Genomic DNA, 117,363 nt, shown 5'->3' with positions numbered 1-117,363 from the left:
ACAAAAAGATTTTCTGTAACAAACTGAGTAATGGTTACATCCTACTTAAAGTGAGAATAAAAGGTTTAATTAATGAATATAGAGGTAGACTACAATAGAGGCGCATATTATTATATGGTGATAATACGCATATCACATTATCACCAGAAAAGTTAGATTTAATATAATATTAAAAATTAAAAAATGAAGTAAATTATAAAAGAGAAAAAAAGTAAAGTATAATAATAATAATAATAATAATAATAATAATAATAATGATAGGAAATTTAGCCAGGATCCCGGGGTAACACCCTTGTTCTTTTCTTTGTATTATTATTATTATTATTATTAGTAGTAGTAGTAGTAGTAGAATCATCAAAGTTCTTCATAATTTCCTCTTTATATTCCAGGAGTACCTTAAACTTTTCAAAGCTCACATTTCACTGTTTTTTGTCATAGAACCTTTGGCTGTCTTAATTTCTGTGGAAGCTAAACAAACTATTCTAGATTACAGACCAAAAAAACCGGATAGCAAGTAAAGTTCTGCACCAAAAAAATGATTGTTTGACTAGGGAAGGTGCTGACTAACATATTTGAAAGTAATCCCCCATTCTTATTCACCTATAAAAAACTATTGAGTAACTCACACAACAAACATAAATCATATAATCCCTAACAGATTGTCATCACATATCGCATACAGTACGTATTGCTCAAATCAAACATCACCTTTTGTTTCTGATGGAAAACAGTTTTGAAGGTAAATTATGAATCTGGAAATCAGGGAAATGTTTTGTTCTTGTGACATACAATGTTTTTTAAAGAGAGTATAAGCAAACCTTGTTCATATTTTACTTTTGAGCAAGAAAAATAAATCATGTTTTCTAAGTGTAATCTTAAAACAAACAATCATAGAATTTACTCCCTTTCAATATTGCTTTCTTTAATATTACCTTTCTTCAAGGTAATATCATTACCTTAGGAACCTTAGTGACAATAACAGTGAATATAATCCAGTGATATATTATGAACTATGAGAACCAAACACACCTCATTTGTGACCGCCAATTCACTATTGCCATCCCACAAACAAACACCAGGCTGACAGATTTTTGTTTTTTTTTTAGTATTGATGGCATTGTTTTATAGTGAACTGTATATAAATATATCACATATTTTATGTTTTAAAATGAATGGAATATTCATGGTTCATGGAATTCATGGAATATTCATGGTGAAAAACATGGTTTTGTAATGTTAAGGTACCACATTAGAAAATATCCAAAATACTTAAAAAATGATGTGAAACTTGAGAAATAATGTGAAATTTAGTCCCCAGTTCTTGGAGACTTAATTTGTAACATAAATATACCACAATACATTTGGTGCCAAGTATGCAGCAGTTTTACAGAGAGGTAAAAATTGACTACAAAAGTTCAAAAATGTTATCTAGAAAAAAGTGTACACATACACACTTTCATGACAACTGTGTTGAGTAAGCAAAGATTTTAGATAAAAGACATTGGTTTACATACAAATTATTTTTGTAGGACCCAACTTTCTAATTTAATATGAGACTGTCTTATTCCAAATTATGTTTTATAAAAGTTTGCTTTTTGTTTTTATACTACAACATAAAAGTAATCACTGAACCACATGTTATACAAAAACCACTAGCAATTCATTAAAGGTTAATCCAATTGTTAACCTTAGTAAGATTTGGTCAACTTTGATGATTTTGCGATACGCTCCTCGATTCAGAAAATTAGCAAAGCTGTATTATCAACAAAGATAATTTATAATCTACAAACTATTTAAAAAACAGTGCATGTGTGTTCTGTAACACCATGTTTCATCTTCTTGCACTCACAAAATATATATATAAATATGTATATAAATATAAATATGTATATATATCTATGCTGTTCCCTGATAATCACTCTTGTTCCTCTCTGCCTTACATTTAACTATACAGTATTCAACTGCTGTACACAGTAAAATACAGTATGTACTGTACATGGAACAGGTTTAAGCTAAATGTGTTCAAAGACTATTTGTATTAATAGAATATGAATACCAAGATATATAAAAACACGCTTTTATATACAGTACAGTGTATTGCTTTAGTATTCACTTTCTTCCCATGATATCTCATTTTGTTGAATTATAATTTGTACATTTTTTTATTTGTACTAAACAAATTAAATACATTCATACATTCATATTCATTCGTATAAGAACGTTCAGTATGCTAATTTTTGCTAATCCGAACATGATGAATTTGTACCTTGTAATTCGTTATAATAAGGAGATTTCACTTATCCGAACTTTGAATTTCGAAAGTGACTGACAGGCGCAATGCATTGTGGTTAAGGAAGCTATGAGGCAGCAGTCTTTCGTTTAGGATCACAGCGAAAGCTTGTGTTCTCATTTTCAAAGTGCTTTTTTGGGGGTTTGTTTGGTGGTTGCTGTTTATTATGGGATCTTAAGGAAGGGAAAAAGATTCTTTAGCGTAATAGTCAACAATAATATGCACTTCGTTCTAGCTGATTACTTTCAGCCGATGATACCATTGTTTTACAGCTATGGTTGGCTATTAGAGTAGAACTAAGTTGTTCACTATACTTGCTATAATGGTCTGTATGGTATTATATGTTCAGGGTGATATTTGAGTTAACTTGTCTTTGGTTCGGAACAGGGTGGAATTTTCCCCATAAGAAATAATGGAATTTTTATTTCCGATTTAAGATCTCTGGCCTTGCGAACAGATTTTCAGGAATGAATTAGGTTCAAATACCAGAGTATGAGTGTATTCTTGTATAAATTGAAATTTGAATGCTTAATAACAGAGATGGCAATGGTGATCTCTGTAAGGTCAATGGCAACATTGAATGATCTACAGCATTCAATGTATGTGATAGAAGAAAAGTAATTTTGTGAAACTACGAATTTAGATTTGCCATAGCAAATTGTTAAATATTTATGCAAAAGACATATTTTATATTTTATTGTCATTTGACTTCTTTCTTCCATACAAGTGTTCAGTTTGAGGATTCAAGATTTGATTTAAAACATACATTTTAAAAACGATTATTTGATTCTTCATGCATTCTGTTTGTTATGCACGTCACAGGAGATGGTGGCATCCTGTGACAAAAAGGTACATGACTAAAACAAAGCTGACATTTAATGGAGTTTAAAAACAAAACTTCAACAGAAGGCCAATCCCAAATCTCACCCATGTCTGCTATATATAAGTATAAGAGTTCTAATCAAGGTTTTCTATAGATCAAGGGTTTCTGTACAGTCTTTCTAATTTTTGCACATTGCACATTCATTTGCAATCCATTTACTCATCAATAATTACTACCCTTCTTTGTCCCATGTTACTCCTCATCTTTTATTGCATTCAGTTCGGCTACTTCCCCCCTACTCATCCGCCAATTTGTCTAACATTCAGTCTCATTTGTGTTTCTGAAACCAGCCATGAATGTACAACCAGATTCAAAAGACAGTTCAAAGTGTTAAATCTTTCTTCAATTCCCCAGCCAGTCAGCTCAGCCAAGACATCACCCCAGCATACTGTAGATCCACTGTCATGATTCCCCAGCCTTCTTCTAGCTCTTCTCAGACCAACCGCATGAGTGAATGAATATGGCTCATATTGTAAGTGTTCTCCCCTTATTTGTCATGTCACATTTTCTCCTCTCATAGCTGCTGACATTGCCACTATATAGCAGCCATCACTCTTGTTTGGCTACCTTCTACTTGATCCTGATGATCTGCTCACAGGTTCACTAGTTGCCTGCCCCATCTCTTGGCTAGCAGCACACCCTACAGCCAGACATACAATACCAGTTCACTCACAAATCCAACAAGCAGCCACCCAAGCATAGAGACCATGTCTCTGCTATTAGCCACCTGTGTCATAGATGTGCCAACTCTCAAGCTCAGCCACCAGGGTCACATTTCACAAAACATTCTTCTACTACATCCCACCAGATGCAATGTCTTTAGTGTTTTTGTCCCTTTCCCTACCATACATTATTAATTAAACTCTAAATACATAATTATTTCTACATCAGATTAAAATAATTTAAACAAAATTCTGCTTTGGCATTCTGTGGTCTTTTCTGCTTCTTGGTCCTGATACCATTGTCCTTATAATCAACCCAAGAAGGTAATCCAATAAACCAATCTATATGTTCTCAAACCTAAGTCTTATAACAGAAGTGGTTCAATAATTCATTGCTAACCTTTCAAGTCCTTTACGACATTTATTATATCTATTCTATCACATTTAACATAATTTAAATATAAAACACTACATTTTACAGGTGCGCTAATGAGAGTGTGCTCACGTGTGGGGTTACAGTGTGGTTTGGCAGCAGCTCGTTGTCTGACTGAAAGGCATTAGAGGGGTTAATCAGGTTGGCCCAGTCCATTATTGGAATACAGCTTCCCTCTATTGTGGACTTGTTATCTCAGGAAGGCTGGAGGTATTGCTAAGGATAACAATCATTCTGATTTTTCACTTTTCTCCCCCCTTCTCTATGGTAAGCATTATAGGAGCAAACATAAGGGCACAAACCTGCAGATTCAGAGACCACACTAATTATTCCCACAAGCTGTCATATTACTGAATTGTTGCTGCTGCTGTTCTTTGTCTATGTTTTAGTGTTTCATTAATGTCTTTGTATTGGAATATACATGCAAATAAGCACTGCATTGCACTTGTGCATATGACAAATAAACTGAACTGAACTGATAATTCACATTATTTAAAAAATGTCAGTAATAACCTATTTTGCATTGTATGTGAAACAAAAAACTAATCCATCCAACTGCAGATAACATACTTAAAAGGAAGTAATCCAGCCTGCACAGTTTTGCAGCTTGGATGTTTTTTCTTATGTAATTAAATTTAATCTTTTTGCTCACAGAATATTTCTAAACTAAATTAATAATTGTGTCATCTGTCTTTTTATGTTGTGTAGTGTGCTGTTTGAAATGTAGTTATGTATGTTTTTAATTTGGAATAAAATAACAACGTTTGTCCCCATTTCAGAGGCAGAAACATAGAAATGCTCATTTGATAGACCTAACAGTAGGGGGATTTGATATTTGACTTGGTTCCATCTCCACAGTGCCTGAATCAACAGTGTCTTGCTGATAGTCTGACAAACCTGCGCTCAGCAAGCTGGATAATTATGGATTACTGGACAACTAAATCCACCCCCCCACCCCCCATCAGTGCTCAGTAATGTCCTTTTAACATATTACTGCTGTCCGCTGATAAAGAAAGTTCAGTTAGCTCAGTGTAAAGCTGCCGTAAAATTGATTCTTGCCAAGAAGCTTAAGTGGTTTCAATTGCTCTACTTTTGAATAGTTTGTTTAATCAACAGACACTAGCCCAATGTCAGTCTTTGACATCCAACTCAAATGCATTTTAAGGTTTGATGAACTGAAAGAACTCCTTCTGTTCACTACCTCAAAAAATCAAATCAAATCTGTTTATTTATCAAATGCACAACAATGCAGCATGCAGCAGTAGTTGCTGGCAATGAAATGTCTTTTCTGTGAGCTCACAAAAATCACAAGAATCACAAAAATCACAAAAATCACAAAAATCACAAAATTGAGGTTATGAAAATAAGGTTACATAATAATAGATGTAATAGAAACGGAATAAAACTCAATATGAGTAGAGCTGCTATGTTTCCATGGTGTATGCAATATATACACGTAGTGCGGTTATGCTGAATACAGTGAAAACTGTGTGTCCATGTAGCCATTACAGGTGATTTGCTAAAGGAGCTGCAGTTTGGCTATTTAGCAATCTTATTGCCTGGAGGTAGAACCTGTTCCATAGTCTGTTGGACTTGGACCGAATCCTTTGATACTGTTTACGGGACGGTAGGAGGGAAAACAGTTTGTGACTGGGATGACTGGGGTCCTTGAGAATGGACCTGGCCTTCTTCAGACATCTACTGTAGCTGAGTAGATCTCCTGGATGTTTGGTAGCTCATAGCTGGTAATAAGCTGCGCTGACTTCACCACCCTCTGCAGTACTTTGCGATCCCGGGCGGAGCAGTTCCCATACCAGGCAGTGATGCAACCAGTCAGGATGCTCTCAATAGTGCACCTTTAGAAGTTGGCCTGGATATGTGATGGCATACCAAACCTCTTTAGCCTACAGAGAAAGAATAGGCGCTGCTGTGCTGTTTTGACCACGGTGTTGGTGTGGTGGGTCCAGGTTAAGTCCTCTGAGATGATAACTCCCAGGAACTTAAAACTGCTGTCCCTCTCCACTGCAGTCCCACTGATGTAGATAGGTGTGTGATCTCCTCCCTGGTGTTTTCTATAGTTTTCTATTTTACCTGCATTTCAATCAGTTCTTTATACATTAATTTGTTTATTCAGTTAGTTCTAGAAGCTGCATACAGTACATGCAAACGTGTTCTGTCCCATCAAAGAGCAAAATATTGAAAGTTTTTGGTCACTCATAGTACATTTCTTGTTAATATTTAATATTTAATGTTATTGACGCAATTAAAAAATCTAAATTTATGCATCAGATCCTAGAATGGCCATAACTGCCCTACAGTGTAAGTGTTATTTAAAGAATTGTTGGTTAGTTAATCTTTAGATCATTTTCACTGAGGCATGTTCTGGAGCTTTTTGGCTAAAACCCATTTTAACTGATCTTTGATCTTTTCCAAGTCCATAATTGTAACTCTATCAGTTTGCTTTGAAATGACATCTTGTTCCATTTATGTCCAGTGTCTAAAGCTCAAGCTAATTAGATATTAAATTCAAAAACTCTACAAATGTGACATACCTAAGTATTTTATGTAATCCAGAGTTAAGACTGAAGGTTAGAAATCAAATTACTATTGTTTGGGTCCTACTTTTAATGATGTTGTCAGGCTAAAAATACTTTAAAACAACTTAGTGACTTAACCTTAGTTCCAGTGATATATTTAACTAAGGTTTCAATAAGATTAATGTATTAGAATCTGTTAAGTCCTGTCTTAATAGTCTTCCTCTGAATCTACTTTATACTTCACCTATGGCTTTAAATAACTACTCACTAAGGTTACAAAAAGTAGACTAAACTATAAGAGAAGGTCTTAATGTAAACCATTCTGTTATATATTTTATTTCATTTTAAGATATATTTTGAGACTCAATTCTGAGTCTTATTCTGCCTTCATAGACAAAATCATATGACATAATTGTTGTTAATGTTGGCTAAACTGCAGCTTTGTATGTAGATATTTTTATTTAATATGATATTAATATGGGAATATTAATATATATAGTTAAAAGTAATGCGTACTGTGTATACATTAGCAGTACACTTTAGTATACTCAAGTCACAACTAGATAATTTAATATGTAATATAGACTAACAAAAATAAGAAGCCAAAAAAGTAAAATATTGTTTTTTTCTCTTTCTTCCTTGTTGAAGAAACAGAATGTACTGTACAGACCTACAGCCAATAAGGGTGTAAAACCAACAAGGGGATATCATATATTCAGAATTATCTGAACAAGAGAATGCGTTAAAGAAAAATGAAGTCTGTGATTGTTTAGTACGTTAATTCAGAAGCACCCAGAGTATACATAGTACCTACCTAAATACACTGTGTGAGTGTCCTGTGACACAGCACCTCTGATTGTGACAAATGTGCTTCTTCTCAACGATGACTCCCACGTTCTTATCAGTCTTTGATAATGAATGATAATGCATGACTAACTGTAGCTAAGAAAATCTTTTCTTCAGGATGGATGCACAGAAATAGTTCTAGAGTGTGATAATTTCATTAATTTGCAGAAATTGTTCTATAAACAAGTTACATTTTTTAGTGCAAAATGAATGTATGAAAATACATTTCTTGTATTTTGTGGGTTTTTTTTTTCAAAATTTCAAAAAGCCTCTGGAGGCCAGCTTAAGGATAATTTAAAAAGAAAATAAATGCAGGTTGGTGTCATGGAGACACTGGAATTCTGATGAGGGGCTGAAAGAAACAGACAGACCACATAAATTCTAAAAAACCTATGTCAGTATGCTTACAGTGTTGGATTTAGAATAGTGTGTGTCAGTGGATGTCACATAATTTCTGTTTACTTAACTAATTAGACATAAAAGCATTAGCAACAACGATGAGTCACTATACAAAGATGAGGTGGAGCAACTAGTGGACTGGTGTACAAATAACAACTTGTCTCTTAACGTAGATAAAACAAAAGAGATTAATGTTGACATCAGGAGGGCCCGGGCTGATCACTCCCCATTGTACTGTACATCAATGGCTCCCCTGTGGAGACAGTTAGAAGCACCAAGTTTTTTGGTGTACATATTACAAATGACTTCACTTGGTCCCTCAATACCACCTCCCTAGTCAAGAAAGCACAGCAGCATCTCCATTTTCTTCGGCAACTGAGGAGGGCAAACATTCTCTCCCCCATTCTTACCACTTTCTACAGAGGTATCATTGAGAGTATTTTGACCAGCTGTATCACTGTTTGGTTTGGGAATTGCAACACCTTAGACCGCAAGACCCTGCAATGAATTGTGAAAACAGCTGAAAACATTATTGGAGCATCCCCTCCTTCAATTCATGTCATCTATCACAAAGCTGTATGCACAAGGCCTCCGGCATAGTAGATGACCCATTCCATAAATTCTTTGCCCTCCTACCATCTGGAACTGGAAAAGATATCGCAGTGTACGGGCCAGCTCCACCACAATCTGTTACAGCTTTTTCCTACAGGCTGGCTTCTCAACACCCTGGCACCTATTTGCACGCACTCTAATTCCAGAAACAGGGTTTAAATTCCCCCAGTGTTAGTGTATATCGTATGATGTATTTTTTCTACTATTCTGTAAATTTGTATCCTACAATGTCTATGTCAGTGTCTTGACTGTAATTCCACCGTGGACCAGGAGGAACGATATTTCGTTCCAATGTATACTTATATATGGCTGGAATGACAAATAAACTTGAACTTGAACTTGAAAGAAATGCTGCATGAGAGAATTGGTGTCACAAAGAAATGCCAAAGGGTAAATAGAAGGGTACTGATTCATAGCACTCCCAACTGTCACCACGAGATTTAGGAATAAAGACAGAGCATATTTGTTGTGACTATGAAGATAATTTATTCTGCTTTTTAAAGAAACAAGATATTGTAAGTTGGGGGAAATTAAAAATCTGTTTCTCTTTAAAATACAAAGGATTTTGTAATCTTATCTGCATTTAGCACTCTATACTGTACATTGCTACAATTTACAAACAAGGTTTTCCAAGTATTGTACCAACAGGAAGGGTGGTATCATGATAACGAAAGGCCAAAATCAACAAGTGTTCAATAATTAATATGACAGTATTCACAGTAACTTGGAAGTCATCTGTAATCAGAAATGGGTCATGTGTTGTCCATACCATAAATACATTTCAGGGAAGAGTAGGGGCACAACAGTTGGTTGAGACCCACCATGGTGCAACCCAGGGGTGGTACATCAAGAGGGGCTGGCAGTACCTCAGGACAATTTGGCTACAGCTTGGTCCAGCTGGGTATGGTATGAGTAGTGAGTTGATCTCATTAATCACTGGAATAAATGTGCTATTAGGGTGGTAGCTGCACAAAGTTTGGAAATGACTGGCACTCTTGACCCAACTGTTCAAACCCCATAAATCTCACCTTTCTGCACCAGGAAGGAATGATTGTGAGTCCAAAGTGCACCACAGCCCCCTCATCAGGAGAGGATATAGAATTGCCAAAAGTACCCAGGCCAGGGAAGAGGAGAAAGAAGGGTCATAAAAACAATGCAGGGAAGTGACAGTCTCCACATGGCCCAAACGTGGTGCTGAAAGACCCCAGAAATAGGGAATGATAACATACAGTATGTCTTGTGAATCCTTGGTAGTGGTCTTCCCTTGTCACAGGGGCCGAAGGCAAAAGATGTAGTACTCTGGCCTGAACCTCCAGAGATGGAGGAAGACAGCCTACTGTTGCCACCCTGTCCAAAACCCCAGGAGTGGAGACAGATAAAAGGTTTCAGGATCAGACCTCACATCCCCAGACATAATAGGGAGGGTTTGCGAAATCTTTGGTGTCTGTTCTAACATCCTCAGCACAAACGGTTGGAGAGGAAGGCTATTAGTTGTGCAAATCAACAAGTGAGGTCAAGCAGATTTTATATACAAAGACAAATTCTAGGTCCCTTTGCAAATAAGGAAACATAATATTTTAGCCTGTATTTTATGAGGCTTTTTAAGATGTAATGTATAATAATACATTAGACAAATTTATTTGGAAATATATTTCTTATATGGAAAAGAAGCATAATGAAATGTTAGGTGCCTATAAACCTGAAAATAGTTTCCCCAACTGAAAAACTTAGGAGTATGGCTTAAAATGCTTTTACCTCAAGCCTTTCATCAAATAACTCACCTTTGCCTGAGGATGTTTTTTTAAGATAGTTTTTTTTGCAAGAATTCTGTTCACTAAGAAACTGCTGCCTCTCTTTTTATAAGCAGGTTCTGCTAGTTTTGCAAAGTAGTTTATTTAAGAGTCTAGAAACTATCACTGCACACAATGTGGATAATTTTGAAGGTACACATTTTTGGTAATCTTTCTTCTACACTTATTATTATTCCCTTATTATGTTTAATTTTTTTTTATTTACCATACTTACATAATTTTATTGGATATTTACTGTATTTTTAAATGTTTACCTTTTCCTGAAAGGAAAGGGCAGATTTAAATTGCTGTGATACAATGATAAAAAATGTCGTTGTAGTTAGTCTAAATAAAACATGACATTTTATTTTAAAGTGTAAATATTTTTTCTTATCTATACAACTGCAGAAAATGTTTTCATAAGAAATGCATTTAGCCACAAAACACTTTAAAATTCTTGAAGCTAAAAAATGTACTGATATGCAGTAAATAGTAAGACATAAAATGTTTTAAATAGTTTTAAAAGGTATTCATATGGTAGTAGAAGGGTGCATTGAGAGAAAGCCACCTGTTAATGGAGAAGAAAGGTAGAATGAGATACACTCAGAGTAATTAGCACTCAGAGGGTGTAATTCATGTGAGCTCTCAGGATAAGCTCTATGTAGCTACTCCACTGGGATAATTAAGGGGCTAATAAGAACAGCCACAGAGTTCTCTTTAGTAATGGCTTGGCTTAACTTCTAGACCTGTAGGACTCAGTGAAATGCTTAAGAAAATGCAGTCACAAGTGCTAGACAGATAAGATGCATTGTTACTAGAAAGGGGATTGTTGTTAACTACCTAAAACATGAATAAAGGTGAGGGAAGTAGGCTGTCCTGCCTATTGTCCAAGGGTTGGTGGTTCAGTTGCTATCCTGAAATTACAACCACATAATTCTGTTACTATTAGTTCTATGCCAGTTATATTTCTCAGGTACACTACTACATTTACACAAACCACAAAATCACACTTAATACAAATTAGTCAAATTACATTTTTTTTAGTTTCTGCATATGTAGTGTCATATAAAATGACAGAGTCCTGATGTTGGTGAAAGAATAGTCGTTAATTACGCTTGCAAGCAGGAGAGTAGCTTACCAAAGCCAGTCTCCCCGAACGGTTATAAAGTTAGTCTTTTTATACAGTGTAACAAACAAAGTATTAGCACATACATCACATGACTTGCTAACTGTCGACTCAGTCCTTTCCGTTCTTATGCTGGTCTAACAGAAAATACCTCCTTATATGGCAATTTGCCAGAACCCAGCATTCACAAAACAGGATGTTATAAGTTCCACATAGACGTTATGTGAAGTCAAGAACGGATTGCAGCTGGAAAGCGTTTCCTGCTGACAGGCAAAGAATATGTAGCTTGACCTTTTGGAGATAAATTGTAAAAAGGATTTATTCTAGATTCTTCACTCCCTCCTTAGAACATATTGTATCGACACCAATAATGTTCTAAACAATGAGATTCTTGTTCTCGTCATGATTATATTGATAATATAACAATAATAACAGATAATAATAATAACAGAGTTAGTTACTTTGGTAAACACAGCTTTAAGACAGTGAATACATGAAATAAAAATGATTAATAGTATTAGGGCATGAAGATATATTGTACCAGTGATCCTTCCCAGGCTCTGAATACAGACTGCTGTGGAAGCCCAACAGACACAGAAACTGTAACAACATAATTATTTCTGTTCACTCAGTCTCTGGTGTAGTGGCTCGGTGACAATGCGACGCGTAGATCCAGCTATCTTATCCTGTCACTCGGATGGCAGAGTTGATATGGTCCCTCCTCAGCGGGGTTGCAACATCTTCTGGGAAGGGTGGGCAGGGTATCTTCTTTACCCACACCCACTCGCCAGATACCAGGTCGGTCGTGTCTTCCCTCTGCTGGAGGTCCCCAAGTGTCTAGCACCTATTCACCAGCCCCAATTAACAACCTACAATACTACAATAGAGAATTAGATAGCAAATTCAACTGTCCATAAGCCAAATTTGGCCCTCCAGGAAGTTTCGTTGGTTGGCCCTTGATGATATTAAACAGGCTCAGTTACACAGTTCTGTTTGATCCAGGCTACAGAGGACCGCAGGCAGAGCATCAACCCACGGTTTTCCTACAGTCTGATGTTTGGTTGATCATTCAGAGTTCTGTTCCTTCGTTCCACTGTTCCTGTAGACTGAGGGTAATGGGGCAATGAAGGTCCCATCTCACCCCGAACAACACAGTCACAGCCCGACGCACCTTCCCTGTGAAATGTGTCCCTTTTTCATAATACAAGCGGTAGGGCAGTCCCCACTGTACCCCCCACACAAGTGTTTGGCAATCACATAGGTAGTGGCCTGAACCCACTGGAAAAAAAGATCCACCATCATTATAAGAGCCCAGGTTTCCCTTTACATAACAGCAAGCTACAATAGCCAATTTGCCAGTACACGCAAGGTCCCTCAGGAGCAGGCCTTTTGAGCTGTAGCACCTGTACCTTTGACAAGCATCACATCGAGATACCACATTGGTGGCTACTGTTCAAACCAGGTCCCCACCCCCACCGTTTTGGGAAAACCAGCACACCATTTGACACACCTGGGACTCCGACAGAATGCATTTGTCGGGCTACAAAGGGCATTAGGCTGTGAGGGCATGCAGGGCATCTGGTGTGCTGGCAGCACCACACCCCATCATCATGCAGCAGCTCCAGTTTCTTTTCTAACCAAGTCCATTTCTGTTTTAGAGGTCTCAGCCTGAATGCCCTGTAGCTGCCCCCTTTTCAACAGCAGAGGTTTCACAGGGGTCTCAGACTCCTGTTCTCCCAGGGCTGCTCTCCTGGCAGTTGCATTTGCAAAGTTGTTCCCCCGAGTTCCTGGAAACATTTCTTTATTATGTCACTTACACTTTACCACAGCTACTTCAGTCGGCAGCTGCAAAGCTTCTAACAATTCAGAGATACAATACAGATGATCCGTCTGTGGGAATCCAGCCCAGGGCCAGTGCCTGCAAGAAAAGCTTGGTTCAAATAATTAAAAATGGTTTCTGCTTTAGGGGTCAAGGCAATTTTGTCTTTAGACTGTACTACCCTTCTTAAGCCAGTTCATCACCAGGTGAACTTGTTCTGAGAAGGAATTCACCCTGGCTTTATTATATAGTTGGTTATATACCTTTTTTCCATCAGAAGATCTAATATTTGGAGTAGCCCAGCCTTATGGATTCACTCACCAGGTAAAACAATCACAATACCCCAGAGCTTTATTGAAGGAGTTCACATAAATGCTATCTCATACAGTAATTCCTTATAAATGCTGCAGGCCATCCCAGCCCAATAGGTCTGGTGTGTCCCCCACCCACATCTGTAATTTACACTGTACATCTTTTCCCAAGCTTATCGTGACAGCTTGTATCTCCATTAAACACAACCCTTGCCCCCCTACTCCTGTAGTCTCCAGCCACCTCTTAAAAAACTTTATATCATATTTTGCTGTTTTAGTCAATAAACATGACAACTGTGCTCCTGTGTTCCCCAATAGGGGAACCTGGACACCATTTACTGTACACTGTAAGATTATTTATTTTTTATTTAAATCCTGAGATACATTTAGGGAGCCAACAAAGGGGTTTCTTATCTTTTAAATCTATTATTTCACACAAGGCTCTTGTTTCAGCTTCTGACATGTTCTTTAACTGTGAAATCAATTCTATTTCTTACAGTTTTCCCCAAAATGCCCTATTTATTTTACAGTAACTGCACACCACCTTATTAGTAGTTTTATCTTGGGGTTTTGTCCCCTTTTTCCCAAAGAGCTAGTTAACACACCCCCCATCTGGATATACCCAATCAGGATATTGATCCCAGTCCTCATTATTTCTTTGAAGGGGTCTTATATCTGGGTATAATTTTGATGTCGCACTATAATTGCGACAAACTGTCGGCTCCTTTTTCTCCTCCTTGAGAGTCTTTTTACCTCCCATTTGCAGCACTCGCACTTTTGCATACATGCTTCACAAGTTATTAAATAAAATTATCTCCACTCTCCGTATTACCAGGAAAGCACAGTTGTACATTCTTGGCAACATCAGGTTTTAACCCACTCTGGTAAATTTGTTTTATTACTGTGGAAGTGTCTTCATTCACTTCCTTTTCATTGGCTAACCCCGAGTATACTATCCATAAAGTTATAACCCTTTCTGTAAAATCTGAAACATCCTCAGTTTCCTTCTGCTGACATGCTGTTACTTTTCTCCAATCTGTTTTTGGTAGGTAATGCTCTTTCACAAATCTTTGCTTTTTGCTTTTTCTGCATATATAACTTTGTTTCATTTCAGTTAATTATTTGTTAAACTTCTGCCTTTGCACCTGATTCTATTTGACTGTTTCATCCTGGTTCTGTCCATGTTCCATTAGACAGACCATATTTCATTTTCAACTTTTCTTCGACATCTTTTAACTTCCTCTTCTCTGATACCCAGTCTGAAACCTCCGTTAGCTTGTCTCTACACCAACTCATCTTAGACCTTTATTAAGATGACTATCGCATAACAAAGCCACTCTGGCTCTAAGTTTACCACACGAAACGGGCAGAACGCTATCCCAGACAATTCCTCAACCCCGAGTCGCAAACAACAACGCAAACCACTGAAGTCCTGGCTTTACTGTGCAGCCCCACACTGTACGGGCGGAACGCTATCCCAGCAATTCCTCTATCTCAACCCGATAGGCAAAACTCACTGGAACCACTGAAGTCCTGGATTTACCGCGTGTCCCTAGTGCACTCTACTAAACGACTCTTTTCTCACAACCCCAGACCTTTTGTTCTTTACTGTCCATCCCAAATGTCTTCCCTGCTGCTTTAGAGACCTCACACCATATACAAATATCTATTTCTGTAATACAACATGGTGTTTGTACTCCATGATTATGTGGTGAATTATAGCTGACATCATATACTTTGCATGCAAAAGCCAAATTGCACCGCATGTCTCAGTGCTTTAGCATGTCTGGGCAAGTGTAGTTATCCCTAAACTGATACTTGGCATTATCATGGACAGATGGCATACTTGAGGGGGTTCATGATAAATCAGAACAGTGTGATTTGTTTTGCATTTGAATAGTCTTGTTATCTTTTTTTTATTAAAACACCCTTTTTTACTAAGAGACCCTTGTTGGCATATATGTTTTTAGTGAACAAGCATTCACATGTGTAGACATTTAACAGTTTATTTTGGTCAAGGGTTAGTTTGAATCAAGATTAAAAAAAAAAACATAAAATGGGCTCATTGGTTTAAAAAGAATGGTATTATCTGAGAATTTAGCTTGTATAATGGAAAATCATTCTAGGCAAAAATAATATTTTTACATCTCTTGAAATGACTGTTTCTGGATTTTCTTATTGTTTCTTTGCATTTCTTGGATGTAAGCAGTGTTAAAACTTAATAAATAAATTATATTTATATATTTTGAAGTCTTTTGGACTAGCCTTCGAATGGAATGTTTAAGTGGGTAAGTAATTAGAGCAAGACTTGGCTTTAATCTGCTTGTCTGTAGAAACAGCCTTGCCATGATGGTGAAGCTTTTGCAAATCCCCATTAGGTGGGCACAGTGGAGAGAGGAGGAAAGGTTGTTGTAAGGTGTTCACTGCATATTTTTATACTTTGTCAGTCATAGTCAAGGTTTAGTTATTGCTCTTGAATTTTAATATATAAACTCCATTTAAAACAAATGTTTACAAAAAAGAATTTAGCAAAACTAGTAGGAAAAGGCACAAATTACCATTGTAAGATTTTTGTAAATATTTATTAGAATAGACAAATTTACAATTTAAGAAAAACAGATTATTGTGTGGTACATATAATGTGGCACTAAATTGTTGTACTGTCCAATTATACACCCGTGATTATTTCCCAATTATAATTGTGTATTTTACTGTGGGCTACAGTATTATTTCACACTGTTTTATTAGTATTTACTATTGTTTTATAATTGTATGCACAGCTGTACCTAGGATCTTTATAAGCTTTGCATTAGGATATTGATGCATCTCCTTTAAGGTTCTGACTTCGGCCAAGTGCAATCTTACTGGAAGCTGCACATTATTGCTTAGTATTTGTGCCAACTACTGTAGTTAATCTCATGTTATTTCTTATGTCTTATCTTGCCACTTTCTTCGGCTGGCACATAATGCTATTTTCATTTAATATTACAGTAAACAGTCTAAAGCAATCAGTTATCTTGTTTTCATCACTATTTTAATTAAAATTGTTAAACTATAACCAGGCGGATGCACTCTTCCAGTTACAGAAGTAACATAGTCACCCTCTGAAATCTAGGCAGTACAAAACTCTGCCACAGCACATCTTGTGTTGCAGTGGAATTCTCTGCTGAATGTGCGTGGCACCGTGTGGCTTTGGGATAGCTACAGTAGCTACCATGATTGAATACTGGCAGGGATAGAATAAAACTGCTGTATATAACTGCTGTCATGTAGAATTATTCTGTGGTGGAGAAACTGGTCTTTTGGCATGGCGGTTTTCTACTGTTTAGGAAGGGGTGCCGTGCATTTTAGAATTCAATCCTGGCAGGGGCAGGAAGAGCTGCACATATTACATGACTGTATTTTGATATTGACCTCCTTACCTTAACTGCCTACAGGTATTTAAGAAAGAAGTACAGAACTTGCTTTCCTTACACTTTCTCTTACTATTACTCTCATTTTACTATTACTCACCATCTTACTATTACTGTCTTAGCCATACAGTATGTCTAAGTGTCATGAGGCTATGTCTGTTTTTAATCCACACACATGGACCCCTTTCTGAAGATCTAGATACACTGTCAAAAGCTATACTTGTGACAAAACAAAATTCTTCAGAAATAAATCAATTTATATTTTCATGCTTCCCAGTCTCCTTATTTCTTTTTTATATATACTTATATGATCAAGTTTCCAAACTGAAAAACATTCTGCTAATGGCTTATAATGTTACATTATGATGCTACAATTCAAGGACCTACAATTAACTTAATTTTAAAGTATTTTCACAGGATACATGTGTCAGACTGGGAGATTCAGAATAGAGCAGAGAGGCTGCAACAGGAGAAAAAATACAGTGCTCACAAGATAGTAAAGAAATGAAAATATGTGATGTTGCTAGTAAGGTTACCAGCACAAATAGAAAAGGAAATTAATGTTTTATTTCAGGATGGGATATGTTGCAATCTCCTGGGAATTCTGGGACTATTCTATGATCCTGAGAACAGCTTTGGCAAAAACAAAGAGGTGCTGTTGGGTTTGAGCTGATATAAGGGTAAAAACATAAAGTATATCAGGTGCCAAACATGTACTGTACATGGTTAGACACCAGTACAATTAAATAGAAGTATACACATAGGATGTACAGTACAGTGGCCAGAACCTGTTTACCACAATCATAGGTTTTTCAAATGATTGGGATATGGAAAAGAAGGTCAAATTTAAGTGGCTTGTTCAGGAGAATTTATTATTCTCTGGCCTAACAACAAATAATTCTTTAGAAGTATTTTTTGTCAGGTCAATGCGTTGCTTTCTTCATAATTTGCTGCAAACGTTTTGCACCATGGGAAATCAGGATAACTACAAATCCCCCCCCCCCCCCCACACACTCTTCCTTTTTTACTAAATTGTATAGCAGCAAATGATACTTAAACTTTAAGATAAAACACACAAGGCAGATCCAATTAATATAATGAAGTAGGTAGCTGCATCTGCATGTGTAAGCTGCAAAGTAACAAGTAAAGGTTTATTCCATGCTGAAAAGAGAAGAAAAGAAAAAGAAAACTTTTTGGCTGTGGAGCCTTCTACGGGTGTGACTTCTTCGAACTTCATCCACAGCCAAACCATTGTATTCCTTTTCTTCTGTTATCAGCATAGAATAAACCTTTACTTGTTCCAATTAATATAATGTTTTCAATGAATTACAATTTCAGTTGTCATTTTTTCCTTAAATTTAAAAGGAAAGTATGCTCAACAGAAAATACATTGCACTTGAACTAGGGAATAACTATTAATGTGCTTAATATTCTTAAACATTTTTGTATTTTAATTAATATTAATATTTTCTATATTAATCAATATTATCAGATTAATATTTTTAAAGTGTCGATTCAGTGTGCAAACATTTAAGTTATAGGAACTTTAAATTACATCTGTGGGTATCACAGTCATGAGTAATGTTTTTATGTAAGGGTATAGAAGCTTGTTTACCATGAAATTAAAATTAAATAATTTTCCATTCAGAGGCAAGTACTGTATAAGAGAGTGAAGCTTATTAAATTTACAGCTGCTATGCAAAGTGTTTGTTTTCAGAAAAAAAAAATTGAGTTTGAGTCTCTCCTGAGGGTAGACAGCTGCAGACAGAGAGGTTTATACAGCAAGCAGTATTGAGAGGACTGCCAGAAGAGAGGACATATACAGTACCTGTGTCTATATTTAACAGATGTTTTATAGAATCAGAAACGTAATATTGTGCTTTAAACTCAAAGGATATGGATATGGGGCAGCATGTCACATTCCTGAGAATCTTTTGGAAAGTATATGGTCTTTCAAATGTGTTTTTACCAAATTTCACTACATAATGTTACACCAGGGCAGGCGGCGGCTTGCAGCCCTTGTTTGCACTGGGAGACAACATCATTCTCACAAGGGATCACCAGCTCTCCCGTGGAGCTGAGGACTTGAGCTGGGTGCCTCTCGGTCTGGCCCTCCCCCAACCAAGCAGGTACTGTACCCAATTGCCCAATCATCAATCTACTATTCATTCCCAAGAAGCCACTTTTGAAGTGCTCCGAAATTGAATCCTCTTAGAAGATCAGCTCCCTGCGCATCAGTCTGACCACAGACAGTGTTCCTGACACTTCACCTACGAGTGCCTGCTTCTCCTCCAGTACCTGATGAGGGCGCCTGTACCTTGAAGCACTACCAGATATTCCAAGTGGCTTTTTATAGCCTGCCTTTTAAGAAGCTGTCTTCCTTTTGCAGGACTCAGCCTTTGCTCCCCTTTGCCCTTTTGTATTTTAGTTGATTATGTGCACCTGCCCTCTGTTTGTCCCTCATTATTAAAGCCTGGCGCTCTCGATATTCCTGGCTCAGCATTGGAAGATGGATGCTTGGAAGCCAGCCTACGAGCAGGTCAAGGAGAGGCCCAATACCATAGGCTTTATCACGGCGTCCTGACTATCTGAGTCTGGGGCTCGGAGCATCTGGCCTTGTTATCCTGTTTTTATCTTCCTGGTTCCTTGTTCCCGTTCTGGATCCCGTTCTGGATTTTAACCTTGTCTGTCTTGGATGGATCACATGGTTCCTGGATTTTGGACTGCACCCCAGATTTCCCGTTTTGAACTTCCCTGGACTTGTTGCTTTCGCCACGCCCCCCGAGCACCGGATCACCTTAGTCACGCCTCCCTATCTGTCAACCCGTCGTATCCTGTTGATCCTTTCCCTGATGCTCTTCTCCACTTACTTCTGGATTATATCATATGCATAGGGTCCTGAACTACACTTTGCGGGAGCCTGGACTGGCTCCTGTTACAAGCCTTCCCTTTAATTCACCAAAAACACCTGAAGACCCATGAGGTTAAGCACTTTGGGTATAGCCACTAACCCCCCACATCTGCCTGCATCTGCCATGAGACTTGCCATGTTGTAACACAACAGGTGTATAAATAGCAAATGGGAAACGCAGGTATAATTGCTTTTCCAATCATGAGAACACTATTTTCCCACTAATAATATCATTATGCATGCGAGAAGTGTTTGAGTGTTTGATTATATTTTTCACCACTATATAAGAAAATATAAGAAGGCTAAGAACAAAAATATGAATCCTGATTATGGGGAGGAGAATATGGTTTAATCTTGTGAGTATTAATGGATGAAGACATTCATAGAGGTACAGACCAATGTTAGTGTTAGATCCCAGTGTGTGTTCTGTGTGTGTTTTTTTCTGTTATGTCCACACTGCTGACCCTTGATTGTTCTCCCTTCCCCATTGGCTCACCATTACACCACACTTTCAGTATGACGTCATCATCAATTAGCTCTCAGCCAATTATATCTTATTCAGCATATAACATGGAGGTTTTCATTAAGGAGAGGCCTTTCGTTTGACTTCGGTCCCATTTGGTTTTGATTATCGCATCGCATCGCATCGCATCGCATCGCATCGCATCGCATCGCATCGCATCGCATCGCATCGCATCGCATCGCATCGCATCGCATCGCATCGCATCGCATCGCTTCTGGTTATTGCTTCGTTGGTTTGTTTTGTTTTGCTTTGTGTGTGTGTATATTTTTGTATAGCTTCGGCTTTGTTGTTTTGTTGGTTTTCTGTTAGTTTCTTTGTACTTTCGTTTGTTTGTGTGTTTATCCTGGTTTTGCCATAACCATGCCCTAACATGTAATATGTTCAACCTTTGTGTTCTTTTTTACCCAGTTCCTGTTGATTACTCTTGTTCTCCCTTATTTGTATTCCTGGTTCACTTGTGTTTTTGTGTGAACTTCTGTGTATAAGGTTAGTTTAGGTTGTTGGGTACACTTTACACACTTAGTTGATTTTGTATTAGTACACTAGTTTAGTATGGGTGAGTGCCATTTGTCTAAGGTGTTGAAGATGCCAAAGACTGTGTGTTTCTGGTTTTCTTTTGTAGTCAGGTTAGCTTTACTTCACCTTCCTAGCCAGCTCCATTTTGTTTATTTTCTTTTCTTTGGCACCACTCTAGTTCCTTACCCTTATCACGCTTCCTAGTCCCTCACCAAAACCCACCTGCTTCCAAAAGAATTATCTTAAATGTTACACCCCTTTACCCCTAGACACTTGGGGTCGTAACAGTTAGTGATTATTTAGGATATATGAAATCTAGAACTGCACTGAAAGCCCTTAAGATTGAATACACATTTTTGTGTTAGGGTACTCACCCACTAGGTAATAATACAAACTGTACTATTATGAGAAGAAAGCTTCAGTTTATGTAGTTTCTGATACAGGAATGCTGAATGTTCAGTTAAAATGTGACGGATTCAAAATCTATACAAAGCTGGTGCAATGTTGAGGGTGATACTTTTCATACTATTTTTATAATACACTTATAATTATAGTTAATTATAGTAATTTTATGTTCAATTAGTCCTGTAAGCACAAGCGAGGCTTTACTTTGCTAATGCTGAATATTTATAACTGTTTCAAGGGACAAATATAGTATGATATGGAAAACTAAGTGATTACTCATGATCAGTTCATTATATAATAGTGCTGACTACTGACTTATTTTGTGTAGAATGCAGGTAGACTAGTGCCCCCACATGTACTGGATACTGGAAAGTTTGTTTCTAGATGACTGGGAATACCCTGATCTTTGGATTGAGATTGAATGTAAACACTGTAGATGAAAGTATGTGCAGCATCCATTTCTTTCAATACTGTATTCTGAGGCTTTGCTGTTGTGGGTTTGTGACTGTGTTCCTCAGTCTAGCTGCCCTTTTGTGCTGTGTGTTTGGTATCCCTGGAAGGAACCCTCTTCTGAAAGCATGTGGGGCTGTGTGGATGCATGTGGCATTTGTCTCTGAATGGTGCCAGTTCATGGTTTGAGAATGCTGAAGCCTTTGCCCCTTCAATAAAGGGAAATTGAATCTATTATGTTGGTCAGCTATTTGATCGATCCCACAATTCCTTGAAAGGATTAAAACTGAAACACAACACTAAAATTGATATATACTGTATATTCTAATATATAGTCTGAAATAGACAAATGCTGCATATCATCTGCTGAAACAGTAGCAGTGACAAGCCAGATCATTCAAAAAGACTTTTGTGGTTGTATTAAATGTACTGTAAAACCCACTTTTGTGCTCTTTCCCTTAATACTACAGCTTCTCACCAAAACTGTCATTCCAAACAGCCTAGATATACAGTAACAGCATTCCAAAAAGCTTGCATCTAAAATGTTTGCTGCCCCACATCACATACGTAAAAATTGCATTATATTTAAATCTATATTTATTCCGCAGCTGTTTTTCTGTAACTCAGTATTGCATTTAGGAAACTATAATTATGAACATTTGTTTCAGTTTATAGAAAAACAAATATAGTAAAAAAATATTTTAGCCAGGAATCATAATCTTTACCAGCATAATTACATTTTTAAGGGAGATGCAAACATCATGAACTTTTTTGATGTTCTGTCTACGCTAAACACTAAGTACTAAGTAGATCAATTTAGTCTGTAAGTTAATTAAATAAATTTGTTAAGAAAGGATGTGTTCATGGTAGGAGTCTCATTGACGTAAACTTTAAAATCTGCGCAAATCTATTACAAAATGCGATTGTCAACTGAAATTACAAACACGTAAAAAAACCTTGATGTGGCCAGATGTGATGCAATTTGAGTTTTTAACTGTCTGGAATTTAAAAAAATCACTAATTTCAGTAACAAGTATTTTGGTAATTAATTCGAATTTGGTAATTAATTTCTTCTGTAATTCATTCCCAATTCCCAAAATGTGATTACATAACTGCCTATAACATCTGTGGAAAAGTCTTTTTATTTATTTTATCTGGTTAGCACAACCATAACAAATACACCACAAGGAAGAAAAAATTCAAAAGAAAGGTACACAAAAAAACAAGGGAAATTGATTAGGTTCACAAGAAATCAAGTGTTGATCAAGCTTCAAATAGCAGTTAAAGTTATTGTCACATTTTCTTTGCCCTAAAAACACAAAAAAAGTGTTCAATTGCAAGATTAAATGGAGGTTAAAAAATTACCAGTTCAGTTACATATTCCGTTTTTACTCATGTGTAATTAACACATTATGAGCTCCAGGGTCATGTTTTATGTGTCACATGTGGCCTTTGGCATAACTGATGGCAGTGTCAGATAAACTGTTTCAGATGTTCTTCTTTCCCACAACAGTAGTCTTGAAACTCTTCAAAAGGATTTCTAAAATACCAATAGCTGCATATTAAGACACTCAGACACTCTTTTTAGATGCTATCATATACATTAATGAAGGTTCTATTATAATGTATATCCAGAAAAATGTACTTGAAAGTAATTTGTGCAATCTTTAAAAAATACTGAGCTTTTTATTTGCCCCCTTACTTGTCCAATTTTTTAATTGGTTGTGTGTCTGCATGCCTAAAATAATTGGAATAAATTGAAAAGTGCCTTAAAAAGGATATACTTAACAATAATTAGTACACTTAAGAACTACATAAACTGTATGTCTGGAAAGCATACTGAAATATTTAAATTAATATTTGTTTGGCTTAAATACACGTTTGTAAATTGGAAGGAAAATGTAACCGCGTATATTTACAAGCTAATTTAATTTATAAAGCTAACTGATTCTTAATTTAAGTATTATTTAATTAATTGATTGATGTAACTTAAAAAGTCATATTTTTTCAAGATCTAAACAATATAGATAGGTTTTCAAGGTGTTAACTGAAATTAATACAGTACAGTTGATAAACGAATGAAGTTCAGACAGACAAAATACACATTTGAACCAAAACCCTTAAGCAACTGGTTTCTTATAGCTCAATACTACCAGCATTGGAATAAAGACTGTTTTAAAAGGAAAAGACCTAGCAAACAATTACAACATGATAAAAGAGTCCAAAACTTGATATACAAAGAATGAAGGGGATGATTTTATTCTAATTTCTTGTCCTTTGTTCAGCAGTCCTATATGTTTGAAGGAAGGGAATATGCTGGGCACACTTCAGCTTGTGGAGGTATTCATTGCAGAATGGAATGTCATAGCAAGATAGGTCTTTTCTGCCTCCTCCACTGTTCTGGTATATTTGTTCACGCCAAGCTTTAATCCCTCTTTCCTTTTCTGTGCCTGAAACACATTTTAAATGAAAAACAGATGATGAGGCATTATGCATTTTACAGATGAAGCTTCAATACCATGTTTAAATACATAATGGTTTCATTAAATGTAATTATATCACCTAAGAGCTTTATTTTTGTTCACAAGTATTAATATCAAAGGTAGCTTCCAGTGCGGATTCAGTATTTCATGTGCTTCAAAATTCAATCCAAATAACATGTAGCATCTCTCTCCTTCAGGAAGTGGAATGAAGGTTCCAAAGGTCTTTTCCCCTATTCTGTGTAATACTTTTAACCAGGGCCTGAAAATCCATCTTTAAGTGCACAATCACAGGTTTAGAAATGCAGATGAACATCTGTCTGTGAGGGACAGTTCTTTTTTACTCATTGGATCCTGAAGTTGATGAAGCTCTTGAAGTTAAAAAACATTATTGGACAGTTTTATTATGTACAGATTTGTGTATCCTAGTAACAGTTACTTTGACATAATTCCAGAGAGACGGGAAAAGTGGAGCTGTAGAACTACAGTATATATATTTAAAAAAAATATTCGGTTTAAGGAAAAAATATCTTTATTTATACAGGTCAGTTTTATTAAGAATTGTTTTAAAGGTATGTTTGGAGTATGCTGTAGATTACCAATTGCATCTATTGATTGTATTTCAACTATGAATAAGAATTAATGTGTGAAAGGAGCAAAAGTTGATATGGGACATTTCAACTTTCCCAAAAAAGACACGAAAGACCTACAGTAATATCAGAAGCAGAAAGTAAAATGGCAAACATTGTTAATGATAGCTTTCTTGGCTAGATTATCAGAGCACCTAAAATAGGAAATTGTCTTGTCTTTTCAATCAAGAAAGAGTAAAACAAACAGTAATGAGAAGATAAACAGGGAGCTATGTTCATAATATGGTGTGCATTGAATTATGTTGTAAAACTTTACAGATTTAGTGCAAATCAAATGATTACAATTTTCAGAAAAAAGACTTTGAAGAAATGAGACATAGTTTAAAAGAACTAAAATGAGAAGCATAGACATGAAATCTGTAGAAAATGGATGGCAGCAATTTAACAAATTCTGTGTATAGAACAAAATGTAGAACAGAGAGTTAATTAATGCTAAAAACAGTCAAAAAGGAAAAACATAAGTTAAAATGAAAAAACTTTCTAAGATATTTAAAAAAACATCAGGTTTCAGTTTAAGAAAAAGAGTATAAGGAACTGCAAGCACAGGTAGAAAGAATAAAACTTGAACTTAGGAATATTACACTGGGAGCTAAAATAAATTACTTATTGCAGTCCAACAACAGTCATCCCATGAAGAATGAAGTACGTTATTCAAGACAAAAATGCGAAAGAAAAAAGAAATGCCTTATGTACAAAATTGATATTTCACTCAGGTGTTCTCTAAGGAAAGAGTCAATAATATGCAAACAGGCAAAAGAAGAAATTGTTGTACACTTGTTTTTTTCCCAAAGGGAGTTGAAGTGTCATCATTTGGTCATTGAGGCCCTTTGGAAGATTAGCGAGTTTTGGAACAATGTGGGAATGCAAAAGTATTAGTCTAGAAAAGGCAGAAGTTGTTAAGATACAAGAAGAACTAAAGATAAATAAATTCCTAGATTTGGTCATTACAAATTACACTCAAGGAAATAAAAGATTCTGAAGCCACTGACAAAACATTGTCATCAGTGTCTTAAATCATCAGTGATACTTAGGAACTGGAGACTTTTTAAAGTAATATATACATAAAAAGTGTGAGAAAACTTACTCAAGTACTAAAAGAACAATATGTCTGACTTCTATTGGTCATAAATTTATGGACAAAAAATTAACTAAACTTGAGGTTCTATATATGGAAATAATATCCTAGGAAATATTCAACATGGATTCAGGAAAAGTAGGCCTTACCTGACTTACTTGTTAGAGTTCTTTGAACAAGCAACAACAGTAATGGACACACAAGAAACATATGATGTAATATTTATAGATTTTTTGTACAAATTGTACATGGTAAGCATTCATGGAAATGTTTTTGAGAATTGTTTTTTTAAACAGAAAACAATGCATACAGGTAATTGAGGAGTACTTAAATTGGGGTACAGATTGGAGAACCACAAAAATCTGTACTATAGTAGGACTGCTAATGTATTTAATTTATATCAGTGATCTACTGTATATTCTGGTATAGGGTAGTTAAAATTAGTAAAGTTTTTGGATGATACCATATTAGAGAGATTATAAAACATTGCAGAAGTGTAGACAGAAAATGAACTTCAAAAGATTTTGAAACAATTCAAGATTGAACAAACACCTGGGAGGTGACATTTAACGCAGACAGGGTTTAATGAGGGCTTAGTTTTGCATGTTTTTGCATGGTTTTGCATGTAGGCAGCAAAAACAAACAATAAATACAAAATGGGGAACACTGAGATCTTAAAGAAAATATCTTGTATATATATTCTAAAGATTATAAAGGGACATTATAGAATATTCAAAATCCTCCAAGGCACTGAAATAGTCAACCCAGCAGACTTTTCATAGAATGAAACAGGGGACAACAAAACTGAAACTATCCAGAAGATTATTTAAATCCAATTAAAAGAAGGACTTCTTTAGCCAAATGTGTTTGGGAGTATGGAACAATCTACACAGCCATGTCAGTATCCTGGCCTCTGTAAAAAAAAAAACAGATGATGAACAGATGGACAATATTATCATATTATATTATATATTGTACTGCTACCAACCAAAGGGGCCAAGGAACCAACAGCTTTCTCTCATTTGTGGCCTTTCTTGTCTTCTTATACATATGTTATCTTCCATTTTCTGTTTTTTTACAAATGGTTCTGGTGACTTTGCTTAATCTTCTCCCTTTTCCTTCGTGATGGAATGCCAAAATAAATCTGATTATAAAGCATTTTTAAAACTGGCACACACAACAAGTCAAGTTCATGGGTGACAGTAGCGTTTCCCTTTATTTTACTTCCTTCCTTTATTCATAGAACTGAGACAAAAGGCAATTCCCAGCAGCTACGTTTCTTGGAACTCTTTTACCAATCACTAATCACTAATGTTTATAGGCTTGCAAAATGGAAAAGAGGCACTGTCTCTTAATAAAACAAATCATGACGAAACACCATTTTATTGCTAGTTCATGTGGTCAGTATGTTATTCAAGTCTAAATCCTTATTATAATATAATTAATATAAAGAGCATTTTTTAAAATATAATAATTAGGAATAATTGAATTTATAAAATCTTTTTATCACAAAAAGCTTTACATATACGAGAGGGCTCACTTCAACCACTGAAGTGCAGTGAATAAAAAGGGTGATGTGTAGCACCCATTATGTGCCAGCAGACACACTGCAGAGAATATCAGACAAGAAGGGAATTGCTTCACCAGTTGTTCTACTGGAGATACACAATAAGACCAAATTGTATTTATTGCTAAACTCCTATGTTATAGTATCACTGGTCATCATACTTGGGTGTTAATTTGGAAATTCTGGACCTGGGAACAGTGTCACCTACTGGTCCACCAATATCATTTACAGCAGCAAACGTGACAAGATCAAGCTAGAAGGTGGTGTCTGTAGTATGTGTTGAATATCACTTGCAGTCATTAAGAAAAAATATAAGACAGTGCAAAAAGACCTGGGGTCTTATTTTGTCATTTTTGTGTTTCCCTTACTGTATATAAAAGAGCAGCATTTATCTTAGACCATGCTTCAAAAGATCTTGACTATAACAGTAAGAAGACATTCTATCCTTAGCTTCCCTAAACACATTTTGCCAGAACTCACTGAAACTACTAGGTATATTACAATAAATTAAAAAACCCTTCAGTTCATAGCCTGAATTAAAAATAATTTAATTTATATTTTCATTTATTAAATTAGATATTTTAATATACTGTAGGCTGTGAAAGGGGTATAATTTTTAAATTGAATAGACTGTGGGTTTTGGTATTATTGCAAAAAAAAATGTTTTTCTTTTTGCTATATATATCTTTGCTAATATCTATTTTTTACATTACTTCTGCTGATCTCTGTGCATGTGCTCTTTGAGTTGTACCTTGCTTACTTCTCTCTGTTTGTCTTGGCAAAACCCAGAGACACATAAAATACAGGTGATTGTAGGGTTATTACACAACCATAAATTACTGTAATGAACCCAAGTGATGAAGTAGAAGGATTCTATGCAGACAAGAGAGAGAATAGAGGAAGAAACAACACAGGTGTCCAAACCGAATCAACAGGCGGGTTCGTGGTCAAGAGCAAAGGTAAGTTCCAAAAGCCGAATGTGGTCGTACAAAAGAGGTTCTCAAAAAGGAGCAAGGTAGCAGCTCTCTAGGAGAGAAATCAATACAGAGCAGCGAGTAGAGAGTTTCAAGGGTTTAAATAGAGCTGAGTGCAGAATGGTACAGCAGGTGGTGATAGTTTAACATGTACAGTGGCGCTTGTTGTCATTATTCCATTGCTGGAACTGGTTAGCTTGTTTGTGGGTCGATCTCTGATGACTGGCGGTCGTGACGTTTACTGTGATTCACACAACAAACAAACTTTTGTAAAACATTATTTTACATCTTACTTTACATTAAATTTGATTCATTATTTACATAAAACTAACTAATATATATGACAACTACAGTATATGGTATAATGAACACAATGTATACACATACATGTCATTTGTTGTTATTGGTTAAATATGAAAAATGTATTGTTAAATATTTTAATTACAAAGGTTTACCTCAGGCCACTTCTAAATTATTCAAGCCCAGACTTTTAAATGAAAAAATATTGAACTTTACCTGGTATGGTATTATCCAAAATAAATCCAAAGAATCCACCAATAAACATATGTGTTGTGAAGAGAACCATTATAACTTGGTCAAGTTCTTCAATTCCTGAAAAAGAAAGTAGAAACAACTTCATATTGTTCACAGTTTTATAAAGAGGAGTCCTGGGTTTCAGTCAAAACTATTTATGAGTGATCTTCAAATTCAAAGAAAAAAGTAAAAAGAAGTGAATAGATAATGTGAAAGAATGGAACAGTTGCAATTGCTTAATCATTTAAACCCTTTGCTGTAGCAAATGTTAACACAACATAGGTGCACAAAATTACCTTAATGGCCCACACCTTCAGATGAGTGTGCATGAATAGTAGTTTTTAGGGTTTATATGATAGAGATTCAACAATGAAGCCCTAGGAGCTTTCAAAACATCTCTTGCTGAAAAGCACAGATCAAGAAAAGAGAATAACACATTTCAAAGAATCAAAATAACTTTTTGAATGTGGTGAAGTTGATCATTAAGAAGTGAAAGACACCCACACAGTCACTAAATCCTCCAAAATGAGCAGCCAAGCAAGGAGGAAACTGGAAAAAGATGCCCCCGTGTGGCCAGTGGCAACTTTGAAACAGTTACAGAGTTCAGTGGCAGAGGCAGGAAAAAATGTCCATGGGTCAACAATATCTCAAAAAAGGGATGGAACAGAAAAATAAACATCTCAAATCCTGCATGGGGTTTGAACAAAAGGCTTTGTGGTCTGACAAAACAAAATAGTTTTTTTTGTCTAAATGCCATCTTAGTGTTACATCTGATGCAAACCCAACATAGTACATTATTCAGTCGACACCATTTCTACTCAGTAAAAATTCCTGAGGTGAAGCCTAATGAGAATACTTGAACATTACTGTCCATGAGCAAACACCAAGCAAACTAAGAGCCTGAAAAAATTGTGTCAATAAGAATGAGCATACAATGCACCAAGCCTGCCAGAGGTGTTTTAATCAAATATTGAGTTCTCAGGTGTCAATATTTATGCAATCAACATATTACATTTTTTCTCTTTAGTTTAAATATAACTTATTTTACCAATAAAAGACTTCAGTTTAGGTTTTTCATTAAATATTATTAAATTATTATTGTATATACTGTATACATGTATATACATGTTTGAAGACAATATTTTTTAAAAACTGCATAACCTACCATGATTAAAATACATTTAAACATTTACATTTATAGTATCTTCATTTGAAAGCATTCATAAATAGAAAAATATGCTTAATGAAATCAGTGAAACCAACTGTAATTAATTTAATTTAAAAAAATCAAATGTCAAGTTTTTTGTAAATTGTAAACAGAACCATTTGAAAATCAAGAAATGGGTTTAATTTCTGAAGGAGCTATGACATTCTGTTTATTTTACGTTATTTAAACAAGTGAATGATTAAATTTGAGACAAAGGGTAATATGTGTGAACTCAACAAACAAAAAAGCAAGAGATGCACAAGAAAACATTTTATATATGTTAACAGGAGATTACTACTACCACACGATTAGAAAGGAGATTATGGTTTAAGTAATCTCAACCTCAGGAAACCAGACAATTCCCATCAATGGCAGATAAGCTTTACAGGGCAGAAGCAAGATGACCTCAGACTTACTAAGGATAAGCTGTTTTCAATGCATAATCCCAATGCATTTCTTTTAATTAGTTTTTCCAAATTGGAAGATATGAACAACTGTTTACACTGTGTTTACATCACAGTAAAAAATATATATATATACTGTGTATTTTTTATACCGGTACATTCTGTATAGCAATGTGTGACCTTGCACAGATTTATGACTAACTATCCATTTGTAAATCTTGAAATATGATTTTATTGTGTACTGATGGCATTACATGTGGCTAATATTTTCCACCACTTTTGTTTAAGACATTAAAATAACATTCATTACAACCTAAAAATGATTATAAACAAGAAGCCGTTTGGCCTGTTTAGCTCATTTAATAGTCTGTAGCTTATTGATCCAAGGATCTTGTGAATCATTTTTTCTTTTATAAACCCAATATGCATCAACATCTGGCCATACTCCCATAACCCTTTGTGTTGAGAAAATTCCTGTTCTTATATTAAAGTACAATTTCTAGTAGTTTCCTATTGTGTCCATTGCTATATTTTCCATTCTTTATTCTGAAGAAATTCACTGTCCTAAAACATATATTATTATTATCATATAAATAATAATATGACAACATTTTCTTTGCAAAACTATTTTAAATCCTTGGAAACAAGCCGTAGAACAAACCATATTTGGTGATATTTATTAGGGAACTGGCTGCACAAAGCAACTAAGCAACTGCAAAAAATAAATAGAGCAAAAATGCATTGCTGAAGACATGGTGTGTCACAGAAGGCTTCAGCTTTCTCAGACACTTTTAGCACCCTTTTAACAGCAATGGCTTTCTGTACTGGAGCAATGGATTAAACCTGAATGAGAAGGGTAAAAATCAGCTTAGGGGTAGAATCAAGAGAATTTTGATGAAATTGGTAATCTGGACTGGAAAGGTATGAGAATCTGAAGAGAAAAACACAAGGAAGGTAAATATGGAGTAGGTGCCAAGTGTATGTGCAATACTTATATAATAATAAACTATAGTAGACTCGCATTTCACGCCAAATATTGTTATGCAAATGTGTGTATTTGGAGATAAAAAAAAAGAAAAATCAAACAAAGCAGAAATGGCCATTTCAATCTGGCACAGCACACACCTGAGCTACACTTTGGGAACTAGTCCTATAGCACACTGGTGCTTTCTTTATTAGTTCTTTCTTTTTGGGGTAGTTTCACCCTAGTAAAACAAAAACTAGTTTGGAGGGAAAAGAAACAAGTATGAAGTTGACAACTCTCAAACCATCTGGTTAGATAGAATAGAGATGAGCTTATCATCATTGTCTTTATTATACTAATCTGCACACTCCTTTCATATTCATCATCACTAGGAGATTATAATGAGTGTTCCCTACATTTTATTATTATTCGTTCTTAAGCTATTTTATATACTGTACAGAACTGTATTTCATAATACTTCTAACTACACACATAGATATATTACACTAACGATTGAGTTTACTTGTTTAAGGGAGGGGAATAGGAGGGTCTAAAGGGGCGTTCTTTCAATTGTATATGTGATTTTGAGAACATATGTCCTACAGTATGTCAGGAATCCAACCACTGAGTAAAACACAAGTCTACTATACATAATGTTTTAAAACACCTTTAAAAGCAACCATCCTAGAGAGTTTTAGAACATCTTATATGCATGTATGACTGTACAAAAATTAAAAATGACAAATGTGAAAACCCCAAAATCTAGAAGTTTAAACAATCACAAAAACAAAAGATTTAGTCTTTTCTAGCATAAACAGCATCAACTAAAGGCCCTGCCACTCAGTGTAGAGAGAAAGTAGGAAAACATAGTCAAACAAAATTAACTAAGTGAGGTTCACATGGAGGGGAATAAATACATAGCATAACAGCTTTATATTAAACATCAGTGCCATGTAAGATCATTAATAATAAGCAGAGATACAAATCCATATTTTGCACTTTGGGATGAAACTCAAAACACTGTGCTGCCATCTGACAAGATTACAGCATTAGTTTTTCATAACTTATGAGAGGAGTCAAATAACATGACTCCAGTCTTAAGACACAAAAATAAATAGTTTCAACTTAAAAGGGTAAAAAAATTGAATCAGTTGCAACTCAGAGCTTACATAATGAAAAAAGACAGAGGATCATCAGGGATTTTATGTTGAAATACATTACTCTGGTTAATCACAATAAAGAATGTACATACAACACACAGAAATAAAGCATAAGACGAGATAGTAGACCGAAAGAGAAACCAGAAAGGTGGGACACAGAAAACAGACAGGGAAAGAGGGAACAGAATTATTCTAGCTGAGAGGACCTTTATCTGATCAGTCTTGGAGACCAGTTTCTGATTAAGTTAATGTTTTTAGCACAAAGGGTTAGATACCCTTTTACTTTTATAGAACAATTGTAGGAAGAGAGATTTAGCACATATTCTGTTAAATTAGGATGCATGGTATTTCTCTTGCTGGTCTGTTTGGGCATTAAAAGGGATGTCAAGTTACAAGGTTAGCATTTTGAACTTTCTGGTCTTAAGAACATACAGATGCAACCAATCAAAATGCTCATCAAAACCTGTTGCTTTAGTAAGATAGGTGCACTATGGCGTGTTATGATTCAGAATGCCGAATCATATTGCCCAATGAATATTTGCTGCTCTAAGAAGATTGATAGGTGGCACCTGTGGTGTGTTAGATAGAAATGGTTTAAATATAAGATATTAATTGTAAGATTATGGTAGTTACTCAGAATATTATTGCTCTGAATACTGGCAAGCGAAAGGGGCATGTAAAAAAATTAAGCTGATTCACTGCAAACTACACACCTTTGCCAACATTTCATTTGTATTAACATTTTCTCACATTTTAGTTAAGAAGTTTATCATACTTGTGTAAAAAATCATTACTCTCTATTGAATCTGTAATATTTGAACACCATAACTAGAGTGAATGAAAAACAGAAGACATAATTAACCAGTAATATTATAAAACAAAAAATACTTAATCACAAAAAAAAATTAAATTAAATAAAACAAAGCAGACGAGAGTACATTTCTTGGCAACTTTGTAATAATATGGATATAGTAATAATATTACTTAATAATATTTGTTAAGTAATAATATGGATAAAAATCCTAAAAAAATCTTTCCTCTTATAACACAAACATTAACAAAATAGGTGTTCAAGTGAAGTAAAAATCTAAAATATGAGCAGTGAGATTTCTATACTTCTGTTGTTAGGATAATGGAACAGGTGAATGGAGTTTGTACACATTAGAGTTTTGTTAGTAGTACAGATTAAAATGAATGAAATTTTATTTGTGTAGCAAATATGTCTACTTTTATCACGGTTGGCTGCTAAGACTACTTCAGAATTATGGCCCTTTCCCCTTTTGTTTATTCTTTTTTTTTGTTATAAAAGAAAAGAGAAAAACATAATGCTAGTAAGTGTTCTGACTTGTTCTGGCCGCACCAGTACCATGAGAAACCACCTCAAGGAAAGTGGCGGTTTAAAATGTGTATTCTGTAAAACAATGAAGTTGAGGTTTGTACATGACTTGTTTACAACCTATAAAAGTTAATTTAATGTCATTGCTCCTTGTGTCTTTTGTATTTGATCAATATGATCCTGATCTTTTTATGCTCATTTTATTAATGATTCAGACATAAAAATAAAATTAAGCAACTTTTCACATGTAACAAAATACAAAAAGATTAAATATTGACATTGCAAACTCCTTATACAGTGCATATGTTATATACTGTATAAAGAACTCCTGTATTTGTATTTCTTTTCCATTTTAAACACCTTTTCTCAACAATGTCTAGTTAATATTCAAAGTCTAGGTACTGTAATTGTCTCTGTGAGGTACATTTCGGATTTTGAGACCTTTCATATTTGAACACTTGGGCTTAATGGCTTTTGCCTGTTTGCAGTTTGTTCCAGCACTGCAATTGTGACAGAAATAAATAAACACATTTGTTTTTGATGATAGTTCCAGTGTGTTTACCCCAAAACCAAAGTCTTCATAAAACAAATGGCTGTGGGAGCCTAGACCCAATATATGCAATCAAATTGTGAAAACTGAATCTAGTCTAGTCTGGCAACTTTTTTCCACTATTACATTTTTCCCTGTAAAGTTGTATTAAGTCCATTTAATTTGAATGTTTGTGAAGTGAGATTGTTTGTTATAGAACCACATCCATAAAACAAACAGATAATATATCTCTTTGATAAGTGCCAAACTCAACTCAAATGTCAACTTTGCCCCAATCACTCAAGATAACTCCCTTTTCTTTTCCTTTTTGTGATTTCACCAGATATTTTGTTTCTCTTACTCTATCTATTTCTTCAACTTCTTATATGTTTTCCCTTTATATCTGGTTTAGCCCCCTCCCATAATGTTAGAGGTATGTTGGAACAGCTGAATCTCAAGAGTGTCCTCTAGAGCCACTAGAGGGCATCTTAGGGATGCTCAAGAGCAGGGGTTTCAACATGCAGCCATCTGTTCAGCCCACAAGGCAATTGCAGTCAGAGCCGTGAGGAAGGATTCAATTTATGTTTTGTCTGAGCCTGCATAACTCGCACACGATGCGGGTGCCCTTGGCAATGTTACTGTAACAGTTTTGCATACACAGCACTCCCTGTGGTTCACAATGTCTATCGCAGTGCCCTTATAATGTCAAGCATGTATTTAAACAGTCTATGCATGATATGTCTCTGCATGATAACAGTGGAAAAAAATGACAAGTTGAGACCTGTGTACTTTCTCTGAAACTTTACTTTTTTTTTTTACTTTACTTTAGATTTTTAACCATAATAATAATGGCCTATAATTATGTGATTCAATCAAAGAAAAGTAATATGTGGTTAAGGAGAAGTTTCTTTGTAGAAATGAATTGAAAGTAATTGTGCTTGGCTTGTACAAGTAAGACTAACGAGCAATAGCAATAATTGTAGAATTGCAACAATTTTGCTATTGTTATATTGCTGATATCTAGGAAATGAAAAGTACCTCACGTTTTCAATGTTTCTTTATGTCATGTAATGTCCCTTGAACTTTGCCTTTTGCCAATCCTGTTTTGCACATAAAAACACAAGCTCTGCTATTTATGAAATAAGGCATGCTTCTTCACACTTACAGTATCAGCACATGCAATGTTGGCCTTATCAGTCTCTTAAACAGAGTTTACAGGTAATAACTAACAGTAATCACTCATATCAGAGCCTGTACAACTTGCTTTTCAGACCTTCAGCAACTGATATACAGTTTATCAGCACATTCCCCCAGTTGACAAAGGTAATGGGTTTCTAAATTAGCTGTCAAAGGTGTTAAAATGTAATATAACGGAAAATGAAATCCCATTACTTCATAAATATAAGCTCAAACCCCTTTTGCAAAGTATAGAAAATTGCTCAGTATTACTTATTGTCACCTTAACAGTAATGATCTTTCAAAATAAGAACACTATTGCATGTTTATGATAAAGAACCCATTATATTTCGTACAGTGGTCTACAAGACAAAATATATAAAATTTGTGTTTAGTATGTTTAGCACACCAAGGTTGAAGGTAAATTAAATGTCTTTCAACCACTCACTTTTTGAAGTTCTATATATTTCTATGTTTTTACTATCATGGGACATGCTTCCTTACTTTCTTTGCTTTTAACACACCTGGAAAGTACTGGAAGTACTTCCCAATAGGTGCTGAATACAGTAAGCACATTAATCTCATGCTCTTTCACACTTTTCATTTTTCACTGTTAAAACCCATAAGTATTTTAATTTTTTTATTTTCATAATTATTGATATTATAGTATTAAAGGCTATGTCAAAACCTAAAAGTCACCCCAACTGTGTTGCCTCCATTTACTTAGGAAAATCCAGGATTGTCCTCTGTCTCCCCTCCTTTTTGCATTTGCATTTGAGCATTTGGCACTATTGTTACACAATATGCAATTGATTAATGTTATGGATCATGGGGACATGGAGTAGAAGGTATCTTTATATACAGATGACCTCTTGTTGTAGGTATCAAGACCATCTGTTTTCATCCCTAATATTTTATTTTCAAATAGTTTGTTTCAGGGTATAAACTGAATCTGCACAAAACTGAGCTACAACCTATTAATAATAATAATAATAATAATAATAATAATAATAATAATAATAATAATAATAATAATAATAATAATAATTGCTTACACTTATATAGCACTCTTCTGGACACTCCACTCAAAGGGCTTTACAGGTAATAGGGACTCACCTCCCCCACCACCAATGTGCAGCCCCACCTAGATGATGCGATGGCAGCCATAGTTCACTAGAACGCTCACTACACACCAGGTATTAGTGGGGAGGAGAGCAGAGTAATGAAGCTAATTCATAGATTAATTAGATTAATTAATTAATGCAGCTGCTGATGAGTTACATCGCTCAATGTTCCCATTCAAGGCTGCAAGAGTGGGGAATACTTGCCTAGGTATAGGTAGGTGTGTATATATACAGTACAATTATTCAAGAATCTTTTCTTCATAAAACTTTTTTTACTAGATCAGATAAAAAAAGCCACCTAGTCAAATCTTCTCCTTTCAGGTTAATATAAAGATTAATATACAGTACCTCCCAGATTTTTTGTTTTTCTGGGAATCCCGTCTTCCTAAACGTGTTTTGACAACTGTTGATTCACATACTGTATATCCTCGTTCATATGGAATAACAAGACTGTAAATGCAAATCTTTTCTAGAGAGACTTAAACTGATAGGGGCGTGGTATTGTCCAATTTTCAGTTCTTTTATTGAGCTGCATAACCGCTGTATTAAGTACTGGTTAATACCATTTACAACATTCAAGGTAAACGTGGTACAATATTGAGGCAAGCGCATGTACAGTAATCATCCTTTACTGCTGACACTGATCTGCACACCCCTTCCTCTCGCAGTCACTCAGTACATCTTTAACCCTGTAGGTTGCTGCTACTACTACTAGAACTTGGACCCAGTTTAGAAGAATTTTGGTTTCTGATCATTTTCCATCACTTCCCCAATTTCAATGAATCACACTTTTCTACCATCCTTGTTAGATTTTGCCTTCCACACTTGGCATACTGTATCAGGGGTCTGAGATGCCTGAGGGACCTGTTTGTTGACACATGTTTTCGTTCATTGAATCAGCTCTCTTTCAAATTCAATTTCCTTTACGGGTACAGAGCCACCCGCATTGCTTACAGTCTTGTTTGGCATCTTCATGGCAAAACATCATTCTGAAATGCTGGCTAGCACTTCTCTGTTGGCTCAATGTCTCATTTTAAGGAGCTGGAAAAGGACTACTCCCCTCTTGCATGCACACTGGATCAGAGACATACTGTAATACACTTTATTAAGCTGGAAAAAAGTAGACTTGCATTGAAGGGTTCCACCAAGAGGTTTTACCCTGTTTGGAGATAGTTTCTTATTTACAGTACATTAATGAGCTAGCTCTTTCAGATTCTGAAGATGTATCCTAAGTATCACAACTGTAAGCAGCTGAGTGTTTTGTTTCTTTCATATTTGTGATTATGATTTTCTTATGCTTATTTAATTTTTAGTGTGTTTTTTCTTTGATTATTTATATTAATTACTGCTTCATATTTGTTTTTGGTTTTAATTTTTTAGGTTGATTGCCCACATATTTACAACTGTGCCTTTCTGCATATTTTCACAGGGTGTAGAGGGGAGGGAGTTCTAGAGTAAGTAATTTAGGGGAATGATAACTTAGACATTTTGTTAAGCTGATTGTATTATTACTCTTACAAAACTTAGTAAAAACACGTTTTATAGTAGTATAAAGACTAGGTATATAATTTATTATATATTTATTATTATATTACATTTATTTAGTTTATTTACTGTATTTTATTTTATAAAGTTGTGTACTGCAATCACAACTTTTACATTTTGATATAATCCAGGCTAATACTAAAAAAAAACATACTCAAAAAGTAATAATTACATTTTATTAAAATATCAAAAACACAAATCAGTACAGATAAATAATACTATATAATGACTGTGCCTATTTATTGTATTATTGTATTGCATTGTGTTATGGCCTCCTTGAAGTACATTAATATCAAATCTGGCATTTCATGGCAAATGTTTAAGATACCCCTGCTCTAGAGAGAGGATAACTGTAAACATTCCTACAAGGTTTTAAGAGAGTAAAGTGAAGAAGCTGGTTCACATTACATTTTTCAATATGCATTATACAGTAAGTACAGAAAGTTTAGTCTTTTGATGAGATCAGACCAGTCTTATCTCATGGTGAGACCAGTCTTGCAGACTTGCATTAATACACTTTCCCCAATTTTGAGTTGACATCTTATTTGCTATAATTACACTGTTTAAGGGTGGTTCCTTAGTTCCTATAAACCAGGGGTGGGGAACGTCCTGAAATCATTTGGTCTGGCCCTGCCAAGGCAACCGCAGGCTCAGAGCCTGGCGATAATTCGATAACGATAATTATCGCAATATAATTTTCCTCGATATAATTTTAACGTTTGATAAATGTTCATGCTTTACGCATGATAAGCGTAAATTGTGAATAAAACTTTCCATTGCTCTTTATCTGTTGTTGACTCTGAGGAATTCTTGTATGATTTTCATTTCCCACTATTAATGTATTTCTGTAGCTGTGGTCCGCTGCTTTGCTCTATCATAAATGTTTCAGCATACTAGCTGCACGCAGTGTAGATATACAGTACCTAGGCAATGAAATACAACTTCTAGCATTGCATTGTTTGACACAAAAGGTGATGTGAGTGCAGATGTGATGTAGATGTGATTGGAGTTCTTAAAATAAGGACTTAAAAGGTGATTACATTTATGAATTAAATTCTCAATCAACGTGTTAGTGTTGGTAAGATACTGAACTTACAGTGCATTCGACTCAACTAACGCTCAATTACTATTTGCAAGATCAAAATTCCTTTCTTTTAAAACAAATATAAACTCCATTTGAACTAGATTTGCTCATTTACCATCCAGGATAATTAACAGAAGTAATATAATGGCAGCAATATATTGGTGTCATTAGGGGTGGTCTGATGGCAAGTAATGAAAACTAACATTTAAAGTAAGGGAAAACTCCATAGGACTTTCTCTCCCTCTTGCCTATTCAAGATTATTTTCTGTTAAATTCTGCTTACTTTAAATTATAGTTTTGATTGCATTTTCCTTTCTAGCATATTTGCATTCTTAACTTAGGCCATGTGGAGAAGATGCAGTATCTTGAGTGGGTGGGAGTGGTCAAATTTTCTAACTGCTTTATCAAATATAGGGTCATGGAGGAACTGGAACCTATCCCAGCAAGCAAAAGGCACAAGACAGGATCTGCCTTGGACAGGATGCATGTCCACCACAGGGCCCATACACAGACACAAACATGCACACATTCAAGATGAGGCACAATTTTTTCAACCTATCCATATGGCTTTAGAGTGTGGGAGGAAACCGGTGCAACTAGAGGAAACCCATGTGAACATGGAGTAAACATCCAAAATTCCAGTAAGATAACATCCTAGGAATTGAACCCAGGGACCCAGCACTGCAAGCCTGCAGTATTAACCTATGTGCCTTTGTGCTGCCCTCATTATAATATCTTTTTTTAAATGTTTAGCCATTTGTTTATGCTGTAATATCTTCTTTCCAAATACACAAATAATTCATATTGAAAGAGAAGTACCTGTGTCAATGATTTCTGGATTTGAATTAAACCATGTCGGAAGAACTAGACCACTAAAGGTTGAAAATCCCAGGATCAGAAGATTTCTTGAAGAATTCAAGTCCACGTACTAAAAAGAACATAGAAAAAATAAAGTTAAATGTGTAATTAAACAGATAGCTTTCTATACACTACAGTACACTCCCTGCTCTCCTAGAGCTGAAAATATCAGTGCATATTATTTATGAATATCCCATTGCTGATATTTTAAACAAGAAGGAAATTATAAATAATTAAACAGTAACAAATTAGGAATATTAATAAAATTAATTCCAATTACTTACAATATTTTGTTTGGCGAATCATAGCTAAAAACACTTTGGCGGCAGCATACATTTAAACATTTTTGAAAATGTGTTATTGCAAATTTGTAGACTGCAGAGGCCATTGTCAAAACATTCTTTGTCATTTTATCACAGCTATTGTCGTTACCAGGCCCAGGGTTTCTCTGGGAAACTGGGAGCATTCTCACAGGGTCTCATGGTTTTCCATGCGCTCTACACCGTGGCCAGATCCCCTTTCAGGCCTGTCCTCTGTTAATCAGAGACCTAAATATTCCATTAAGACTTTCCCTATTTAATCCAGGAGTGCCTGTGAAGCAGAACTCCATGATTGTGTTATTTAGCAGCACTTTCAGAGCGGTCTCATCTCTCTTGGAACCCCAGCTCCTCTTCTGAACGGCCTCACTCAACCTTGAGCAGGTTCATTTGTCCAAAATCTCAACACTCACCTCAGACTGCCTCTGCGTAGCTGCTGAATCGGCCTGTTCTGAGAGCAGTCTGACCCTGCCTGGAACCCCAGCATTCTCTCCAAGCAGTCTCACTCTCACCACTGTTTGGCTTCTGTTCAGAGCAGCTTCACCTGCCTGAGCCCAGCCAACGCTATTTGGCTTTCACCCAGAGCATCATGTCTGTCTGGAATCCCAAGGCTCAACTTTGACTGTCTGAACTCAGCCGCTGTTATTTGGCTTCAATCCAGAGCAGGGTGTCCTTCTGGATTCCCAGCACTCACTTCGGAATACCTGAACAGCCACATCCGCCTGGAATTCCAACATTAATCTCTGACATCCTCAGCCCAACCAACTGTTGGCCTGCACTCCAAAAAGTCAAATCCTGATTGGAACACCAGCGCTCTCTCGGATCTGCCTCATACTTGCAGCTATTAGGACAACATTATTTGCCCAGAATCCGCATTATTATTCCAGGGCAGCATTGTTTGCCCAGAATCCCAGCGCTCACCTCAGACTGGCCACTATTCAACCTCTACTTTCATCCACTTTATTCCTCAGCCACCTCATAGCTTTATTGTTCCTGGGTTCCAGTTCTCTTGGGCTACACCTGGAAGCTCTGCCCGTGGCTATGCTGGCTAGGGCTTCTCCAAGCTGCTGAGTGTGAACCAGAGGTCAGGACCCCTTTTCGCTCCCAGACTCCAGTAGATGACTCCCTCAGTCTGACAGTGCACACTGACCTGGTCTCTGGAGTAGACCTACCAATGAGTGTGTGCCTCCATCAGCCCAGCAAAAGATGCACCTTGAGGATGATCACCCCAACTGGGAGTATGTCACCCAACTTCAGAACCAGACCCCTCAGCCATGTTTAGCTCATTGGAATGATGCGCATCTTCAGACCTGGATGGCTCACCCCTTTTACAGCTGCCTTTCCCTCGGAGCACTGCATCTGTGGACTCATCCCTCAGCCTGGTCTCAAGTGCGTGTGCAGTAAATCTGCTCAGTCCGGTTCAAGGCACACTTTTGAAATATCGTCCCAATGTTGAGCACCTGGTCCTTCAGTTCCAAAACAGGCTTCCAATCTTTGTACTGCCCCAATGTGGTTTCCAAAGTGCCGATGTACAGATACTCATTTCCTCAATTATTCACTTACTCAATCACTCACTAATCACTTTCCCTAAGATGTTCTGGAATACTCGATTCCCTCTCTGTCGGGCCTTTTAAGGAACTCTCTGATCCTTTACACTTTTCGGACTAAGCACTGCCCCGGCTGCACACTTGGCATAACACAATGTATAATATAAACATAATACTATTGCAGGCTTTACTTGTCAACCTTAGATGTTATAACATTATGAAATCTTTAATAGTTTGTATAAACCATCTAGCCTTCAAAAACCATGTATATTTGTCTTATGTTTTTGAAATGTAGCCACAATAACAATGAATGACTTGAAGTCTGAATCTCTGATATACAATAATCAAACTGCTCTCTTCCAATAAAAAATGTGTTTTTTTAACGTAATGCAACCATAACCATTCAATAAACTTTACAAGTGTTTCACTGTGTTAGCCAGCAGTGATACAGATAAATGTCATATATGTCATATTTGTAAGGGTTTTGTAATCCCATACTAAAATCAAAATAAATTGTAATCACTATTCTTTAGCTATTACACTACTTAACTGGCTTCATGCTTGTTATTGCTTAAGAATGTAAAACAGACATTATTTTTGTTTTGCTCATTGTATGTTCTACACTTCTATTTGTAAGGTCAATTAATAATTGCAAGGATGAGAGTAACACCATTTAACAGTCTGGTAACAGTTGTGTTTTAGCCTCTAAGCAGGGAAACATTAAAGTAAAAACAATTAAAGTAATGAAATGAAAAGGTCATATGGGGAATCTTCTCTGCCTTTTGGATAGAGGAACCTTTTCAGTGTCAAAAAACCTTTTCTGTGTGTTATACTGCTACTATTTGTTAGTCAGTCTTATGATCTAGTGCATATCACAAGAGAACGTAGGTAGCCTGCAGTGATGTTTCTAAAGAGAGTAGTATGACAATGTCTTTCCTGATGAATGAAACCAAATGCAACCAAATATGAAATACAATAAAATGTGACATCTGGTGACACTATCAAATGACTCATTGTGACTCATGTTGTCCAAACCACAACTATACAATTTAGCAGTGTCAGTTATAACATTCATCATCTCAACCACCCAGGCACAAAAAAACATAATTGTCTAGGCTGTATCCTAACAAAATACCATTTTAAGAATGACACAGTAGTCAGGAATTGGCATAAAACGTAGAGTCATTCAAACCAAATATGTGCTTTGGGCATTTGTGCCCAAATATGTGTTTTTTTCTTTCATTTCTGACCATAGCAGTCATTGCTTTTTAGGGGTACTTGCCAGAATTTGCCATGGGAAAGTATTTTGTCTGCTACTTTCTACATTATTGCAGTTACTTGTGTCCTTTGGATGGATGCAGCAGTCCCAGCTTTTCTTCTACTCTGTCTTTTGCATTATATAATAATAATAATAATAATAATAATAATTGCTTACACTTATATAGCGCTTTTTCTGGACACTCCACTCAAAGCGCTTTACAGGTAATGGGGACTCCCCTCCACCACCACCAATGTGCAGCATCCACCTAACCCTAATAATAATGTATAAAACAAATGTATATGGTAGAGTGTAGAAGAATGCATATCAGAGCTGATTCAGTTTTTACCCCTAGTTATGTTTAAGTACAAGAAGTGCAGGCTTAATGTAATAAAATTAAATAATACCTCCTTTTAATATTTGACTATTTGACTCTCAAAAGAAATTAGTAATTAGTAATTACAATTAGTAATTGTCAATCACCCCCCATCTTGCTGCTAAGCTCCTTGTATCAATCAGAACTCCAGGGATACAAATTTTGCAGACTTTCCCCCTAAAAAGAGATTTGGCAAGTCATTCACTGTTTCTCAAACTGTGGACCTCACACAGTCCATAGACAAGTTAATACTGAATAGAGGTCAGGCTCAGCTCTTAGGGCTATCAAACCACCAGCTCACAGGTAGAGAAGCATTCACTTACTAACTCCAATTACCCAATTCCGTCAGTGTCTTGTATTGATAAAGTCAAGGTACAGATCAGGTGGGTTGTCTGCATTCTTGTACTTAACCTGTGCTTCAAGAAAGCACCTTTATTGTTTGAGCTCACATCTATTCAAATGAAATGTAAAGCTATTTATTTAAGTTTCTTATCATTCATATTTATAAATACAGTATACTGTATATACGTACACAATTATATTAATATTATAATAATTATATGTATAAGTACACAAATGTAAGAACAAACATTGAACAGTTTATGAAAGAGCCTATTCCACAAAAAGTAGTACAGTATGTAATATTTCATAATTGTCATATTTCCCATGACTCCCTGTTTTCTTGTAATGTAAGAGCTGGTGGAATAGGTTACATGCATATTAAAACTATGCATTCTAGTTAGGATAACATAAAATTAGCAGTAATCATGGAATTTATTACAGTTTGAACATATTGTTTTCTGTTCTCAAAATACCGTCTCTCACGTATCTAATTTTTATTATTTTTTAATTGCTCATTATCAGTGTTCCTCATTTTTGGTGTTTATTGCAATGCCAAGCTCCATTAAAAAGCCAATTAGCTAAGATAATCTTCATATCTTCACTTCGTATCTTCACTAGATACTTATTTAACAAAACAGATTTATTACCCTCTGCAATGGGAAGCTTTTTCGGTTATTAACTAGAATTATTTTTTAACATTCATGTTGTCTTTATACTCCACATACATCTCTATTTTGCTGATTAAAATCTAGCCATCCATTTTCTAACTGCTTTATCCAATACAGAGTCATTGGGGAGCTGGAGCCTATCCAAGCAAGCAAGGTAGGATACGTCCAGGGTGGGACACTAGCATTGCAGGGCACATATAGCCGCAAACATGCACACACTCACACTAAGACAATTTTGTTTCTTGTAGACAATTTACCTACAGAACCAGTATGTTTTTGGACTGTGGGAGAAAACCCACTTGACCACAGGAAGAACATACTGTACCAGCCCCACACAGATAGCACCCCAGTAATCAATCCCAGGATCCCAGATACATCGTAATACATCTTTCACACACTGGAGGGAAAATAATGAATTGCTTCATTGCCCCTTACCTGAAGGTTAGAGATCCCCACCGCTGCAATCATTCCAAACATAACCAGAAACATTCCTCCTATGACTGGATTTGGAATGGTAATAAATATAGCACCAAACTTTCCAAAGAGTCCCAGCAGAATCATTAAAACACCTGCTGACTGAAGGACCATTCTACTGCCAACCTGACAGAAAAGTAGAGGAGGAAGAGATTTGATTTCTGAAAATTAATAATTTTCTTAATACCATGTCTTGCAAAAATTCTCATATCATCAATATTATCACATATAGTAAATCTTTATGTTTGTTAAATATAGTTTATAACACTCATTCACAAAACCAATATGACAACATTAAATAGCATTATATATAGATATATTTATATAGAGTAATTTTATTCATAGCCTTGTAACCTTGTTCAATTGGAATTTGGAATTTGGACAATTCCAAACATTAAGGTTATGGAGTGGCCTGGTGTATGAAAATGTTTTCCTTGTATTTTGTGAAGTTCCACGAACTGGGATCTGTTTTGTATGAGTCCGAGTCATTCATTTTATCAGCATAATTAAATATTCATTGATATCTTTATAATATATTATAAATTTCAGACAATTTTAAATGTACACTCTATGAAAATACACATATGCACAAGAGTCAAAAGTGCGTAAAGCTTAAGTAAGTAATGTACTCGACAAAAAAAATAAAGTTTATTTCCTTTGACACTCGTTTACAAATTGATGGCAAAACTATGATCTAGTAAGTTGAATAGTCAAACTAATGTTGTTGTACATACTGTATTCAAGATTTCTTGAATTGATAAGATATGGCTGCAGGTGCCGCAGAAATTAATGCAGTTAACTTGTTACCACATGTGTACTTGGCCTTTCACAAGGAAATTAGACATTAAATGATGCAAATGATTGAAAAAATTTGAAAGTGTCTTCTACGAACACGCAATTGAACCATTTCTCTCTCTGTCACTATAAAGCCATTGAATTAAAACACCTACACCTAGCTGCACAAATGTCCTACACAAAGGTCATTTTTAACTTCAGGAAACTCTCCAGGAAACTGTTTCTCTTGCATCTCTGTTATTCATAAAGTTCATGGGAGAACAGGAGTGGCATATCTGGGAGTTCGTAGTTAGGATAAATTCCAATTCAAAGTGTATAATTATGCATCTGACATGTCTAAACTCTCCTTCAAAGTGATAAATTTCCTACTGCAATGTGACTGCCACATTCCACCCAGAGGTGCTTGTATTTAGAAGCACAATTCCTGGCTCAGCAGGTACTGTACAGTACACTTCATTGTTAGGACAGGTGAAACATAAGTGATTATTGTGTTTTAGTTAGAACAAGAGCCAGTATTTTTCATCAGCATTTTTGTCATAAAGCAACTTATCTAGCTGTAGACAACATTTTATATAGTAACGAATATTAGTCTCTGTACAAATTATTCCATATGCATCAAATATTACTCTGTCTGCATTTAATCATCATCAAGATCTTCATCAGCAGCAACATCATCATTATTATATTAAACTCAATTTATTACACCATTTAAAGGGGAACTGCAGTTTCAATTTTTCAGACAGGTTATAAAATCTTGGTAATAAAATAAATGAATTGAAAGAATCACAAATGTTACACATACCAAACTAAGCACAATACCTTGAACTTTGTGAAAGTACTGTACGGACACCATGTTGTCGGAAACTGCTGGTCTTGCCATGGGCGAGAGCAAAAGTTGGTGAGAATTGTGATGTTCCCTGCTCAGTGTAGTGCCTAATGTAATGTGATATACTGTATGAATGAATTGTGTTTTGAAATGCACTCATCAATGCCGATTCTTTCTCCTCCTGTAATATAAAAATTGAGTTGCACTTCCCCTTTAAGGTACTTTACAATAAAGCTAATGTTACAGTTTAATGAGGGTCATCTAGCTACTGTCAACATTTGCAGTTCTGGGTTTTAAAGGAAGTAGAAACAATGAATGGAGGCGGAGGTGTTTGCTGAGCTGTAGGGGGTCTGAGATACATTTATTGAATGGATTCATCAAGTTAACCTTAGTTAATTAATTTTTTGGTAAATCACAGGAGAAACACACGATAAAAGACAGCTAGGCGGAAACTGTCAAAGGAACACACACACAGAGAAGATAGGAACAGGGAGAGGAACAGAAGTTTTGTATTTCGTTGGACAGGAAGTAGGCCTCTGAGATTATTGTACTGTAAGTAGCATTATGTTGTGTGCATGTAATATTGTGTGTCGTCTAGTTATTGTTATTGTTAATAAATATTCATTTATTCCAGTTTGCCTTATTTATTACTTTTTAGAGTAAGAATTGACAGAGAATTGTAAAGACATTTAATTAACCTATTACATTTATTATAATTATTTATTTTAATTATTGATAATTATTGATTATCCCAATCAATATTCTTTATTATCGTGTATTATGCTACACGAAGATAATACTATAGAGACAGTTGTACATAAATCGTTATAGTAGATTAAAAGATAGTATGTAAAAGAGAATAGTAATATAAGATTTTAAAAGTGCTGACTGAATGGCAAGATCTAATATGTGCTGGGAAAATTATACATCCTAGGAGGAACAGAACAGAAAACCCAGTGTCCCAAGATTCAGAGCCTCATTTGGAGAGTTAAAAGACTGTCAGCATTCAGAGTGCAAATGGCATAGAGATTTACAGAGTTAAGAGTTCCCTAAAATAGTCAGAACACAAACAATTCAAGCCCTTCAAGTCAGTAGAAGGATTTTGAATATTATTTGAAGATATATTCTCATAAATTTTAATTTTCGTTAAGATCTGAGCTGTTGAGTTTTGAACATGCTGCAACTTGTTAAAAATATGTCTCAATACACAAGAAAACACTACACTTCAACACTCAAATATGCTGACTGATTCTGAAAAAGAGAATCTGGAAAAGAGAAACACATGCATTAGTTTTATGCAATGCTGCAGATGAGAAAAGACACCCTCTAGCATGGCTAACGTGAGCTTTAAATGCAATGCTCTCATCACAAATTGTATCAAAATGCCTGAATTGAACTGATTTCAAGACCATCAATTATACAGCACAAATAATGCAGTATAGCCAAAAGTCTATATGCATGGTTGGTATCTTTGTAAATTTGGTAAATTTGTTACATCCGCTTTTTTAACTACTGTATCTAAGCAGTGTGACAAGGAAAATAGTCCTTGATCAATAATGGACATCATGCAAACATAAAATGTGTTACATTAGCATAGAAATCAAAGCGTATAACAAACTTATGAATCTTACTCAAGAACGTTTTTCCTCCCTGCCATAGTTAAGAATACATGTAAGAGGACAGTTTCTAAATCAAAGTTACTGACAGCTACATGAGAGAAAGTCTGTCAGCTGTAATATCAACATAATTGAACTCAGCTGTTTTTTGTCTGAATTGAATGGTTGAAAGATATTAATGCTTTCTCTTATATCCTTCATAAAACAGAGGCTATTATAATCATAAGTATTGAAATTCATGCTAAGAAAGACGCCTCTTACGTCCACCACTGATGCACCCTTGGCTACATTCTCATCTACTGCTGGAATGGATGACTGACTTGGGACACTAACCATCTGTTACAGGACCAAGTCCCTGTCCTTGCAACTTACAAGTTTTGAACTGCAGTGAGTTCCTGACCTGTGTACCTCTCAACTGCACCTAGAATGGCCTCTGATTTAAACATTACACACATGACACACTCTGCCTGTTTGCTCCTTTTCTTTGTCCTGAGCTGGGACTTTGGAGACTCAAAGAGCAACAAGTTATTTTATAACTCTTAAATCCTGGCATGTGCGCATTTGTGTGTGCCCTGCGATTGAGTGGTGCCCTGTCCAGTGTATTCTGCCTTGTGCCCATTGCTTGTCGACATAGATCCAACAAAAACTTGTAAGAATTTGTTTTGTCACTGCCATTGAAATGTTAGAATAAAAAGTTTAAGAAAAACGTTTCTTAAAGGCAGGTGCTTGATATAAGGCCGATGTTCCAGAGCCCCTTATACAGTATGTACTGTATACCCCCCAAGCCAGACAACTGACAGGAAGTGGGGATTGTCCTCTTCTTGAAAATTCATTATGAACTAAATTTCAGAGGCTACACACCGACCCAAGAAACTCAACTATAAAAATATACTTTATCGAGTTTTTTTTTTGTTTAAACCTAATTTGTTTGAGGAATGGCCCTTATCCATTGGCATATGAATGAAGAAGTCAGGAAAGAAAACACAGGCCAAGCATATACCCATGTAGAAGAAATATTATAGTTGCAATGCAAATGTCAATTGAAATGGGATAGAATGGTCAATAGTTCTGGTGGTTTGTATATGATATACAAACAAAATATAAATATGATAAGACATATGTGGCCAAGAGGACAAAAATCAAGAGTAGGCTAATGTATACCTTCAAAATTAAATCATTTTATAGCAGCTAGCTGTAAAATATATAACATTTGCCATAAGCCATATGGTTTGAGGCATGATGCCTGGTGGTATGTAAAAGGAAGTTGAAACCCCCCATATCTTTCCAAACTGATACTCCATATCAGCAAATGCATAAATAAAGATAACAATCACATTAAAAATTGAATTTGGCATTAGAACCTGAAAGTTAAAATAAATAGCCTTTAGCTGCTGAATAAGGCAAGTATTTACATTAACCCAAACACAGTGGGGGCAAAATAACAACACACTGTAATTAACTACTGTTCATAATCATAACTTTTTTTATAACCTGCTTATTTAATCATCCAATCCTGGCTATATTGATGACATTGTGCGAACCACAGTGAGTGAAATATGTGTGTCCTTGCACATGTAATAAACTACTAAGGTTAAAATAAGCAACTTTAAGATCTTTAAAACCTGTTTCCATGTGACAATGATGGCCCTCTGAAGTCCGTGTGGCCCTGGAATTTCCTCTAGGGCCACTGGACATTTTTCATTTTGAGGAGTTTCCAATGAGCCTTCAAAGTGGCAGCACTTAGAAGCAAGGAGTAATTAGAAAATTCCTCTGCCAAGAAGCCAGATTTCAACAGTACCTGAGGTGGTCCTCAGGTACTGTAAAAGGTTAAATTCAACTATGTTGTATATATCTATGACTGATCAGAGAAAGAATGTTGGAGGTATGTGAGACCCAGATAGACAGCAGCTCAAGCATTCCTGGCTGTCAATAATTGGCCAGAGAAGGTCTAAGGGGTCAGGCCAGTGAAGCTGGAAGTTTACAGTGAAAGTTAAGGCAGAGATCACACCCTAATCTAGCTCCACTTCCACCTGAGTATAAATATAACCCTTGCTATAGTAATTCTCTTAAGAGCATTATGTCCAGTACTCTCCACTTCACTGGTTGGCTTGGAAATATCACTAATGCTTCGACTGAACCTTTTAAATTCCCTTTTTTTCATCTGAATAAATAATAGAATCATAGATACGAGCAATCAATTTAGTCAGAGAAATGTATTATCATTATGTGACATAAAGTTGTTACTGTGCAACAGTAAGGAATTCATTGGGTAAAACATAAAAAGGAATAATGTTATGTGCCAAGGATTTATGAGCCTGAGGTTCAAAACATTCTATCTTCTTTTTTACCATTAGTGATAAGACAATTTTCACTTCAAAATGTACAAATTGGAGTTATTACAATAATGGTTCAAACAAAGTGTTCTGTAATGTTTTTTTTAGTGGTTTGGTGATTAACATTTAGTTATCTATAAAAGAAGATTAACTTTTTTTAAATGCACATTTGTTTTCAGCCAGCATCAATAACTAATCTTAAGTAAACTTATGTTCTCAGAGAACAAGCAGGGCTGCTCAGAGGAAGTCCTCACATAAATATTTGGATAGTGAACATTTTTTAAAATGTCACAGATTATTATGACCTAGTTATAATTTATTTTATTTCTTCATTGGTCGTATTGTATGATCAGTATGTAGTGTATGCATTGAGGACCCAGCAGATATGGAATTAAATATAAATGACCCTGACCCTACCTGTGTAAATAATGTCCTAGTAGTTCTAGTGCCCTGTGTAGTCTTGTAAAAGTATAGCGTGTTGTAAAGTAATTACCACCCTAAAGATGTGTACGTGTTCCGTCAGTCTCCTCATGTGCGTGTATATCCTGTGTTTGGTTTTGTGTGGTTGTTAACGAATAAAGCTAGCGCTTGGTTTGTGAATCGCGTCTCCACTGTTCTTTTGTTCTGAAAAGAACCTGTAAACACTACAGTATGATTACCTATCAATATATCAGTTTATTTCAATAGAATAAAAGTACAAAATACAATTTTATTTATGAGCACTATTCAAGACATGCAAATCTTTGTTCAGTTGCTCATGGGTAATATGTATAACAGATGTTCAAAGAAAGAGAAAAAGGCATACACATACTGTAGCTAACTGGCTTATATACAGTATGTCTGTAAGAGAGATTTCCCAGTTTCACAGTCTATTAGGGGTTTAGCAGTGAGTTCTACAGATGTGCTGCACAAAACAAGACTCTATTACCCAACATGTGGATCGTGTTCTTGACAGAGTAAAAGACCTGAATCAGCAGATATCAGATATGCTGTATTAAAAATCAGACAGTACTCATACAATAGGTACTTAAGATGAGCTGCAGCTAGACCATTCAGTGATGCAATCAGGAGGACCTCAGATTTTACTATAAATATTACAGGAGCCAGGTACAGTGGTCATGTACTGATGTAGAGAACTGTTATTACCGTACATAAGCCAAAGAGTTCTGAACACACTGAAGCCTATTTTGTTACCTATAAGGTTCCCGAGATTAAGGCATTACAGTAGCCACATCTTAGAAGAGGCTGCTACCAGGGTTTGTGGAAAGACAAGAGGAGGCAGACCGAGGGAAAATGAAGAGTGGTGGTGGGATATGGAAGTTCAGGAAACACTGAAGGAAAAGAAAAAAGCATACAAGGCACTGAAAGATGTCACTGGAGAATTACAAGAATATAAGAGACTAAAGAAGGTAGCAAAAAGAAGTATAGCAAGACCAAAGGAAAGAGTCTGGAAAGAATGGTATGAGAAACTTGAAACAAAGGAAGGAGAGGACCAAATCTACAAGATTGCTAAACATAGAGCGAGACAGAAAAAAATATTTTATCTGGGTGGCAGTACTCAAGGATGGAGAAGGCAGAGTCTTGATTAAAGAAGAACAGATCAAGCAAAGATGGCTGGAGTACTTCAAAAATCTGTTAAATGTAGAAAATGAGAGGGAGAACCTAGTGGAGGCAGACGTAGTGTGTGGACCAATCCAAGAAATTTCAGTAAAGGAAGTGACAGAATCAATCAAAGAGATGAAAGTGGGCAAAGCAACTGGACCATCAGGAATAGCAGCAGAACACTTTAAGAACCTCGATGAAGAGGGGATTCAGTGGCTGACGAGATTGCTAAACAATATTGCAAAGGAAGAGAGAATTCCAGAAGAATGGACAAAAAGCAGTATGGTTACCATCTACAAGGAGAAAGGAGACCCAATGAAGTGTAAAAACTATAGAGGAATAAAACTTCTGGAACATGGATTGAAAATCCTGGAAAAAATTCTGGACAAGAGACTCAGGAAGATAGTCAGGATCCACAACTCACAATTTGGATTATCAGCGGGGAAAAGCACAACAGATGTCATTTTTGTGATGAGACAGTTACAGGAGAAGACACTAGAGAAAGGGAAAAAGCTGTATGTGGCCTTTCTGGACTTGGAGAAGGCATATGACCGTGTGCCCAGAGAGGTGGTGTATTGGTGCTTGAGGAAGAAAGGAGTACCAGAAAGCATGGTGAAGTTAGTTCAAGCAACCTATACAGATGCAACTACGAAGGTGGGCACACAACGGGGAGAGACAAAAGAGTTTGAAATCACAGTTGGAGTACACCAAGGATCAGCACTAAGTCTTTTCCTTTTTATAAACATTATTGACACACTGACAGAGAACAGAAGTGCCTTGGGAACTCATCTTTGCTGATGATGTGGCACTGATGGCAGACTCAGAAGTAGAACTACAGGAGAAAGTGTTCAAATGGCAGAGGAGTCTGGAAAAGGGTGGACTGAAAATGAACGCAGAAAAATCTGAAATAATGGTAATGGAGAGAAGAGGAGATACTATGACCAATGTTGAGGAGACAAATGGAGGAAAACTGAAACAGGTTGATGGCTTTAAATACCTTGGATCAAAACTGGTAAAAGGAGGAGAAACAGTGGAGGCAGTAAAACAAAGAGTGAAAGCTTGATGGAACAAGTGGAGAGAAATAACTGGAATAATCTGTGACAGGAAAATTCCTAGAAAGTTAAAGTGGAAAATGTACAAGACTGTGATTAGACCTGTACTACTATATGGAGCTGAATGCTTGGCAGTTGGAAAGAGGGAAGAGAACTTGATGAGAAGAACTGAAATGAGGATGTTGAGATGGATTCTGCAGATTTCAATGAAGGATAAGATCAGAAATGAAGAAATCCGTAGACGATGTAGGGTGGTGGATGTAGTTGAGAAGAGGCGAGAGGCGAGGTTACGGTGGTATGGACATATCATGAGGAGGGATGTTGAGGAAGTAACAAAGAGGGTAATGGAATTTGAGGTGGAAGGTAACAGGGGAAGAGGCAGGCCTAGAAAGACATGGATAGGTTGTGTGAGAAAAGATATGGAGGTATGTGAAGTGAGTGAGGAAGATGTGCTCGACAGAGACAAGTGGAGAAGAGTAACCAAAGCAGCTGACCCCAGGACAGTCTGGGACTAACGCTGTGAAAAAGAAGAAGTAGCCTATTTTCTTATTTTCTTTTATTTTAACAGTGAAATAAATTTTCGTTATTATTCTTTTCAATTTATTTCTTGAAATAATGCACATACGAACCATGGAATGTTAACCACATGGAAGAAAGTTACCCTTGTGATGTTCTTAATATTTGTTTCAGTAAGGTCAAAAGTAACACTAAGGATTCTAACTTCCATTACAAGAACACTGAAGTCACCAATATTGAAATATAAGAAATATATAAGAATATAAGAAATAGTGGGAGCTTATGAACATAACTTCATTCTTGTCATAGTTTAGCATAAGAAAACTCTGTTGGATCCATAACTTTTAGGACAACATCACATTTATCAGTGATCTCTTGATGGCTTTCCATGTGCTCCAGTGTGATACCTATTGACAGTGTAAAAAGCTGCATTTAAATCAATAAGGAGAAGAATATTGATTGACTGTAACAAGGTACAGGTAGGGAGTATGGATCCTGTGCAGGACTCAGGAGAGAGAGAGAGAATACCAATCCAAATCGCTAGGCAAAACGTAATCCAGGAAACAAGCAAGTAGGTCAGATAACGGTAGAGACTACTAGAGAGCCACAATATGAAACGCAAGGCTAAATCGTAAACGGGGCAAGCTCGAAGGTCAGATACCAAATAGAAAGTAGAAGCAAATAACACGCACTTGGGAGCTCAAGGAGAATACATAATAGTGAGCGGAGAAGTGAGGAAAGAGAGGAACTGAAATAGTGACAGCAGTGAATGGTGATAGGTACATTACTTGCGGCGTGAGCATTTGTTAAACACAGTGTGCATGGAAATGCGAGAAGGGTCAGAGACATGTGGAATGGGTAACATTGACTTAGAGTCAGAAATAGCAGATCATTCATTGCCCTGTAAGTCTTGTTTCAATACTGTGTCTCTATCAAATTCTCTGAATTAAGGTTAAATCTGAGTTTTCCTCATCTCTGGCTCCATGTCTGTCAATGGCAATTTGAGTGATTTGCACAGAGGTTGGTGAATGAGATCAGTTTTGTGGAGTGAAGGTGCGAGGGTTCACAGTGCTAGTTCAATATCTTGTTGAAGTTCTTCTTGACGTTTCAACAAGAAGAAAAACTTCATGTTGAAAAAAATGTAACTATTCAGTGCTCTGAGGATAACATCTGAGCAACCAGTGCAAGGTACTACATATAATGAAGCTAATGGCTATTTATATTATATAATGGAGTCTCTATGTCCAATGATAAACAATTAAAAAGAACTTAGCAGAATTCTTAAAACTAGTTCACTTTTGTTAAATCCTTTTTCAATAGGTTCTCTTGTGATTCTAAACATTATTACAGGATGTGACATAAAAGTATAGGTAACCGTTTATTAATAAAATCCAGAAATCAATCTGACAACGTACCTTTGTTATTCCAAGGGCAGCAATGTTTTGGCTATATGACGTGGTTGCATTTCCAGTTCCCCAGATGGCCGCTAAAATACATCCTATCCCTTCAATTGCTATTCCCCGGTTGATAGCGTGAGTGGGTGGCGGGGGAGCCCCTGACAGACGTGCACATGCATAATAATCCCCAATGGACTCTATGGAGGAAGCGAGAACTCCAGCCATCATTCCAAGCACAGAAGCCAGGGTCACAGTGGGAACACCCCATTGACCTGGAGAGAAAAAGTATAGTACTTTTAAAAAGACATTTCATCAATCAATTGAAAATGTTATTGCCAGCTCAGAATCTCTGTCACTATTTTAAGATCCCACAGCTATAATTGAGGATGGGGTAGCAGAAGCCTATCCCTGCATGAAACAGGCACAATGCAATATACCGTACACCCTGGATGGTGAACCAGTCCTTCACAGGGCACACACTCACACCAGGGCCAATTAAGCTACCAATATGTCTTTGGACTATGGGAGGAAACCGGAACACCCAGAGAATATACAAACTCCACACAGGTAGCATAAGAAATCTATAATTGAAACAGGGGCCTCAGAGCTTCCCGGCAGTAATGTTTACCACTGTGCCTCTGTGTTGTCAAGACAAAACATAGTACATTCTACAGATCAGCTTTTTGTATTAACCAGGATTATCAACAAGGGGTGTACACTGAAAGACAGAGGTTAATAGCATGTGTGGCGATTAAGGTATATTTCTTTTGATAGTATATAAAATTTAAACAAAAAAGAAGAGAAATCTTACTACTATTAACTAGAGTTCCCTGATCCCCAGTTTGTTTACAACCATTACCCAGCAAGTAAAAGAAAGAAAACAGTTATAAGGGAAAATGTGAAAAATAGCTATCTATAATTGTATGGACAGTTTAGGAATTGTCTGCAATTCATGCTTATTAACCGAGCTATGTGGGTAGAGAACTGCTCTGAAACTTGCCAGCAACCAACTGCAAAAATACACTTTTCCACTCTGCTGTCACATTCTTCAGTATGCATAGTACCTGAGCCATATGTACTAAAACACCACTACTTAAAAACAGAAGAGAGAGAATGTCATGCTTTGTGGAGCAGTTAAAGAATTTAGAAACATGGATATTTCCCAGTTTTGAGAAGTACTGTATGGTGCCAGGATTTTCAGATATGGCGGAAGTTGCCACAGGATTCTTAAAGTAGCAGTCAAGAGCATGGAGTTATTTTGTTATATAGTTTTTTAATATGCTTACTTTTTTAAAGAGCATGGTATTTTAATATACAGTATTAACACATTTCCATATTCGCTGCAGATGCTTAGATGATTGCATTAGCTCTGTGACCACTTCAAGGTTTTTAAATATTTACACCTTAATTATTTATTTTATGTTAGAACCATCAAATTTGGACAAGTTTTAATTGTGTGTTTTTCATTCCTCAGCTCTCAGCTACCATCCACAGGGACGAATGAGGAAATGTAAGACGACTCTTCTATCAATCCCAGATTCAATGCGTTCCAATTATTTAAAGTTTGACATTTATGTCAAGATCATTATGCTCTACTGCAAATAGGAGAACATATCTTCATCTTTTTTAAAGATTAAACTATAAAAATTATATTCATTTCTTAGTATACACTGATAAATTCACTGAGCCCCCCCCCCCAGATATCTTCAGATTCTTTCCGTTATCTACTGAAAAATGTTAACAAATTTTTAAGTAATTCATTAATTTAGTATCTAAATATTAAATAGGAATGACAAACAAATAAATCACCAAGCCTAGGAAATTATATTAAGCAAATTAACTTTATTAAAATACCAATAATGCAGTGAATAAAAATGACTCAAATCAGTGGTTGTAGGGAGGGTAAGTGTGGTGAACTCACACCATGTGTTTAATTTTATATCAGTTAAAGCTGTCTGCATCTTCAGCCTTTGCTGGATCTATACGAAGAGAGAGGGGTTAGATGAGACTATTGACATTTGGAATGAAAGGGGAATTCCCAGCATGATTTCATCTGGGCAAATACCATTAACAAGGAAAAACAATTCACCTTATTGCAACTTGTCAGGGAAACTATTTAATAGGTTTGAGACTCCTTGCAACAGATGTGTGAAACCAGAAAAAAAGCATATTACAAAAGTGATGAATTAGTTATTTGTCTCATCTAGCTTTATATGTTGCCAGCAGCTGAATTATCCAATAATCTCATCCAGTCGTCTATTAACTGGAAGCAGACAAGTACTGTTTTATCAAATACTTTCCACAGTTCAGGAATTTTAAAATATTATTTAACTGTTAAGACAGATATAATAACTTTACTTACAAAGAAGAAATATATATCCTATGTAAATAAAATAAATATTTACCTCATGTCGAGTTCTGAGAATCCCTGATTTATTTATTAAATTGTTTTTATTATTCAACTGAGCTGTTTCCTTATGGATTATAAAAAGCCTTATAATTTCAGCATGTGACATAAAGATCTATATCATATATTAGATATCTGAAAAGAAGTTTCTTTCTATTCTGGATTTACGGTTACTGTTCACTGTGTTATGCATATGAGTTTATGAAAACTCTGAATCAGCTTCCATATCCTGTCAAAACAGGCTTGATGTGATGATAGTGTTCAGTGGAACTATGATGAAACTTACCTGGATAAGGAACATGAAACCATGGAGCACTTCTAACAGCATTGAGATTGATATCAGTCCGTGCAGTGTAGCCATAGTCACCAGGCTTTGAGGGCAGTGCATCAAAGTATGTCAGTAGAAAACAAATAACCCATGACCCACACATTCCAAACAAAACCTGTATTACAGAAATACAGAAGTACCATCAGAACAAATTAAACAACTTGAAATGTCTAAAAAGCAAATGCATCTTATTACATTTTTAGTGTACTGCTATCAGTTTGCTAGATATATCTAACATCAGACACATTTTGTAGGAACACCAAATGCAACACTTTCCCAAAAGCTTGGAGACTGTGACCCAGTGTAGCAGGATAATATTAAAACATTCTGATAAATTAGAAGGCACTGTTGTATTTAAAGGACAGTATAGTTGCCCAGGGGTTAGCACTGCTGTATTGCTGCACTGGTGCCTTAGGTTCAATTTGTGTAGAGCGTGTATGTTCTCCCTGTGTTTGTGTGAGTTTCTGGCAGGTGCTCTGGTTTCCTCCCACAGTCCAAAGACATGCTAGTGGCTTCTGGTAAAATTGTTTCTGGTGTGACAGCATGTGTCTGCCCTATGAAGGACACAGTTTCCATCCAGGGTGTACAGTATTTTCTCTTCATTTCTGAGAAAATGTGGTGTTTAGTGTTTGAGCATTCAACATTAGAAAGCAAAATCTATCCCATATCATATTCAATTACTGAAAATGAATATGGTGTCCAAAAGTGGGTACTAAGGCATTTAGCCTCTTTGTAGGCTGCATGGAAAACTCTGGCTATGGTGGATATTTGTCTAAGTTGATTATTGACATGGTCTGCATTGAAGTGTCTCTTTTAGATTTCTACTTGATATAGCTAAAGGTGCATGGGTTTGATCATTTTTCCAAAGTGCCCCTAACTGTTTTTTTAACATCTAAAACAGAGGAGGTCACAGTATATGTTATCCATTCTTAAGCCAATTTCCAGCCACTGGGAGACTAAAATTGACAGGTGGTATTCCTAAACTCTATAGAGCATAACCACAAAGCACAGTGTCCATGTCTTTTCTCATTGACAACTAGAGCTAATCTACTGTATATAACTGAAGGAGTGCAACCCTACATGACCTCAAGTGAATATCATTGGCCTATAGGGAGCTAACTCTTGCAATAAAGCTGGGTCCGTTAAAAAACATGACATTTGAGATGCAAAATTAACTGAGCTTTCCACATGATATGTCAGTTTTTTAAAAAGCCACTAAATTCAACTGGCAGATAAAGTGGTAGAAACACTCACTGAAAAAAGCTTGAAAAGAGGGTATCGGATAATTTTCCATTTCCTCTCTGTGTAGGCAAATATGGGGACGTTCACATTACTTAGATACTGAGAAAAAAGGAGAATGAGGCTCACAGTCCTGTTTAGATGACAAAATAGTTTTTAGTATACAGATCAAAGATAAATGGCTTTATGATGGTTCTTAGTTTGATTTATTTTTAATTAAACAATTTAAATTACAACAAGGAAAAATTGATTAATGAGGATTCCTGTGAAATCATCAGAATGAAACTGAGAACAGTGTTGTAATTTGATTTATTGTGCTGTTTATGTAGAATTATGGTAAATATGTTTTCAAGTAACTTTAAAACCTTAAGAAAACTTTTAAGTCATTGTATATTTCTAAACAGTTAATTTAAACAAACTACACTTGTACTATAGCACATTCTAGTTAGAGTAAGGGTTTAAATAGTTTATCATTATTACCATAATATTAATTAAAAGGATATGTACATTATCTTAACACTGATAAGGCTTATACAGTATGCCTGAAAGTTATATTTTTAAAAAATATATTGAGCAAAAATGTTAAAAACAAAATATTGGGAAACAGCCTTTTTTACAAAAGGTATGAGTTGTTTTTATCATGTACAGAGTACTTAGAAAACGTTTTGAAAATGGTTATGTTTTGTCTTTGTAGGAGGTCCACACAGAAATGTAGCTCAGGGGATTAAAACCAAACATTATGGTAAAAAAAAAATAAAGAACAAAATCTTTAAAAATGGTCATTATGTATAATTGTGAACTGGAAATTGCTTATAGCCACTGCAAGTTCGACTACTTTTGGGCTCAAAGGTGATGAGTTTGGCCTCCAGAGATTTTTGATTCTCTTAAAAAGCTACAAAGTGTTTTACCCGGAATACAGATGTAATAGTTTGAAAGTAAAAGGCTTGCAAGAAAAACTGTATATGCTGCATATGACAAATATCAATTTACTTGAACGCAAGCCATTGTCACCTCATTTTTAGAGGAGTAAAATCTCTGTATTATCAAGGTTATGAATTAGAAAAGAGCATATTTAATATAATTCCCAGTTGTAGATTCAATTTCACAGATGTCAGGAGATTGCCAAGGATAGGAAAACATATAGTTTATACTTAAAAGTAAAAAAACAAATAAAAAAAAGTGAAATAACAGATTAATACTTACAAGGCAGCAATTCCCCAATGGCCCCCAGATTTCTTCCCAGCCTCAATGAAAAGTGATAGTCCAATGAGGTTTATGGTTGGTGCAATAGCTAGAGGACCAATAAATCTAACAAGAAACCCAATGAGGCCTGACACTCCCAGCAAGACCTGGAGCAAGGAAACTATAAGAATAGCTCCTTGAATCTGTAAAAGGCAAAATTTTCCCTTAAAGATTTACTGGCATCTGGTGAAAAGCAAGTGTAAGCAAGGACAAACATATCTCATTTCAAGCAGCACATCCATCTGCATTATTTTTATAAAACAAGTGATTTTCATTTTTATCATGAATGAAATAATTTATCATCATTATTGGATGACTAATGAATCCAGCTAATATAAATGCAATAGCCAAATGTATCAAAACCGTTGATGAGCTGTAATTAAAAGTTATTTCAGCATGAAATGAACACTCACTTTCTGTTTTTTGAGAAACAAATTAACTAAAGACTTGTATGACTTTCAATATACAGTATATAAAAAGAACATCTGCAACAAACAGTTTATATCTAAATGTATGGTGTTGAAATGCATTCGCACCCCAACAATAAGTATTTTGTGAAGCTTGCATTGGCTTTATTTGAGAAGGTGCTGTCAGTAGCCTCTTATATGTTCTTAAAATGCTAATGAGGATATTTGACCACCACTGAATGCAGAATGTTTGCAGACTGAAATACCTACACAAAGTACATGCTTTTTCACCTCATTCTATAAATATTCTATGAGAAACTACGCCCATCAAGAGAGCACTGACTTTATGCTCTGTTGATGACCACCTGGTGGTCATTGTGACACCCTATTTTGAGCTTCATAACAAGGCTTAAGTTTTTTTAATAAAACATTCAGGTGAACTTTATAATTCCTCCGTTGTCACAAGGACTCTAGGACCCAAAGATGTAAGCCACCCTTAAAACATTATAAATCCATTCTTTATTCTTTCAGAATTTGTTCTTTGTCAACATTACCTTCACTTTTCTTTTCTTATCATGCTCCTGTTGAGACTGTCCAAAACCTCAATTTGTGTTTTATTTAATAATACTCTATACCATTTAATTTGGGAGTACATTAGTTGCTTTTAGATGAATTTATGTCGCTTACTACTATATTCCCTTGGAACCTTGCCACATACCACATAATTATTAACTCAGCTTCAAAAGTCAGTAAGATCTGTTGCCTGATCACCTCCATCAGGGACAGAGGACTGAGCATTTTGTACATTACCAGTACTGCTCACTAGCCAGGTCAGATCATGATTTCAGTGAAGTGGATCATTCTCCAGATTTGAAAATTACAGTGTTTTCATGGTGAAATTTGCTAAAGAAGGGTTGTAGAGAAATTTCCTATGAAAAGTCTCAATTAAGTTGTGTGTCAGATGGGATCTTGTCTCTTATGAAATGATCGGCCATTAGAAAAAAACAAAAAGTACAACATTTTCTTCATGAATCTGCTTCTGGATCTAATACCTGATTGAGGCAAAGGCCCTAAGGAACATAAAATGAAATTTTGCTCCCACAGAAAAAAAATATAAATAATGTAAGGCTTTGTGTTTTCTGTCCTCCCAAGCACATCAGTTTCATACCATCATAAGTAGGACCCGGAGATCCAGAAACCAGTCAGCAGGGAGCAGTTCTTTTTGGCGCAAGTAGGGTCCTTCAATAATACCAATAACATGGAGGGTAACACTAAGGCTGCAACCACTGGGTCTATGGACAGGAAGCCAGTGAGATTTGCTGCTTCTACTCCTCGCTTAACTGTTTGACACAAGAGCACCAATTCAGCCTTTCAGCTATGAAAGGCACCCAGTAGGAGTGCGCTCAATAAGACTGCTGCTCCATCCTGAAGATGGGAAATTGGTTACAGTTTTCTTCATGGCTGGCCAGCCCCACTCTGAAGGGCACCATCATGCAAGGAGCACCAAGGCTCAGTATCCTCCAGTCTTTCACCTCCCAACCTTCCCTATGTCATCTAGCATAGAAGCATCATCCAGGACAGAGGGCACAGAACCAGTCATGAATATCATGTCCAGGGCAGAGACTCATATGGCTCCTGAGAGGGAACTTGCCTCTCAGTTGCCGCAGAAGCCTGCCCACCTGTGAAATAAGACTCCTCCAGTATCCAGACAGTGGATCCATAATGTTGTGAAAGTATCAGATGCCTAAAAACATTAGAGGATTAAACTTTATCTGGATATGTTAAATTCCCATATGATTTAATATGATTTAATTCCCAAAAGTAAAAAAATCTTGATGTACAGGACACATGAAAATATTTTTGCTAAATTAACATTGAGTTACAGTTGTAGCGGCAATGCTTATTAAGAAAGAATTAAGTGTTGCTGTGCTTTCCCAAATGAGGCCCCATCTCTCTCTTCATCTCTGTGGTGCAGCCACAGAGAAACTATTCATGCAGGCTGATTTAAAGATGTTTTCTTTTGATAAGGGACAGCTCCCAAATGGGGATGCACTTAGCTAAGCCTGGCTATCATGATCAATGGTCATCCATTGGCGCCTATCTGTCTAGGGAGTGCCAGATGGACATCTGGACTGCATTCCTAAGTGTCAGGAGTAAGTGACTCATATCTCACCTTGATCAACCAATCAGGTACTGGTAGAGCCGAGTAACCCACGTGGGACTCTGATGCCCATGGAACTTTCAGCCAATGAACGAGCTGAAGTTCCTCCAGGTAAAAACAGGCAACACAGAGAGCCTGTAGTGGACTTATTTGAAAGGGAGAATTTCAAAGGAGAATTACAGGGCAGGACGGCCCAGGAGCAGAAGGCTCCCAAGGGCAGGACATTCTCGCAGCGTGCCTCCTGACCATCCTGAGACTCAGCCCGGACAACCACGGAACGGCCAGTGTGTCCGAGTACCAGAACTTTCCTTTGTTCTAAGAGTCGAGAGCGGAGGTTGCCAGAGAGTAACCAGAGGATCCACATGAGATTAGCATCAGCTGCAGGCCTCGTGAACAGGTCGGAACTGTGGACAGCTGAATCACTATTCAGAACTAGCACTTCATCAGGAACGAACCGGTCCTCTTCCTGACTCGCTGGGACCCATAGTCATCTTTTCTCCTGTGCACAAACTGTGCTAGTTTAAGCCAACAATAACTAGCCGGTCTTCATTGAGCATCAGCAGTGCACTGTGGCAAGCCACACAGCACAGCCTGGCACCTAGCCAGACAGCGCGGATTGGACAGCAACAAGCCTGCAACTGCTTCTTTGAGCCCGCAGGAGATCTGAATCCCCAGAGATTGGATAAGTATTCAACTTCAACACATTACAACTCGAGAATTCAATTGTTATCCCAACCAGTTGATATCAATTTAATTCCTAAGAGTTATGTACTTGTTTTGAGTATCCAATGTAGAAGTTATAACCAAGTTCATTTATGAAACGGTCTAAATGAATGATATACCGAACGTATGTCCTCTTGATATATGTAACTCTTCGTAACTGATTGATTATATACCTTTTGTATTCTGATAACCCTCACGATAAGATCTGTTAGGTTTACATGCATATTCTTTGTATTAATAAATGTATCCTCGTGTATTAGTACCTGTGTGTGTGCGTTGTTTGAGTTATATCGCATGGTTGGATTCTAAAGCCATCAAAATAATCAATTTTGTGATTTACTGCTATAATTAATAATTGTCCCAGTAAATGCCCAAACCCTACAGAACTGGTGCCTTCAGAGAGCACACTACACAGTTTATGAAACCTTAGATTATTTTAATGCAGGCTTTATTTAAAACCCTGAGCAGTGGATGCAATTTGGAATACATATTTTTCCTGAGGTAATATTTGGGAAGTTTAAAATCTTCTTAATCACAAATACTAATCTTCAAGAACCCCTCTTACACCTTGTTTTCCTGTTTAAACATGTTTGGGGAGTGTCCAGATATGGTTATGTTTTGGAAACATTTTATCTTTGACCAATATACTAAATAGGAATATTTCCAGTCCTTTCTCTTGCTAGATGATCACATAAATATGGGCCTCTCACAGAAGAAGAAATAGATTGTCTTCCAAACAGTTGTTGGAACTGCATTGCCAGGCTCTGTATTTCCTGTTAGAATCAATTGACATTGACCTGTCTTGACATCATTCGCATGGAATTATCATCTACTTAGTCTGTGGGAGGGAAGATACACAGTGGAGGCTTAAAGTGCTGCTGTTGCCTTATTAAATAGTGCTTATATTACACCTGCAAAATGTTACTTTAAGATTAGTTTCAGATTTAGTCCATTAACTTTTGTCCATTAACTATGAGAGAAGTACCACCAATGTCTGAAGGAAAGGAGAGTAGAAGGAAAGTTGAGTTGTTGCTTTTTTAAAATAATTTCTTCTGCTTTGAGAAGTAAGAACTATAATTAGAAGTATAATTAGGAATAATTGTGGAAGCTACTCTATATTGAAACAACAGAAAACCAAAGATACTTCCAGGTAATACTGACAAACATTGCAGCTCTATAGTAAAAATAAGAAAACCACATGTAACTATTTAAATATAAAATGTCAATATAATCAGTAATAAGTAATTGTAGCAAGCATCTTTTCCAAAACTCTGATATGATGTACAGATGCAGCCATTCAAAGACACGTACTGGAGGTAATTGGCTACGGCGTCGCGCATTTTGACGCAAGTTGACGCGGGGTACCGCGGTACGTGATTGGTTGACCAACAGGGGCACTCGTGGTCCGTTGGTCTGTCGTAGAAAGATTTACAGTAAACGTCTTTACTGTGCCCGTTGTAGTATTGAATATTCATATGGAATTTTACCACTGAAGGGAAATCTTAACAAACTTAATCTTAATAAACGATATTAATTTTGGAACATAAACATACAGTATATGGCTGGTCATGGTACTTTAAAGAAAACATACACGAAACATGGTTTCATTATGACCAGAATCGGTCTTGAGATATTTTTAACTTGATTTACAGTATTTGAGAGGTATGTCTTGACACAGATACTACATAAATACTGCTCACGTATATGTTTCTAGGTTTATATTATGCATTTCATACGGTCAAATTACTTTTGAGCAACTGATGAGAAGAGCGAAACGGTATGCCCAGGGCATTTTAGTTTCGTTTTGTGCTGGGACTCTGCTTTAACTATGTCGCCGTGGATTGATAAGAGATATCAAGTACATACAAGTCATTTTTTAAATGTTGTAGTTCGTCTTGTAAAAATGTTACGAGTACATCATCTGTCAACAATTACACAGGTTCTGCTTCCATATTGCGGATTTTGGTTACGTAATATTATTTTCTAATTTCACGTTGTGAATATATGATTTGGGCAAACAGAGCCGCAAAGAAGTACATTATGGGTTGTTGTTTTTTTTTGCAGTTTTATCTAGAACAAGCGATGCTTAAACCTTTGTCTGATTCTTGTGAAACTATCCACACGACAGTTACCTAGGAGTTGACTTCAGTGATGTCACTGATGGGATGTTTCTAAAAATCCATCCACTGTAAAACGTCTTCTCCAGTTGTCCTGGATATGTATTCGCTAATGAAGCTGTGTGTTCTGAGCCTGGTTCTCCACATTTCTGTATGAACCAGCTTAGAGGGCTAAAGACAGCTTGTGTTTAAATTGAGTGTAAGGTAATTTATGCTTCTAAAGTCATGGTCAGCATTTATTATTGTACTGTGCTGTAAACTTGTTCTGTGCCTAGTCACATTATTTTATAGCATTTTCAAATCTGGTGGCGCTGTGTGTTAGTTTCCTGACTCCCATGTCACATGGTCTGTGATTGAATCCCATGGAACTATGACTATTTTTTAACAAACATTTCTTTGAAAAAATGAAACGTTTCCCTTGGTCAGAGATTAAATAAAACCTCACTCGCACCAAACAAATTTATATTTCTAAATATCACAACATGATCGAATTTAAGTCTTTTTAATAACAATGAATAGTCACCTATGCATTACAAAATAAACATTTATATTGATTTGAATCACGTTTTGATTTAAATCGTAAACGCGTGTTTAAATATATGTGTTTAAAGGCGATATACTGTATAAAAGCGCTGATTCTTATGGAATGTGTTCTGCCGGGGATTCAAATTTTTTTTTTTTTATCACGTATCTAAGGAAAATTGCAGTATAACTTTGTTCATGCACAAACAGTGGCATGTTACATTGTTAATTTGGGTGTCTCCTCTTGCCAGAAAGCTCTAAATTGCATTTTGAGTGCGGTTTTTGACTTTTTCTAAATTACAACCCATAAATAAAGCTGATACAGTTTAGACTTACTGTATTCTAAACTGTATTACAGCAGCACATTGGACAATGCAACGTAAATTGCAAAAATGCACTTGGAATCTGTCCAAGCCCTACTACGAAAATTATTTAAACTGCGACACTTATCATTCATCTCTAAATAAACTTTATTTTATATAGCGTTTTAAGCGAATAGGTAATTAGATTGCTCATAAACCTAATCGCTTTTTCTACAAAAAAAAAGCGTGATTGCTCTCTGAAAATGCTTTTTCTTTATATTTAGGCTCAGATTTCAACTATAGATTTTATTATTATAAACTTTCTTGGAAAAATGTATTTTATGTAAACCATGTTTGCAAATAATTCATTTAGGGCTAGAATACGTTAATTGTCTTCCAATCGAGTCGAGTTGACATTGGAAGCTTGCCATGCCCGGACTGTTACACCAACGCATTAGCATGTTAAAGCGATTTCATTGATTTATTTAGTAAAAATTTTATATATCACCTTTAAAAGTGGAATCTCAAAGCAAAGTAAATACCCAACACTGATTGTACCCATCTGTCATGCTAATAAAACACCTTGAATTGAATTGAATTGAGGGAGAGAGGGGGGGAGGGCGAGCAAGATAACCAGGACGTAAGGCAAATAAGATACACTCCACAGACATTCACAACAGCGACATATGAAACGTTTGCACATATAGTTAAGTTATTACTTGGTTTTCAAAGTGCAATGAAATACAATATTGTTGTTGTTGCTGTTCTTGTTGTTTTTATCCTGTAAAGCGTTTTGAGAAGCCACCTTTAAAGGCGATATATACTGTAAAAGCGCTGATTCTTAAGGAATGTGTTCCGCCGGGGATTCAAATTTTTTTTTTTTAATCACGTATCTAAGGAAATCTCAGTATAACTTTGTTCATGCACAAACAGTGGCATGTTACATTATTAATACTGCTATTCCCTTTGATACCCGATTAAAAAAAAATAAAAAATGTTTTGAATCCCCGGTGGAACCGGGCATCCATATGAATCAAGTAACAGGTTTATTCCATGCTGAAAAAAAGAAGAAAGAAAACACATTCCATAAGAATTGACTGAGCTCCGCTCTGTACCACGCAATGATCCCCCCAGAGTCTCTGCCCCGGGTTATTTGGGTTTTTAGACAGAGGGTAAAAAACTCTCTCTCTCGCTTGACCTCCCCCTCCCTGTGTATTGTCTGTTTTTTTGTTAACAAGGCTCGCCAGCTAATGTGAATCGAAACCTGTCTTTCTAGCTTTTAAAGTCGTGCGATGTGTAAGCCACAATTCAAATAGAGAAAAAAGAGCTGACTGACAAGATTTAAGATGTGGCTGTCACTGTTGGATTAAAAAAAAAACACATTGCCCGACGTTTGTTGCATTGCTTGAAAAATAACTTTATTTCGAGAGACTGGATAAGTAATTCAAGTGTTTTTTTTTTACTTCCTGAAAAACAACTAATAATTTAACTATATGTGCAAACGTTTTATGATATGTCGCTGTTGTGAATGTCTGTGGACATGTGCTGGCTGGACAGGAGGCTCTACTGTGCACAGAGAGGGGCGGGAGGAGGGGACAACCGATACATACTCTTAGAGTTTGATTAATAGGGAATATAATACAAAAATATAGTACTAAAAATAAGATACACTCTACAGACATTCACAACAGCGACTGTCAGAAGATAGGACACAGCGGCTCAGGCACCTGCTGAATGGAAAAGGGGCACTTTAATGTTCTGTATGGCTAATACTAAAGCCAATACTTCAATACTTTAATATTCTTTTCTGTATGTTTAACAATAGTGGGTACTGGCCTAATTCGTCCCTGCTCCCGTTGTTAGGTGTTAATGTGTTGTTAAGTGTGAATTTGTACCTGTTTCCCCGAGGTCTGGCTTTTTTTCTGGAAAACCATAACTCTGGTCTTGTCCAGATTGACTGTCGGCGCCCAGGTCTGACAGTGCTGCTCCAGCAGTGCCAGGTTCTGGGGCAGCCTCTGTTCTGTGGGCGACAGCGGGACCATGTCGTCTGCAAAGAGCAGGAACTCGATTTCCATAATTAATGCAGATCAGTAAATCAAGGGACAAAACAACTATTGCACCCGGGTCCTCAATGGGCGTTGACGTGCTAATGCGTTGGTTTAACAGTCCGGGTGTGGCAAGCCTCTAATGTCTCCCAACTTCGGCAAAAGGCACCCGCCTTTCATTGGAAGACAATGAACATTCTAGCCGTACATGTGAATATAGCATAAATCCAGAGGGTCCAGAGGCAAAAGTGCCTTGCCTTGCAATCTCCGGGAAACCATTAGTAGCATGGTGAATCGGAGATTCTCAACCCTTACTTCGTGGGACTGGAAAAGAATTTGTGATCGGATCAACGAAATGCTTCGTAGAAGGAGGCGCTCTTTTCCTCTAGTCTAACAGTCTGTCCACAAACAAAACATTCCTGTTAGACAAGAGGAATTGAAAAAAAACAATTACTTTTGTCAATGGAAACCGGTGTGTGTGTCTCTCTCTGCTGGATGTCCCTCTCACTCTCTGCTGAATGAATAAAAGCATTTTATTAAAAACGCGTTTGCGTTTGTCTGGTATTTACTTTGGTCCCTTTTAACTGTTTTTCCATCTACTGTATTGCTTTGAGATGCCACTTTTAAAGGTGATATGTAAAATAAAGTTTTTTATTATTGTTATAGAGAAACATGATCAGATTTTCCCTGGTTCAGAAAAAAAGATCTAAAGTGCTACACCTAACTTTCTTAATTCGATGTATTTAAAGCAGTGAACTACTGTAGGTGTAACATAACAATCAGAAATACAATCGAGAATAGTTTTGTGGTGTTTGTTTAGATGAAACGTTCCTAAAACGTATAACGTAACAAAATTAAAGACGATTAAAATCTGTAATCTTTCCACTTGTACTGTATGTCATCGGAAAGTTTCTGCTTTGTGTAAGGATGGTATCATAAAGTAATCTTAAGTGGTGAGAAAGCTGTGCTCAATGTATTTAAGGGACTTAAAAGTAAAAGGAGATGCTTCATATTGCTTGACTAATTTTAAAAACTAAGTTATAAATGCAGACGCTCCCTCGGTGCCGCGCCGGGTGTAAATATCAAAATATACATTCGTCCCGGGCAGAGGCCGAAGAGCGCCCGGCTGGGGTGCGCGGGGAAGAGCAGGACAGGAGTGAAAGTGGTCAGGGCGGGGTTTAGGAAGGCGTACAGTCTGGGCAGGTATAGATTATACTTTTCTAAAACGTATTTGAAAAATAAAAACGATTACAATCTAATCCTTCCACGTTTGATCCCAAAATCCCAAGAAAAATAAATCTAAATGGGTAGAAAGCTATGCTGAAAGTTTATTAAGATACTTAGAAGACAAAGATACTGTATCAATTTATGTTGCATTAGTCTGATTATGATTAAAAAAACACATAATTAAACACGCGTTTGCAATTTAAATCAAAACACGATTTAAATCAATATAAATGTTTATATTGTAACGCATACTGTCCAGCCTCCATTTCTCTATAAAAATTTACTCTATTACACACACACACAATAGAAGCAGGAAGCAGAAGCAGGGACCGTTGTCAGAAGGGAAGAAGGTGACTATTCATTGTTATCAAAAATGACTTAGAATCGATCATGTTGTGATATTTTGAAATATAAAAGTCAATTGATTGTCCATAATATTGCTATTCTATTTTTTCGAAGATTGTGTTTGTTAAAAGAAAAGTCCAGCACCAGCTGGATTTGAACACACAACCCATGAGTTGGTAATCGGGCACGTAGACCAGTGGGCTACAAGGGAAGTCGCATGAAGAAAGAGGCGAAACAGCCCTACACAGCCCTGTTGCAGTCCACGAATATAATCATATCGTTATTAATTTCTTGAGATACGCGATTCCATATTATATTCCCTTTTAATCAAATTCTAAAAGTATGCTTGTTGACATACTATTATTTTGCTTGCGGTATTATAGGAGAATTTACGGTAACTAGCGGTATTTACCGGTAACTCGTGGTATTTACCGGTAACTCACGGTAGACTGCGTACAGCGTACCGGAAAATAATGCGGTATCGCCCGCGCATTTTGAATGGCTGCATCTGTATTAACAGAAAATGTAACTCATTAAGGATAATCACCGAATATTAATCCAAGAAATGCAATTTATATAACACACAACCAAATGAGGAAAGAAATTCACCTCACACAGGCGGGATTTCCATATTTCATCTCCGTGTATCTGTGAAGCATTTGTTTTGTTCACGAACCCTTCATTCATATCAGGACATCTCCATTTGGGCAAAGCAAGAATTGCCAAGGTAGGAGTAACAAAACTAAATGTTCCTCCTTGAAGAATAGGCAATCTATATAATACAAATTTGCAAAATACAGATATACAAATCAGCTTTAATCTTGTACTGTGAATCTAAGGTCAGTCAGGCTGCACCAAAAGTGAACACAATGACTGTAATCGGTATAAACTTACTTGCCAAACTGATGGCATACCTGATTGTTATCAGCAGTGACTCTTTTATCTTATTTTTATTTTGATTGTGGACTGTTTTTAATAATACAAGATAGTTTTGGGAAATCAAATTCCCTATATTTTTTAAAATATCAACACTTCTGAAACTCCAAGTGCATTTAGATATTTTTAAAGCCGTTATAAAAAAAACTTAAGCCAGTAAAATGTTTTTTCTTTTATGGTAGTATCTATTATTAATTTAAGTACAACATGCAGAAGAAGAATAGTACAACAAAATAAACATGTAATACCTGGTTCCAAAGGTCGTCTGAAGCAGCGTGCTCAAACCAGAAACAAAAAATATGGTACTGATGAGTTGGCTTTTAGCTGCATTATTATCTCCAATGCACATAGGTTCAGCCAGAATGAGTGGAATAGCAATTATGCCACCAAATGCTAGGATATAATGCTGTGAAAAAAATAGAACATAACTTGTTAAATTTCTTTGAACAAGCAACACCAATAATAGATGCATAAAGGCAATGTGATATGGTGTTTTTAGATTTTTAGAATGCCTTTGATAAAGTTCCTCATAAAAGATGAATTCTCAAATTGCAGACAGTAGGTATTCGAGGAAAATGAGTGTGTTTAGATTGAGAATTGTTTTTAAATAGAAAACAGAAAGTATACAGTAGATAAGGGGTGAATACTCAAACTTACATACTTCTTCAGCCAAAAGGGAGATGGGAGTATAAAACAAATTTCCAAGTGTGCTTTTGAAACTGATACCCTGGTTTCATTCAAGAAGCAGCTGGATGAGATCTATGGATCAATTAGCTACTACAGCGTCTACCAACCAGTCTAAATGGACTGAATGGCCTTCTCTATTTTGTAACCCTTCTACCATTCTTCCATCACCTTGACAAAGTCATGACAAAAAACACTAAAAGCACCACCACTGCTCATCAGATCAGGGATTGTCTGTGACAGTAGATGGCAGAGCCAATGTAACAACTATCTTTAAGAATCTTTTATCTGGAAAGGAACACATTAAAAGAAATTGTGGGACCAGTAGCCATGGGCATCAGTCGTTTGGTTTATTAGATATATGGTTGATTAGATATATGTCCAAAGATATACTGGTAGGTAAATTGGCTTATGGGAAAACTGGCCATGGTGTGAGTGTTTTATATCACTGTGTTTGTGTCTGTGTGTGCCTTGCGGCATCCTGTCCAGGGTGTATCTTACCACAACTAATTTTTGGAGTAACAAACAAAACAGTCTTGTTTCTAATATATGAAGTCACGAAATATATTATATAACCTACAGTATATAATAACACTCAACAATATATAAACATGAATTCAATATAATGTATATGAAATAAAATGATATAGTACCTGGAAACCAAGCAAAGCACAAAGGTACCATGGTGGCCTATCATTTATGGTGTATATAAGATCCACAGTTGGTTGGTTTTCAAATGTTTCTTCATTTTCTGTGCTGGTTTCACTAATCACAATCATCTCTGGCTGGAAATTTTGGTCTGCACTCTGTAAAAGCAAAACATTAGAATGAGTTCTGCAGCATTGTAGCATATATCTATAATATTTCTTAGAATATGTACTGTAATACTCACGCAGCACATCTTCCATGTGACATGTGTACCCTCTGTGTACAAAGTTAAGGATAAGGATGTATCTTTCCATGATCTCTTCATAGCATATAGGTCTAAAGATTGTGATTGCTTCATTTCTTGGAGTGTTTTATGATTTATATGTTTTGTTTGGTCATCTTAACTTAGAATTTGTTCAAATGGCTTAGATCCTGACCTGTTTTGATCAAGTTTGGATCCACTTCCTTGTACAGTATCTTCTTTCTTTAGATGTCTCAAACATGTTAACTTGAAAATATGAAAGAAACAATGTTTATCATCTGAACCTTTTTATGTTTTGTTTTTTTTTTTCAGTTTTTCTTATTACAAATCCAGTTGGAACTGATGTATGAAAGGGAATGTATATGGACTGTGATTCCAGTACATTCACAACTCTTTTATGTTTTAACAATTAATGCAATATGGAACAACAGGGTAATTATACAGTATATATACTCGAGAATTTATACTTAAAATATACTCGAAAGTATGGCACCTCAATCGCCAGCCACGGTGTGCTGCTCTTACGTGTTTTGATTGTTTTTGTGTGTTCAAGTTGTTTGTGGAGAATCAAACAGAATAATCGTAACAAGAAAAGAACTTATCAGCATCAGTGATTCCATTCCGCATAATGTAAGTTTTAATTTGTTCCCTTCATTCGACATTTTTGATATTTTAATCAAGGGGTCCAAATTCTGTCCCAAGTTCCATGACTCAGGAGGCGGGGCAAGCGAGGGGGTATGCTTTTGTTGGAGAGGTAAGCGAATGCCTCTCCTCGGGATCATCCTCAGAAAACCACTTCTCTCTGAAAAACAAGCTGGACAAATTTAGGCTCCTGATCAAGACAAAAAAGGATTTCCTCCTTTCATTTGTTTTCTGTTTTTTCAGAGACATGGCTCAATGAGCTGATCCCGGACAGTGCATAGCAGGTGTCAGGTTTCCAATTCTATAGAGCGGACTGGGAATCAGAGTTACTAGGGAAATCTAGAGAAGGGGGAATTTTCTTCTATATAAATGAAGGCTAGTGTAAGGATGTAACAGTGTTACTAATATCATGCTCTTGCGATCTGGAATCACTTATTATTAATAATAATACTTAATCACTTATTATTTTATTCCCCTCGTGAATTTGTCTCTTTTATTCTGATAGGCATATACAGTATATTCCTCCACAAGTTTGTGTGCGTGAGGAGCAGCAAAAACTGGCAGATCAGACAATCAGGATGGAATGAATACATCAGGATTCTCTTCTTATAATATTGGGTGACCTTAACAAAGCAAACCTGACTCAGGAACTCCTTAAATATAGACAGCACATATAGACAGGAATGAGAGTACAGTTAGATCATAGCTACACAACAATAAAAGACTCATACTGCTCCATTCCACGTGCAACTCTGGGACATTCCAATCATGTGGTGGTTGTTTTTATACTGTTATATAAACAAAAACTAAAATTTGCTAAACCTTCTGCTATTAAGGTTAAGAAATGGACCAGTGGAGCCATAGTAGAGCTACAGAGTTGTTTAGAATGTATAGACTGGGACATTTTTAAAAATGCAGCATACCGTACATCAGTTTTTGTGAGAACAGTTGTATCCCCACTGTAGAAACCAAAAGTTTTGAGCCAGAAGCGTTTGTTCGTCAAGCCAAGCTTTATTGTATGCATACAAGGAACCACAATAAGGACCATAGTAGTTATAGTAGTAATAGTAGCTCAAAGGGGATAGGGCTCTACACAGCTTATATATACTTTTCTCTACACCCTCCCCCTCCTGTCTTTGAGGCAGCTTTCTCAAGAAACTCCAGGACTCAGAAAGCACTTAAAACATTCCTTTCTTATCAGGTGTTTAGTATAAACATTCCTCATCAGGGATTTTAGTACAGAAGATGGGAGTTCAATACAGGGAGGGAGAAGCATCTGTGCTAAGGCAAGCATGAAGGTTAGATGTTTAGCATGTGAATTCAGTAGGAGTTCACAGCTCCTACAACTATATGGGTACTGAGTAAAATACAGATTCTGCTAGCAGGCTCCATGACCACAAAGACTCGATTTAGATATAATAATGACAAGCCCTGGTCTACATCGGAACTTAGGCAGCTTTGGTGGGAAAAAGAGGAAGCTTATAGAAGTGGGGATAAAAATCTATACAAAGTAGCTTAATACAAACCTGAAAAGGGAATCAGAGCTGCCAAACAGAGGTTCTCTGAAAGGCTGGAAAACCAGTTTTCAGCCAATGACCCATCTAAAGTATGGAAAAGCCTGCTAGACATTACCAACTACAAGAGCAGGAAACCCCCCCACACACACAGTCTGCAGATGACCCCCAATTACCAAACAGGCTCAACGAGTTCTATTGTAGATTTGAAAGGCAGAATAGCTGTCTGAGTATTTCAACCTTTACATACAGTACAACCTCCAAAAATTAGCCTCATATATTTACCCAGTATCCCACTCCAAGAGCCCCCCCACCCGCACTGGAACAAGGAACAAGACGTAATTTAACTTTAAAAAAAAACAACAGAAAACCAGGAAGGCTCCTGGCCCATTAGGCTCCACTATTGTACCTATTCTGAAGAAGTACCAGATTAAGAATCTACTGTATATGATTACAGATTGGTTGCACTGACATCTGTATTCATGAAAACCTTTGAAAGGCTCCTGCTAGCCCACATTAAAAGCACAGATCGCCTGCTGGACCCCTTGCAGTTTGCTTATAGAGCCAAAAGATCTGTGGATGATGCAGTTAATATGGGCTTGCACTACTTACTTCAACATCTGGACCACCCAAAGAGCTATGCCAGGATTTAATTGGTGGATTTCAGCTCTGCCTTTAACACTATTATTCCAGAGTTCCTACAGGCTAAACTGTCCCGGCTGACCATGCCAGAACCCATCTGTCAGTGAATTACAAACTTCCTGACAGACAGAAGACAGCTTTTGAGGCTGGGTTAGTACATGTCAAACACAAAAACCCTCAGTATAGGAGCATCACAGGGTTGTATACTCTATCCTCTGCTTTTTTCCCTATATACCAGTGACTGCACCTCAAATGCCTCCTCTGTGAAGCTCCTCAAGTTTGCAGATTATATGCACTTCTCTTCACCTCTCTCAACTTCACACCATCTGGGTTTTGTTCTCCCATGCAGCTGGCAATTCTTCTCTCTCTCACACCTGAAGAAAGCTTCACAGCTGAAATGTTGTGTTTATTTTCTTCTGTTTTCAGCATGGAATAAATCTTTACTTGTTTCTTTGCAGTTTACACATGCTGACGCAGTTACCTACTGTACTTGAACTATTTCAAAATATTAGTCTGCTTCTGGAGCATTGACAATTCTCAGAGGTAGTTTATTGTTGAAGTACACCTGTTTTGTAACACTTTATGTTCTTTCTTCATAGAGATTGGACAAAAGGTTGTGTTTGCTTGAGACAGCCTATGAAAAATTCCTGAAAAGGGAACTGGAATCCCAATTTCACAGTCCAGTCATTAATCTTGGTAACAAAATAAATTAATTGATATTATCGCAACATTTTACAAATTTCAAATTAAGTGCAAAACCATGAACTTTTTGACTGTATAGTACTGTATAGTTGCCATGTTGTCACAGACAGATGAGAAGATGCTTGTCTTGCCACAGGTGAGAGCAAGAATTTGTGTGAATTGTGATGTGTGGCCTTTCCTGCTCACTTGTCGCTGTAAGCAAATAATAAACATGGTCTCTTAATACACTATCCTAATACAATAATAAACATAAGTATTTTTTTTAAACTCAGATGTGTGTCTTAAACAATTCCTCAATTTATTTTGCTGTTCTGAACATAATGAGTGCACACATAACATAAAATCAGCAAAAATATGGTATGATATGGCCAGCAGCCATATCACTCTGCAACTCACAACAGGCAACCCACTGAAGCTAAGCAGGTGTGCACCTGGTCAGTACCTGGATGAGAGACCTCCTGGGAATAACTAAGAATGCTGCTGGAAGAGGTGTTAGAGGGGCCAGCAGGGGGCACTCACCCTGTGGTCCATGTGGGTCCTAATGCCCCAGTATAGTGACGGGGACACTATACTGTAAACAGGTGCCATCTTTCAGATGAGACATAAAACCAAGGTCCTGACTCTCTGTGGTCATTAAAAATCCCAGGGCGTTTCTCGGAAAGAGTAGGGGGTGTAACCCCAGTGTCCTGGCCAAATTTCCCATTGGCCCTTACCAATCATGGCCTCCTAATAATCCCTATCTATCGATTTGCTTCATTATTCTGCTCTCCTCCCCACTGATAGCTGATGTGTGGTGAGCGTTCTGGCACACTATGGCTGCTGTCGCATCATCCAGGTGGATGCTGCACATTGGTGGTGGTGGAGGGGAGTCCCTGTTACCTGTAAAGCGATTTGAGTGGACTGTCCAGAAAAGCGCTATATAAGTGTAAGCTATTATTATTATTATTATTATTAAAAATCAAACTGTTTCCTTTTCCAAAGGATAGCTAAGAGATGGGTAATAAACATGGGCACTGATGTTGACTGTATTGACAAGTTTCAGTGTGATGTACGATTAAATAAGTACAGGTTATGCAGCAGATATTTCACCCCAGAAATGTTTGAACATAATCTGCATGCTGAGGTACAGTAACATGTAAGTATTTGTCAGCAAATCCTTTTTGAAATGTAATTTAGTATAGTGTTATAAATTTAGTATAACACAACCACCACTGTAAATGACAGAGCACTTTTGCAAAGCTGAAAGTAAATGTGTATTTTAATTGGTTGGCAGGTTGCTCTTTTTTTGCAATACTAAGATAAAGTATCTAAAACCACATCACCTCCTATGTGTCAGTTCCATGATAATATATAAAATAAATTTAGTAGCGAAATTCAGTTGGTCCAAAGCATTTTTTACAATGTAATAAGGATGCTTTTGCATCACCAGATGTTTTGTTGCCTTGTTCAATGACAATGACAATGACGGCAATATGGCACTATGCATAATGAGGTTTTACACATTAACATGTACTTGGTAGTTTTATTATGGTTTGAAATGCACTTATCATTACCAATTCAATATAATGCCGAAATGTAGAAATAGCATTTCAGTTCCCCTTTAAGTATTCTGGGTTCTGGTGACATTTGACATTGCTGAATGTCTGTCACTGTGTACAATACCTGTAAACAAACTGTCCTGTAACCTCCATTTTGCAAGAAATAAATGGAGACTAAGTATTTTATTTGCTGGGTTGTATGTGTCTTACTTGAACTTTTAGTACAATGAAGGTAAAGTGCCAAAGGCCTTGCACACCACCTAGACACTATACAGACAGATACCAACTAAAAATACAAATGGGTTGCATTTTTCAAATGTAAACTGAAAGAATTGAAAAAAACAAACAACTAATGCAGTTCAACACAGGTATTGAATCTTACAATTATGCTTTACAGGCATATTACCTTGTTAGTTTTAGAGTGGCTAAAAAACTAATGTCACACACAGTTGCAGAAAAGTTATGTTTATCAGTTGTGAAAGACAAAATAAGTTGCATGATTGGAGAAAAGTAAGCTAAAAAGTTGGATATGATCCCCCTTTTTGAGACTACTGCATTATAGCACATCACAGTAGGATGCTTAAAAACACTCTTTCCTAATTAGCTAATTGCATCAAAAAAGTTAGTTTTACACACTGAAAATAGAAGAATGTTGCAAATTGTTTGGTTTACACTTGTTACGTACTTGCAGTTACAGTGTGCAAAGATTTTGTTTTTGTTTTGTTGGCCCTTTTCCAACCCTTAAACAAGGGGAACATATTTTTAATTGAATTCCCATTTTCACAAAAGTCAATGGAATTGGCCAGAAATTATATGTGGCAATTTGTACTGACAGGGCTGTCAGGGTGACGCCATCACAGTGTTCAGCATGCAAAACAAAAGTTGAAACTATGACCAACAAAATTGTGAAACTGTGTCCAACAAAATTTCCTCCAGTGCTTTTCAACACTGGCAGAATTCACTGCAACAAAAAAAGGAATCTTAAATAGGCACATGAAATGCCTAATGGAATATCTCAGTTACCTCAGACAGCAGCTGCTAGCCTTTTGCTAACCTTGATTCCAAAACGCAGGCCCACACATTGCAGTAGTAGGTAAGATATTATTTTTATTATTATTAATTGAGGTGATAGTATAAGTAGTAGTTATGGGTGATACCTGTTCCTACAAAATAGGTTGTACAGTAGTTTTAATTGCTGCCAAATGTGCTTCCAGCAAGGACTAATTCAGGAAGGTGTGTTATGAGTTATGAAATTTCAGTTTTGCATTTTTAATGTATAGTGTTTTTCCTAATAAAAATATTTAAATGTGAAGTATGACATACAAGAGGGAAAAAATCGTAATAAGAATGCACGGAACTCTGAAGCAGGGAATCAACAAAATGCAAAAAACGTCCAGAGGGGATGGTGGTTAAATTAATTATGTAGATAAACATTTCACAGGGAGTCTTCTAGGAATCCATAAAGCGGTTATTACATGAGTAGCATGACAAAACGTTGTTATGATAAAATGTGGTCACATCAGGATGAACTCAAAAGAATGGCAGCAAGTAAGATCAAAAGACTTGATCAAACCAGTAATGTTGAGTCAGGCAGTCATCAATTACTACTGTACAGGTGAAGTTCTGTGACAGCTAGACACACTTGTTCAGACCAGCACAGACCTCCCAATCAACACAACAATTAGCATATCATTCTATACCATCAATTTCCCTTTGAGATCAATAAAGTCTTATCTATCTATAGATTAACACCACACCATCAGGTTGGAACACAAAACCTGCTCCATCCCTAGAGTTGAATTTGGCTTCACTGCTAAGTCTACCTCTGGTGTCTCCAAACTCATCATTTAGTACTTACACAATACCCAAAGTCACTCAAGTGTATTATGATTAATCATACATTATCAATTAATTACGATGACAGAAATAGACACCGCAAATTATACCGATTTTTGACAGTATTACAGTATTTTTGACAGTGTTATTGTTCAGTATATATTCCTTTTGTAACAATTCAGCTGTTTTTTTCAGATACATTGTTAGCAGTATACAATACCAAAAAAATAAAGAAAATGTCAAAAACTGAAACAAGTTATACTGTTTATCCTGGTCACTATCTAAACAAAAACTCTCTGAAATTTAAAATTTAGAAATGCAAAAGTGTTCAATATTAAAGTGAAAAATACAGAAGAACTAGGTAATTGGAGGTAATGTACTGTACAACAGTTTAGCAGGTAAGTCTTTGGACGGTTTGCAGGTTCAGATACCTGCTACAGACACTGGTCTTGTACCCATGGGTGAGATGCTTTACCCCAGTTGTCTCAGCCCACTCAGGTTTTAATTTCAGCATGTTATGGATTTTGTCATAACTGTGTCAGCCTTTCATGATGGTTCCATTAGTGGCAAAATGAATGATTCTATCATTTATAAATGTGCCTTTTTATACTAAATTAAGAACCAGTGTATAATCCGTGTTGGACTGTCCTGAGTGTAGCACTGCCTTAAACCACCTTATGTACAGTACCTGTGAGGTTCTCATCTTATGTAGCAGGTGGTTACTGAAAATGGATGAATGAATGTGAACATATTATCGGAATATTTTGACTATTGCTACCATAACATAATCTAAATTCCTAACTGAACCAGCAGTTTGTGTTTGGTCACATGTAAAATAATTCTCACTGCAATTAAATGTTTTAAAACAGTTACGCATCAGCTCCTGTGTTTTTAAAGGTGCCCAATCAGACATGCAAGTGATGCTGTTTTGCAGAATATTAATGGCTCATAGTCTAGAGGCAAAACCTAAATTTCACATGAATAAATTAAAATGGAATTCAGCTGGGAAGTGTAACAAGTATTTTTTTCATTTTGATTCTTTTGGATTCGAATTCATTTGAAAGATCTGTTGATCTGTTGAAACTGTAGCACTGTTTTGTGAATCAATGCTGCCATCTACTGTCTTGTTCTACATGATTAGATAGAATGAACCTGATATTTCCAGAACAAAATGCAAATGTACCTGATTTGATTTCAAAGATTGATTCTTAAGTCTGTTTCTGAACACAATTTATGCTGTGTTGTAAGTTTGAGAAAAAAAATCTCAGTTTTGTAACTATCTTTTATCATTTTCATACGTAAGGATTTTGAAATAGAATTAAATAACACTGTATGTTCAAACCCACCAAAGCTTGAAAGTATGCAAGAAAGATTTTTTCTGATTAATGTATTATGCAGAAACTGTTTATATGATTAAGATTTGTATGACACACTGTGGTTTTAATGCCAGGACCTACTGATGGTGAATCACTTTTTATTTTATTATTTTTGTTTTGTACTTGGTGTGGAAGATTGCATAAACTGCTTTACAATTGTAGGTTTCATCTTTATTTTTTTCCACTGAATAACTATTACATTGTGATGAACTTTGTAAACAACAGCTACAAGACTGTGCCTAACACAACATACATGAAGGCCTGCTGGATAAAGAACCTTAATTATGTGTATTTTAAGCAACTCAATAGTTACTTTTTTGTGATTATTGGTGTCATTCTTTATTTGTTCTTTACAAATATCTACTTTTACATATAAAATATGTATCTTATATATAATATAATATCTTTTTTTCACACTAAACCTCCTGTTTCCGTTAAATGTGGCCAACTCCAGTCCTTGAGAGCTGGTGGATTCTTTCACTTGTTTACCAAATGATTTAACAAAATACCTGTTTAAATAATTACAATTAAATTGTTTTCTTTAGTTTCTTTTCAATATATATTTCAAAAAGTGAATATATTGGTTTGTTTGAATAGTGTTTCAACAAAACACCAGGCTCAAGTCATGTGATTTAAGAAAAATACCAGGTATTAAATAAATGTCAGTGTCTTGTATTTCAATTAAGTTTAAATTTCCCAAATGAACCCATTAAGAGTATAAATAGCCACTCAAAAAGACGTTTGTAATTAAGACAAAAACAGTGAAAGATACAATAATGGCCCACTTGAGTAATGATGATTGCTTAGTTGCTATCGGCTACATTTAAGGTGGCCTGTCTTTGAGAGCTAATAAGAGAACAAGGTATTCCGTTGCAACAGTCTGCAGACTAGGAAACTGGCTCTGTTAGGATCAGTTCACACCTGTTAGGCAGAGGATCACCACAGGATATGGTACTGTCAAATTGTTTGGGTTATCACTTTCATACTTCAGTGGCTACACCATGAGACATTCCTGGAAGAAATGACTCACGTAACAACAGTCTTTCTGCAGCTCGTTGACATGGGTGACATGACATTATTAAGGTTGAATGCCCCAGTGCTTGGTGAAGACATTGAATAGTTGATGAGAAGATCAAGAAAGTGTGATGAGCGTGTGCAGTGCTTTGTGACTTACTGATACAAAGAATAGTGAGAAGGTTTGGTGACTTGTGGAAGTACAAACAATTGAAGTGAAATGTAGAAGGAAAAGGACCCTGCAGGCTTCCAAAAGAAAGGAAACAATGAGAAACAGCTAGTTTCCTGGAGGAAATCTGAAACATATGGTAGGATCAGAGCACTTAAGGCATGAAAAACTATAGTGACCTGCTGGCAGTGTTGGCATAAAAGTGGAGTGTGTGTCAGCAGTTGCCACACTTAGTTTCTGAGATCCGACGAAATTGGGCTAAATAACACTTTGGTCTGATTTTAGTAAGAATCTCTTTTAGTACGAGTAGGCTTGTTAACCCTGGTATCCTTGTTTAATTCTGCAGGGTTTTTATAATATGGCCTACTGTACCTCATTTCTCCTGTATTTCAACTTCTGAGAAATGTCTAACTCTGCTCAACAAATGCAAGAAATTATTGATATTTCTTGCATTATTGACATTTTGTAACTGTACTGAACATCTACAGTATATACACTAAAACCTTTCATGATGTTTTGATCTGTAGTTTTGCTCACATTCTCTAATTTTATTTTTGATGTCTAAATTATCTGATTAAGTTCATTAAGTCTTTAAGTTTATACGACAGAATGATAGTGATAGTGTGATAAGAATGAATTGCTAACTCCTTACCATTCTCAAGTGGAATCTTTCTCATTCTGCACAGTTAACACAATTAACATTAGATACGGACTTTAAGATTTATATATAACTACTGTTAGTATACATAATAACTGTTAAGAATGTATAACATTTTTAATTTCCTCTTCAAATATAAGCATATAAATAACTGACACAAGAGAGAAATGTTCATTGGAGTTTTTAAAATATGTTGGTTAAAATATTACCACATTGCATGTTTTTTATTAGAATGATCACATTCCATAGTCATTTTCAAAATTTTCAAAATCCTAAAGGCTTTAACAGTCCATTCCATTCATTTACTTGGTGGATGTTAGTCTTAAATAACAAATGGGTCACACAAAAATAATGGATATCGTACAAAGTTCTTATTGGACCATACGAATCTTGTGACACTTCCTTTTAAAACTGATTGCATGGTGTCAAAATTAGTTCACTGTGCCTTTTAATTTCATAGATGTTATGCAGTTTCTAAACATTTACAAATTTAACATACATAAATAGCACATCTTTCTAATTTATTAAACATAAACACTACTTTGTTTTCATGAACTTATGAAATTTCTGAATAGCTAAAACTTAGCTTATCTTTAGTTAGGAATTCATTTGACATTTTTTTAATATCTCTACAATATCAAAACAAATGTAACTGGAATCACCGCCAGTTTGACATGCAGAGTTAGTGTGTCAAAAAAAAGTAAAAAGTCCACCTTTAGTAGTGTGTTGTGCAAAAATAAAGATTGATTGCACCCAAGAAATATTGCAAAATCAACCATCCACTCAAATATAGTGTAAATGCAATCTAAAAAATAACACAGATTATATAAAAATATTAAACTTACCTCAAATGCTGTGTTAATCATGCCAATATTTCTCATTACAATTTCCTCTCCTTGGATTTGTGGTGAATGCATTCTTTAAATATATAAGAAACAGTATTTAATTTCGAGATCTACAGTACATACAGTACTAGCCTAGTAATCACTTTTAACGTTCTAGCTCACAACCACAACAGGGTCCAGTAGGTTTCAACATGAACTTTGGAATAAACTGAAGGCACTTCTTGTCATCAAGAGTTACTTATTACTGCTGGCAGCTGTTTCTGGAGTAATTGTGTGTGCCTTTTGTTTTGTTGTTTTCTTTGGTTTAGCATCATGTGTCTCAATAGTCTTTTTCTCCCTGGAGCAGACGTCAAGTGATCACCATTCAGCAAATAATAACAAAGACTGATGTGAGGTGTTTAATTTTGTGCTTAAGAATTATCCAGGCATTATAGCTGTAGACTCACATGGTAAATATTAAAGCTGAATAAATAAGAATGCACAGAAAGTCACTCATTCATTCATGTATTCATTTTAATAGTATCTTAATCCTGTTATGAACTTACAAAATTCCTGAATTTTAATTAGGAATTACATGCAGTACAGTATTTTGTTTCTCATTCACTTGAATAACAGAACCAAGACAACAACAGAACAAAATTTTCTTCTCTTAAATATTTCTGCCTTCTACTATAATTTAATATTTTGACAAGTATTCAAAACACTCTTAAGCAGGACGTGAATGAGCTGCTTTTCATATTACATGATTTTGCCAGGGAAGATTAAAACATATAGTACTGAGGAACATATAAATTCATTATTGGAGGCATAATTGGATTGTTCAATCCAACAGAAGCTGTGAGTAATAACTCAATTTAACTTAGATACACAGTTACAGTTTACAGTAGTTTACTATTACAAATGGGGGCTAAGAAAATGGTGAAAATCAGAATTTGACTGAGAAGTTTAGTCAATTAGTAAAACAAATGTTCGTAACTTCCAACTTGAAAGTGCTTTTTCCAGAATATGCCCGAGTGGTAGGTATAATTAGAGGCATGTTAATTCTTTGTTCTCTGGCACAGCTTTGTTGAGAGAAGCAATAATCCAGGCACGCTTGGTTAAACAAATATTTATTATAATGACATGACACCAACTACTAAACAAACAACAAAACATAAAACACACACATTACTCTATGTACATTATTTATAAACTAGGCGTTTCAGAGGCCTAACATTCTGGTCACCCAGAAAACTCCAGACTGTTACTAAGCATTAAACTTTTAATTCCTACAGCGGACACTATAAGATAACCTGCCTTCTAACTAAATACAGTGCAACCTGCAGTTAAATGTCCCTCACAGCACCACAGATGCCACAAAATAAATAGGAGTCTATATCCTTATCCATAAAAATGCAGCCTAAGCAGGAAATGTTACATTCCACATCCCTCCTCTAGAGAGCGCTCCTACCCTTTTCTGTCATGATTAGGTTCCATCATTTCCCAGTGTGTCTCCTTTGTGTTCTGGTTTAAAAGCCTAGTGTCTTCGCTGCTCGCTGTTCCGGACTCTCCATCTGGAAGACGGACACCCGGAAGCCCGCCTACCAGGGGGTTCAGGAGTGACCCAACGGCATAGGCTTCAGAATGACGTTCTGACCATCTGGGTCTGGGGCTCGGAGCTCCTGGCCTCATTATTCTTTTAACCTCCATGTTCCTGATCGTGCTCCCCCTTCCCGGAGATTTTAATTGTCTGCGTTTTGGATGGACCTCCCGGTTTTGGATTATCAACTGCACCCTGGTTTCCCTCTTTGGACTGTGTTGGATGTGTTTGCCTGTGCCACGCCCCCCTGTCTGTCATCCTGTCCTATTCCCCTGATGTCCTACTCCAGTCACTTTCAGATTATACCGTCTGCATAGGGTCCTAAACAACACATTTGGGAGTCAAAACCAGCTCCTTAACAGGAAAGACATTTCTAACTGAGGTATTTTTTACCCAAGAAACCCAAATTTCCCAAAAACACAGAATACCATGCTCTCTCTATCAAGGTTCAAACACTTAGCTCCAGTCAGGTTTGGTTTGGAAGATCGTGAAGTTGGGGTTCTACCTGGCACAAACGTCAAGTCCCAACTATTCCGGACTTGTCTCTCCTCTCTCTTCTCTACTTCTTTTTTCTTCTCCTTTGTGATCCTTGTGCAATCTAATATTGTGTGCTTCTGTACTGCTCTTTGACAATTATTAACCCACAAAGTACCTAGGTGTACTAAGGTAAACTTTAAAATTGTTTCTGCTCAAGGGAGCCCCCAGATATCGACAAAATTCCTCTCTGCTTTGAAGCTAAGAAGTGTTAACTTTTCCAAGTGTCACAACCATTATCTAAAATCTAAGAGACATTTCGTAGTCACCTACAGTAAAGCTGTAACAATACTAATGAATATTAATGAATGTATATGTGTAACAAACCATCTTTATAGGAGAAACCTTCATTGTGTTGCAATAGGATGTGTAATAATTACTGTAATGCACATATTTGGGGTATTTTATTCAGGTGTAGAAAATCCATTAACAAAATTAGCTCAAACAAATCATTTAGACCCAATAAGCAAATTAGGACTGTTGGGTACACAGTAAATGAAAGTGTTCTTGGGACAAAGCATTATAGAAAAATATCCTCTTTGCAAAATAATCTCTACACCAGCTGTTTAATCTATCTATATTTTTTTGGATATTTAACATACTAAATACAAATATTTATTAGCTGCTCAAATTTTAGTGTATTTAATTTTCAGAAGGTAACAATACATTCTAGGAAAATGGGGAAATACAGTACAGAAGGCAACATGGACAACATACAACTTAAAAAAGACTGGTGTGATGTCACCCATACTATTTGAACAAAATGTTACATACACTATGTCTTAGCAGTTAATAGCTGTCTAATGTTATGCCCAATCCACTAGATGGCGTTGCCTCTTAGAGAGCGGTGTCTCTTAGTTCCTGTCAGTTAATTACAGCATTCTGAGCATGTGCAGTAGGGACTAGGAAGCAGTGTGTTACGTTTGGAAAAAACTGCAAGTGCTGCAGAGAGAGTTGTATTACTTTGTTGTTTTCATATTTACACCCTAAATGAGGTCTCAAACCAAAAGTATTAATGAGTATAAAGGAGTATCGGAGGGGATTAAGACAAGATGAGTAAGATAAATATTGGATTTTTGCAGATTTTAACCGAGTGGACTGAGGCAGTAGCCAGTTTCTAGACTTCTACTCGCGTAAGAAAATCTGTTCACTGTTTCCAAACCAACAAAACAGATCAGATACCATACTAACCTGGAAATAAAGAATATATGTGTGTCCTGTGCTGGTTAATATTTGCCAGGTTACCAGAAGTAGGGTTTCCTATAGTCTGGTGGTTTTGATAGTAATCTGACTCTTAGAGTAAGGCAGCGAAGTGCATACAATACGGTAGTGGGTGAAGACAGATGTCCAAGGAGTCTGATAATGGACAGAGAAGGCTGGTTCCAGAGGCTCAGTGACCAATGTACCGGGACCCAGACTACACCAACAACCAGAGTGGAAGATGTCTCCTTACCTCTTCAGACTCATCCGCTGAACTGTGGTATTCAAAAGCTATGTAAAGTTTGGATGTTTGCACAGAGACTGTGCTTGTGAACAGTTCCCAAAATGTCAGGTGTCGAGAGGGATGATAGTGCAGCAGTTGATGGTCTTGTAGTTACGAGGAATGATGATGGTGACAACCTTCATTAATTGAGGTCTCAAGTAGAAGAACTAGCTAGAAAACATGACCAAGCCATGGCCACTATTGCTCCACTAGGTCCTGAACCAAAAACGTTCACATGTGTATTTACCCAGAGAACGTAATGTACAGCCTTTTAGTGGTGATATAACTATAAATGGTCACTCTTGATGAGTTGACTGAAGAAGATGAATAAGTAATCAGAGCCAGAGAACAGACCCCTGCCGATCAGTATGAACTTTTGTTATAATTGTTGAAGGGTTCAGCCTTAGAGGAAGTATGTTTACGTACGGGTGGCAAATCTAGACAGACCAATGATATATTCAGTTAGCTCAGACATGCTTTCATAGAGAAGTGCAGTGTTTCCCAACTATTACAAGCCTTCTATGGCTGTAAGAAAAGGGAGGGGGAAGATCTTCATGATTACTCTCGCATGCTCAGTGCTGTGTTAAAGGTATCACCTAATGCAGTGTTGGATGAGAAGTGAGCTACTGTATCTGAGATCAGTTCAACCAACAAAACAGATCAGATACCATATTTACCTGGAAATAAAGCACCCCAAATATGTATTTGTGTCCTGTGCTGGTTATTCTTTTCCAGGCTACACATACTGTATGAATTGAGTGGAGGAAAGCATTAAAATCATTGTTCTGTCCCTAACAAGCACTACCAGTACTGAAGCCTTGACCATCCACCATTAGCTCTATTGAGTTGGTCATACTTTATAATCCAGATGTGAGACTCCAGGCTCCCAAAGAAACGTAGGCAAGGGAATCACAAAACAGTAGGTTAGAAGGTTAAAAACTACAGGTATCTCTATCTACACCCCTGAAGAACAAAAAAAACACACTTTGGAAAAAAATCTCACCATACAGACACTGGTGTATTTTTTTCTGAAATCATGGATATCACTATTCTTGTACAATGACAAGGACTATTCAACTAATTGTGTGGTTTAAGATTAATTTAAGCACCTAAATTAAGAGTTGCCACAGCAATGGATTTGAATACATATTCATTCATGAAATTTCAATTTTTCTTTCATATTAAATATTGTTTAATTCCTTGTTTTTGTTGTAAATGTGTGTAATAGGATGCTTACAGTAAATAACAACTTTTGATTGCTACTTCAAAGTGTCACAAAATGTGAAAACTGCAAGAATCTGAACACTTTTGCAAGAAAGTGGATATGTATTTAATATTTGTCAATTTATAAGATTATGAAAATGGCATTTCTGAATATAAGAAAAGTTACAAATGAGATATGTTTTTTAACCTTTTTGGCCCATTGAGAAATTCGTAGCTTATTGATCTAATCACATCCAGCTATTTGTTTTGCATAAATATTTCATGTGGTGAATATTGTTTATCTTTTTGCTTTTTTCAAATACAAAGGTTTGAATTTATATAAAACTAAATGCAAAAACTAATGCAACAGATTCATGCACTCAAACTCAAAACACCAAAGAGCAAGAGATGTATTTGAAGTCAGTACCTGAGAGTTCAATATAGACAAAGAGACTTTTAGAGCATGAGCTAGGCTGGTTAATGGAACTGCCACTATAGTGATTTCTTCAATGTACTGTATGCACGTTATGCTGGTAAATGGTTATTTTTCTTTTCAGCTGACAGAAAATGTACATATTAAATTAATAAACTTATACCTGAATACTTTTATTCCTAACAAACTGAAGGAATGCTGGGGACACTTGAGAAACCAAAATGATAGTTTTAATATCAATACAATCAAAAATTGTAAAGCTCCCAGGTGAAAATCTACCTGTATATATTTTAAATTTTATAATTAAAAAATATAAAAATAGACATAGTGGCTTTACAATTAGTATTTAAAAACAAATATTGTAAATATTGTATATGTAAAAAAACTCAATTGTGATTTTACTTTAATGGCATCTTTAAATTCCCTTCCTTTTCTGAACATCCTGGAGATTGGTCTGGTTGGTCTGGAGATTCATTCATGATATTACTTTATTAATATTATTGTAATATTTAACATATGGTAATATATCAAATTAAATGAAATGTGAATATAGATTACATATTAATTTATTATTAGATAAAGTCATAAAGTATACATATAATTTACTATTTTATTTATAGAGAAGGAGTCCTTATTTGTTCAAAATAAAACTTATGCCCTGACCAGGAATCAAACCTTGGAGCTTCCTTGTGATAGGCGAGCCCGTTACTACTGTAACAAAACGTCACTCTGATTGGCAAGCAACATTAAAATGAGCCTTTAATTTTCTATTACCACAATAAAGGCAGCTGCGAGGCTTATTAATAAGAAAGAATTAAGTGTTCTGAGCTTTCCCAAATGGTCCCATCTCTGTTCATCTCTGTGGTGCAGCCACAGAGAAACTATTCATGCAGGCTGATTTAAGGTTTCCTTTGATAAGGTTTCCTAGAACAGCTCCCATAGGGGGGTGCACTTAGCTAAGCCTGGCTATCATGATCAATGGTCATCCATTGGCGCCTATCTGTCTAGGGAGTGCCAGATGGACATCTGGACTGCATTCCTAAGTGTCAGGAGTAAGTGACTCATATCTCACCTTGATCAACCAATCAGGGACTGGTAGGGCCGAGTAACCCACGTGGGACTCTGATGCCCATGGAACTTTCAGCCAATCAACGAGCTGAAGTTCCTCCAGGTAAAAACAGGCAACACAGAGATTCAGTAAGATTCAGTAAGATTCAGGAGAATTCTGTGGACTTTTCTAAAAGGGAATTCAAAGGAGAATTCCAGGGCAGGACGGCCCAGGAGCAGAAGGCTCCCAAGGGCAGGACATTCTCGCAGCGCGCCTCCTGACCATCCTGAGACTCAGCCCGGACAACCACGGAACGGCCAGTGTGTCCGAGTGCCAGAACTTTCCTTTGTTCTAAGAGTCTAGAGTGGAGGTTGCCAGAGAGTAACCAGCAGCAGGCCTCGTGAACAGGTCGGAACTGTGGACAGCTGAATCACTATTCAGAACTAGCTCTTCATCAGGAACGAACCGGTCCTCTTCCTGACTTGCTGGGACCCACAGTCATCTTTTCTCCTGTGCACAAACTTTGCTAGTTAAAGCCAACACTAACTAGCCGGTCAGTGAGCATCAGCAGCGCACCGTCGCAAGCCGCACAGCACAGCCTGGCACACAGCCAGAGAGCGCGGATTGGACAGCAACAGCCTGCAAGTGTTTCTTTGTGCCCGCAGGAGATCTGAATCCCCAGAGATTGGATGAGTATTCAACTTCAATGCATTACAGCTCGAGAATTCAATTGTTATCCCAACCAGTTGATATCAATTTAATTCCTAAGAGTTATGTACTTGTTTTGAGTATCTAATGTAGAAGTTATAACCAAGTTCATTTATGAAACGGTCTTAATGAATGATATACTGAACGTATGTCCTCTTGATATATGTAACTCTTTGTAACTGACTGAATATATACCTTTTGTATTCTGATAACCCTCTCGATAAGATCTGTTAGGTTTACATGCATATTCTATGTATTAATAAATGTATCCTCGTGTATTAGTACCTGTGTGTGTGCGTTGTTTGAGTTATGTCGCATGGTTGGATTCTAAAGCCATCAAAAGAATCAACTTTGTGATTTACTGCTACAATTAATAATTGTTCCAGTAAATGCCCAAACCCTACAGAACTGGTGCCTTCAGAGAGCCACTACGTTACATATTTGGCGTCCCTGGAATGGCTATGACTACATTTATGGCGTCCGTGGACGGGCGTGGCAAGACTGAAATGAGTCAACCAAGCGGAATAATTCATATAAAACGCCGTGGGTTTCATACGCGATAATACAGTGTGCTGAAAGCCGAAAGAAAAAAAGTTCCCCTTGCTCTTTAAGCAGTGCTTGATTGTTTTGTGATCTTTTGCGATCTACCGGGTTGATTGCATACTTGATCTTGTGGTTTTCTGTGGTAAAACTGTGATTTCGTACTTAAAAGTAATACTCTTTAAGTTTAACGATGGTTGCTAAAAGGTCTGAATTCGAGTCGCTATTAAGCACTCTCTCTAGCAGCGACAAGTCTGACCACGATCTCTTCCATATCTCCGTCAGCGGAGAAGCTAGGAGAATAGATCTCCATTCTCTGAGAGAGCTAGCGAAGGACATAGAGAGATTTGACCCCGCAGTGTCAGAGAATAATATCGAGAGTTATATTCAAGACCTCAGGTATACCCTGCAGTACCTGCCAAACGCCACAGAACAGGAGAAAGTGTTTCTGGTCAGGAAAACTACCAGCAGAGCATGAGTGGATGGCTAGGCAGATGAAAGAAGTCTGTAATGACTTTGAACAGCTTTGTCATGCACTTATCGAGGAATACAGTGCGTTTATTGACCCGACTGCCGGGATAGCCGACGCTCTTAACATTAAGCACGAGAGAGCAGAGTCCCCTCGCGAATATTACGAGAGACTAAGACGAACTTATTTTGCAGGGCGAAATGATGAGGGTTGCGAAGAGAACACACATTTCAAGGTTTATTCATTGCGAATCTCCACCCGTCAGTCAGAAAGATGATCTTAATGCACACAGATGCACAGACCATGAAAATGACTGATATTAAGAGATTCGTGCAGAAAGCCTGGGAGTATGATGTCCAAAGTCGCTCTGAGCAAAAAGCTGCTAAAGCGACTGTGTTCGTCGTCAGAGCCAGCAGGGTTAATTCCCTCCTGCTCGAAGGAGCACAGGCTCCTGAGCTGGCTAAGCCCTGTTCCAAAGCAGGCACACAGGACCGCACCCAGCGTCCTAAGTGCCATGAGAACACCAGGGGAGGGAAAGGGCTAGAAAAGGCTGAACAAAAGGATTCAGTAGCCGCCCGCCTGGCCAGGCTTGAACAAGCTTTATTAGGACAGGGACAACCGCTCCCCAAGGCTGCCGGAAGCGTGAATGAGCTGATACTCTCCACTGGAGGAGGCGGAGACCCGCCCCCTCTCCCTCCCTCAGTCTATCTGATTGAGCGGAAGGGTTCCTGCCTGGAAGAATTCAGCCACTCCCAAGTGAGTGCTGACTCCACCCCTGAAGTCACAGAGCAGGCAGTAAAACACAGAGGAAAAGCAGGAAGCTTTTACCTCAAGGCTGCCATGGGAGATGTCTTACACAGTGAGACACTGATTGACACTGAGGTTGAAAGGTGTTTGATGTCACACGGCAAGCTCAAACGGGTTGAAAAAGAAAAGGGCATGCGACTCAGAGAGGAACCTTTGGTTGGTCGCCAGAAAGGCAAAGCGTGGAAACAGATCAAGGCTCCTAAGCCTTCTGTACAGAAGGAAAGGGGGGCCAAGAGGCAGACTGTGCTCACACAGTGCCCACCGAACACAGAAGCCTATGTGGAGATTCCTTCTGTTCCCTCTGGACAAGAAATAAAAATATTTCCTTGTTCCCCGGATATACAGGGAAGTCGTGTCCCAGCCAAGGTCCCAACAGCCTCCATGCCACAGGAGCGGTGCTCCAAGCAGCCGCCTGATCCACCAGGTAAAGCACACCCCTTTTACATCCCTAAAGAGGAGCAGATCTCCCCACCTGGCGATGAAAAGGAGCTTTCCCTGTGCACCCTGGCACCCAAGAGGGGTCAGGAACACCACTCTGCAGTGGTGGAAGGGATCCAGATGGCAGGAGAGCAGGTTGGTGATGTAGCCCTCACCCTTAGCCCTGAGAGGTCCTCTATCAGTGAGGATCTGCTTGAGCAGCTGTCACGGGGCCACCACCAGGTGCCACTGGTGCAACATTCACAGGTTAGACAGGAGGTCCAGCTGGACGCTGAGACTACTGCGCTGTGGACACACCTGATCCCAGATGCCGATTCCCTCTGCTGTGACCCAGGGAACCTGCAGTCAGGTAACATTATTTCTCACGACTACCAGGTAGTGAGTGAGACTGACCTGATTGTTCCTGCCTCAACGGCAGGGTTGCCAACACACCCAGTACCCAGGAATGGACAGGGAATGAAAGCCGAGCCGGTTTTCTCACAGCCACCAGCTCAGTCTGTCAGTCTGAGTCTGACCAACAGTGGTTCATCCAGACTGGAGCTGGATGGTCAAGACACCCGCCTGCCAGTGCAGGACATCGCAAAGAGGGGTGTCAGAACCCCAGCCTGCACTGACATGGGCCTGGTGAGTGATAGTAAGTTCAAAGACAGTGAACTAGCTATTCCAGTGCTGGGGCAGCTCCCTGAACCCCTAGCGAGGGAAGGGGGGAGCGAGCAGGTGTCCTACACCCACGCCCAGCGAACGACTGTAAACATGCCGATAGAGGGATTCCTCAATCAGGAGGTGTGCAGGGTGGACCTGAACAGTGAGAATGGGGTAACAATCCCAGATCACTCAGGTGCTCCAGATGACCACTCAGCCGAGGGTCAGGGATGCTCCACCACTGCACCGCCCCCTGCAGGGTTCCTAGAGCACAGGCATGAACAAATCGAAAAAGCAGATGCCCTGGAAAAGGAGGAGCAGCATCAGCAGCTGCGTCAGATCTCCACAGATTTCCAGGATGTTGGTGCCCAAGATGCCACAGGGCATACTGAGAAAGACACCATGTACAGATGCAGCCATTCAAAATGGGTGAGGTATTTCGCGGCATACCCCGGTGGGCGTGTCGCGGTATCACGCAGTTCACGTGTGTCACGTGGCTAACTATCCGGCGTCGCCTTGTAAAACCGCCAGGGGGAGCTTAACCTCTCATGTACAGCATTTGAGCCTTTAATTTTGAACTGTGTATTACAGCATGTTAATCATCAGTCATTAAAATGTTGGTATATTTTATGAAAGCAAGATTGCTCAGTTGGACAAAAGTACACAACCTACCTTTATCAGAAATATTTATGCATCAAAGCCTTTACTGAAGATATTACTAATAGTATTAATAATGGATGACTTTGGACAAGCTGTATACTCAAAGTATAATTTCTTTAGCACATTTGTACAAGCACTTGGAATCTGTCCAAGCCATACTTTGTCAGGCATTTTGTTTTACTTCAACGGGCATAAAAACTTCCTTGCTTTTAACAGGGCGTTTCATAATTTCTAACTACGAAAATGATTTAAAATGCGACACTTATCATTCAACTAGAGCTTAAAATATCACAAGGATCCTCAAGAGCACAGCAAAGAGTGTATTAAAAGACACTTGTATTTATCAACGCTTTCTTTTCCGTATACCAGATTTTATGGAACCACTTCAGAGGGGTGTCAGCCAGTCAGATTCCAGGAATCGGCACTTTAAAAGAAAAATACACACCGGTATTCCATTTCTCCCTAACGATTTTAAGCATCGAAGTATTTAACTAGCATGTGAAATAGCGTGTGAAAAAGTGGTAGTTTTAAGCTTTTCTGCTAATATAATATGGAATCTAAAGAATTTAATAACGGTATTCGTGTGCTGCGACAGGGCTGTGTAGGGCTGTTTCGCCTGCCTGTTCATGCGAGCTGTCTTGTAGCCTACTGGTCTAGGTGCGTGACTACCAACTGGCAGGTTGTGTGTTCGAATCCAGCTGGTGCTGGACTTTTCTTTTAACAAACATTTCTTCGAAAAAATAGAATAGCGATATTATGGACAATCAATTGACTTTTAGATTTCAAAATATCGCAACATGATCGCAACATTCCCTTCTGACAGCGGTTCCTGCTTCTATTGTGTGTGTGTGTGCAACAGAGTAAATATTTATAGAGAAATGGAGGCTGGACAGTATGCGTTACAATATAAACATTTATATTGATTTAAATCGTGTTCTGATTTAATTCGCAAACGTGTGTTTAATTATATGTGTTTTTTAATCATAATCAGGCTAATGCAACATAAATTGATACAGTATCTTTGTCTTCTAAGTATCTTAATAAACTTTCAGCATAGCTTTCTACCCGTCAAGATTTATATTTCTTGGGATTTTGGGATCAAACGTGGAAGGATTAGATTATAATCGTTTTTATTTGTCAAATACGTGATTGTATTTCTGAATGTTATGTGACACCTACAGTAGTTCACTGCTTTAAATACATCGAATTAAGAAAGTTATGTGTAGCACTTTAGATCTTTTTTCTGAACCAGGGAAAATCTGATCATGTTTCTCTATAACAATAATAAAAAACTTTATTTTACATATTGCCTTTAAAAGTGGCATCTCAAAGCAATACAGTAGATCGAAAAACAGTTAAAAGGGACCAAATTAAATACCAGACAATCGCAAACGCGTTTTCAATAAAATTATTTTATTCATTCAGCAGTTTGTGAGAGGGACATCCAGCAGAGAGAGACACACACACCGGTTTTCATTGACAAAATTGTTTTTTTTCAATTCCTCTTGTCTAACAGGAATGTTTTGTTTGTGGACAGACTGTTAGACAAGAGGAAAAGACCGCCTCCTCCTACGAAGCATTAAACGCGTATCTAAGGAAAATTGCAGTATACCTTTGTTCATGCACATCATTATACAGTATCTCAATTTGTATTTAGATAAAAAAAATCGTTTGTCCAGCCACTACTGTTGTTATTGTTTTTATCCTGTAAAGCGTTTCCTTTTTCTGATCACTCGCTTTCTGGATACACATCTCACCTGTCCTGTTCTTTGTTTTCCTGGTTTGCTGATTATGCCTGCTGCGGTCCACTCCTACCCTCACACCTAAAGAATACTATTTTAAATTTCTTGGCGCAGTTCATTAACCCTTGTATGTGCTGTCCGCGCCCAAAATGCAATTAAAAAAAAGTCAAAAACCGCGCTCAAAATGCAATTTAGAGCTTAATAAGATACACTCCACAGGCAAAATTAAAGACAAAATTAAAGACGATTAAAATCTGTAATCTTTCCACTTGTACTGTGAGTCATCGGACAGTTTCTGCTTTGTGTAATGATGGTGAGAAAGCTGTGCTCAATGTATTTAAGGGACTTAAAAGTAAAAGGAGATGCTTCATATTGCTTGACTAATTTTAAAAACCAAGTTATAAATGCAGACGCTCCCTCGGTGCCGCGCCGGGTGTAAATATCAAAGTATGCATTCCCAACAAGAATTGTACCCATCTGTCATGCAAATAAAACACCTTGAATTGAATTGAATTGAGGGAGAGAGGGGGGTAGTGGGACAGATATACTGTAGACAGACTCAAGGCAAATAAGATACTTATGGGTACGCAGGCATTCACGACAGCAACATACGAAACATTTGCACGTACTGTAAAGTTAAGTTATTACTTGGTTTTCAAAGTGCAACGAAATACAATATTGTTGTTGCTGCTGTTCTGGTTGTTTTTATCCCGTAAAGCGTTTTGAGAAGCCACCTTTAAAGGCGATATATACTGTAAAACCGCTGATTCTTATGGAATGTGTTCCGCAGGAGATTCAAATTTTTATTTATTTATTTTTTAATCGCGTATCTTAGGAAATCTCAGTATAACTTTGTTCATGAACAGTGGCATGTTACATTATCATTCGTTTTTTTAACAAGGCTCGCCAGCTAATGTGAATCGAAACCTGTCTTGCTAGCTTTTAAAGTCGTGCATGTGTAAACTGTACTAGAGGGCATGCAAGTTACTCTGCCCCTTTCAGCTGCAGGGAGTCCCTCTGCTGCAACACACAGCAGACAGAACGGGAGACTATTTCCTTTCATATCTGACACCAGTGAAGTAAAAGGGGTGTCTAAAGGGGTGATTTCAGACCACATTTTAGTTACTTTATTTTGTTTACTTTTAACATTTCTGTAATTTACAGTAGACTTAAATTCGATCATGACATGATATTTAGAAATATAAATTTGTTTGGTGCGAGTGAGGTTTTATTTAATCTCTGACCAAGGGAAACGTTTCATTTTTTCAAAGAAATGTTTGTTAAAAAATAAAGTCATAGTTCCATGGGATTTAATCACAGACCATGTGACATGGGAATCAGGAAACTAACACACAGCGCCACCGGATTTAATAACGCAATAAAAACGCTATAAAATAATGTGACTGGGCACAGAAAAAGTTTACAGCACAGTACAATAATAAATGCTGACCATGACTTTAGAAGCATAAATTACCTCACACTCAATTTAAAAACAAGCTGTCTTTCTGTATGAACCTCTAAGCTGGTTCATACAGAAAATGTAGAAATGCATTAGCCTGATTATGATTAAAAAACACATAATTAAACACGCGTTTGCGATTTAAATCAGAACACGATTTAAATCAATATAAATGTTTATATTGTAACGCATACTGTCCAGCCTCCATTTCTCTATAAAAATTTACTCTGTTGCACACACACACACACAATAGAAGCAGGAACCGCTGCCAGAAGGGAAGAAGGTGACTATTCATTGTTATCAAAAATGACTTAGAATCGATCATGTTGCGATATTTTGAAATATAAAAGTCAATTGATTGTCCATAATATCGCTATTCTATTTTTTCGAAGAAATGTTTGTTAAAAGAAAAGTCCAGCACCAGCTGTATTCGAACACACAACCTGTGCGTTGTTAGTCACACACCTAGACCAGTAGGCTACAAGACAGCTCGCATGAACAGGCAGGCGAAACAGCCCTACACAGCCCTGTCGCAGCACACGAATATAATCATACCGTTATTAAATTCTTTAGATACGCGATTCCATATTATATTCCCTTTTAATCAAATTCTAAAAGTATGCTTGTTGACTCCGGTATCACGTTAGTTAAAGACTTCGAAGCTTAAAATGTTTAGGGAGAAATGGAATACTGGTGTGTATTTTTTTCTTTAAAGTACCAAGACCAGCTATATACTGTATGTTTATGTTCCAAAATTAATATCGTTTATGGCCTTCACACGCGTTACAGTATGCTCCTATTCTTTTTATGCTCAGCTACTAAGATTTCCCTTCAGTTGTAAAATTCAATATCTACAACGGGCACAGTAAAGACGTTTACAGTAAGTCTTTCTACGACAGACCAACGGACCACGAGTGCCCCTGTCGGTCAACCAATCACGCACTGCGTCATAATGCGTCATGATATGCGATACCGCAGCCAATTACCTGCGGTACGTGTCTGTACCGCTCACTTTGAATGGCTGCGCCAGCTTAGAAAGGCAACAGTCACTCAGAAGGAGATGACTGGGATCAGCCACCCGAAAAGACTTTTGGGAGGACTAATTGCTGCCGCCATTGTTGCACGTTTGCTTTTTCTGGTACGTTTGTGTGCTACTGGCACTCTCACCCTGACTGCCCCAAGAAGGCAGGTGTCAGAGATGCCAGAGGGTAGTGACAGACTGTATCAACAGCAGCAAAAGTTGGAAAGCTTAGGGAAAACCCTACAGGCAACTTTCTATGCAACAGGGTTAAACCTTATTCCCCAACCAGTGGACATGATTGTTGGTGTTATACAGTGGGTTTATGCTGTGTGCAACAGGCCAGAATGTTGACACAAGACCTGTTAAGGGAGTTTAGTGCCACTGTAGCCAGTCTAACCACGGCACAAATCCCAACCCACTTGATTCCACTCTTCTCAGTAGAGGAGTATGTGACATTAACCCCATCGCTCATAGCTCACCCAGAAGGCAATCCAAGATTGAATTCGGTTCCAAATCTTGAGATGGGTATGGCTACCAAAGCTATCCATTGGCTGTGTCTAAACGATTCACCAATGAAGGGTGTAAAGCTACTAACGAGCAGAGGGAGGTTAATGAACCCCATGAAGAGCAGGTTGGAAGTAAATGGCTGGTCAGCACACCACATTTAACTGTCACCATGACTTGTGACAGGCATGATACAGCTACCACAATGCAGCTACCTAACCAAATAGTTCCTTTAAGTTCCCGAGGAGGCCATAGTACAGCATGGTAACTTAACACTGTACGGTCTGGAACCAGACAACATAAGACCAAACTTGAGGTCGTGGATGCCTTCAGGTGCCACACTAAGGAATTGGATAGAAATCCAAGAAACAGTAAGCCCTGAAGAGGTACAGGTAGTTAGTTTGCTTTAATGGAACAAACCTCCAAACCACCCTAGCAGATACCCAACACAAATGTTGTGGTTTATCGGGGGGCTGGGAACAGGAACTGTTGTTATTGTAACACTACTGCCGGGAAGCTGGATCATGACTGACTGGATGTACTCTGAATGCTGTACTCTCACATCAAGATGTACTCCGGGTAGCACGACTGAGTCAAAGGTAGCATGTCAAAAGAAAGGAAGTGACTTCTCCCCAAATATCTACTACAGAGGTATCAGATATTGACAGTGAACTTCCTGATGTGTAATTCCTAGACTTAGATAATGTCTCCTACCGTGTTTATACATACTCCAGATGTTTTTCATCCTGTTTGTATCCAATGCTGGTTCCGGTATGAATTCTCGAGGAGTAATGTGGACATTTAAGATTAATGTTCTAATGGCAAGGGACATCACTTAACTCTGTTTTGTTTTGAAGGCAACAAAGCCTCAGGACCTCGTGACCTTCAAAAAGGGGGGATATGTAGCGGTGAGGCTTATTAATAAGGCAGAATTAAGTGTTTCTGAGCTTTCCCAAATTAGGCCTCATCTCTCTGTTCATCTCTGTGGTGCAGCCACAGAGAAACTGTTCATGCAGGCTGATTTAAGGTACCTTTGATAAGGACAGCTCCCAAAGGGGGATGCACTTAGCTAAGCCTGGCTATCATGATCAATGGTCATCCATTGGCGCCTATCTGTCTAGGGAGTGCCAGATGGACATCTGGACTGCATTCCTAAGTGTCAGGAGTAAGTGACTCATATCTCACCTTGATCAACCAATCAGGGACTGGTAGGGCCGAGTAACCCACGTGGGACTCTGATGCCCATGGAACTTTCAGCCAATCAACGAGCTGAAGTTCCTCCAGGTAAAAACAGGCAACACAGAGATTCAGTAAGATTCAGTAAGATTCAGGAGAATTCTGTGGACTTTTCTAAAAGGGAATTCAAAGGAGAATTCCAGGGCAGGACAGCCCAGGAGCAGAAGGCTCCCAAGGGCAGGACATTCTCGCAGCGCGCCTCCTGACCATCCTGAGACTCAGCCCGGACAACCACGGAACGGCCAGTGTGTCCGAGTGCCAGAACTTTCCTTTGTTCTAAGAGTCTAGAGTGGAGGTTGCCAGAGAGTAACCAGCAGCAGGCCTCGTGAACAGGTCGGACATGTGGACAGCTGAATCACTATTCAGAACTAGCTCTTCATCAGGAACGAACCGGTCCTCTTCCTGACTTGCTGGGACCCACAGTCATCTTTTCTCCTGTGCACAAACTTTGCTAGTTAAAGCCAACACTAACTAGCCGGTCAGTGAGCATCAGCAGCGCACCGTCGCAAGCCGCACAGCACAGCCTGGCACACAGCCAGAGAGCGCGGATTGGACAGCAACAGCCTGCAAGTGTTTCTTTGTGCCCGCAGGAGATCTGAATCCCCAGAGATTGGATGAGTATTCAACTTCAATGCATTACAGCTCGAGAATTCAATTGTTATCCCAACCAGTTGATATCAATTTAATTCCTAAGAGTTATGTACTTGTTTTGAGTATCTAATGTAGAAGTTATAACCAAGTTCATTTATGAAACGGTCTTAATGAATGATATACTGAACGTATGTCCTCTTGATATATGTAACTCTTTGTAACTGACTGAATATATACCTTTTTTATTCTGATAACCCTCTCGATAAGATCTGTTAGGTTTACATGCATATTCTATGTATTAATAAATGTATCCTCGTGTATTAGTACCTGTGTGTGTGCGTTGTTTGAGTTATGTCGCATGGTTGGATTCTAAAGCCATCAAAAGAATCAACTTTGTGATTTACTGCTACAATTAATAATTGTTCCAGTAAATGCCCAAACCCTACAGAACTGGTGCCTTCAGAGAGCCACTACATTACATATTTGGCGTCCCTGGAACGGCTATGACTACACAGCTATATCGCACAACAGTCTGCCTCTCTTCCTGATGAGCTAAATTCATTCTATGCTTGGTTTGAGGTCAGCAACGCAGATCCAGTCAGGAAGATTCCAGAAATCCAAGACGGAAACCCACTGATCATATCCAGAGCGGATGTGTGTAAAGTTTTTAAAAAGACCAATCCACGCAAGGCTCCTCGCCCTGATGCCATCCTTGGCCGCGTTCAGAAGGCATGTGCAGACCAGCTGGCAGATGTCTTCTTGGACATATTCAATCTCTCCCTAGCTCAGTCTATAGTTCCTTCCTGCTTTAAGAAAACCACCATTGTCCCTGTTCCTAAAAAATCCAGAGTTAGCTGTCTAAAAGACTACCGCCCTGTTGCACTCACATCAGTTATCATGAAGTGCTTCAAGCGGTTGGTCAAAGCATACATCACCTCCTCACTGCCTGACACCCTAGACCCACTATAATTTGCATACTGCCAGAACAGGTCAACAGAAGATGCTATTGACACTGCCCTCCATACTACCCTCTCACACCTGTATAAGAAAGGAACATATGTGAGAATGCTGTTTGTTGATTACAGCTCAGCATTCAATACCATAGTGCCCTCAAAGCTCATCATCAAGCTCCAGGACCTGGGACTGAACACCTCCCTCTGTAATTGGATCCTGGACTGCTTGACGGAACGTCTGCAGGTGGTGAAGTTGGCCACAAAAGCTACAAACGAATGAGGGTAAAGAATTTCTTAACAGGACCTTCCAAAATTTTCTCAAACGTGAGAATATTGAACATTTCGTTACAGCCAGCGATGTGAATGCTAGCGTGGTCGAGAGGTTTAACAGAACTATTAAAACAAAAATGTGGAGGTACCTGACACACAAAAACACCTTTCAATATATCGATGTCCTTTCAGATCTTATTTACGCTTATAACCATAGTTACCACACGACTATTAAACGAACCCCGGCTTCTGTTACGTCCGACAACTCCGTTGAGGTGTGGAGAACGGTCTATGATGAACACTTTAAGAGAAAACCGTCAAAGTTTTCATTTAATGTGGGTGATCGCGTGCGGGTGTACAAAATAAAGGGAGTGTTTGAGAAGGGATATGAACAGACAATCACAGATTAAATTTTCATTGTCAAAGAGCGGACCCCGACTCTGAGACCCTATTACAAACTGCAGTACTACGCAAGCAACGACATTAAGGGTCCTTCTATGCAGAAGAGCTACAGAAGATAAACCCCGCTGTTGAGAACGTCTACCGCATCCAAAAGATTTTAGCAGCCAGGGGTCATGGCAAAAACAAACAGCTTTTGGTAAAGTGGCGCGGCTGGAGCGATAAATTCAATAGTTGGGTAAAGGCTTCCGAGGTCCGAGACATATAGAGGTGGTGAAAAACGATGAAACCCCAATGGTTTCTATGTGACGCTGGCCAGTAATTCATCCTCAAAGATGTTTCCAAAGAACACCAATGCGTGCTTCACAGAGCATCTGGCAAAGGCGATTGACCTGGACGGGGCTGGGAAGTGGGCCTGGTCAAGCTGCACTATCCGCATACGCTAAACACTTTTGATGAAGACGAAGTTTTTCTGTTCGTCAGCGATGAGCTCAAGACTATATGGACATGTACCTTACCAAGAGGGTACTACAGCAACATCGAGCAGCTCTTGCATGAAATGAAACGGGCTGCTGAAAAATCCACGTTAACGGCTGTAAGTCTTAAATACAACCCCATTAGCCGGTCGGAAAGGATTGTTAGTGATAAACGGTTTCTTATATAGGTGCATAACCGCCTAGCGAGGATGTTGGGTTTCAAATCGGGTGTCGGAAGTGTAAAATCACCGCACCCCGTCGATATGACTGGCGGATTTAATTCATGTATATATACACCGATATCATAGAACACCAGTTAATAGGCGACGTCTACACACCGCTTTTGTGTTGTGTGCCCTTCAGAGGCGTGGATGGTGAATTCGTCACAGTATTGTACGACAAACCCCATTACGTGCCGGTGAGCATCGATCATTTTAACAACATCACTATTGAAATAAAGACGGATCAAAACGAACATGTGTCATTTGCATTTGGAAAGGTCATCATCATGCTGCATTTCAGACCTGTGAAAGCGACAAACATCTAAAAGGATGACGGTCATCAAGAGCTACGGGGATCCTTCTTTGTATACGCACCACTACAAACAACAGGCTGGTTATGGATTACCAGGATTTTCAGGGCTACTGGTTCAGTACAGCGCGGGTATCGGGGGTATTTTCAGAGCGCTATTTAGAAAAGCCGTGCCTTTTCTGAAACGCGGGTTTGAAATAGCTAAGCCGCATATGGCATCGGCGGCTAAAAACATCGCCAAAGACGTGGTCGGCAATGTTACAAGCGCTGTCATGTCTAAGGTGGCTGCACATCAGCAGGAAGGTTCGGGTCTAGCATACATCCGCAGGGGTGTCAAGAGAAAAAGACAGACGTCATCATCTCACCGTCGGGGGCCTCCGAAACCTGATAAAAGAACGCCTAAGCGCAGACAGTCAACTCATAAAAGCTTCAGGTTGACCAAGAAGGGCGTGACACACCGCAATCAACGAGACACGAAATGAGACATATTTTAAATATGGCTTTTGTTCACGGCGGGTCGGCAGAATGCGCCAAGTCGGAGCTGGACATATTTCAATTAGCGCCTACCCAAACAAGCATCGAGAAAAGCTTTTACATAGAAGTTCCACCCCTCACGGCCCTAACGGAAAACGCACCTCTGGAGTTCTACGTCGCAGGCAACGGAGAAGATTATTTAGATTTAAACAACACGCTGCTCTATTTGACCTGAAAAATAACGGAAGCAGACGGTCGGGACATTGATGCGGCAGCCCGTGTGAGTCTGGTGAATTACCCCATCGCAGCCATCTTCAGCCAGGTTGACATCACTGTAGGAGATTGATCAGCCAGAGCAACAACTGCTATCCTTACAGAGCCTTTATAGAGTCTGTCCTGAACTACAGTGAAGAGACGCTGAAGACGCAGTATTCAACAGGGCTCTTTTACAAAGACACAGCCGGGCAACACGAGTCCACAATTTTGGATGGCCCCAATCAGGGGTTCCGAAAAAGAGCATCATACACGACGCAAAGCCGAAAATTGGAGCTCCTGGGTCACATTCACGCAGACCTGTTTTTTCAGGACAAACTACTACTGAATGGCGTAGACCTGAAAATAAAACTCACGCGCAACAGAGATGCTTTCTGCTTAATGAACAACGTCGGAGAACACAAACTGAGCGTACTCTTTGCATCTTTGTTTGTGAAAAAAGTCACGAGTGTCACCCGGGGTCAGACTGGGACACTCTGAAGCACTCCTGACGGCCAACTCTAAATACCCCATAGACCGCATACAGATGAAAGTCTTCAGTGTGCCTGCAGGGAGCCGTGTGTGTAACCAAGAAAACCTCTTTCTCGGGCAGTTACCCAAAGTGGTAATTTTGGGGTTTGTGGACAACGTGGCATTCAGCGGCAGTTTTACACAAAACCCCTACAACGTTAACTTTCTGGCTCTCTACGCGGACGGTGAACAAATCCCAACTAAACTGCTTCAACCAGACTTCCAGAATGGACATTGCATCCGTGAATATTTTAATCTGGTGGAAACATCTGGGAAGCATCTGAAAGACAATCCACTTCTGATGGACCGGGAGGAGTACGTGCGCAATTACACATTGTTCGCTTTCAACCTCAGCCCCGACGACGAGTGCACAGGGCATTATTCACTTATCAAAACAGGTAATCTGAGAGCTGAAATACGCTTCGCGCTACTGCTACCCACTACAGTTAACATGGTTGTGTACGCGCTGTTCGACAACGTGATAGAGCTTGATATGAGATGTCAAGTCATTTACGACTTCAGCTAAAAAGCACGGGAGGCCACACAACCTGCACATAAAGATGAACACCAAACAGCTGGAAGACATTTTAACCCGAGACCGCTACACCCGAGACAGTTTTCTAGGCGTGTTCCCCAGTGATGCCCTACCGCGCAAGAGACTGGCGCGGCGCCCGCTGAGTTTAATAATTAATACTCACCCACACGACCGCCCCAGAGAACACTGGCTTGCTATTTACTTACCCGATGACGAGGGCGCAGAATTTTTCGACTCCTACGGATTTTCATTCGAAGCCTTTTTCTTTCCCAAGAACATTATTGATTTCTTAAACAGAAATGCTAATTCCATATTTTACAACAACAGACAATTGCAAGATTCTTTTGCAGTGACCTGCGATCTACATTGCGTCTTTTTTCTATACCATAGATGTAAAGGTTTATCTTTTAGAAACATTTTAGAACTTTATTCTACGAATGCAATCCAGAATGACCGCATGGTGGAAATGTTTCTGAAAAACTGACGTCGTGTGAGACGGAGACCCCTGTACCCTTTTAAGCCATTTGAAAATACGAATGTTCAATTATGCGGGTGTTTGCGACAATTTAAAACATGTCATAAATGTTAATCGACAATCTAAAATAAAAATGAAATCGAACCATTTCGTCTTCTGTGTGGTTATTATTTAAAAAAGAACACAAAACATGAATTAAAATCAATATAATATTTTTATTATACATTCACTGTTATAGCGCTCAAGCTTTTTTTAATACGTTACATCCAAGCCATTTTATTACAAACATTTTTAACTGTATCGCTCACGCTTTTTAATAAACATTTCAAGTCATTTATCACAAACACACATACCCAGAGAAAAAATGTTACAAAGACAACCATGTGGGTCTAGGTATTAATGATCATCTCCTTTCAGTGGTTATCTTAGAGACCGGGTCGACCGTCGACAACTCTACAGGTTGTTTTAAAGTTTTGACCAACGGTGCACACCCCAGCAGGGCAGCCTTGAGTTTTTCAAGTAGCTCTCGGTTACCAGCGTTGGCTAGCAAGGTGCCCGGCACGTTGATTTCTGCCATAGCCTCCATGTACACAACCCAACCTTTTGGCTTCTTACCGACCACAACTGCTTGCTGCTGCGTGAGAGCCCTAACAAGATCAATCATGTGAGAGCCCTCAACGGGTGCCCCCTTGTACACAAATTCCCCTTTTTCATTCCAGGCTATTAATTCATTGCGGGCCATGGTCTTTAACAATATCTCGGCATTTCTCCGGAACCGCTGAGACACGCTGTCCAAAATATACCCAAAGTCAGCGTCGCTCGATGACGGCGGTTGTGCTAACATGCGTGATAGCTCGGCGGGTGCATTTTCCGGTAGTACAACAGTTAAAGTCCCCTTTTCGGAAGTCTCCTGACTTACTCATGTCAAATACCATTGTAACACCTGACTGTACAATTTCACTTTTTCACATTCGGCCAGATGCGAGTTCTGAAGAATGTCTCTCATTTCATCATCCAAACGACGGGTTGTTATTTTTCTTACATCGCTTTCGAACCCAGACCGCTCTCGGAGTCGATCGAGCTGTTTCTGAGGTACCAGGTACATTTTTTCAGCGTGCTCCATTATTGACGTTGTAGAAGCCCCGTAATCAATGGTACTGCAATACTCAACAGGGTCCCGATAAAACCGCTGGACTGGTTCACCAAGAGTCTCTTTCTTTTAAGAGAAAGACCCTTTCGACTCAAAGTCTTTATAAGCTTACGCTTTCTTTTCAGGGTCCCAAACTGCTTAGCAGATAACGGTATGTTCCCTTTCAAGGTATTCAAGGCGATTTCAGCTATGGCCTGTACAAGATCATTTGTAGCCCTGCAGAGAATAGCTTTCCGCTGATTGGGGGTGTCTTTTACCAGAAAATGTAAGAGTCAGGTTTCTCCGAACGCGTGAAGACATGACGACGCCCCGAACGTGTTTTTTCGACTGAGTCTGTGGTTGCAAGATCACCGACTTTTAGATTTTTTAAATACATAAGACGTGGGTAAATCTGGGGGGAAAAGACCTGTTCGCAAGCGATAGTCATCTGGGGTGTCGGCATTTAAATCCACCAACAAGTAACCGAAAGGTTTTTTAGTAGCGTCATCGAACGCTTCCCAAAAAATTTGGCTTTACCGGGGTACATCTGCCGGGACAGGGTTGTAATCTGTTTTTAGGGGTTTTTAAACAGCACCATGTACTTTGTATTTGACACTATGGTTCTACTTTTCCGGCCTTGACAAAACACATTTTGGACGATATACATGATGCTGAGGTTTCGGTGTTGTACGTATTTGGTAAAAGCTTTTTCTATCTCATTATTTTCACACGCAGACTCCATCAAATCATCAACTAAAATCAAATTTACTCTAAATAGCAGCAGTAGCTGGTCGTCGGAAAAGGACGTCGGTAGTCCTACTATAAACTGAATGTATGGAAATTTCACAAGCAACTCAGCGTATTTAGGTTGCCAGCGGCTGTAACTCCAGACTATGTTTTCGGGTTTATGAGTCATAACAGTATCACCGTTCTCCAAGAGTTGTTTTATAAAATAACTTTTACCGCAATTCGAGGGTCCAGACAAAATGCATGAAAAAGGGTGTTTTAACCTGACATCCATCGTGTTAATATCCGTAGGGCAACAATGTCAAATTTTCTTGCAGCACCCGCTTGTAATACACCACCTTCTAGGTTTTCTTTAAGGTTCGGGTCTCAATGCGCCAATCCTTTTTAACACGCACGATCATCGGCTGTTGAATAGAAATGTGTTTAAATTCCCGGCACTCTGCATAAGGGTTAACGCCACATTCAAAAACCAAGTCCCGCAGACTTTCAAAGTTAACTTTTTCACAATTGTTCACATTGAGTGTAATGCCTTTCACCTTTAAACAGGCTTTCCCGCCAGACAGCTTGTACCCGTATGACTTGGGTCCTGTTGACACAAACTCGGTGATGTGTTGTCCAGCATTGATTTCGCTGGTCAGCTCACCCAAATAGTCACCCAGCCCCGGATTCCAGTCACCCTCCCGGCTCACAAAGATAACAGAATCTGTGTCGTGGTACAGACAGTAGCCTTGCAAAGCATTTAGCAGATTGTATAACTCCAAGCAGGCATAGGCGGTTGTAAAGCTAGCGATGAAAATGTTAGTGTTTGAATGGCCTGTATAGTGGTGTTTAGTGTGTTTCCACGTAACACAGGCTGTGTTTTCATCGATAAACTCGCAGGCTGACACCTCATGATATGGCATAAGTACCTGAACAATTTATTGGGGATTTCTCACAATGGTGGTCTGTGGTAAATTGTCTCTTTGCCCATACTTGCCCCACAAACTGTTCAAGGCAATTTTTGAAAGCTGTCTTTTGGCCGGATTCTTTTTAATGTTGCCGGGGTCCAGCCGGACACCCTCTTTTTCATAATATTCGCTGATATATCTTTGTTGTTTCGTGACATCTATACACCACTCTGGAAACCCTGAAGCTTCTTGTTTCCCTTTCCGATGCAGTTTGATGTAGTCGGTAAAAAGATCGTGTGAGGTCTTTTCGAAATGCCAAATTTCGTAAATTTTATTCACTCTATTGTTACGGATTCAGCCAGTGAAACCGAAACCAAGTAGTGAACCCACTTGCGGGAGCCGACAGAGACAAATCGTGATCCAAATACCGTAGCCGAAGGAGAGAGCCGAGAGTCCAGGGGAAGCCAGTGATCCAAACTAGGAGAAAGCAACCGAAGCTGAGCCGAAATCCAAAAGACGTAGTAGAAGGGGATAAACCAAAGTCGGAACCAGAACAGTACGAGGAGGTAGAAGGCGTAGCGCAACTAAGTAGCTCGAAAGGGAAACCAATACTGAGCGAGGGGGTAGGGAAAGACTAATGCTTAAATACCAGATGAGACGGAGGTGTGGTGGTGAAAGCGTACACTGAGCGGTGGACTGATGAACTAAGGCTACGCCTTCTTCTGCCTCTTTCGTTGCCGAGAGGCAGGGATCATAACATTACCCCCCTCTCTATGGGCAGCTCCCGACGCCCTAGCTGGATGATTAGGGAAACTCAGATGGAAATCCCGGATCAGGTTTGAATCCAGTATATCTCTTTCCGCTACCCACGACCGCTCCTCTGGACCGTAGCCTTCCCAATCCACTAGGTATTGCAGGGATCCACGAGACCATCGGGAATCTAAGATCTTATTTACGGTGTAGGCAGGAAGTCCATCAATTACTCGAGGTGGTGGGGGTTTTTGTTGCGGTTTAGACAGAGTGGATCTGCGAAAGGGCTTAAGGAGGGAAACATGGAATGTAGGGTGAATCCTGAGGGTAGGAGACAAGGCCAGCCAATAAGTTACAGGGGTAACCTGGGTGAGGACACGAAAAGGACCGATGAACCTGGGAGCAACCACCGAGCTGAAGTTTCGAATAAACTTTCTATAGAAGTTGGCAAAGCCAAGAAACCGTTGTATGTGTTTAAGGTTCTTGGGTGTAGGCCAATCAGTAATTGCGGAGACTTTACTTGAGTCCATTTCTACCCCTTCTGGAGAGATGATGTAACCTAAAAAGTGAATCCTAGAAGCATTAAAAGTGCACTTCTCCAGTTTGACATAAAGTTCATTCTTTATGAGTCGGGAGAGTACTTCTCTGACATGGAGAACATGATCCTGGAAGGTATTGGAGAAAATTAGAATGTCATCAAGGTATACCAAGACAAACCTTTGTAGCAGATCACGAAAAATATCGTTAATAAAGGTTTGAAACACTGCCGGGGCATTTACCAAACCAAAAGGCATGACCAAATACTCATAATGTCCATGGGTTGTCATAAATGCCGTCTTCCACTCGTCCCCTTCCCGAATACGGATTAAATTATAGGCCCCCCGTAGATCCAGTTTGGTGAAGATCTTGGCCCCATGCACGGACTCAAGTGCTGCCGGAATTAGGGGCAAAGGGTACCGGTTTTTAATAGTGATCTCATTAAGGCCACGATAATCAATACAGGGACGGAGCCCACCATCCTTCTTTTCCACAAAAAAGAAACTGGCACAAGCAGGTGAAGTAGATGGGCGTATAATTCCAGCCTTTAGAGAATCTTGTATATATACTTTCAGGGCCTCGGATTCCGTATTGGAGAGCGGAAATATACGACCCTTAGGAGGAATAGATCCTGGCAAAAGGTCGATGGCACAGTCATAAGGTCGGTGGGGTGGGAGAGCCAAGGCCTCTTGCTCATTAAAGGCTTCCTGTAGATCAGAATATTGGGGGGGTATCGTAGGAACGCCAGAAGGGGACGTTTCCATGAGTGCAACTCTTACAGGCAGACGACAGCAACTACCAATACATTGGGGTCCCCAAGTTAAAATTTCTCTAAGGGACCATGAAATGGTAGGGTCATGCTGTTGGAGCCAGGGAAAGCCTAGTACAAGGGGATGTGATGGGGTCTTGAGGAGATAAAACCAGATATCTTCAACATGTGTGGCGCCAATTTGCAATCTTATTAAGTCAGTTTGCCATCTTATAAGTCCTGGAGACACTGGGGAACCATCAATAGATTGTACACGAAGAGGAGGAGTCACCTGGGTCAGGGGCAGATTCCAAGCTTGAGCTAAGGAGGCGTCGATGAAGTTCCCCGCTGCCCCCGAGTCAATAAAAGCAAGAAGTGGGGTCTGTTTATTACCCCAAAACAATGTAGACATAATAGAAAATCCTGAGGAAAACTTAGAGGATTGAGTTAACTCACTCACCACAGGATCTTGAGCAGTTGGGAGGCGCCTCAAAGACGAACATAAGGCAGGGCAGTCAGCTTTAAAGTGTCCTAATTTTCCACAGTACATACAGCGGCCCTCTCGTCTGCGTCTCTCTCTTTCTTCTGGAGTTAACCGGGCGTGGGCAATTTCCATAGGTTGTTCCGAGTCTAGTGTGTTGGTAGGTGGTGGCCGAAGAACCTCTTGTATCTGTGTCTGAGATCTTTCTCTATTCCTCTGACGAAGTCTAAAGTCTAACTTCAACACCTGGGAAATTACTTCCTCCAAAGTTCTGCCCGACTGTAGCATAGTTACCAGGTGATCCATTATTTCTTCACATAATCCTTGCAGGAAAAGAAAAATTAGGACCTCATTATCCCAGTGAGTCTCTGCTGCTGCTACTTGAAAGTCTATGGCATAATCCTGTGCAGACCTGCAGCCCTGGCGGATAGCTGAGAGGCGGTAGGCGGAGTCTTGTCCAGCTGAGAAATGGCAAAAAAAACCCTTTAATTTCTCTAAAAAGAGATCATAGTCCTGTACCTCAGGAGCCCCGCGATCTAGTAAGGCAGTAGCCCATTCCAGAGCACGGCAAGTTAACAGAGAAACTACGAAGGCAATCTTGTCTTGAGGAGAAAAAAAAGTTACCGGATTGAGCCTGAAAACCAGCGCACACTGTGCCAAGAAGCCTCGACATTTCGTAGGGTTGCCGTCAAACCTGTCAGGGGGTGTAAGTGGAAGAGGTCGAGGAGCAGGTGTAGAAGCTGGCGGGGGCGGAGCCGAAGTGGCAGCTCCAGCGTTACTTTCACTATTACTGGTAGGCGGCATTGCCGACAGGTGCGCTGAAAACTGTTGTACTGAAGCCTGTAACTGGAGTAAAGCTTGCCAGTGCTGATCCAAAACTGAGCGAAATTCCTCTTGCTCCGCTGGGTCCATGTTAAATGGCTCAGTATTCTGTTACGGATTCGGCCAGTGAAACCGAAACCAAGTAGTGAACCCACTTGCGGGAGCCGACAGAGACAAATCGTGATCCAAATACCGTGCCCACCTTTGATACTAACTGTGCAATATACCGCACTCCCGAGTCTCCACATCACCAAGCACCAAGTCTCTAATTGTGTTATTATTTTGCTCCAAAGGCTTGACACATTTGGTTTTTGGCAGAGTATTAACAGCCATCTTCGATGCAGTCAGCACCTTAGGGTCCGACGTTTCCGCCACATTTGTTTCGCCGTTTGTCGATACAGGTGCTGTGTAAATAAATAAAAGACTTTTTAATACCACACCCATGCTCCATATCTCAAAATCAGAAAACTACACTGTGATAAGAATAAAAGACTTTTCAACACAACAATCAATGAAATTTAAACAGTAAAAATCAGAAAACTATGATAACTATGATCAAAATGCCACACATGTGGCGCATCCTTACACAAAGGGCTGCGGGTGAATGGAACAAGTTACCCGGACATGTTGTTACACCGGTTTCCTTTAAGACTGTGATGACGCTACTGGGTCAAGCGGCATGGTTAACGGCATATAGACCCCTGGCACAGACCAGTCGCTTTTAACTTTAAAAGCTAAGCAGTTTTAAAATAAGGCTTTTTAACACTCCCGAACAGAAAACTACACGAACTAGGATCTTTCAGCGAATTAACATTCTAACAAAAGAAGTAACATTTGCCATAAGTGGATCATAACACATCTTGACCACGCTTAAATTATATTAACCTTTGATTGTTGATTTCAGATGTTTTAAGCTCGTTGACCCCGTTAACATGTTGGCTCGGCATCGCAGTTTATTTTTTGAAGGTTTGGGTTCTGCACAGAGAGGGAAAATACCATTAGTGAAAGAACTCAACACCGCAAATTACCAAAAAATACAAAAACGGTGGGGATTTTTATTATAGACACGTTTAAATGGGCATGCTAAAAGAATGTTTTATATAATACCGACCTCTTCTCCCAGGCGATCTGATAATATGCTCCACACCCTCTGGTATGACTTGAACATCTGCATGTGTCTCCACAAGGTTTTGCGGTGGTATTGTAAACCCCAAACAAGGTTTTTTAAACATGTAGCGACTTGTCCCTTCGCCTGCGTCTGTGGAATAGACACATGCGTGTATTGGTGTGGAGAAAGTACCCCTGTGTCTTTAAGACTCACATGGTCGTAAAGCTATTCAAAACATTGTCGTAATTACTCACCAGTGTTGGGTTGCGCCGTAACTGGTCTTTTTACAGCTGTGGTTTTTGGGGCTAATGGAAATGAATGGATACACACAGTCACGACCACATTACAGAACAACTCCCTGGTAATTCCATTATAAATTATTCAATATTGCCTAGTATACAAATATTATACAAGGTTTTGCAACTATAGCTAACATGAGACATGCACCATGACGTCGTAATTTTCTCACAATAAGACAAATATACATACTGCTGAAATTCGTCTATCAAATCGAACAGTGTTCAGTCTGTAAATAGACTATCTTCAGACTGTTGTAATTGATCGGCGTGATCCATTCTGACGAGTTAGGCAATAACGCGAGACTGTAAGAATTGGAATCCAGCCAAAACTTCGCCTGTTACACCGCTGGTACTTATATCCCAAACCGATAAACATTCTCTTCTAAGAAACACACATGGCCCCCCATAAAACCATTAATCTTAGGTATCATTGGGCGTGCACGTACTGGTCTGTAGAATTTATTTTAAGAAACATTTTAGAAAACGATTTAGACCGTTATAATGTTAAAATCTATATTATTTTAAGACATACAACGGTGTCTAAATTTCATAGCGGTTAAAACGTACCTCGGTGTCTGTGATTGATTCACCAACAGACCGCTAAGAATATTATTAAGCAAAATGTTTTTTATTAACGGTATCGCTATAAGAAAATGTATCTATTCTTTATAGCGACGTGTTCACAAACCAAGATTGACATTTTGAGGTTTTATTTTTTTGCGATGCGATGTTAAGAACATTTTTGTGTGAAATACATGTGGTGATTATAAATTAGAAAACTTTACATGAATATAAAATGTTTATAAACTTTCCCTGAGATCAATTTTAGCCCCCCTCCCCCCTACTCTGCATTCCAGAGCCTTTAACTAACCCCCCACCGTCTCCAAAATATCTCTAATACGTGATTTTAAAACTTTAAGACAAATCCGTTAAAGTATAAAGAACAACACCCCATCATTTGTTGCCTGTTAATACCTTAAAGACTTTTACTCTTGCGGTGTGTGGAAATTTATCTCAAACTTTTGAAAAAAGCTGTCGCGAATGTGTTATTAAAAATAAACTGTGTCTTATTACATTATTTTAAAAACTTTAAGACTAACCCCGTGTGTTTAAAATTTATTTTCTGGGCAAACACATCATTTGTGTTTGTGTTGTGTGTTAATACTTTTAAACTTTAAAACTTATAAACTGATAAGTGAATACTTTTCGCTCTCGATAAAACGATGGGGGGGGGGGGGTCGTTCTAAAGCAACACAGCCAATTGAAAAATGTCTTGTGTTATGTAGGTGTGGTTACCATTGCCGCGTATTCTTAAACGCTCCGGCTTGACAGGGTCGCAGCGCGTCCCTGGAGCTGTCAGACACCGCCCGTTGTTGCGAGCTGCGAAGATGGCTTCTTTGTGTGGAGAAACATCGGGGTCCACTGCTCTACAAAGTGAAGAGGTAGGCGACTAAAATATTTTTTCTGATCGTGTAGTTGTATCGGCGCTTAGCGTATGTCATTTTAATACTTGGTCTTCTTTTTAGCAAAACCCGACCGTGCCCTTTGCGCCGTGTGACAGCGGCGAGCGTGTGAGTTCAGATGGGGTACCAGATATTGAAGAACTGCCGGGTGCTAGCAATGATACCTCGCTACAAATGGTAAATATTAACGAAATACCTTATCTCAAAAGTGCGTTAAATGCTCGATATTTTAGGTACAAAGCGTGTCTATTTTGTTAAGCCTTCCTTTTCTTTTTCCTTTATTAGAATAAAGAGGAGGTCGACGGGTCAATCTTCAGACTACCAGCACAACTGAATGTTTCGTGTCTATGCTTGTGTGTTCGGCCAAATGTTAATAAAGCTGATGCCCAACCAGGTTTAGCTAACGATGTCCCTAATGAGCCCAATGTTATGGCCCAGATTGTGAAAGCAGTAGTTTATTGCATCTTCAAACACTGTTTAAAGGGCGTCCTGGTTGATGACTGCCCGACCTGTTTGATTGACCATCCCGGTCAGCGGGGTCACACATGCCTGTCTGTCGCTATAATGTTGCCTGTCAGTCTCTCAGTTTAGCCCGAATTTTATCGGCTGTTCTGTACACTGCCAGGTGTCTGGGTTCGTACACCATTACAAATGACACTGAGCGGGGCATAAAACAGTTGCTGGTAAACATAATTGACGACCGCTCCCCATACGAGCATGTACACACCATACTTGAACAGCTGGATGAAAAATTAGTAGACGTGACTTTTGATGCGTTGCAAAAGAAACACTATTCTTATTTTTACAGATGCAAAAAAAAAAGATCTACAGTATGTAAAATGTGAATACAGCTTTCACTCTGTTTTACAGACCCGGGTGGTCCATCGTCCGAAGAATGAAGAATTTCGAATGTATACGCCTGAATTCTTGCTAAGAGTGCTTTACACACTTCTCTCTACAAAGCTTGATATGCAAAACAAAGAGTCGAATGCTAATGTCCTTAAATTTGTTAAAGAGATAGATGTGTATGTCAAGAACTTGAGTGAAATTATTGCAGATCTGATGTTTTCAGATCAGAAACGGAAGCCTGGGGGGTTCTACAGTGTGTATTCCAAAATACAGCTTGTTTTGCACAGAACCTGTGGTAACACAATCCCGCTGATTACGCAGGCAACTTTTTTTGCTCTGCTACTGGGATCGCCCAGTGTGGTTCGCATGGCTTTAGACATGGGGAGCGGAAGGGGGTTATGAATGCTTTTTCAGATGCCTCAAATCAATGTTGGGGTGGTGGTTACGCGTGCTGAACTAATTTTCCGCACCAACATTTAATTGTTGAATGCAAACAGGAGCCGGTAACGCATGTGTACTGCAATGTTTCTGTGTTTGAAACCCCCACTGTTAAAAATAAAGTGGTTCACATTTCACATACTCGCAAACTGGAGTCTGTAACTTGTGTAAAAAGTGATGCTGCGCTGTTTCTGTGTTTGAAAACCCACTGTTGAAATAAAGCAGTTCACATTTCACATACTTGCAAACAGGAGTCTGTAGCTTGTGTAAAAAGTGTGCTGCGCTGTTTCTGTGTTTGAAAACCCACTGTTGAAATAAAGCGGTTCACATTTCACATGGTGTTTGTCCTGCGAGTTCTTTCCGTGAGACTTTAAGCAGTCAGTGTGTGTGTGCTTACAACCCTGATGCTTTTGAGACACGGCTTGTGTAGCGTATAAGCAGCCTGGCCGGACAACCACTCGGCCACCCGGCCGCGGCTGGCGCCGCTCACACCCCGGGATCTCGCAGCCCTCACCAGACTCCCCACACCGCCGTAACTACCCGATTCCCTAGGGTTATAATAGAGCGCACTCAACCCCGCTGCAGCCATGGTCCCCTTCCAAACCAATACACACTTTCACACACCTAAAGCGAGGGATGCGCCGCCTTGGGGCTTTGGGACCCTGAGGCTCTGGACTGACCTGCCGGGAGGGAAGGCGGGAGTTCCAACCCTTAACGACACACCATTGGCTCCTGAGGGGGCGGGACATGGACACATAACAACATGCCATTGGCTGGCAAGGGGGCGGGACATCCACCCACCGCTGACTCCCATTGGCTGGAAAAAGGGGGGCGTGGTACCTGTCAAAAGTTTGACGAATGGTGTCGCT

At 38.0% G+C, this 117,363-nt stretch overlaps 1 protein-coding gene and 3 long non-coding RNA genes across 4 annotated transcripts; 2 read left to right on the top strand and 2 right to left on the bottom strand.

Moving 5' to 3' along the window:
* Positions 1 to 24,188: 24,188 nt before the first annotated feature.
* LOC148654638 (solute carrier family 23 member 2) lies at positions 24,189 to 84,483 on the bottom strand. The gene is made up of 12 exons (XM_088647185.1): positions 84,244 to 84,483; positions 73,051 to 73,203; positions 71,962 to 72,119; positions 71,387 to 71,549; positions 60,890 to 61,071; positions 59,702 to 59,819; positions 58,406 to 58,562; positions 55,731 to 55,984; positions 45,537 to 45,701; positions 40,555 to 40,663; positions 29,189 to 29,284; positions 24,189 to 24,376 (listed from the first exon to the last, which is right to left on the bottom strand). The coding sequence occupies exons 1-12, from the start codon at positions 84,313 to 84,315 to the stop codon at positions 24,189 to 24,191; spliced, it is 1,815 nt and encodes a 604-aa protein (XP_088503311.1). The 5' UTR covers positions 84,316 to 84,483.
* LOC148654639 (uncharacterized) lies at positions 47,508 to 78,531 on the top strand. Its single transcript, XR_015941502.1, has 5 exons — positions 47,508 to 47,767; positions 57,194 to 57,222; positions 73,620 to 73,739; positions 76,157 to 76,255; positions 76,344 to 78,531. It is a non-coding gene; the product is annotated as an uncharacterized LOC148654639 (long non-coding RNA).
* Positions 84,484 to 112,585: 28,102 nt separating the features above from the next.
* Positions 112,586 to 113,624, bottom strand: LOC148654637 (uncharacterized). The gene is made up of 3 exons (XR_015941397.1): positions 113,449 to 113,624; positions 113,223 to 113,312; positions 112,586 to 112,741 (listed from the first exon to the last, which is right to left on the bottom strand). It is a non-coding gene; the product is annotated as an uncharacterized LOC148654637 (long non-coding RNA).
* Positions 113,625 to 115,058: 1,434 nt separating this feature from the next.
* LOC148654636 (uncharacterized) lies at positions 115,059 to 115,705 on the top strand. The gene is made up of 3 exons (XR_015941396.1): positions 115,059 to 115,186; positions 115,271 to 115,384; positions 115,493 to 115,705. It is a non-coding gene; the product is annotated as an uncharacterized LOC148654636 (long non-coding RNA).
* Positions 115,706 to 117,363: the final 1,658 nt, after the last annotated feature.

The sequence above is a fragment of the Lepisosteus platostomus genome, chromosome 9 (assembly GCF_059453375.1).
Source record: "Lepisosteus platostomus isolate fLepPlt1 chromosome 9, fLepPlt1.hap1, whole genome shotgun sequence".
NCBI lineage: Eukaryota > Metazoa > Chordata > Actinopteri > Semionotiformes > Lepisosteidae > Lepisosteus > Lepisosteus platostomus.
This window is presented reverse-complemented; position numbering and strand designations above follow the sequence as displayed.

Coding starts and splice junctions, on each gene's coding strand:
- LOC148654638 (XM_088647185.1), bottom strand. CDS start 84,315: ATGCATTCACCACAAATCCAAGGAGAGGAAATTGTAATGAGAAATATT. Junction 72,120..73,050: donor GTGCTTTGCTTGGTTTCCAG/GTACTATATCAT, acceptor TTTTTTTCACAG/CATTATATCCTAGCATTTGG. Junction 24,377..29,188: donor TTTGGATAATACCATACCAG/GTAAAGTTCAAT, acceptor AATGTGTTTCAG/GCACAGAAAAGGAAAGAGGG.